Source organism: Scardinius erythrophthalmus, assembly GCF_964197995.2.
Source record: "Scardinius erythrophthalmus genome assembly, chromosome: 16".
NCBI classification, from domain to species: Eukaryota; Metazoa; Chordata; class Actinopteri; order Cypriniformes; family Leuciscidae; genus Scardinius; species Scardinius erythrophthalmus.
This window is the reverse complement of record NC_138236.1, coordinates 21,188,150-21,310,045: the sequence shown is the minus strand read 5'-3', so window position 1 is coordinate 21,310,045 and position 121,896 is coordinate 21,188,150. Positions and strand designations below refer to the sequence as shown.

Genomic DNA, 121,896 nt, shown 5'->3' with positions numbered 1-121,896 from the left:
GGCGTCCATATTACCGTAATGCACAAAATACATGAGAATTCATAATATAGTTTAAAAAAGAAAGTATTAGTTATGCCAAGATTACTATGTTGCATTAAACGATCATTTAAATCCCCTTCAATTAAAGACGTTAAACAAACGTGTACATTTGCTATTTTTATTTAAAAAATTGAAATGTAAAAAAATATGGTCGCGCATTTTAGACACTTTACGGTCAAGCATTTGCGGATGTAATGAGTGCAGTGTGAGTGTGTGCAGCGCCCCTGGCCTCGAGTAAAACACATTGGATCATCAGCAGCAGCTTTCATTGAGGGGAAACAGAGAAAGAAGGGGCTGTCAGAGACTTCAGGCGGACTGTATTTCAGGAGCGGGGGCCAAAAAACCCAAGCGGGCAAGCGTGTGTGTGAAGGCAAGAAGGCAAATTGCGTTTAGCCAGAGATGACGGAGGTTAGCGAGATATTGATGTCGGTTCTGTCTACGATTCGGGTTCCGAGGCCCGGAGATCGTGTTCACAAAGACGAGTGCGCCTTCTCATTCGCCAGCCCAGTGAGTTCAGTAGACTGCACAGTCATCGCGCACTTTCGGGAATTTTTATTTATTTATTTGCTTGTTTGTATAAGGTTGCTGTTTTGCTTTGGTCTTCTTACCATCTGTGAAAGGGGATCGCTAACTAGCGCTCATTTAGTGCTCAAGTTTGCACTATTTTCCTTCATTAGGTCATGCGAGACATCATTGCACTGTTGACTGCACTCTTTGGTTACATCTCGATTAAGCCATTCATTTTCTGTAACTTTAAATGATCCGATTATATATAACTTTAGCTAGCTGTGGGCTAGTTATAACGCTAACTTTAGCTAGAAGCTGCAAAGTTTCTTATCTTGAGAAGCCTGTGTGCTTCGGTATCATGCGCGTGAATGTTATTTTGTGGTGTGCGCGTGAGACTGCCTCATTTAGCGCGTGGTGCTGTTGACCAGCAGTATTTTGTTATAACAGTTCTTTTCAATTGTTTCAGGAGAGTGAGGGAGGCTTGTATGTCTGTATGAACAGCTTTCTCGGCTATGGAAGTAAGTACGTAGACCGACACCACGCCAAAACTGGTCAGAGAGCTTACCTGCACATCACCAGGACCCGGAAAACACAGGTAAGCACATGACGCATCATTCAGTGAATTTATTAATAATAAAGTATGATTTGAGTACGTTCATATATCTTTAAAGTCTCCATTCTCCAAACAGAATTGTAAAAAAAGAAAAGAAAATAGATTGATGACAAACAGGTTTCCCTAACACTCCTCCTGTCTTTCATTGGCCAGACAAACAGAGTCCCGCCCCCAGACTCGTGCCATTGGTTTAGCCAGTGTTGCTGTTTCAGGCTGGGTGGGACAAAGCAATTATTAATGTTCAACATTTGGGTTGGGAAGTAAAAATCCTATTAATTTTATTTAATTTTCATAATAATTAATGATATTTTAATAACCATTAAAGCCAGACTTATTGTGAGCTACAAGGTTATTAATCAATGATACACTGAAGCCATTTGTTGAAACCATCAGCCTAGATTTTCAACACATTTGTTTATCAGTGGAATTCCTGTTGAAGAACTACATTAAACATTACTCATGAATGTCCAAAGAAATCTCCACCAATCAGGGAATTGTGACTAGCAAATCATGCAGAAACACCTCTCCGTGATCACCCACTTCACTAAAGCACTGCGAATGTTGTAACAGTCAGTCTCCCTACACTCTCAAACTAATTAAATATTTGTTTGCATATTTTGCAATAAATGTAAATAAACTGCTTCTATGTATGTAAGCAACATTTGTCAAATTTGTCATTTGCAATGCTATATGGGATTGTAGTTCAACAAAGCCGTTAAGGTCGGATTGAAATGAAAATGCATCTTGTCTGCTTTCTAAATGCATGCTATAGATCTAATTGAGAACAATTCATGCCTATGTTTCATTTACTTTTTTGACCTAGTATAATTTTTAATCAAAATGACAACAGGTCCTTCCTGTGAAAATAACAGGCTTTTCTGCAAGTTCATGTTCATCCACCTCCACTTTTGATTGCAACACCCACATCTTAAAATCCACATATGAATAGATGCATAGAACCAATAAGGTTTTTTTTTTTGTTTTTTTTTTGGATGTTCTGTTGCACTCAGATACGTATCACAATACTTAAGATAAGATCTGTCCCCACTTCCGTTTCATTGCGACTTTAATTACTCTACACAGTCTAGTACCTTTTGTATTTTTGTGTGATTTCCCCCATGGGAAAATTTAATGGAAAAAATAGCGTAACCAAGGCTGCAAAAAATAAATAAAATAATATGTGGGTGTGGGCACTGTATAGCTGCACAGTTCTTAGACTTTTCTGGAAAATCAACATAATCTCGACATGTGGCTTATTTATGTCTCTGCATATTAATATGGTATAGGAGAAATTATTTGAATGAAAAACATATTAGACCTTTAATTCACTGTAGTTGCTGTGCGGCTCTTCATGTCAATGCTTTTGAACTAAGCAAATACGAATTGCACAACCAAGCTTTGTAGTGTCTTGTTTCTTGTGCTGTTCTTCTGGCAAATGTAGACTAACATTGTCTGTCTATCAGAAGGAGGATGATCCCAATTCTGGATCCGGTGATCCTCCCAAAAAGAAGCCCACAAGACTGGCCATTGGTAAGCACTTGCTTTCTTTTGCCCTCAGTCTTAGTGTAATATTTTAGTTTTTATTGTAAGTAAGCTTATTTTATGAAACATAAAAGGATGTAAAGCTTTCATGTTTTTCTCGTAGGGATTGAGGGAGGGTTTGATGTTGATCAGGAGCAATATGAGGAAGAAGTCAAGGTGGTTCTGTTCCCAGACCGACAGGAAGTAACATCAGAGGATCTAACCTCCATGCCAGATGTTGTTCGGGAGAGGGTGAATATCATTTTATATTCATATATTGTATTTTTTAACATTATTTTTCACTATGTAATAATAACAGACTTGTGGATGGCATGTTCATTTTCTTATTAGGCTGTAATAGTCAGTTTATAGACTGTTAACTTTTTATTTATTTACCAGATATAATGCTATATAGTCATAATTAAGTGTAAGCTGAATTTTCTAACTATCATTCGCTGTGTTGTTGTCATTCTCGCTTGCAGGTGTCTCTGTCGATGGCGGGGCTGCAGGCAGCAGACTCCGTGTCACATGCTCTGCAGGTGCAGCAGTGGGACGGTGAAGTGCGACAGGAGTCAAAATACGCAGCTGAACTTAAACAACTCGACAATGGGGTCAAAATCCCTCCGAGGTATACACACGTGCAAATGTTGTTGACACATTTGATGTGTACTGCTAAGCTCTGAGAATATGATCCCAGAGGAAGTTACAGTAATCGATTGTTGGCATTTAGATGCTCCTATCTTTCTTTCAGTGGTTGGAAGTGTGAGGTCTGTGACCTCCAGGAGAACATCTGGATGAATCTGACAGATGGGAAGGTTTTGTGTGGGCGGAGGTATTTTGATGGATCGGGAGGAAATAACCACGCCCTCTTGCACTACCAGCAGACCGGATACCCATTGGCTGTCAAACTCGGCACAATAACACCTGACGGAGCAGGTGAGATTATCACACAAAAGCTACTAGAGTCTAAGTAAATGGTCTCTTCTGCTTCTTCCCTTGGTCTCTTCTGCTAACCAAGGCTGCATTTATTTATTTAAAAATACTGTCAAACTATAATGTTAAATATCATTGCATTTCAAAACATTTTTCAATATGTTTTAAAATATAATTTATTTCTGTGATGGCAAAACTGAATTTTCAGCATCATTACTCCAGTTTTCAGTCACATGATCCTTCAGAAATCATTCTAATACATATACTGATTAGGTTAATGTTATCATCAATGTTGAAAACAGTTGTGCTGCTTAATATTTTTGTGGAAATCATGATGCATGTTTTCCAGGATTTTATTATTTTTTTAAATAGAAGGCTTTTTTGTCATCAATGTATTTATTCTCACTTTTGATCAATGTACAGTGCTCTTTTCTGTAAAAAAAAAAAAACAAAAAAAAAAACTGTCTATTTGAAGACATTGTGTGCTGTGTGTCTGTCTTTGCAGATGTCTATTCATATGATGAAGATGATATGGTATTAGATTCTAAGCTTCCAGAACACCTTTCTCACTTTGGCATCGATATGATGACTATGGAAAAGGTACAAGCATTCCTAAAATCTCTGCAAGATGGGCTTTCATTCTTAAAGTGCTTAAGAAGCTGTTCAAAAAAGCTGGTTTTAAAGTGTGTTCCTCCCTCTGTCAGACGGAAAGAACCATGACTGAGTTGGAGATCGCAGTGAACCAGCGTGTGGGAGAGTGGGAGGTGATTCAGGAGTCGGGCACCACTCTGAGGCCCATGTGGGGCCCGGGGCTCACCGGTATGAAGAACCTGGGAAACAGCTGCTACCTCAACTCTGTCATGCAAGTGCTCTTCACCATCCCAGACTTCCAGACCAAGTTAGTGTCTTTCAGAGTGCTTTTGAGAATGTGTGGGATCTTAGTGGTTTTGCCATGTTTTTCCATATACACTACCGATCAAAAGATTGGGGTCAGTAAAAAATGTTTTAAATACTTTTCTTCAGCAAGGACACATTAAAAGTGACAGTAAATACATTTATAATATTACAAACTATTTCTATTTCATATAAGTGCTGTTCTTTTGAACTTTTTATTAATCAAAGAATCCTGAAAAAATGTTTCAGAGATATTAAGCCAAACGGTTTTCAACATTGATGATCAGAAATGTTTTTCAAGCACCAAATCAGCATTTTAGAATGATTTCTGAAGGATCATGTGACACTGAAGAGTAATGTAATATTTTACATTTTAAAATAGAAAATAGTTATTTTAAATCATTTTAAATTACATTTTTGTGTTTTAGATTAAATAAATGCAGCCATAAAGGGCTTATTTTAAAAACATAAAAAAATCTTACAGACCCCAAAGTTTTGAATGGTAGTGTATGTGTATTAGACATGAATGTTTTATATATTTTTATATTCATGTTAACTATTGCTGAAATAAAATTAAGTCTCTAAATACGTCCTCTCGCTCTTTAACTGTCAGATACGTTTCCAACATTGACAAGGTCTTTGCTGAGGCGCCCAGTGACCCTACCCAGGACTTTAAGACTCAAGTGTGAGTACCTGACCTACAAACCTTTAAAATAGGGGTGTGTGTTTAGTGATCGTCCACCCCAAAATATTTTGGAACAACTTGAAGTTGAGTAAATGATGACAGAATTTTCCTTTTTGGCTGAACTATCCCTTTTATACCATACTTCCAGCAGAGGTCACTATACATCAGTTCTCTCTCTCTGCTACCTGAAAGAAAGCAGGGAAAAAACATGAACATCTACTTAGAATTTTTTTTCAAAAAGCTTAAACACTACAGCAATTTGATGAAATAACCAAAAACGTTCTCTTTCTTCCTTCCTTTTCACGCTTTAATATCAGAGCAAAGCTGGGCTATGGCCTTCTGTCAGGAGAGTACTCTAAGCCGGCCCCGGACCCCGGAGATGACCCCAGTGCCTCCACCGAACCCAGGGTACACGCGCACACACACACCCACCTTTTAACAATTCTAATTCACCGGGTCTCATTCAGGAAAGAAGAGCAGAATTTATGTGCAAATCTTTCAGAAATTGTTTCTAATGAAATGTCATTCTGTTTATGTTTAGTAGTTGAGATAAGCCATTCATAATTGATTTTGTTTGTACAGGGTGACCAGGTTGGGATAGCACCTCGCATGTTCAAAGCTCTGGTTGGACGAGGCCACCCGGAGTTCTCGACCAATCGGCAGCAGGATGCGCAGGAGTTTCTTCTTCACTTTATAAATATGGTGGAGGTAATGATGATGACTTTCTCCTGCTGTCTTTGTTTTTCTCTACTTGTGCATTCGCTCAATTCAGCTTTTCTTTGTTGCCCAGAGGAACTGTCGGTCTGGCATGAATCCCTCAGAAGCTTTCCGCTTCCTGGTAGAAGAGAAGATCGTATGCCAGCAGTCACAAAAGGCCAAGTATACGCAACGAGTGGACTACATTGTGCAGCTGCCTGTTCCCATGGACCAGGCAACAAATATGGGTTAGACACTTATTGGAATGTAGTTTACTTAATTTCCAGGAAAGACTGGATAAAATAATACTCCATTTTATCCTTCCTTTCATTTATCATCTTCTCTTCCTGTTTATCAGAGGAGCTACAAGAAGCGGAGCGTCGCCGTGATGAGGCGGAGTCATCCGGAGCCCCTCCCCCTGCTGTGACACGTGCTCAAATCCCATTTGCTGCCTGTTTGGCTGCTCTCAGTGAACCAGAAACACTCACAGATTTCTGGAGCTCTGCAGTGCAGGCCAAAACCACTGCCACAAAGTAATAATAATATTCTTTATTATAATTCTTATTTATAAAAGACTAGTAGTCAGTCTTTGGGTTTCTTCTGTGTTAATATTTTTTTGTTTCTAGGACCACTCGCTTTGCTTCATTTCCTGACCATCTTGTTATCCAAATCAAGAAATTTACTTTTGGCCTGGATTGGGTTCCTAAAAAACTAGGTGAAATATCTCTCTCTCTCTCTAAATATATATATATAAATTTTTTGAAGACCTCTGCTAAAACATGTTCATTCTGTACAAATACATCTATAAATGATTTTTTTTTTAATGAGTAAGTGAATGAAATTTACAGCCATAGTTTGAAGACTAATATATGATCATTTTATTAGATGTGAGCATTGACGTTCCTGACACGCTGGATCTGAGCACGCTCCGTGCCATGGGACAGCAGCCAGGGGAGGAGCTTCTGCCAGAGGTGGCCCCGCCTCCTCTCATGACCCCCGATGTGGAGGTTAAAGGTATCCTGGGTTCCCACGGCAACGAGGAGGACGACTCTCTCTACTCCCCACTGCTGTGTCAGTCTGTCTTTTCTCCTCTTTCCGACTGCATCTGCCTTCACTCGAGCCTGTCTTTCATTCTTTTTCTTTTTCCTTTGCTTTCTTCTTTTGTTCATTAAATTAATTTGCTTTAGTTCAAGATAAACACTTTTTTTTTATGTGGTGCTTTCTGTATACATGATGTATCATACAGCCTCAGTATTTAGTTTTCAATTAAATGGAATTTGTCTTGGATTTAAGCATTGGTTAAACTTTTTTTCATTTAATTTTGATTAGCATTCAGTCTGTGTAATGATTCCTTGTATCAAAAGCTGTGCGTAGACCACTCTCTCTCTCTCTGTCTGTCTCTCAGCTCCGGTGTTGGATGACTCCACAGTGTCTCAGCTCTGTGAGATGGGTTTTCCTCTGGAAGCTTGCCGGAAGGCCGTGTACTACACAGGCAACACTGGCATCGACGCTGCTATGAACTGGGTGATGGGGCACATGGATGACCCTGGTAAATACATTCATCAATGAGTGTCAACTGTGAAGAGGATTTTAAGCAGTATGCAGATTTAGAGTAATAATTCTCTTTGTGTGATTTTTCTGCAGATTTTTCCGCACCTTTAGTGTTGCCTGGCTCTAGTTCTGCTCCTGGCACAACACCCACTGAGAGTGTACCTGAGGAACACCTTGCAACCATCGTTTCTATGGGCTTCAGTCGAGACCAGGCCACTCGTGCTCTCAGAGCTACGGTGAGAGGCAAAAACATATTGATGCATAGATTTTTTTTCCAACAATGTTTTATAGATAAACTTACTGATAGCTACCGTGATCTGTTTTCTCAAATATGGTACTTTTTTTAAGAATTATTAGATGTGTTCGAATAAAAAAAAAAATACAGGGTTTTTCCTGCATAATTACAAGGCGGCCGCCTCTGTCAAATTTCGTTCCTCCTCCGGCTCTCGACAAAACTCAGACAGACAGTATCATGCTCAGATACACTTTTTCCACCGTGACTATTCTGTTGCGGGCCAAGTAATAAAAACATAACATTCCAATGAATCGAGGGTGGATGACAGATAAATCATTATAATGTTTAATAAAGACACAGAACTCTCATCATGGAAAAAAACGCCATGAACATGCGTCACTCTTTTACTTTTGTTTTCAACAACGTAATTCTCTTCAGGGAAAACCAATCAAGGAAAACGTATCAGGGCTCGACATTAACGCTTGTCCGGGACACGTGTTTTTTTTAAGGGACAAGTGAGAGAGAATTGTACTTACCCAACCGGAAAAATGCCCTGATTAAAAAACCAATATCAAAAAATAAAATAAAAATAACAAGGGAATCACCGAAAACGCGATTTCATTTAATGTAAGTGGCGATTGATAGCCTATAGTTGATAATAATATAGATGTCTTACCGTGTTTCCCAACATTTTGATTAACAACCTAGTGTCTTATTCTAATTGAATGTATTGATCAAATTGAAGAATTTGAAATGAAAGATGGAGCATACATTTAATAAAATGAAGAAAAAAAAATGCCCCCAGACCCCCATAAATAATACTTAAATACTACTTAAACTAAAATGTATTTACTATTAAAATACATGATCAGGATTTTACCACCTCCACCTCGTTTTGAGCCAGGAAAAACCCTGAATCGTTAAGCCCCTTCACAGAGAATCCGGAAAATACACTGATACCTGTGTCCCGGGATTTGTTCTGGAATCGTTTAATTTTGATTCATTCACACTGCCAGTGATTTTCTGGAATCTGTGCATGTGTTCACACACATCCCGTAAAGACATGTGACATCAAGATGTGATGTATAATGTACGTGTCAAAAAACATTAGCTAGTGTTGTAGAACTAAAGAGAGAGGCTCCCAGGAGCACGCTTAAACGTCACACGGCAAAAACGGCAAATAACTGTATCCTTCACTTAAAATCAGTCAAAATTTCTTCTTTGTTAATGTGTAACGTTGACCTTGATCTGCATTTAAAACCCCCGGTCAAAGAGTCGCTCTAACTACCGGTACGTAATTTTGATGACACTTCACTAAATGGCGTTGGTCCTGCCTTTAGTTCACACAGTGCACGTTCCGGGACTGATCCCAGCAATGTTACTAGGTCTCCATCCGGGGATCAATCCCAGGACGTGTTTCCGTTCACACAGAAGGCACTCTAGCAATTATATGGCAATTTTCTGGGATCAACGCTCTGCGTGAAAGGGGCTTTAGTTAATGTAAGAAATATTTAATCTTTTTAATAGTTCTCACAACAACAAAAAACTTGCAATTACTCGTCTCACTTAAAATCTACTTCTATATTGCACTGAACAATTAATAATATACAACAATACACTAGGCAAAAAAATTTGAGATTGATTTACGTTTAAAAAAATATTTGTGAAAGTGTTTATGCTCACCAAGGCTGTATTTATTTTATTTTTTTTATTTTTTATTAGATTTAAAAATTTTGACAATAAACATGCCAAAAAGAAACACAACAAACAACAACCCATCTACCAATCCCTCCCACCCCACCCCGCGGTCTCTTTATAATGGGGTACAAAATGGACAGATAAGTCAACAGAAAAACAGGAATGATAAAACATTTATAAAAAACAATAAAAAATAAAGAAATGGGATAAAGTGTTGAAGTGTTCAAACTGAGTCCTGAACTTTGCTTTGCGCAATATACTTGGAGACCTTATCAGCAGCTGTTGAAGGCTGCATTTATTTGATGAAAAATTCAAAAACAGTAATATCATGAAATATCATTAATTGTTATTTGAAGCAAAGCTGATTTTTCAGCAAGAATTACTCCAGTGACTTCACATGATCCTTCAGAAATCATTCTTATGCTGATTTGGCGCATAGGACGCATTTCTTATAATCATTTAGGGCTGCCCTCGACTAAAGATTTTTCTAGTTTGACAAGTAGTCGTTCATTTAAACGATTAGTCGACTAATCATGCGTTCATATTAACAATTCATAAATCATAACAACGAGCCTTTAATTGCCTATATATTACTAATAAGTGCCCAAATGCAAGCATAAATCTTTCCACAGCACACCGGCAAACAAAATGATTATGAGTGTGTCGTGAATAAACAGGAGGAGACTGTCTAAACATTTTAATAATTTATTGATAATGTTTTGGCTGGAGAGATTAAGTCACGCTACTGACTGCAGTAGTGGGGAAATATTTTTTGTTACATTATAAATGCCTTTAATGTTGCTTTTGGTCAATTTAATGTCGATGCTGAATAAAATAATTCATTTTATTCACCAAAAACAAATCTGACTACCCCCAAACTTTTTAACAGTTATATAATCTTATGAACTGATATTCCATGAATTGTTGCAGAAAAAAAATATTTCTTATGGTTAAATAAATGACCTAAAGCATAACATTGCCCCCAATTGTGCATACAAGCTAGTTACCACACTGTATTTACCTCACTTCTATAAATATTACATTCCTTTTAATTTGTGACACCCAAGAAGTAACAAAAATTATCATTACTTGCTCGCCCTCAAGTTGTTTAAAGGGGACATCTCATGCTAAATCCACTTTTTTAGCCCTTAAATGCATTTTGTTGTATATTTGGAGTGTTTAGAAGTACAGAAAATATGAAATTATTCTCTTCAGGTGCTTCGTTGATATCTTTATATTCTGTTTTGGTCATATTTTTCAACCTGTTCCGATTTTTCTGTTAATCTATGACGTTTTGTGAACTAATACGTCACAGTATTTGCAGCGGAACTGCCAAATAAGGATATTGACTCCCGGCCCAACACTTCGAGCAATCCGCCATTTCTATTTCTCACTGCAATTTTGTAGTCCAAGCTAAAGGATGCAGAAGTTACGAGAGGGTAAGTTAAAATGTTCGGTTGTTGGATGTAGTAACCCACACGCTTCATTACACCGTCTAATGTAGATGAACTGCCGCGCTTGTGTCAGGACGCATGTTTAACTGAAAGAACGAGCAGAGAGAGAGACCCGGTCGCACGCGCGCTCACTCTCTCTCTCTTCAGAGCCAGACGAACGTGTAAACAAGACATCACCGTCTCCAAACTAGACGCTGTCTTGCTCTTTCTCCCTCGCACATATTAATCAAAATAAATCGACACGGTGGTAAAAGGTCGGAAGACCAAAGTTTCATGTGTAAATACAGTACACACCATTGCGATACATCCATATGAAGACGTTGTTCTGCAGATTCGTCGTCTTCATTTTCATCTCGCTCCGGCTCTGACTCTGGCTCGAACATGTAAGGCTGGATGGACAAGTCTTCCGTTGTTGACATTTTGTTAATAACGTGTGAATAAAAAGTTTCTGTGCCGCTAGATAATCGTATCTCTGCTATCAAACTACAAAAATGGCTGAACGGGGTGGAGTTGAACCTCTGCAACCTGTAGAGGGGCGGGGTATGAAGTGTCTCAGTTGTATTTAAAGAGACCGCACCAAAACGGGTTGATTGAGACGCACCTCAGAAAAAGGGTAGAAAAGGGGCCTGTGGAGCTATAATAATGAGGAATTCAGACCCAAGCATTGCAGTTCCGCTTTATATAGACTACAGATGTATGATTTATATGTAAAAAGGAACAATTTAAAAGCATGATATGTCTCCTTTAAAACCTGTACGAGTTTCTTTCTTCTGTTGTACACAAAGGAAGATATTTTAAAGAACGACTTCCATATTAGGAGAAAATGGCAGTAAATGGCTGTCGGGTCACCAACGTTCTTCAAAATATCTTCATTTTTTTCTTGGGTGAACAATCCCTTTCATGTTAAAAAAAGAAAACTCACACAAATCGAGGTCTTAAATGTTGGTAATAGGTTACAAAAATTGCAAACGTCAAATAAAGTGAACAGAAAATAAAACAGTCAGTATGTTAAGAATGCTATGCACTTTTTCAAAGGCCATTTGTTATCTCTTTCTTTTAAGAGAGTCAAGCCCATATTTTTCAATTTCTGTTTGTAGAATAATGTTCTAGAACGTGCTGTGGACTGGATCTTCTCTCATCTGGATGATCTGGAGTCCATGGATGTGTCTGAGGGTGGACGCTCAGAGGGAGGAAGTGAAGCCAGTCGGGAACCTCCTCCAGGACCACGTGTCCGTGATGGAGCAGGAAGTAAGTGTGTTTTTGTGGCATTTTATAATTTTTTTTTCTTAAATATTATGCTCTCTTCTAACGATTCAAATCTTTCCCATCCTTTTGCCCTGAAGAGTATGAGCTTTTTGCGTTCATCAGTCACATGGGATCGAGCACAATGTGTGGTCATTATGTCTGCCACATCAAGAAGGACCAACAGTGAGTGAAGTTCTCTCTCCATCAGTTCCTCTATTATTATTCATATGCAGCTCTTGTACAGCAATATCACCTTCTCAGTATTCATTTTCTTCTCAGTGGTTTTATATCCAGTGTCTGTCTTTGTTTCTTTCAGGTGGGTAATCTTTAACGATCAGAAAGTTTGTGCCTCTGAGAAGCCACCTAAGGATCTGGGCTACCTGTACTTTTACAGGAGAGTGGTGGAATAAAGTAAACTAGAATAGTATCTTTCTCTCTCTTTCACCCAGACACACACTCACACACTTCTCTATCTGATCCACTGGAAAAGTAGGTAACAGACTCCTGCTTCTGAACTGATGCGCCATTTAATAAGTCAAAGCACTTCTCCATCGAATTTATTCACTACCGAGAAAAACCAGACGTAATAAAATGGAAGGAAAAAAAGAGATGTAGGATGTGCGGATTAGAGTGTTCTTACTCGAAACGCCCATATGTTGTACAATGCCTTACCACACACTAGTCTCCTTCGTGCCTCCCCCTGATTGGATTGTGACTATTGTGACATCATCGCTTCTAGAGCTAAGCTCCACCTTCCTTCCCTTTATGTGTTCCAGAATGTTTCTGCAAAATGTTTAATGACAAGTAAATATCACTAAATCACAAAAAAAACAGCTAAATATTATATATTGGAATTTTAAATTTAAAAAAAAAATGAATGCAAAAGGTATTGTGCGGTTTCACTTTTTTCCTCATGGTTTGTTCTCCTTTTTTGGGGGAGGAATGAATTAATTTTGTTCTTTTTGCTTTAAAATAAAAAATGTCTCTTTGCTTCTTCTGACTCTTGTGTATTGTGATTATGGGTGTGTATAAACGAACTTTGTTAGCAGTAATGATTGTATTACAGGAAGGAACAAACTGAAAGTGCAAAGATTGTTGATAAATGTGAAAGCAATGAATTAAACATGAATTAAATGCAAAAACGACACGAATGATATTCAATTAAGCACATCTGGTTTACAATGGAGAGTTAAAGCGTCGTTTGTCTTAATGCTGTCAAGCTTTGACGGTAAGTAAATTACAAAGCTCTTTGAATCTTAAGTGAATCTACATAGCGTATCACATTTGCAAGCGTTGTCTGTTATGAAATGTCAATACTGAGAATCTGAGATTAATTTGCACGTGCTATTTAGGCCTGTTGATTTAGGTGTAAAATACTAATATCGATTAATGTTTACCGTAATTCTCAAATCTATCAAGGATTTCCCACTGCGAAGTAGGCCTACATGTGAGAGGCGTTTTCTGCCCTACATTGGTTTCTGCTCTCCAAAAACACTTTTTTTTTTTTTTCTTTCTTCCGCTCTCTTGCCTCATTTGAGATTCTGGTGCAGTTTAAGGTTTTCGTCTCGGCTGGTTTCTCTCACGCGCTGGTTTTTTTGGACTAAAGGCTCATAAACATTTTTTGAAACTGTGTTAACAAATCAGAAAACGGCATTCAAACGTGAGTATAAACAGCAGAGCTTTCAACAATCAAATCTGTTATCTAACTTGTCTTGCATACGCGAAATACGGTTTTAAATAAAAAGGGTGAAAAAACGAACAAACAAACAAATAAATGATGCAACTGAATGATGTTTTTTTTTTCTTTTTGTCTTCAATTCCTAGGTGAGATACAGATATATTATTTTAGAACCAAAAGAGGATAATATTTATTTAACACTCGATCATGATGCTCCTTTTTATATATATTTTTATTGGTTTAATATAGGCTAGCCTATATATTTTTGTTTCCTTTTCGTTAACTTTAATGATTTTTAAATATATCGTCATATATAAGGACCGACTTAGACTAATAATAAATGTAACTTAAAAAGTAAAAAAAAAAAAAACATGTAGCTGCTATATAATTGCTTATTTTAAGAATGAAAAGTAAACGAAATAAACGATTACAAGATTATAACGTAAGCACAGTATTTTGTAGGATTTATAAAAATGTTTCAGCTTGTCATAGGCTAATAACATGGATAAAAAAGACAGTAATAAATAAGAAAAATAAAACCAGCAGAGTGAAACAGGAATGCTTATTTGCACCACAAACACTGTAAGGGAAATGTATATTACTATGCATTGAAGATACAATATAAAACTTAGATTTTTATTTTATTTTTTAAAGTACAAAAAAAAAACATTTTTATTCATTTTCTACCAATGTGTGTATAATTTGGAGGCATCATATAGCTTATTTTGCTGGTGATAACTTGTTTAGCTTAATAGTAATACAAGTGTCTTGGATATTTCTCTCAAATTATTCAAATTTAATTTTAATAATTTAAATTAGGACTATATGTACAGACAACAAATATTTTAGGTTAAGAGAGAATGAAACAAAATTACGAAAGCAGTTGCACTTGTGGCTCACAGCCACATATGTTGATTTCCTGTTTACCCCCTTTTTTTCTTAGTTGTTAAAGCATGGGCCTCTTATATACGAAAAAAGATTATCGGATAGGATTTTCTCAAGGAAATGAAACGCCGGGCTTTTGATTTAAAAAGAAACTTTACATTTCATTCAATATATTTTTTTTAGAAAAAGGAACAGAATGGCAACTTGCAAGATCCTCTTTTTTCTCCTTCTTGGTGAGCATAAATAAACTCATACAGTGCATTGTAATATTCTGAAGTACCTTTTATTTATTTTAAACAGTCTATATATAATACTCTGTCTGCACAGCTTTGCTTTCTTTAACCCTCCCTTATTCTCCAACATTCTCTCCTTCAGCACTGTGTACATTGTGTGGGAAATGTGATGTGTTATATCAGAAAGTGGGGGGTGACGTTTCCATGGATTGTGGAGCCCTAGGTCCGAAAAGTGATGTAGAATGGAGATTGAACGGCACTCACATTATTACCATTAGGGGCAGAAGTGGAACTAAAGCGCTGGGTATCATTTTCTTCTCCTTTTGACACAAAAATGATTGAATATAAATATATATTGTGAGGAGTCACGCTATAATTGATTTTATTTTTAAAGGTAGTTCCCATATTAAGGACAAAGTAAGGGTAAATGACGGAACTTTGAGGGTTCCCAAACTGGAGACAAGAGACTCTGGAGAATATACCTGCACTCAGACAAGGAAAAAATACACTCTGCGTGTTGTGTCAGGTGAGAGACGACAGCAGTGGCGAGAACCTTATTTATTTATTTTTAGAATGATTGTATTTTTCATATTTGCTCCCTTTTCTCTCTCTCTCTCTCAGTCTTTGCTAAACCAGCAGTGCTGGTGCAGTCCAGTAGTGCAGAGCTGCACTGTGACATTACAGGAGACCCGAATGCTGAAGTAAAGTGGCTGGATCCCTCTAATGTTGAAAAAAATAAAAAACAAGTGATACAGCTGAAGTCTGTGACTTCAGACGATGATGGCCAGTGGACATGTCAGGTCAAGGATGACTTGAAGATCAGTTTACAGTTGACTGTTGTCGGTTGGTGTCCCTAATAGTTAATAAAAGTTTATATTATTGTTTATATTATTATAATATTTCACATTTCATGCTATAAATGACATTTGCCTGGGTCTCCAACAGGTCTCCAGACCAAAGCTGTTGAAGTTGCTGAAGGGGGGAGTGTAGTGCTGCCCTGTTCTCTTTCTCAGAGTGTATCTCTACGTGTTGAGGGTGGGAAGTGGAAGGCTGACCACCTCCCTGCAGACTCTTTCCCAACCCTGATGAACTCAGGCAAAGGCTTACACTGGAATGGCGTGAATTCATCAAAAGTCACATTTACTAGTGGACAACTCAGCACAAACTATGATGTCACATTGATAAAAGTGAATGCCTTACACTGATCTTGCTTTGAATAAACTATACATAACATTTTCATGTTACACTCTTAAAAAAATGAAGGTTGCAAAGTTTTTTTGGAAAATAATTATTTGCATAATACATTAGAATAATTTATGAGTATAGTTTGGGTTCCACAAATAACCTTTAAGTGAAGAGTTCTGAAAAAAAAATGTTTGTGTTTGTGAATAATTTTATAAAATGCATAATCTAAAGGGCCTTTAGTGCAATGAAAAAGTTCCATTGATGTTTAAGATTCTTCATGGAACCATAGATCATGCCAATAAAGAACCTTTATTTTAAGAGATGACAGTCATTTCCTCTCTTATTCTCTCAGGCGCGGGTTAGTGATGCAGGGGACTATGTGTGCACAGTGAAGTTTGAAGGAGGAGCAGAGCTAACTGCAAAGACGAATTTGACGGTTGTAGCCAAACCTTCAGGTGAAACAAATCTACATTTCACAACTTTACAAAATCAGTCTTGTATGGATGCACTTTATATATTAGAACCGCATCAGTTATAGTTATTGGCCAAATTGATTATCAGCTTATAGGTATCAGCCAGAATTTTAATATCGCTGCATTCCTACAGGAATTAATATAATTTCACAATAGAAAGGATGCACTTTATGTGCGTTGTGCACTAAGCAAAATCCCAGATCAACAGCTCAGTCTTAGTTTATAATGATCATTGAACAGGTGGAAGTGAACAGGAAGTCACTAAAGTGAGAGGAAAAAAACCTGCAGGTGGGGGACCATGGAACAAGGAGATGCTTGGCTTACAGCTGTGGGTCTGGATTGCCGTAGGAGCCAGTGCTGTGGTTCTGATCGGACTTGTCGTTGTGATTGTTTTCGTCCAGCGAAGGAACAAACGAATGAAGGTGAGAGAAAGAAAGCCGGCAAGCAAGCAAGAAAGGAAGTGGCTCATTTAATGTTTTTTTTTTCTTTTATCTAGAAGAGAGTGAAAAAGCTGAGATCCATGCGGCAGCCTCTTACAGCCAAAGACTACTGCCAGTGCAACTGCCAATACAACAGGTACCTCCTCTTCCTTTACTACACAGTGATACTTGTATTACTCACAGTCAGGCTTAATTGAGCGTTTCTGTGGTCTTTATGTTGCTTTAAAGGGATAGTTCACCTTAAAATAAAAAAATGTACACAAAAAGATATTTTGAAAAATGAGTCAGTTTTTTGTCAATGAAAGTCAACGGGGTTCTAAGTATCTTCAAAATATCTGCTATCGTTCTACAGAAGAAAGAAAGTAATAAAGGTTTGGAATGACATGAGGGTGAGTCAGTGATATCAAAATGTTCATTTCTAATGCTGCCATTTTGTTATATATTCTCTTAAAATTAATTAAATTTTACATTGTTATTTTTAATTTATCAGTTGATATTGCTTATTTAATGGTTTCTGCTCATTTCCCTATTGTTACATTTAGATTACCATTGCCTTTTTCATTATGTTCATAATTATGCCTAAATTCACTTTTCACAATTTATTTGAATATTTTAAATGTTAAATATTTTAACTTATTTGGACAAAATGGTGTAGAATAGTGTAGTAGAATTTAAATAATCTGCCATTTATCTGTTATACGAAACAAAATATATTTTTTTATATCCATGAATCCCTATTGTTTCTACCAAGGTTATTTTCGTAAACGAAAACTGAAACTAAGAATAAAACTATTGGTCAAAAAAACATTTTCGGAAAATTAAATAAAATAGAAAATTTCAACAAAAATGAAAAACTAAAACTAAACGAAACTAACAACAGTTACTGAAAAACTAACTGAAATAAAATAATAATTAGCAAAAATAAATAATCTTTACTAATAAGCTCTCATCTTGTTCCGGAAAATCACTTTTTTTCCATTTCATTGCACTAACAAGCCGTTTAATCCTTAAATCCTACTAGTATCTATTTTCATGCTACTTGTACTTATTTTTTATATACTAGTATCTATTCCATTAAGTGCCAGTACTTATTCCAATAGTGTCTAGTATTTAATTATACCTAACTTGTTAAGAAACAATAGAACTAGTGTTTATTTTTTAGTTACATTTTAGATCAAAGATATCCTTACCTTAATAGATACTAGGACTATTTAAATAATCAGTGTGCAAATAATATGTTGAATATTAATGAACCAACAACATGTCAAAGAGAGATGACACAGGAAATGGACTGAATTGAACAAAGACGTTTTTATAATAACAATATAATAATAGAATACCTTTTTAATGGTATTAGAGTAAAAAATATAATAAGCATATGTAATATAGTGCATATATATTCTTATTGTGACATGACTCGCATTCTCATTTTGATTAATATTAGATAATTTTTTTATTTAATATTATTATTATTTAATATTAAAGGTTAATATTCAGAATTTTTGATTAAGGAATTATGAAATCCCTCCAAAAGTTCCCATCTCTGGGTTTTGTGGTTGTTTGGCTGGTGGGTATGAATCCGTTTTTGGAACTACTTAACTGTTGTTTGGATTTTATTATTGTCAGTTAAGTCTTTATTATGGTCTACTGTACATTAAAACCAATAAATGTCATATCAAACACATCTTTTATAACGTTCATGCTAACCAATTAGCTAGATAAACCAACAAAGCCAGTAACAATGTTCTATAGCCTTAGTTTAGTTTAGAACTCTAATGTTCATATGGAAATGCAGGTTTGAGAGGTGGCGCCCCGCCAAATCACGACTTGCTTTACGGCACAACGTCACAAACTTCAACAACGTATAAAGCAGCCTCTATTCAGACGTGCTCTATTCAGACTACTCATTTCAGACGTGGATCATGGCAGAGTCAACGAAGACAGCACGGTCGGAAGAGTCAAGAAAAAGAAAACAAGAAACATACTTGCGACAGCAACGTTAAATATAAGTACTCCACAGCGACTCTAGGGGTCGCTGTTTTACAAAAACTGTAACTGCATAGTATGCCTTTAATTTTTTCTTATTAGTTCCTTAAAGCAACACTATGTAACATTTTTTTACCTTAAAATAATGTTTCCAAAATCATTTCAGTGGTTCATCAAGTCGTAACAGGGTGAAAGGGACTTAAGCCTCCGCCTTTGCGGTCCGCGTTTCTGTAGTTCTAATGAGACATACAAATTTGACTTGCTTTACGGCAAGCGTTACAATAGTCATTATTTTGTTTTTCTTCATTTCTGATGTCTCAATACATCATACTTTCATGAAATCATGCATCACACTCTACCTTGTCTGTGGACACCGTTCATTCCAAAGCCAGTGCTGGATAAACAGTGGGCGTGCGTGCGACAGTAGGCTGCGGTAGGCTAAATGATTTTCGACAGCGGTAATGGACAATTCCTCTTCCAACCTGTAGGGGGACCGCAGAGGAAAAGTTCCATAGTGTTGCTTTAAAAGATTGAGGATACAGTATCTGCAAATTAATAGATACTAGTAGCTATTCTGTTTTGATATAATCTATTAATTTATGACATGTAAATATTCCAATTTTGACTAGGATCTTTTTAAATATTACTAGTAAGTATTTGTTAGATACTAGTACTTATTTATTAAATGCTATTATTTTTCATTAGATACTAGTATCTATTTTATAGATACTAGTAGTTATTCATTAGGTACTAGTACTTATTTATTGGACACTAGTATCTTTTGTAATTGTTACAAGTAACCATTCTTATTTTACTAGTCACAGCTGATTTTGTTAGTCAGAACAGCCACTGTAGAGTTCAATTAAAAATCTTAGAATAGAATAAAAAATCTTACTAGTAACATTTTGGAATAAATATTAGTATCTAATAAATAGGTACTAGTATCTATTGAATAAGTACTAGTAGCTAATTAATAAGTACTGGTATCTAATTAATGGGTAGGCTACTGGTATCTAATGAATAAGTACTAGTATCTATTTAATAGGTACTAGTATCTAATGAATAAGTACTAGTAGCCTATCTATTTAATAGGTACTAGTATCTAATGAATGAGTACCAGTATCTAAAAAATAAGAACTATTTCTAATGAATAATCTATTAAAAAGGTACTAGCACCTAAAGAATAAGCACTTGTAGCTAATGAATAAGCACTAGTACTTAATGGAATAGATACTAGTTTCTAAAAAATAAGTACTTGTAGCATGAAAATAGATAGCCTACTAGTAGGTTTTAATGATTAAATTTTAAAACGGCTTGCCATAGCCTGCGTCTTTTTTCCGTTTTTTAAAGCAAATTAGCAAAACCGCTTTCTGTGTGAACCAGCCCTATAAGAAGCAGAAATGGCCAAATAAGTATATCCATCATGACTAGACTTCTTGTAAATACAGCTGTACCCTAATTCCAGGTAAGATAACCATCTCATGTGAAACTAAACAAGTTACCACACATATTAGACCAGAGACCACCCTAAGCAGAAAACGGAAAAAACAAATAGCATGTCTAGCCCACATATAGACGTACATTGGTCAGAGAAGAGGTACCTCTTCCTGTTTTCGGTCGAAGGCCACAGTAGTCGATTGTCGAGTTCACGCGCGCGATCATAGGTACTAAACCTGTGCGCGTGAACTCGACAATCGATTACTATGGACTTCGACCGAAAACAGGATGTAAATACAGGTATGTGCGCTGGCTGAAATAACATCATTTTTATTCATATCTTTCACATCTACTGCAGTCAGATTCACCCGTGATCACCCCGAAGGAATCACTCACATGACCTGTGCACTTGTAATGACACATCAAGGATGTTAAGAGGCTAAAAGCAGGTTTAAAACTTTTCCCCATTGAAGTCAACAGGGTGCACATTTTAAAAAGAGGATAACACGGTGTAGGCAACACCGATTTTTGTCGTTGTTCTCTGTATTGACAGCACTCCAAATTTACAAAAAAAAATGAGCTCAATGTTAAAATTGACCGGAGTTCTCCTTTAACAAGATTTCATTTTTAATGTGAATGAGTATGAATGAATAATTCTTACTTTTTAGTTGCATTTGTTTGGTTCTTTGTTCATCCTCAAACAATTATTTAATTTTTATTATTAAGAGGTTTTCACAAGAGTTAACTATAAACTGCAAGTGTTCTGTTAACTCTGCTAAACTATAATTACTAAAACTAAAACTGAAACTAAATATAGAAAAACTAAATAGAAATGTGTTCACAAAATAAAAACTAAACTAAAACTAACAAAACCATTAATGGAAATAACTAAAACTAAACTGAAATTTATAGGAAATTTATATTAAAATAAAAACTAATTAAATGCAAAACTATAATAACCTTGGTTTACACCACATTGTAGTTGCTGGTATAATGTCAAAATGAGTAAATGCAGGGATGTTATATTCAGTGTTTGGGAAAGCTACCTTTCAAAAGCAATGCTTTAAAGTATTGCATTACTCGTTAAAAAATAACTAATTACGTTACTTTTTATAGAAAGTAATGCATAAAGTTACATTCGCATTGTTTTTTGTCACCTGGGGTTGCTTGCTTGTTTGTTTTTTAATAAAGTAATTCATTACTTTACTAGTTACTTGAAAAAAATATTCTGATTATTTTACTCTCATTACTTGTAATGCATTACCCCCAACACTGGTTAGGCTATATTTACACAGTTACACATTTGGTTAGTAATATTTCCTTATTCGTAGTTAATAATTCATATCAGTTTAAAGCATAAATGAACGCAGTGTTAAAGCAATAATACTACAGTATTACAGATTTTCACAGCATCTGTTTGTTTGTAGAGCTGAGACAGAGATGGAGTTGGGACTGCAAGAGAGGCCACTTCCAGTGCCCAGAAAACAGCGCAACCCGCGTACACATCCAGCAGGCCCAAACCATACATTCGGCAAGAGCCTAGAGCAAGACTACTGAGGAAAAAATAAATAAATCATGCCACGCTGGGCCTGTGCTTTTAAATGTGCTTCTTGCTTAATGATGCCAACAATGCAAAGGAATGGATATGCCATGATTACTGTATTTTTAAATCAAATCGTGCATTTTGCAGAATATATAATATAAATGTTGCAACAACTGTAATTTTTGAATGACAAGAATGTTGAATGTTGCAGTTTTTCTTTCAAAAAATAAAATTTGTATATTTTAACATGCTTCTACTGTACATGTGTGGGTCTCTCTCTCTCTCTCTCTCTCTCTCTCTCTCTCTCTCTCTCTCTCTCTGTGTGTGTGTGTGTGTGTGTGTATGCACTATAGCTTTAATGAACAGAATTAAACTGGTGCAGCTGGATTTTTTTTTTAGTTCACAGGTGTCCATACATGCACAGCTGTTCTTAGACGTCAAAAACAAAACAAATGACTCAAATGTTTCTTTGTGAATGTGATTATATACAGCAATTAATAAATTATACTTTCATATAAAGAACATTCATCTGATTTTGAGTACAAAAGTGTGTCTGTGTTTTGGCGTAGAATAACATAAAAATGCATTGTAAATAAAGTTTAATTTCTTGAGCGCAACGTTTTTAGAACGCGGAGTCATGCGCGCGAGACGCTGCAAAAGACGCGAGCTCAACGGTCACACACTCGTCCGTCTACGGCGCGTTTACGTTGAAAAATAATGGAAAAGTAGGGCAGTGGAATGGAAAAACGCGTTCTGTGTGAACGGCCCCAAAAGATGTTAGAATGTAAGAGAAAAGAGCTCTGGGAAAGGCTCGCTGATGCAGACGGAAGGTCTTTGGTGTGATAAATGATGTGTGGCACTGATATAAAGGTAGTAATACTGAACTGTCAAAGTAAAAACAAAGGCATATGCTACGATACCACAGACAGATGAGCGTAGAGCTGCGCAAATCACGTTGCAGTTTCCTGTCCCATATGTGTGTGACTGAGTGTGTTTGGAAGAAAATGTCAGTGTAGCTCTGAGACCCTGAACAGAACAGAACACACACACACACACACACACACTCATTTCATCAGAACTGTAAGTATTGCTCTGTTACTATGATGACAAACACAAACTATGCTACTTTTTGTTATTAGTCTGCATGCCTGATATGTGTTTTCTCGTATAAAGCCAAAGGTGTTTTGTCTTCAGCTAAATGTCTGACACAAACGATAAACTATCAAATAATGACAGTGGTGGAGATCTTGTTCGTTAATTACAAGCAGCTAGTTTTGTTCATTAAAATAATATGGTCCATATAGCTACTATTTTAAAATTGTATTGAGTGTGAAGTTCAGCGTAGACGTTTCGGATGCCGATCTGTTGTTTTTGGTGTGCTGTCTGTCTGTAATCATAAAACTCAACGATCAAAAGTTTAATAGCTGAATGATAACATGAATAACCAATTCAAGAGGCATTTTTAGGTGTAGCCTATTGATATACAGACATAGCTAGTATAGGCCTACTAAATATTTCGGGTTGTTTTATTTTTTGGAAGTCTTACTGCATAAGTTATTTTGTCTCAATGTGCATGTATGTTGTATTACTCTTATTGTTGTTGACATACAATAGGCTATTTAAATGTGTCAGCCTTTACTGTGTAGAATATTAACAGATTAGACATCGTATTATTAAGTCACTTCAGTTTAATTCTAACCGTCATGTAGGCCAAGGCCTAAATACGGATCATTACTTGAAAATTCACAATTATTTGTTGTCGACAGACAAACTCATAGGCTATAAACTGGGTGAAGATTAAGTCAAAGACTTTAAGCACTGTTCAACTTTAGTGTTTTGTAGTCTTGTGTGATAAGCTGAAGGTTTGGTGAAGTTTCAACAGTTTCGTAATACGTTAAATGTTCACAGTCCGATTGAATAGCACTTTTTTGCATTTGCTACATTTACTTTAAAACATTTGAGGTCACTGAGCTATCAATATAAAACAAAAACAAAAATGTGTATATTTAGGTTATATTGAACAGAAACAGCAATTTTTCATAAACGTAATTTACAATATTAGACATTTTTACATTTAAATTGGAAAAGGGTTCATGTTTAAGTCACTAGTATACTTATATCACATAATGTATATATATTGCTTCAAAATTTCAATGCTCTAAACTGCTAGCCTTTCCCTGTTTGAAACGAAGACTGTGAACAGCTTTTACACTATGAATTATTCATTTTAATAGGCACCATCCTCCCCCCCAATTTTACTAATGGAAATCCATCCACATTAATTGCAATTTATCAGAACGTATTGTATACAATACCCACTTAAAAATGAATGCCATTGCATTAGATAGAAAATATCAATGTAAGCGGCATCTGCAAACAAAATGCTGCTAGAGCGTTCGTCAACTAACTTTCTACAATTCATGTAGCTCAAACAAGGCTTAATTCCAGGGCCTGCAGGAACCTGATCAAATGCAATAGAATGCAATGTAAGTTGTTTTGGATGAGAGCGTGCCAAATTCAAAACTGGTATTAAGATGCTTTTTAGTGGATGTATGAAGTCACCAGTTCACACAGGTGTCCAACCAGAGTAACCACAAGAGCTCATCACATTAACTTGTCTGACTATCCAAAAGTATCCAAACACTCTTCATAATTTGAACAGTAAATCTATTTTTTTATCACTTAAATAGTTTGCTTGAAAATTGTGCAATAACAATGCCATTTAATATGATATTTTATTATCTAATGCAATGGTATTTATTTGTTTAAGTTTGGCTTTGGTGTCCAAATAGGTTCTGAGGAAACAACAAATTTACGATACAAATACAAACAGATGCCCGATCATAAAAAAAAAAAACTGTGCGTCATTGTCAGACATCACTGCCTTTTGTTAAAAATCTCTTTTTGTGTGTGGATTGTTGAGGAAAATCACAAACAAAACATAGAAGTAGGCCTGCTATCAATCGCGACAACATCAATATAAAGATTTTTCTATTGATTGCGTTCCCTCAGGTGAATAAAACGTAGCAAAATGTGCAAGCATGTCGAAGATGTCATGGAGAGATAATGTTTGTCAGGGTATAGCAATGTAGTCGCAAATGTCTGGGTATGGTTATCTTACATGCTTTTATATCATGCTAATTTTATTCTGAAAATATAATTCCAGCATAACTGACTTTACAGATAAGCACCGACTTTATGCAACTTTAAACTATTCTCGTGTTAGCGGCACGTATAGAGACTGCTGTACTGTAGGAGCCTGATTAGATTTTGCCGACTTTGTCTCATTCTGTCATGGCCAGATGTCTGAGAAAATATCAGTTTACATGCAGATCATCAAAACATCTTTCCAAAATTCAACCCATCAAGAACACAGGTGTAGCTCACGGTGCACAGTGAAAAAATGTCAAATAAACTATTGACATTTTTTTAATAATCACCTTTGGTTACACTTTATTTTGAGGTGACATTGTTACAGTGTAATTACACAAATAAGTACTACATTAATAAATTAACTACATATTTACTATAGGGTTTGACTTAGTTGCTTGTAATTATGCACATTTTACTGTTATTACTACAATAAGTACATGTAACATGTAACTACACCTTAAAAAGTGTTACCTCAACTTGTGTTGTCAGTAGTTATAAAAATAATGATCACAGTATAAAACCACAGATTATAGCAGTCGATTTGGACTCTAGCCGTTTGCTGTTTAATGCAGCGGCCTGTAGTTGTGAAGCGGCACTTGTTCAGTGTGATTGAAACAAATCTCTGAAATGGAGAACACAGACAAATTCTTCAAGACACACTAACACAATAACAAAAATCTGAATCAAATGATTTAATGAGCACAACCATCAGCTGTTTGCACACACATTGCGTATACCAGATGCATTACAATGGGTAATGCAAAAACTTACCCGCGCATGCATGCATTATGTCAGCTTATGAAAGAGAGTTTGGGCAATGTACAAGAAATATGCCACAATCATATTATTTGATATGATTAAATAATAATAATAATCTTTGATATAATGGCAATCCTGCATTAAATTAAGTGCAGTCAGTAGATGATTTGACCCTAAATTTAAGGAATCAACATGAAACAAAGGGATCAGTCAGACAAATGATGTGGAACGAGTCGTTAACGGCACAATGATGTAACATTTTTAGAGCATTTATTTCATTAAAATCTAAAGAACATTAGGTTATGAACTTTTCCTTCAGTAGCTTGGATTTTTAGAGTCATTAGGTATTATCAATATAATGAGAGTTCTGATTGGTTTAAACTATTTTATGTACATTTAAATAAGATCACCGGACAACATCTCTTGATCTTCTGAGAATTCAATCCAGCATTCTTCTTCTGATTGTAAAGGATGAAAAATAAGCCAGTAAATAATTATTACTTAATAATTATAAATAATATAATTACAGTAAATAAATTCTGTCGTCATTTACTCACCCTCAAATTGTTCCAAACCTGTATAAATTTCTTTCTTCTGCTGATCACAAAAGAAGATATTCTGAAGAATGTCGGACACCAACCAGTTGTTTTGCCCCATTGACTTCCATAGTATTTTTTAATTTCCATACTATGGAAGTCAATGGGGTCCATCAACTGTTTGGATACCCATATTCTTCAAAATATCTTCTGTTGTGTTCAGCAGAAGAAACAAACTCATACAGGTTAGGATTCATTTGAGGGTGAGTATCCCTTTAAGTCAGCATCCTGATTCCAGAATAGATATGTGTTTCATAGATTCTACATTGGATGTGGAATTAAAAGAATAGAATAAGTGTGTTTTAATAGTCAAGGAAACAGCCTTTTTGGATGGTCCAGTGTTACATCACAATGGGCGTGACCCTTAATTTTTAAAACGGCAACCCTTGACCTAGGAGTGTGAAACGGTGACCTCAATAAGTTTGAAAATACAGAGTGAATCTGTGTTTGATTTTGTTGTTAGAGTGCTGCTTTTATGAAGGAGGGAGCGATTATCATAATGAGAGCAGGATTCCCTCTTTCACAAAGTGTGTCATACAGACATTTTTCTCTGTTTCTCATCCTCTCACTTCAGCGTTGTCCCACACACATACCACACAATTTGTCAGAGTGTTTTCCAACCTAACAGGTAGTTTCATTGTGGAACAGAATATGTAATTCATGAGAAAGAAGACAACAAATCTGTCTTTATGGATGGTCTGGGTCTACTGTTATGGAAGAGGCATATAATAGGCAGCATTTTTTTGAATGTTGAATATTTTTTACTTCTCTCAGAAGACACTGAGGATGTCAGGTGATTCAGTCACCTCAATAAAGTAAACAAGCGTCATCTTAACCAGATATGAATTGTATGGCAGCAACAAAAAATAATAATTTTAATGTATATTGTGCATTCAATGGAACTCTGAAAACGAGAACAAGTGTATATATCGGAAATGACACTATAGATGACAGATTTCTGAAAATATGTATGACTTTTTTAAGCATTTCTGTGATAATACATTTATAGAGAGGGCCATTTACAGATAGGCCCATCAGCAGAAAAACACAGCATGACGGGAACGAAACAATTACGCAATGGAACAAAAACATAGTTTATACTGTGAGGTTTCGAAATTTGCAGTCTGAAATATGATCTAATCATCTGTAAATTACTCTAAAAATACACATTTTCGTAAGCCTCACACCAAATGTCAGCAATCTCTCGTTCTGTCGACATCTCTTTCCACTGACATTTACTTGCATTTCAAACCTACAGGACTTCATTAAATGGAGGAGGTTTGCAACTGAGAACTCAAGAATGAAAGCGACAAATGCAATATGTCTTTCTATGTCATTTCCACTCACTTTTCCAAAACACCATGTGAAACTCTTAGACTAGAAAACCCAGAAGCTGTAGCCTGCAATGGCGTCCATCTTAGCCTTCTTCAGCACTCTGCACTCCTCAGACTTCTTCAACATTTCCGACAGCCCACAGTTTAAGCAGATGAATGTGAATCACTAAACGTTTCTGAAATTTCAGATCTGGTAGAGGATCCCCTGTTAGTCACGCAGCCTTAGCGAATCTCTCACAAAACAGTATTACAATTATCGCTAATTTTAGCATACCAGACAAAGATTGTAGATAAAATGGCAAGAAAAAAGAAAAAAGAAAAGTGTTGATTATTTCCCCCTGAAAAGTCCTTCATACTAGTTATAAGGTAAGATGTGTGGGAGACGAAGACAATATCAGTCCTCTTCAGTCAAGTACACACAGAAATGACTTGCTGAAGGGGAAACACGTAACGAAAACCTGTATGGGACATATTGAAATAAATCGCCCACTTTTCTTGCTTGCTTTCTTTCAGTTATGATTATGTTGGTGTCTCGACACCTTTTCAGTCTTTGTGAGTAATGAGGGATCCCTCTAAAATGGGTCTTTCCTTACAGCTTCGAGAGAAAAAGGAGAATCAGGGAGAATGTGGATATAGAGAGAGAGAGAGAGAGAGAGAGAAGTAGTGAGAATAGAGTTATCTAAGAGAGTGTTCTAAGTAGTAAAGAACTACATGAAGCTAAAGGTATTTTTTGAAGAAGATGAACTGAGCACGGCAGGAAGAGCGAGAATGACAGAGAGGTGAAACCTCAGACACAGATGTGAGGCAGGCAACATGTTTGTTTCAACCTTCATGTGGTTCCCCTTAGCAAACCACTCCTGTTCATACAGCGCTGAAAGATGCTCTCTCTCGCTTTTCTTTAATGCATTTATTCTTTTACAGCAGGATGCCTTATTCACTCTTAAACATGTTAGAGTTTTACATACTGATGTCGTTGGACAGTCTTTGAAGTTCCACAAAGAACTTTTTCAGAGGTCTTAACAAAATCAATGCACTTGTGCTTTAAAGAACCCAGAAAATACAAGGCTTACCCGGAGTAATTATAATGTAAGATGAAGATGTTTCTTCATCAGTAAAAAATAAGCATATAGCCAACTCAAAAACCTTTCAGCGTTGGTTCTTATTAAGAAAAGCGTTCTTTGCCAAACCCAATGTGCTGCAAAAAGTACCTTCATTACCTTCACCTACAAGTGCAGCTTGTTTAAATTGGTGTGTATGAAGACTTGTGAATTGCTTGGGCTTTCTAGATCATCTTTAATGCAAATCTAACACAGTAATCAGAATAAGAAGTCAGAAGAATCAGAAGTCATTGAATTTGTGCTTATGAGCCATTTGATTTGGTGAGTTACAAACTATAAATCTAAAGAGAAGAGCGAGATCTAAAGAGACGTATTGTGCAGAAAGATGCTGACTTGACTTGAAAAAAGCATTGTTCTCTTTTCCTAATCATCATTTGTATTCCCAATCGTACCCATTAGCTTTCATTTCAGTATTTGTTTAGTTTAAGGAACCGCATTGGTTTGAATTAGTTCATCTTATAGCAGAAGTGATACAGAGAAACCTTTTAGTCGTTAAAAAATAAGTTAACCCTGTAAGAGATCGGTCCATTTTTAGAGGAAGTCGGGTTGTGCTAATTTATTTTAATAATATAAGAAACAGTTTGGGTTTATCAGACTAAACTGATAAACAGTTTATCAGTTAAACAGTCTATAGTTTATCCATGACAGTGCTTGTTTAATGCATTTTAAACTTCATATATTGCCTCATAATTGCATATTACATAAGTATAAATTAAATTAATCTTTTTTACTTTTCAAATACTGTTCCTCTTTCTTTCTTTTTTTTAAAGAAATAACATTTAAATCAAGAAAATATTTCTTGTGATTTAACTAGGCATCTACATTTCATTCAAATTCTTTGTCAAGTCAAATTTATCTCTGAACGTACAGCTGAACTATTTAAAATACTGTATATGTGGTGTTATATGCTGTTTTAGCACACTGAGAACATTTGTACAAGTTACAATTTTTAAAGTTCTTATACAAATTAAATTGAATTATCTGTTCATACCATAGTGAAAAAAACTATACCAAAATACCAATACACCTAATGATATAAATATTATAATTAAACTTTATTTGGAGCACTTCTTTACCTCACAGAGTGCGCATTTTTTTAATATTAAGCCTAAAATGTGTTTTAATATTATTAGTAAGGATAGTATGATCTCTTTATAATATCAGTCTTTAAATGCAAGATATTTAAAGTGTACCTAAATTAGTTGTTCCAAATTAGCACACTTTAAGTATTTCAAATTAGTATACCAAGAGTGCAATTGTAGGGTATTTATATTAAGTACGTAAATATGTAAATGTATTTGTAGTATACTCAGCATAAAATGTATTTCAAATACATCTTGGTACATTTATTTTTCACTAGGGTAGTGCAGACATTATATGTTGTTACATTCCACTCATATTTGCTCAAGCCGCGTACGCACTCCAGTTGCAAGTGCGGGTTAATACTATTGTTAGGCATCGGATCTCTGTGAACAGATGATAGATATTTTAATTTTATTTAATAATGCGTGTAAAGGAAAATGGAACAACTGAAAGACAACAGAGGAATAGAAATCGTTAGAGTTTATTCTGTCGGGCTCGGAGTGTTGCATGCTGATAAAGATGTTCGTTTATAATAAAAAATGTTTTTAAATGGATTAGATAACATCAATAGCTCTAAAACACTGGTTACTAATAGGATACTGACATTTAAAAGTAGAGTCAGTTAAACTATGATGTGGCAAACAAAAAATGTATCTCAAAAACAGAAAAACCTAAATATAAAATAAGCTTTTCAGAATACATACGGTTACACAAAACATGTTGTCCTCTATATGATAATATTTATTGCAAACTAGAAAAACCTAGTCAGAACTTTTGGGGCGTAACAGGACGAAGTCTAAATTTTTCTGGTTATCATTGGAAAACTTAGGAAACTTTAACATTTTGTCATTTAATTGTTGTCACTGAAACTTTTCCGACATTAATCTGATTGAAAAATTCACTACGAATTACAAATTTACTATGAATTATTATATTGTTCTAACAATCATGTTTTGGAGGAACTCATTTTCAAGTGATAACTCGGAAAAAGCTAAAACCAAAAAAAAAAAAAGTAAAAAAAAAAAAAATTGATTTCAACAGCCTCATGTAAATAACCGGACGTATTCTTTTACCTCTCAGGCCAATCAGACTGAGGGGAGGCGTCAACGGAGGTTAAATAGAAATATTTTGGCCTGTAAGTGAACACATCCGCTGCACAACTTTGAAGAGGAACGATAAAGTATTTTGCTCATAAGGTGAGTATATTTACACAAAGATGTACATTTAATTATAAACTGTTTTATTTACACTTGGCAGCTTTAATCAGTTCTTATTATGGATAATTTTATTTAATCTATTTTTATTTTTATGCTTCTCTAGATCAGAATAGAGGATAAATTCCTTTTTCTACCTTTTTGTAAGTTATATTCCCTTAGAAGCAAAAAAATAATTGAAGCTGCATTATTTACTGTGAAGTCTATAATACTGTAGAATATGCTGAATTACAGAAAGCAAATTTAACAGGAATTAAGCTTTGCACTCTTTATATTTTCGGTTCGATTACTTTGACGGCATATATGTTACATGGTTAAACACGTGTCAATTCACAATATATAACAAGACATCATATGTACAAGGGATGTAAAACAGACGCATATTCTTTTGGTGAATACAATGCTGGGAAAATTAACTGAAAGACTGTCTGCGGATCTCTACAAAATGAACAGTTAATCACATACATGATATTAGAACATCAGTGTTTATATTTCCACTGTCCTTAGCACTAAACTGAATTTATAGCACTCGAGTAGGGCATTAAAATAGCTTTGAATTACATTAGAATAATTGTATCTCAATCTTAAAAACAACAACAACAAAAACAACATGCTTATTTCATAAAGTCCTTGACTTTTGATTTCTGAAAGCTTTGTTTCAAGTTCTTGGTCTTACTAATGTTCCCCTCCCTTCTCTCCTCCATCTCTGTGTGTCTGTTTACTGTTTAACCTCCATCCTGACCACAGCCCAGATCATCTGTCTTTCTGGGTTAGATGTTCAGGTGCAGTCTCTGGCTGTCTTTATCTCTACATCTATCGTTTGTGTGCTTCTTCTCTTCTTCCTCTGTTCTGTTTCACATTCTTCACAGACTTTTCCCTCATTTCTTACACATTTCTTTGCTCCACTAGACTTAAAATGTTCATCAGATTACAATTGCTAAGTTCACTATTAGACAGTTTTGTAATAAATGGCAGCAAAATGAAGGAACATTTTAATTCAGATTGAGAACAATATACACATGTGGACCTTACGTACTGTGGCTGACTTACCTGTGTCGTCTCCTGATCGACGCTTAGCCCGACTCAGCCGACGTCCCGTCCCTCTTGGGAATAAGATCTCTAGTGTCCAATAACCTGCTGGGCAGCAATAATTAAACATACTCCAGACAATGCCTTTGAATATGCTTTAATCACGGCGGGAGAACCTCAGACCAATTTCAGAGAGAATCCCACCAGCAAAAAGAGTACAACAGTTTTTATGGAATAGGAGCATGGCAGTAGTGACATGATTCATTACATCGTTTTTCTACAATATGATTGGTTCTTCATATCTATAATTCAGCAAACCCTTCTGTTACTAGGTTTACTAAAAGTAAAATCTGATTTCTTGATAACTTCACTTTGTTACTCAAAGTCATGAGTTTATATATTTAGACATCCGTCTAGTTTCATTTCCAACTTTTGTAATATTCGGACATGATTCAGACATACGCACACTTACTTTTGCCAAAGTGTTTGGGAACATTTAGGTTTCAAAAGCATATAAATGTTATTCCTGCAAGAAAAAGAAATGTTAGTTATGGTTAATAAAAAATTCTATCACAATACAAATGGTTGAATCTATTATAACTGCATGTCTCAATTAATGGTGTACATTCATAGCAGTTTTTTATTCATATAGCAGACGTTTTTATCCAAAGCAACTTCCAATCCCAGAATGCTGCTAATTAATGATTTCATTAGCCATTGATAAGACAGTGTGCCTGTAAATCTTTTATTTATTTACTTGAAAATTGCACTTTTTCATACTGAAATTAACTAATTTAAGCCATATTATACATTTATAAATAGCCTTTACCACTCCGCATGAACATGTATATTCCAAATGGCTAATTATATTGAACTATACGTTGTTGGATTTTTAGTACTTTTAATAAAAATGTAACTGCCATTAAAAAAAGTCAAACTGTTCTTTGCAGTATACTTTTGGTTCTTAACTATATTGGTGCAAATTATACCATGCAGAAGTTATATTTAATAAACATTTACTTAAAAGAAAGCATTTTTTTCAAGAAAGTCCTACTTTTTTCATAATAGCTTTATCTTGTTTTATTTTATATATAAATTCATTGCATACTATCAATCTAAATAAATAGCCACTTTTTGTTCTCAGTGGTGGACAGGCAAAAATAAAAATAATAGAACATAATTTTACAACCAAAACTGTGAAAAAATCAAGTTGGAACAATATCATTTCCTGTTATATATTTAGATTTTCTTGAATGTGCATTTATGTTTGAGCTAGTTTATCTTAAAATAGTCATAATTTACATTTATCTATTTGGCCGACGATTATTCCAAAGCGATATGCATTGCAATTAACGTATTTATTTGATCATTTTCATGCAACCCTTAGAAATCAAACCCACAACCTTACCGTTGTTAATTTAGAAATCGAAATATGATAAATATAAATATTATGGCAAGTGAAAGTAAAAAACTAAAGGATTTACATTTGCACATTGTAAAAAATCAGTCTGCATTTTTGTTTGAATCATCAATCTCTTCAGAAGGAGTAAAAGGAGAGATTTCAGTGTATCTCATGCACAAAAAGAGAAAAAAGCCAAGATCAGATATAACAGACATAATGCACACCGCACTCCAAGCTCAGCGACAGCACCAGCAGCGCCATGTGGTGTTTTTTTTTCTGTGTGTAAGCGTGGAGAGATCCGCCTTTCGTGGAACAAGGGAGGAAGAGAGGGGGTGTTTTGGAGGAGGAGGTGAAGAGGTGAAAACGAGAGGGATGCGAATCTACTCCCTGCACAATCTCAGCCCACCACAGACACACCTCTCTGCGTCTTTGTCTCGGTGTCTTTCTAGTTGTTGTTCTTTCATGTTTCTTCACTTTCTTCCTTTATGTCTGTAACCCAAAGCCCACCACAAAGCTTCTGTCTCCCCCTCACCATCCTGCAGTTTCTGTTACTGTTTCCCTCAATCACTCAAACAAATCTGAGCCCACCACAAGCCCCTTCCTTCCTCTATGCTATGTGATGCATTTCTCTATGGCTATGTCTTACAGATCACCATTCATCCTCTCTGCTCTGAGGAAAGAATGATGTTTAGTTGGATACTAATATCGCTGCTTGTTGGATTTCTCAAAGCGCAAGGTAAGTTGCAAATATCTTGACAGTTGTTACATGGCGAAGAGCATGAAATGCAGCCTGTATAAGCATTCTTCTTCTGACCGATATGTTCTTCTATCATCAGAAAGCCACAAGGTAGTTTACGCACAGATTGGAGGGACCGCTACCCTACCTAGAGATGCATGGGGAAATAAAGATAATGTTTATGTGAACTGGTACCGTGGGTCTGACGGAAATCCAACTATCAGCAGGAACCCTCAAAAGGGTGAGATGCATACCGTTTTACACAACCATAATAATCAGGCTACCGTGTTTGATATAACTGCACATGTATGTTTGTGTTTTGTAGGGAAAGATGTGAAGACACGTGTCTCTCTGTTAGAGGATTTCTCTCTCCAAATCTCATCAGTACAAGAATTGGATTTTGATGTTTGGCGCTGCGAACAGCATGAATTAACGTCTAGATCCTCCAAGACCTACAGACTGTACCCTGGTAAGACAAAGTACAGAGAAAGTGTGAGTGAGAAACAAAAAGTAGAAAAAGATCCAAATTTTACAGTCTCAAAATCTCTTAAAGCAATATTTCACTCAAAAAATGCTTCATTATGTCATTCCTTTTTCTGCGCAACACAAAAGAAGAACTGTTTTTGTCTGTACAATGAAAATCAGTGGGGTCCAAAAACAACACTGGACCCCACTGAGTTTTATTTTAGGACTATTTCATTTTTGTTTTTTTCAATAGTTCATTTTTCAAATAGATGAGGAAATGACACGTGGGCCATTCCACCGAATGGGTGACATTAGCTTGTTGTAACTATTCAAAATTAAACTTTCTTTTTAAAATTTCTTCAACACTGAATCTAGTACTACACATATTTAACTATCCAAAATGTGTATTGGTCAATCTCAGGTAAATTTATTTCATTTTTTACAAGGTTTCTAAGCAGAAGAAGTTTTCTCAGTCCTGTTACCAAAACTCATGTGCTATTTAAAAAGCATGTTCAAAGGCATGTCAATTAATTCCTTTGTTTTCCCCACAAGAAAGTGTTTATTTGAAAGAAATGGTGGGTTATATGTTCAAATCATTTATAATTGTGACAAAAAAATAAATCACTTTATGTTAAGGCAAGGTGTATTTTAATAAAAAACACAAAGTCATTTTTTTTTTTCATTTTAAAGAAGACCGAAGACTCAAGTTTAACTTTTTTTTTATTATCTAATTTATTAAACAATTGTATAAATGATGGACCAAACAAAACTGATAAAAACAGTGCTTTAACTTTATTTGTTTAAAACAAAAAACAAAAAAAAACATTAGTAACAGGAATGAACACTGGGTAACAGGAATGAGTGTCAATATGTGTGTGCATGTGTGTGAGAGAGAGAGTGTACATGACTGTCTGTGCATGTGTGCTAGTGGTACTTCACAGCGAATGAGGTGGAAAGAGAAAGAAGGAGAGAGAGGAGAAGGGAGAGAGAAGGAAGGAAAGACAAAAAGGAGGGGAAAGAGAGGGTTTGCGGGTGTGTTTCGCTCCTTCGCTTGCAGCATGCCATGGGTGGGTGTTTCTGGCACCTGCATAGTAAGGGTTCTTTCCATCTTCTACAAAATATTAGAAAGATGAAGACAAAAAGTTTAAGTCACTTCGTGGTCGACTGGCTCCCTGTAAGAATGGTATTCACATTGTAAAACTAATACTAAATATCTACAAAGTAATTGCAACTGTAAAAGTCACAAATCAGATGAATAGTATTATATCAACTAATATTCACACTTATTAAATCAACAAAATAGAGGACTCTACAACTCTAGTCACACAACAATGCAAAAAAAAGATTTCTGAAAGATTTTAATGATTATATTTCATGATAAAGGTTTAGATGTAACAAAAGCTACTTTTTAGTGTTCTCAGTATTTTTTAAAAATGTTTTTTAATTATATATTTTAAATTTGCAGTTATAATAATGTTCTGGACATTTTGCTTAATAATAAAATGTATTTCATGCATATTTATACATACAAATTCGGTGGAATGGCTCACCGACTGTTGAGCTCAATTCAGGATGTACACACTGCAGAAGTAGTCTGTCTCCCTGTGTCATAGGGCTGAACTGCAAAAAAAAAAAAAAAATACATGAAAATTAATCTATGATTGTATTCTATAATCATCTATCTCCATACTACACTCATAAATGCAATGATTAAGTAGTATAATTTAACCACTAGAATGATTTTAATCTAAATTCTAAACTGCATATATGGCATTATGAACAGGATTAAATTGGTTACTCCACTCTCATATACACTTAGATATTTTTGGCTATAACTATACACATTACATAATAAGATTCTCTAATGTTGCCATATTGCCTTTTTTTCTCTGTTTTAGTCACTATACCCAAGGTACCGGCCCGGGTGTTTGGTGACTCTCTCTCTCTGGAATGTAAATTGGATGCTAGGTTAGCTAAGTCCCTAAGTGTAACATGGATTCCACCAAACTCAGACTGTCCTCAAATCAAGCATTCCAGAGAGAAGATTTCAGTCCCAGTTGTGTCCAGGTGTCATAGTGGTGTTTGGACATGCAAGGTGGCGTATGATGGGAGAGAAGCTAACGCAACTACAATTGTTTCTGTAATAGGTGAGACTCCATGAGTTAAACACACAGCATATCTATCAATTTATTGGAGTTTTCTCATTCTGAGAGTTGCTTACTAAGCAATAAGAAAATGTATAATACAAAAGAAACATAAAAGATAATTACAGTCAAGACCTAAGAATGACGAATATGGTGAAATATGTCAAATTTAGCAGAATAATGATGGAGCACTGATAAAAGTTATAAAACTTACCTTTTTGTAATGCTAAATGTAAATAGATAATATATTTAATATAATTTCAATATCATAATTATACACCTGTTTTTTTTTTTTTGTATTATATTATTATTAATTGTTTATTTTATGTCCAAAGCTGGTACAAATTGCTAATAGTAATAATAGTGATAATGTTCCCTTTTTCATCTCTTTTTTTCTAGGCCTCTCCCCTTCTCCGCCAGATCCCATTTATACCTCATTGTCCTCTACAGTCAACATTCCTTGCTCCCTGTCTTCTAACATTCCCTTGTCCATGTTAAATGAGTCTGGCCTTCAGGGTGGTAGCTGGAGCTTCACTCCTCTCAGTAACCAAACCCAGAAGAAGACTCTCCTCAAGCTCACCGTTGGTCCCGTAGTCAGATGGGATGAAACACCGGACAGCTGGGTCACGGGAAGAGAGATAAAAGACCAGGATCTATCAATTCATAAACTGTCTATATCAGAGAAGAACAGGGGGGAGTACAACTGTAACCTGAAGTACGAAAGAAAGACCCTCAGCAGTGAAGTCAAGGTGGAGGTTCTGCAGGGTAGGTGAAAAGACAAGTGTTGGGGTCTAGTCTAGTAACTTACCACGCTACTAACTTAGCTACTTTCAGTCAATATTGTGACAGCACTTCCATAATGGTGTAGCTTTACAAAGTTACATTTCAAGGAAAGTCTGTTCACTCTGCGGCCATATTTGCAACACCTGGAAATTACAATAAATAAGTCAAGATATAACAGAAATCTTGGACTTATACTGACACCTAGTGGCGTGGGTGCAAAAAACGTTGTTTTCAGTTTTACTAGTATTAATTCGTTAATTTATTTATTTATTACACAAGTCATACATAAATGTTTATTCATTCATTCATTCATAACGTGCATGAATGAATAAAAAAAGAAAAGGAACAGGAAGAAGTAAATCTTATGGTACCTGTCACTTATTTGTGCACATCAGAAAAATAAATAAAAAAACTGCAGCTCTATAAATGGATCAACCCCAATCCTCACCCCAAACACCAAACATTTTCATTAATAATGCCATAGGCAAAACTCTCTGCTTAGCTTTCCACATAAAAATCTAAATCTTCAAATCAACTAAATCTTTGAATTTTAGAAGTCCAGAATTTACAAATAATCTATTAGTGTGTTCTCTGTAGCCTGTCTTGTTGATAATCCTTAATGCTTTTTTCTGTAACAAAAACTTTAAAAAAAATGTTGTGTTACTAGGGTATGTATTACCCCAGACTTCTGTGCAGTATCCAAAATATGGGAGTATTAGGGAATTGTGCAACGAAGAATAGTCTAAAACATCTTTGACTTTATACAAGACCCCAATAATTTTACAGACTTTACTCTTAATATAAATTATGTGATCTTTCCAATTCAATTTATCATCCAAAATAACACCTACAAATTTTATCACATCAACTCATTTTCATTCTTTTTACAATTACCAAAAATCATATATTTTGTTTTCTCCCAATTTAAACATAATTTGTTTTCGTCAAACCATTTCTTAACTTTCCCCATTTCTGATCTTATATTTTCTATAATTTCTGACAGATTATTTCCAGAATAAAAAATGTTGGTATCATCGGCAAACATCAAAAACTCTAATACTTTAGACACTTCGCAGAGGTCATTAATGAACAAAATAAAAAGCAATGGGCCTAAAACGGACCCATATTATATCTTTTAACTCAGATCTTTGACCATTAATTTGAACAAACTGCTGTCGATTGTTGGGATAACTTTTGAGCCATTGATGAGCTAGACCCCTAATGCCATAGTTGTATGCTTTTGCAAGTAAAAGTGTGCATTTTAGGAGTTAAGCAGGTTAGTATCAGCTACTAATATTAGTCTGGTTATGTGATCTCACATAAAATAAATCAGCTTTTATTAGACTATCCCCTGGTTTCACAAAGGCTTAAGCCTCGTCCCAGACTAAAATGCATATTTGGGCTGTTTTAATGGAAAGCAATTTGCACTGACATATCTTAAAGTACATCAGTGTCTTTGTTTTGTCTCTAGATGCACATCAGTTTTTTTTTGTAAGACACGTTTATAAAAGCTACTTAAATGTCCTAATTTAACTAAGGTTGAATTCTGGCTTAGTCTGTGAAACCAGGCCTATGACTGTAGTGTGAGTACATGATTTTAAACATATTTAAAAAAAACGTTATTCAAATTAAAACTTTTAATAAGGAGAAAAGTACAGTGTTCCTTTAGATTATGAGTAACTTGTAGCTTCGGGCAAAGTTGATTCCCAACAAAATTGACACTGGACATTGAAATGACTTTGGATGAATAAAAGGTTTGCTGTGCGTTAATTATTACAAAATTTTGGTTCGTACCACAAATGTTTACGTTTCAAACACTTCATCCATTACAATGCTAACTTTTCTTGGCTTGTTCATTCTGAACTCTGCAATTTCTCCTTCTATAGTTTCCTCATCTGTAGGTTCTCGAGTTTATGAAGGCCAAATGGTGAATCTGACATGCACATTAGGACATCCACTTGACCCCGACCTTAAGGTGAAATGGAAATGTCGCTCCTGCTCCACTCTTCCCTCTTCACCTTTTCTGTCCATCCCTGAAGTAAAAATGGAACACAGTGGCCAATGGAAATGTGAACTCTGGAAAAATGAGAAGTTGTTGACATATGCTGCGCTATCATTGAAGATTGGTAAGAGAAGTGAAAGAAAGAGGGAGAGAGTGATGCATGTGCAATAAAATGTGTAACGCTTCTGCTGTCAATCAATTGTTTCACAGAGAAAGCCCCAGTGGACATCTGGCTTTGTGTTGCCATCAGCAGTGGAGTTGTGCTCTTCATCATGCTCCTTGTTATCGTCATCATAGGCATCCGCAGACACAGACAGGTAATTTGTTTGTCATTCGTGAAGTGTTTGAAAGGTGAAAATCAAATGCCTTATTTCTTTCATTCTTCTTTACAGATAATGATGTACAGACGACGAAAGACCAAATTTTGCTGCTGCAAAAAGTGAGTTTGATGGTTGTTAGACATGCTTATAATAACACATACTGTAGCCACAAAACGTATTTGGACACTTAAAATATATGAATGGCATTGCATTATATAACAAAATTTAGATACGGACCATTTTTGGTTGAATTAGGACATGATTAATTACACCTGGGATTACTCTAATAGCACACCTGTTTGAACTTGAGGGGAACTGAAACTCTTAGGCCCTGTCCCAAATGGCGCACTTCATGCGGACTTTCGGTCTCGTGGACTTGAATTGCGCGTGCTCGCCGAGTCTACGAGTCCGTAGGCTGTCCCATTCAGCATTTTACCGCTCTGAAGTGTGCTCAGCAGCGCCCCCTTTGTACCCTTGAAGCGGTCTTCCGCGAAGCCCGCATAGAAGCAGGCTTCACGCACTTTAACTACCCAGGAATCCTTGCGAAAGGCCAATCAGACAACAGATGGGAGGAGATTTCACTCACGGATAATTGTTGACATAAGTCTGAGAAGAAAATATTACGGTTTTTATGACCTAAATGTACATTTTACCTACAGTTTATACAAACATTGTGGTCATCGACCAGTGGTTGATGTCTCAAAACATTAATAATACGATCGCATTATGATTCATTAAATGAATAGAACCGAATGGCAGGGCTTTACTGAGTCATTTACACAGTATGAATATTGAAACATGTAAATTGAAAAAAATTATGTTTAAATTATGTTTTAAAATTGTAATCTTAGTTCAAATGGAACATTATATTATGTGGGCTACAACTGTATACATCCTTTAAATAAGCATGATATATCTATCATGATATATATTGATATCATGATATGCACAATATCAAAATATAGAACTGTAAAATTAGGATGTGTAGTTGACATGCAGATAAGACGTCGGAGTGCAAAAATGTGATTTCTCCTGTCCAACAACAACCAGGCCGTTATTTCCGGCGTGACGATCGAGTCTGTCCCAAAAATACTTCTCAATGCGCCCTCGTGGACTCGCGCCAGGGGCCCTATAGGTCTGCACTACATGACGTCACCAAAGTGTGGACTCTGAGGAAGTCCACAAGTCCGGAGTGTGCCATTTGGGACAGGGCCTTAGATAAGTTTATTGGTCAGAAAGGCCTATAGCATCATTTGTTTGCAAACATAATGCACTGAAATCACGTCTACATACTGCATTATCGTTACTGTATATATGAACGTGCATCATCCTCATCCTCATGTTTGGTTGTCTCTCTCTGTCTCAGTCCTCAGCCAAAGGGATTCTACAAGACCTGAGGATCCTCTGCTTTATTACTGATTTACTAAATAATCATGTTAATGTACAGTTGCCTGAACAAAGCCTCTCATAACAGAACTGGCTGTCTTCATTGTGCAGAGGATGCTGGTATTTCTTTGTTATTGTGTGAAATACACTCATAACTATACTATATATAATTGAGCATGCTTGATAGGAACCAATATTATATGCAACACAATATGTGACCCTGCCTGGATCACAAAACCAGTCATAAGTCGCACAGGTATATTTGTGGCAATAGTCAACAATACATTGCATGGGTCAAAATTATCGATTTTTCTTTTATGCCAAAAAACATTAGGATATTAAGTAAAGATCATGTTCCATGAAGATAATTTGTCAATTTTCTACTGTAAATATATAAACATTTATTTTTGTGAGTGAATGCAGCACAATCGCGAACATAAATGGACAACTTTAAAGATGATTTTCTCAATGTTTTGATTTTTTTGCACCCTCAGATTGCAGATTTTCAAATAGTTGTGTCTCGGACAGATATTGTCCTATCCGAACAAACCGTACATCAATGGAAAGCTTATTTATTCAGCTTTCAGATGATGTATAAATCTGAATTTCAAGAAATTGACCCATGTGACTGGTTTTGTGGCCCAGGGTCACATATGCAGTATCTCTAAAGGTGTAAATAACATGACATATTATAAAGCTTGTCTGGAAGATAAATGTGCCTAAAACATATTGTTACAATAAGGAACCTATACCTGTACATTTTATATTAAAATGGCCCAAAGTGCCTCCTTATATTGTGCTAATATTTTTCGTTGACTTCTGTTTACTTATCATTTTATCCTCTGAATGCTCTTTTGGATTTGCAAATGAACTTTCCCCCCTCTTTTTTGCTTGTATATCTTTATTTAATGAAAAAAGCAACTGAAAAATATTGATAATGTAAAATAAAATAAAAAACATGAAACAAAATTGTATGATCATTCTCACTCCAAAATGTCTTCATTTAAAGCTGATAGAGAAGAGTGATTGTAATATACCACTGAGAAGAAGTACCTTTGGCCTGTTTAAATATTTTTTCAGAGGACCCCATGACTAGAATAGACTTCCAACAGAACTAAAAGTATTAAAACATATAAAGTGTCATTGTGGCTTCTCTAAAAGTTGAAAATGTGGTTGCTGTCAAATCAAAATTGTGAGCATTTGTAGAGATTCTGGTATGGTAGTTTTGTATTTGTTTGATGAAATTTTTGCTTGTTTGTTTTCATTTCTTTCTTTCTTTCTTTTTTTTAAAACATCAACCTGCCTAGGGTCTACAGATGAAAATCTGGCATATTTTACTTTTTTTTTTTTTACCATGTAGTATTAATGTGTAATGTGATTAAATAAACCAATAAACAACAATGTTGTGATAGTCTTTTCTTCCCCATTGTGATTAAAGGTTACGAGGGCATATTCATTTAAAATAAATATGATGTGCACAGATAAATCATTTATATAAATGCTGCAATATTCCGTAAAAAAAAGAACAAGATCTGTCAATTTTGATTTCAATGTGACTTAAATTCCATGCTTGCTCTGATTTATGCAGTCTCATCTTGTTTAATCATGTACAGTAGTGGCCAAAATGATCCACCCTTGGAAAATTGACATCTTCACCCTTTATTCAAATGTTATTTAAAATGTGTAAGCATATTGCGTAGTTGTGCTGGATTCAATTGTTTTATTTGCAGTCAACATTTTTGGACAGGCTGTCATGCAAAGCAATTATGAACACATGCAAAAAACCAGAGAGAACCAGTGAAATGTTTATAACTGTTTACAGTCAATGTATGCTTTTTCATGTTAGCTTTTGGTTTTCTATGCATTTTTTGCACAGTAAAATAAGACATGTAGTTTGCCCTTTTTTTGCCAATTAATTTGTGAGAAAAATACCTTGACCAAGTTTAGTGTTTTGTTTTTCCCTTATTTAATAAAACTTGTACGGTCATTAAAAACAAATCACCACACCAGACATCAGTTTTGGCCACTACAGTAGTACATAAACACTCAAACGCATAGAATATATATGTGTATGTGTGCGTGTGTGTGTGTGTGTGTGAGAAGGATATATATTGTTTTATGGTGTACACACCTTCTCCCTTATTAGGGCCCAAGCCCTGAAAGGGCGAAGGCCCTATTGTTTCCGGTAGGATTATTATTATTATTATTATTATTATTATTATTATTATTATTATTATTTATTACTTTTGGGGCCCTTAACATGCTCGAAAACTCTTGAAATTTTGCACACACGTCAGAACCCGCGGCCATCAGGGCCGGACTGAAGCTGGTACCCGGGCATGGCAGGGGGGCTCGACAGCGCCCCCTGGAACGGGATCCAAACACGTGTCCATAAATCAAGCACGCTTGCATGTAATAATATGAAACTCGGTACACATATAGATCTCATCGGGCCGAACAACTTTCGTGCTCTAAGTTTTACGCCAGCCAAACAGGAAGTTGGCTATTTAGCGTTGTTTGGAAACGCATGCTGTGGAATTTAATGTACTCCTCCTAGGGAATTCATCGATTGGCCTCCAAACTCGGTGTGCATGAAGTCAAGACATTGAGGATGCTAAATTGCGGACGGATTTTTGATATCTCGAACGGTTTGGCCGTGGCGAGGAAACAAATTTATGGCGAAAAAATGAAACAGGAAGTGTGTTATAACTTCTGCATACATTAACTGATCTTGATGAAACTTCAGCGTGTTGAGTTGTTTCAGTGTGTTCGTTGTAAGAGGCCGATCACATGGATGTGACTATTGTGAGTCAAAGTTATAGCGCCACCAACAGGCAGCAGGAAGTACATCACTTTCAAAATGCTTTGAAATCAGTGTCTTATTTTTACCCGATTTGCTTCAAACTTTATGTGTACAATGTAGACACACGGCAGATGTAAACCTGTGAAAGGATTATTGATATCTTAGATACTGTTGCCGTGGCAACGCATCAAACTTTAATATTATTTTTTGATGCTTTTGAGACTCTTAACATACTTGAAATTGCATGAAACTCAACAGACACATCACATTTATTAGCCCGTAGACGTGCAACGTTTCAGAAACGGGCGTGGTGGAATGGCTCAGTAGCGCCACCTTTAGTCAAAAATGGGGGCTTAGTTTTTCCTAGAATCACAAAACTTGGTATGTGTATTGTTCTCATCAAGACGGACAACTTTCTAATTTACATGAACCATCTCCGACCAACAGGAAGAGAGATATTTTGGTTTGAATGTGGATTTTCTGAAGAATTTTCTCTCCCTCTCTCTGTGTCTGTGTGTGTGTGAGGGGAGGGGGGGATTTGACTATTGCTTTTATATTGTTAATCAAGGTTTCAGGGGCTTTTGGGGTCCTTAACGTGCTCAAAAACTCTTGAAACTTTGCACACAGGTCAGAACCCACGGCCATCAGGGCTGGGCTGAAGCTGGTACCCGGGCGTGGCTGGGGGGCTCAACAGCGCCCCCTTGAACGGGGTTCTAAAACTTGATCCATATCTCAAACACGCTCGCATGAATTAATATGAAACTCGGTACACATATAGATCTCATCGGGCCGAACAACTTTACCCCGGTCAAGTTTTACGCCAGCCCAACAGGAAGTCGGCTATTATGGGTTGTTTGGAAAACGCTTGCTGTGGAATGTGAAATACTCCTCCTAGAAAATTCACCGTGTCCCCTTCAAACTCGGTGTGCATGTAGTCAAGACTTTGAGGATGCTAAATTGCGGACGGATTTTTGATATCTCGAACGGTTTGGCTGTGGCGAGGAATCGAATTTATGGCGAGAAAAGAGAAACACGGAAGTGGAATAACTTCTGCATACATTAACTGATCTTGATGAAACTTCAGCAGTGTGTTCGAGGTAAGAGGCCGATCAGATGGATGTAACTATTGTGAGTCAAAGTTATAGCGCCACCAACTGGCAGCAGGAAGTGTGTCACTTTCAACATGCTTTTGACAAAAGTGGGGGGTTAGTTTTAACTACAGTAAAGAAAAAATTGTTTGTATATTGTTCTCATCAAGCCGGACAACTTTCTAATTTACATTCAATAGCTCTGGCCATCAGGAAGTCAGATATTTTGGTCTGAATGTGAATTTTTTTGCAAAATCAGCCTCTGAATTTTTAGCCACTCCTCTTAAACTATTTATTTTATTCGTACCAAACTTTTTCAACATGATGAAACTACATTAAATATGCTAAATTGTGAATGGATAATAAATATCTCAAACGGTTTTGCTATGGCGAGGGATTAAATAATGTCCAAAAAGGAAACACTAAAAATCTTCTAAAAATGTAATTATATACCATTTATTTCTATATAAAAGTATACAAATATCACAACTAAACCCATTTTATTCTGTTTTTGCAATTCAAGAAGAATGAAAAAGTTAAAACAGGCTATTTAGTGCTATTTGGTTCAACAAAAAAGCAAACATAGGGCTATACTGCCCTCTTGTGTCCAAAAGGACATCAAAATAGTTATAAAACTTTTTACCAGGTAGGCCAATATTGTATTTAAATATACATTTATTAGGTATGTGTCTGAGGATATTTTCCCACCGGTTAATCGACGTGTGACACGAGTGGGTGCTTTTAAATCGCTAATATAATAGTGTAAGAAAAATAATGATAATGTTGCACACACAAATCACACACATGTGGGAAAGAATGATGCTTTTAAACAACACTAAACCGCCATTAGGTGTCGCCAGGCATCCATCTTAATAAGCGAGTCATTGATTCATTCGTTCAAACGATTCGTTCGAATGAGTCGATCATGATTAAGACAGATGTTTATGGATTGATCATTCAATCTTTGAGTCAACCGATTCGTTAAAAATGCTGAATTGTTCAGTTATGAGAAAACACGTGATGCGTGATGGTTCTACCGTGATCTTTGTTTAACTATTTTCGCTGCTGAAACAGAACAAAAACAGTCAACATTGCATCTAAAATGTAAGTGACTTAATTGTAACTGTTTATTAACCTGTTGTATGAAATCTAGGGGTGGGAGAAAAAAATTATTCTTAGATGCATCGCGATGCGGACGTGGACGATTCTGAATCGATTCACAAATGTCAAAAAATCGATTCTCTAAAAAAATATTTTTCTAATAACGTAATATTGACGGAAGGCAAAAGGCGGAACTCTAAGCGGACGTGCGTGCAGTCTGTGGCGCGCACATAACAGAGAAGTTTCTTCTGCTCACCAAGGCTGCATTTATTTGATTAAAAATACAAACAAAAACAGTAATATTGTAAAATATTATTCCAATTTAAAACAGCTGCTTTCTATTTTAATATATTTTAAACTGTTATTTATTCCTGTGATCAAAGCTGAGTTTTCAGCATCATACTCCAGTCGTCACTGTCACATGATCCTTCAGAAATTATTCTAATATGATGATTGATACTCAAGAAACATTCATTATTATTTTAAATGTCGAAAACAGTTGTGTACAGTCTTTGATGAATAGAAAGTTCAAAAGAACAGCATTTATCTGAAATCTAAAGCTTTTGTAACGTTAAACACTACCGCTCAAAAGTTTTGGGTTAGTAATAATTAAAATTTAATTTTTTGGGGAAATAAATAAAATAAATCAGTACTTTTATTTATGAAGGATGAGTTAAACTGATCAACAGTTACAGTAAAGACATTTATAATGTGAAAAATATATATATTTGAAATATATGCTGTTCTTTTGAACTTTACATTCATCAAAGCATTTTGAAAAAAAAAATATGTACACAACTGTTTTCAACATTGAAAATAATAATGAATATTTATTGAGCATCAATCATCATATTAGTATGATTTCTGAAGGATCATGTGACACTGAAGACTGGAGTAATGATACTGAAAACTCAACTTTGATCACAGAAATGAATTACTATGTAAAATATTTAAAAATTGAAAACAGCTGTTTTAAATTGGAATAATACTTCACAATATTACTGTTTTTGTTTGTATTTTTAATCAATAAATGCAGCCTTGGTGAGCAGAAGAGACTTCTCCTAAAAACATTAAAAATCTTACTGACCCCAAACTTTTGAACAATAATATATATATATATATATATATATATATATATATATATATATATATATATATATACACACACATATATATGTATGTGTGTGTATGTATGTATGTATATATATATATATATATATATAAATATAGCTGCGAGCAGCGATGGAGGGCCAAAGCCGGCGGTACCGCCACCCCGGTGCCTTTAGGTAACTAAAGGCACCGGGGTTGCGGTGCCACCGGCTTGGGCCCGTAATCGCTGCTCGCAGCTATATTTTTTATTTATTCTCAGGTTAAGGTAAAGTAAGTCGTATTCGTTTAAATGTCCATACACACAACTTAGAAGAAAGACTTCTCCGTGGTTTAGTTCAGCTCAACTCTTTTATAAAGCAGAGACTTGTGGCAAGTTGGTTCTTTTTATATCAATTATTAGTAGTTTATTATTACTATAACAATTGTTTTACATATAATATCAAAAAAATCTAAATAAAGTTTAAAAGTTGTCAGTTCACAAGCTTCGTCAGCAGGTGTCAGGCTTGGACCATCAAACAAGGGAGAGGCCGTCTTCCTTCACAGCGTCTACCTCTCATATGTCACACTGTACTTTTTATAATTCATTTCATCACACCCCTTCATTACATATTCAATTACATATAGACAGTTTATCCAATCCCAGATCTGGATCAATTGTCAACTCCTTCAGTCTTTTCACAACTTCCATAAAAGACGCCTTCCTTTGCTTTGTTTTCCTTTTGCGAGCTCGAGCCCTCATCCGTCTTCTCCTCTTGGTCTAAAATACAACAACCAAGTAATACTTTTTCTTTCATTTTACTGAATATATGCTTTCTAATACATAATATGTTTTCTATCTAGCCTATTACTTCCTTTAATAAAAGCTTAAAACACAGGATACATTTCAGTCATTTCAGTATTATTTTACTTCAATAAACGATTTTTCCACTAATGGTTTACAGTGTCTTTCTTCTTTCTTAAATCAAATAAAACAATTTCAAACAAAACATGTCTCGGTGTCTTTTCTATAAACCAATAAAACAATTTTATAAAAACATGTTTCAGTGTTTTTTCTATAAACCAGATTCAAGAGTTTCTTATAAAAACTCTTTACAGTGCTTTTCTTCATAATCAGGTTTCTTATAAAAACCTTATAAATTTCCTTTATACAGTGTTCTTCTTATACAACACCTTTCTTACACAAAGTCACATTTATACTTAATACCCTATTATAAGCCTGTATGAGGCATTAGGCTACTCATAACAGAATAAATTGCATATCTCACACAACAATATATATATATATATATATATATATATATATACACCATTAAATACGAGTTATTTATTTGACCTATTATTGTTTTAACACTAAAGCTATAAATCAGGGTAACTCTTGCTTATCTCCACTAGATGGCAGCAGAGCCAATAAAACGGATTTTTTTTTTGCTGAGGTTTGGAGAGAAATGCTGGCACATCCTGAAACCAAACAGTTATAAAAGCTGCAACCTCACATATTATGCAGTATTTGTATCCATTGTTTTAGTTGTATTTGATTATATTTAGTTTAAATATTCAAAAATGTATCTACAAAAAAGTAGGTACCACGCAAGGTAGCCTGCTAACAACATTAGGATCTTAAAAGTCACTGATGAATCAGCAAATCATGGAAATAAGTGAGAATAATGAATACCAAATGTCAAAACAGAAATTAATTGAGAAGCTTTCTTTAAATGTACACTATGTAACTTTTGGCCCACTAGTGGGTAAAAAAAACTGCATGCATTATGCGGAAGAACATTGGGTCTCGTGTGCATATGAACGATTTTAAGAACATATCACGATTCAACAAAAATTTTGTAATGTAATCTACGAGGCTGAATCCAATTATTATTCGTTTGTTAGGCCTTATTCGTTTGTTACTTATTGACGCGTGGACCTCCCCTTTAAATGAAGCGGCGCTTCTTAAAGGGATAGTTCACTTTGAAATTAATTTTTGATATGTTTTAGCTTACCTCAAGGGCATCCAAGATGTAGGTGTCTTTGTTTCCGCAGTAGTTTCAATTTTGATATTTTTAGGTCAAACCGTTCTTGTCTGTCAGTCATATAATGCAGGTCGATGGTCACTGTATCAAAACACAAGCACAGAGTCCAAATTAAAACAATTCCCCATCGTCCAAATTAATCAATTCCCCATCGTAAGTACATATTGATGGCCTAAGACACGAAACGAGCGGTTTGTGTGAGAAAATTAACAGTATTTATATCGTTGTTATCTCTTGAAAACAGCACACGTCCAAATGATCTGATGGCGCGGGCGGGTATAGATATATACATAGATGTCGCCTTGGCTACTGCAGTTCATTGGAACGAAACCGTAGCCAAACGACATCTAGTGTATATATCTATACCCGCCCGCGAGCGGGTATAGATGTATACACTAGATGTCGCCTTTGCTACTGCAGTTCATTAAGAAACCGTAGCCAAGGCGACATCTATGTATATATCTATACCCGCCCGCGCCGTCAGATCATTTGGACGTGTGCTGTGTTACAAGAGGTAAAAACGATATAAATACTGTTCATTTTCTCACACAAACCGCTCGTTTCGTGTCTTAGGCGATCAATGTGTACTTACGATGGGGAATTGTTTAATTTGGACGATGGGGAATTGTTTTAATTTGGACTCTGTGCTTGTGTTTTGATACAGTGACCATCGACCTGCATTATATGACTGACAGACAAGAATGGTTTGACCTAAAAATATCCAAATTGAAACTACTGCGGAAAAAAAGACACCTCCATCTTGGATGCCCTTGAGGTAAGCTAAAACATACCAAAATTTATTTTCAAAGTGAACTATCCCTTTAAGCACCCTGTGTGTATGGCATTGCTGGCACCAAGCTCTGTTAGAAATGAATGAAGAAATTCTGCATTTCTCAGCCACATTTAAGGGTGCGTTAAATCCGACTAAAGGGATCAATAGAGCATTGATCTAGTGGAAAATGAAATATTGGCACAATTTACTGAACTGATATTTTTTAATTGACTGTTAATTTTAAATGGGACAATGCATCCATCCGTCCTATAGTTGTGCAGTTTCTCGGCCGCCACAGAGGGAGCTTTAAAGTGGACAGATGTGCATATATAGTAGCCTACTTAGTAGGCTACAGCTACTCTTTTACTTAAATCCAAATTTCAAACAGCTTTTACTGTGTAATATTTTTTTTTACGAGGCTTTGAACTTGACAAATTACACAATGCACAAAAAGCCGCCTATTGCATTTTCTGCACATTTCGTGGCACTGTTTCTTGGCAGCCTTAGAGGTTGGGTTAAGGTGGACGTTAGCCCATACTACTCTAATGAAATCCAATTTTTTTTTAGCAGTTTTTAGCTACTGTAGAATTATTTTTGTATTAAACTTTGAACTTGACAATGCACAATGATCGAGCCGCCTGTTGAATTTCTGTCCATTTCGCGGCGCAGTTTCTCGTCATCCTTAGAGGGTAGGCTACGTTAAAGTGGACATTAGCCTATCCCATTATAGCAGAGCCACTACTCTAACGAAATCCAAATTATAAGCAGGTTTTATTGTGGAATTAGTTTTTATGATGCTTTGAAATTGACATTACACAATGCACGCCTTTTGAATTTTCTGCCCATTTCGCGGCGCTGTTTCTCACCCGCCTCGGAGTGCGTTAAAAGTGACATGAGCCCATTATAGGACTATAGAGTGCTGCTCCTCTAATTAAATCCAAATTTTAAGCACTTTTTACTGTGGAATTACTTTTTTATGACGCTTTGAACTTTTACACATTACACAATGCACAGTGAGGCGCCAATTCTGCAAATTTCGCGGCGCTGTTTCTCGGTCGCCACGGAGGGTCTATTTCAGAATAAATGAAATTAATGCAATTAAATGCAAATAACACTGATATATCAATGAAAATTGACTGTAAAAATATAAAGGCACATATATATATATTTACAGTATTCTTTAATTATTGTATGTCACCAGCTCAATATGGACCATGTGGTTTTTCTCTTATTCACACTTTTTAAGGACCCCGTTTCTATTGTCTATTTTCAGAAAAGAATAATAAATTATTTTGAAAGGTAAATAACAAATAATAATAACACAAAATGACTGTAAAAAATATATAATTACATCATTATTTAATTATTGCTCATGACATCATTTGAATGGATTTATAAGTCAATTGAATAAAAAAAATAATTAAAACAATTATTACAAAAGAGATTAAGCCAGCTCCAGCTTGGATCCAGCCTCTTATGAAGACTTCAGATGACCCAACAGCTTTGAATAGATGGAACTTACCCCTGCAAGGACTCCACAACATCAAACATGGATTATACAAAATTATAATTTTATCATTGCTTTAACATGCACAATAATTTTGGTTAAATGCATATATGATATGTGTACTATCTTAAAATTTACTTTCGGATGTCATCTCATAAAATGCTATTGTGGTTTTGTGACATAGAAACTTGCATTTTCTGTAAAGCTGCTTTAAAATATGTATTGTGATAACATTATACAAATGAATATGAATTAAATTGAATTGACTTGAAAGAGCAATTGCATGTTTACTATGGATGGACCCAATCTGACAATACATTTAGAAGAGTTATCACATTGTTGACCCATTTGGGAGTGTTAAAATTTGGGGGCGTTTCACTGGTGCTTTATATCCTGTGTGCTTGACTATCATCATGGACAATGTCAGATATTTTTACTGTAGAATTTTGAAATTATGGACCCATGAAGTGGACAAACATGACAGTACAGTTAGGAGAACCATTGTTGTTGGCTCAGTTGGGGGTGCTATATCTCAGCTGCCTTTGAGAGTGCTTTAAAAGTTGCACTGGGGCCTTATACCAAATGTGCTTGACTGTCACCATGCACAGTTTATCACAGATTATCAGCGTTGTGCAATTTAAATTTCAATAAGTACGAATAAGTAACTGGATTATTCTACTAAATTTACGAAAAAATACAGGAACAACTGAAACCACACGTATGCAAAAAGCACTTAAGCTACTTTTGCCCTGTTCAAATACACACACTTACGGTCTTTGCACTTGACCACTTATCTAGTCTCCTACCTACTTACGTATTTCCTGTATTTGGCCCAAGTGTTCAAGTAGGTGTGAAGACTGCAAGTGCACATACAGAACTGATTACCTGATGGGACTCACTTATAGTATAATAATGCAAGTGTTTACAGAGCTTTTTTTTTATTTTCAATACTTTGCATTTTAAAATAAACTTGTTCAGTAGTCGCTATATAACTTAACAGTAGGCCTAACCACAATTTTAAAGCTGTGGTGATAAATTTGATAAAAAGCAGTTGCAAATGATATACAAAATAGCCTACACATTATCTTTGCACCAATAAAATGTGCAACACTTTATGTTTTACTACCAAATTATATATAGGCTAATATCTAATTAATTTAACTTAGGCCTACAGTGGAATATTTTCCTCGACATCTCGCAATTTCGGGGCCCGCGAGTTCCCTAACATAATGCATGATGAATAAGCTTAACCTCAAATACCGCTCTGAAGCGGTTTTCAAGATAATATGGGCTTCGTGGGCACGAGATCGTGTGTTGAGCGAACGACATCCGTTTCTCGTGGCCACGACTTAATGTTGAGGGAACGGCATCCGTTTCTCCTGGCTTGCTACCAATTTTGTAACATGTGGGAACCGAATCTTCACACGCGATACGGACTCTTCCTTTTACCTCGGTCATAATTTACTTTATTTGTTAATTTAAGTCTCTCATAATTTATTTTTGTTTATTGCCTTAAAAGGGACTTTATTTGTGACACGAGTATTTCATTTAAGCCAGCAAATTTCCAATGAAAAATCCCATTAACTTAAAAATGCGCTTCAGGTGTCTTTCACTCCCGTGTCTTAATGCCAGAGACCGCACTTTATATGAAATTCCTAATTCAATGTAAAATGTTATTTCATCAGTCATCTCCGACTGCTGTATATGATTACAGTATTGACCGGTGTGGTTCCCTCAACATAGATTGTGGCTACGAGAAATAGATGTCGTTCTCTCAAAATATGTAGTCGTGGCCATGAGAAAAATATATTGTTCCCTCAACATATGATCTCGATGCCATGACTAGGCTACAGGCCTATACATCGCATGGCCACACCATAATGATATTTGTACCTAAAAAAAAAAGGATCTCGTGGCCACGATTTATTATCACGTTCCCACAAATATCGTGGCATTGGTGGCAACAACATATTATCATGTTCCCACGAGATTATATGTTGTGGCCTTGACAAAACTAAGTGAACCGAACATGTCTCCTCTGTTTGGCGTTTTTTAAAAACAGGTGATTTCCCAGAAGTTCGAGATTTAGCTGCTCCATGTCAAACTTTCTCGATCGTTGTGACAATTAACCTGCCACTCCCACACTATACACTCCTCAAAGCCGCAGCAACTTTTCTCTATTTACGGATATGACGAGACACACACGGGTGCAAGATTATGAAGTGCCTTATAAGTAGCAAGATCTTGAATTCAACTCTATACTTTACTGGAAGCCAGTGCAATTGCTGAAGAACTGGAGAAATGCGCAATCTGCATGATATTATTAATTTGAGCTTCAAAGGATAGTGTGCTATCCATGATGACACCCAAACTTTTAACCTGTGAAGAAGGACAGATTGCAGTATTGTCAATGTACAAAGAAAGACAATTAGATTTAGACAAAACAGATCTAGTGCCAACAAGCAAAGCCTCAGTTTTGTTGCCATTTACCTTCAAGAAGTTATCTGAAAGCCAATCTTTAATTTCAGCTAAACAGCTGGACAAAGATGGTGGTGGAAAAGAACCAGTGGGTTTGGCAGACAGGTAAAGTTGGGTGTCATTCGCATAACAGTGGACATTAACACCATATTTCCTCAAAATATAACCAAAAGGGAGCATATAAATAATGAAAAGAAGCGGGCCCAAGACAGAACCCTGGGCAACACCAGTGGTGACTGTAGATGTTCTTGATCGAAAACCCTTTAATTGAATACGCTGACTGCGTCCAGATAGATATGACCTAAACCAAGACAGAGCAGTGCCAGTAATACCAATAGAAGCTAACCTGTCAAGAAGTATCTTATGTGAGAGACACAGTATCAAAGGCAGTGCTCAAGTCTAGAAGCACAAGTATGGTTAAAAGCCCAGAGTCAGCTGCCAACAGTAGATCATTGGCTATTCTGACAAGAGCAGTCTCAGTGGTGGGGACGAAAGCCAGATTGAAATTGTTCATACAAGTTATTATTGGAAAGATGTTCATGAATTTGAATTGTAATACACTTTTCCACTACCTTAGAGATAAATGGTAAATTTGAAATTGGACGAAAATTATCTAAATTAAATGGATCACCCCCTGGTTTCTTAAGTATGGGAGTAATAATAGCAGATCTGAGATATGGAGATACAGTACCAGAAACAAGTGAAGCATGAACAATTTTAGTAATCAATGGCGACAGGGCTGGTAAACAAACTTTCACTAAAGGAGTTGGTAGAGGGTCTAACTGACAAGTCGAAGATTTAGATTTACCTATCAGACCCACTATCTCTGAAGTAGTTGGTAGTGTAAAGTTAGAGAAAACAGAGTGGGGAGGTGTGTGAGTGATAGACTGACAGGAGTCATTGTGAAGCGTACCAGTAAGTAATTGCTGATGTACATTTTCAACCTTAGATGCAAAAAAAAAAATGCAAAAAGCGATTACATAAGTCAGTGGAATATATCAGATGGCAAAGAATCAGGGGGTTGCAGAATATTGTTTACCATCAAGAAAAGGGACCTGGAGTTCCCATTGCTAACTCCAATTATGTTGGACAGTGGACAGTGCTTGTTCAGCATACATTTCTTTATGAACAGTAAGGCCAGGCCTGACGTGCAACCGCCAACCTACGGCCTTTAGTTTTAAGTTCACGCAGTTCAGGTGTAAACCAAGGAGCTGAATGTACAAATGAAACAGTTTGAGTTTTTACAGGTGCGAATTCATCTAAAATCATGTTCAGTTCATCATTGTAGTATGTAACCAGTACATCAACAGTAGAGAAATCAGATTTACTGGAGAAGATGGCAAGTTCATCAGCAAGAGTAGGCACATCAATGTTCTTAATATTGCGAAATGTGATCGGACGACACGGGTTTACCTTAAAAACGGCAAGCTTGGCACAAAAGGACACCAGCAGGTGATCTGATATGGACAGATCATAAACAGTACAATTAGGTGTTATACCAGAACAACAAACAAGATCAAGAGAATGTCCCTATAGTGTGAGTGGGCAGTGTGTTAAATTGTTGAATACCAAAGCAATCCAAACATGATAAAAATTCACATGTAAATGCATTACTGACATTGTCTATATGCACGTTAAAATCACCCAGAATGATTACATTTGGAGACATGGAAGATAGATAAGTCAAAAGTTCAGATAGTTCAGTTAAAAAGGCATTATTGCTCTTGGGAGGACGGTAAAGTTGTGAGGATGGTATGAATTGCACCATTGATTTTTACAGCAATTGTTTCAAAAGAAGAATATGTAGACAAGTTAACTGAGATACTTTCAATTTCTCTTTATGAAGTATTGCTAGCCCCCCTCCCCGTCCCCTATCACGTGATTTACAAACATACCTAACTATATCCTGGGGGAACAGACTGGTTTAGATGAAAAATAATGTTCATTTTGAACAAAAAAAGTTACATAGTGTACCTTTAAATCAATTGCATATGGCTACACTTCTTTCAAGCAAAAAATCAATCCAAAAAAATATTTGACCATTTACTCACCATCATGTCATTCTAAACCATGACTTTCTTTCTTCTGAAGACCCAAAAAACATAAATTACTGTTTTAACAAAAGTAAATGGGAAATAATAAAAGATTTTTCATTTTTGGAAGAAATATTCCTTATAAAAAATTGAAACTAGTGAAAGACCACAGAATACTGGGTTATACTGTGCTTGGTCTTGCCTTATATGATTCTAAGTGAACTTTAGATTTTCTTCAGGGGAAAAGATCCATCAGCACTCATTTTCTCTTAACATGATACTAAGATGATACCAACTTTTGATGTTTACAAGTAGAGAATTGAGAAATGATGTCCTTTGGATCAAGGGTGCTCAATGGTGATCTGCCCTGCTGAATAGTTTTATTTATCTTTTTTTTTTGGTGAGTTTGACTCGAGTGGGAACTATGTAACTAAAGAAAATCATAGTTTATATTATGCAAAGTATTTGTAGGAAGTTCAAGAGTTAACACACATTTACCGTATGCACTGAAAAGGGGGCGAAAGGCTTAAGAAGAAAAGTGATATTTCCTGTCTGCTGGGTTTTCTTCTCGCACAGCACAGGAAACCACAGAGGTGTAGCGGGCATGGAGACTCAAACATGTCTATATATTTTTATTTTTTTTACAGTTGTCACTTTTGTCATAGTAACAGTCCTTTTAAGAGCCTTACAGAGCAAATATACACATCACTTGACAGAGGTTAAAATCACAGGTCAGGTGGAGAACAAGTTTGTTGTGCGGTCATACTCACTGCCACAGTTCCTTCATCCCACCACTCAAAATGGGTGAGAACGTGGTAATGTGGTGGTGGGCATAATCTTCTCATGTATATCGAGGAAGTGAGTTTTTTTTTTTAATTATCGATGTGGCAATGTTTTTGTTTGTTTCTATGATTGTATTTTAAGTTTGTCTGAAACTGTATTTCCCTACAGAAACATTCAGCTGTCATAAAAAAAAGGAAAGAATCATAAAATACTTAATAACCAAGCCCATTTCCTATAAGGAGGACGATAAACAGCAAATTTCCCTTAGCCTCAGCAATTCCCTCTCTTTCCACTTCTCTATTTTTTTTAAAAAAAGCCAGCCTTCGTGATTCATCAGGGGTCTTGCTGTTGCACCCAACCTCTTAAACCTTGCGGTACAGCTTTTGTCATGTGCCTAACTACTAAAAACAAACAAACAAACATTATTCTTTGAGCAGCAAAAAAACAGTGGCATTTCTGTAGGATATTACCATGACAATACTGTTATGCAAGAGTAACAATTACATGAGAGTCTTGTTATAAATGTAGTGCAGTGTCATGAAAGTTACTTATTGTCTTAGTATTCTCAGTTCCTTAAATGAAACAAGACCATGGCATCAACACCTGCTGCACTATTATTTTGTTTTACATCAGAACAACCCATATGGACATGATATTTTTATGGAAAACAAGAATTATATATATATATATATATATATATATATATATATATATATATATATATATATATATATATATATATATTACAAATTTCCATTTTTTATTTGATAAAAAGTCAAATATGTGAATGAGATTTAAAATTTAAAAGAGCTAAATATACCCTGAGTTGCACAAACAAGATAAGTTATTTTCTAGTTTTAGTTTCTATTCTCATTCTTAATCTAACAACCTCCAGAGAGATTAACTTTTCAGTGACTGTCACACATGCAAAGTACCGTACCGACTCACCAATGTCACAATCCAGAAATAGATGTTTATCATTAGCCTTCAGTTTACTGGCACATTATTTTTAACCACTAAGGTAACATCATAGCAACATGTTTGCAATTGTACATTACCTAATATGAAATGGTATTAATGTTTTAACCACTTATTTTATGTATAGGCAATACTACCACATGTATACTTAGTATTTTAACACAGAAACAAACATTTTATAGGGGTACATTTGATATCCATGATTTGTTGCTGCGCAATTTCAGCTGCAGAATTAGGTCAGACTTCCTCTGACTGCAGGTTTAATTACTCAAATGTTGCTTCTGCTAAAGAGGTTATTAGTGGTAGCAAACAACACCATGTGAATCCTGTTTTGAGAGGCAGTGCCTCCTCAAAAAATTGAATGAGAAAATAATCAACCGTACAAAAATAAAACAACGTAAATAGCCTATTACAAAATGTGATAATAAAAAGTGTATAAATCACTCTTTTTTTTATTGTCTTACAATTTTTCTAAAGTGACACTGTCCAAAAGTGACACCAGCAGTTAAAGTTACAGGGTGAGGCAGCATCTCTCTGGCCTCCTGTGAGTCCATTGAGTTTTAAAGCATCCTGTTGGTTTGGCGGGGGTAATGAAAGTCAATTCAAAATCACTTGAAATTACTAACACATTATTTAGTGAGCAATCAGCTTGGTAAAACACAACATTTCTGAGATCATCATGACACTTGCACCATTTACCGATCCCTAAAGTTGACTATAAAAGAACATCTGAACATCATGGCATTTTTTTTTTAAAATTGGAGTTTGACAATGAACACTGCAAAACGCAGCTATATCGCATAGTTCAAAAACAATGTGTGCAAGAAACAGATTCAGACATTCAGAACACAACTAACACAACACCCCACCCTTCCTCTACACACAGCTTTTTTTTTTACTGTACTTTAAAGATAATGTTGTAAAGTCCAAATATGCTTTACAGATATATTTATTGGAAAGGGTTTACAAAATGTCTTTTTATGATGGTTCAATTAACCATAGACAGTTATTGCACATGCACCTGTGGAACAGTCCTTAAGACATACAGTTGCAGGCGACAGACAATTAAGGTTACCGTTCCAATAACTTATAGGACATTAAAGAGAACTTTCTACTGACTCTGAAAAACACCAGGAGAAAGATGCCCAGACAGAGTCCCTGATCCTGCCATAGTCCCGCTGAAGGAAGGCAGAGGTGAACAGAACAATAAACTGCAATGTCCGTAATGTAAGTGCGCTACAGGGAGACAGGAAGGACAGCTGATCGTCCTCGCAGTTCTAAACCACGTGTAACCATATTTGTGCCTTGGTGAAAGGTTGGAGTAACATCTCACAGCAAGAACTGGCAAACCTGTTACAATGCTCTGTAACACTTATATGGCTGGTGGACACATCTTTATAATGACTGCTACTTTTGATATTGACACCTTTGTTCAGGGACTCTATTTTATTTCTGTTTGTGTAATTTGTTCAGTTTATGTCTTAGTTGTTGAATTATTCATATAAATATTTACACATGTTAAATTTGCCGGAACAAAAGCAGTTGAAAGTAGCCTGGAAATCCAGACCTAAATCTAAAAGATTAATGGTCTGGCATCGACTAATGAAAATTGGCCAGCTCGAGGGGCGACATCAAACATGCATTTGAAAATCTCACTGCACACAATTGGATAACACTACGACCAATCACAACAAGCCCCATACGCTTAGCTATCAGCGGAGCTAACTGGTAGATTAGACTCTTGCCGTATCCGGTCGGCAAAACAGCAAAAACGCCCTTCTTGCAAAGGAACGATTCGAGCGGCATCTTCTGTTCCTCTTTTAGATAAAAAGCCAAGTCTGACTCGTTCATTTAGCGGCCAAAGCCGTTTCAAACAATTGGTGTTCATTCATAGCCATCTTGCAATGTTTACTAATGACTTCGACGTCACAGCACTGTCGTCGTCTGTTTGGCTCACCTCTGGCCCGCCTATATCAGATAACCCGATGTGATTGGTGCAGCTCGGATACAAGGGCATATTTAATGAGCATAATTACTCGACGCCAGAGTAAACTCGCTGAACAAATGCAACTTGTGATCTCGCGAGAACTCTGGATTTCCAGGGTAAGTTGAAAGTGAAAGGGCATTTTTGTGTGAATTTTGTGTGAATGACATCGCTAACATCCTAAAATAGCATAGGAGACACCGTGTATGTTTAAATAGTATTTTAAAATGGCTTTGAATGCAGCTTAGCCAATCATAATTAAAGACCTCAATTTGAACCTTTTTTATGGATGACAGAATTTCTATTCTTTAAACAATTTAAAAGTGATGGAAGTCCTATGAAACAATTTGACTAGGGCAATAGAGTAAGGTTTAAAATTGGTTTCAAAAGAGACATTTCCTTATAAGAGTGTGTTGTGTTGCCCTGAATAGACCAGTGAGAAGTTTTTGGTTGGTGTGGGTTGGTGTTTTAAGGTCTGAGGCTGTAAGCAAGTAAAACAAAAATTGACAGGTGGTACCTCATAACCCAATGTGCAACTTCAACAGTGTTTGACATATAGGTCTACTGTCTGTCTAAGAATTGAATATTTTGTCAAGATTACCAGTCTTTGTTTTTAGCTATCACTCTCTGTTCATCGTTTCCCGGTTCCCTTTTCTTCTGCTTAAAAGAACTCTGCCAGATTTCTCTTCTCTATTCTCCTTCAAACATTTTCATTTGTAGCTTTCACTTGGCCTTTAATAGTGACAAGTACAACCTGACACAATAAAAAAATCTCTGCGCATAAGGTAGAAAACCAAAACCAGACAACAAAAGTACAAACTAATATACGTGAGCAGCGATGTGTGCAAGTGAGAATGGCAAGAAATGAAGAACAGGACGTGGTGTAAAGGTGTGAAAAAAACATCCCGTTGCATGTGCATCTGTGACATAAGGATGAAACAAGTCGATGGAACATCTACTTTGCAACAAGTTTGCTTACTTTTATAAAATCAGCTTCATACTGATGGAAAACAAACATGAAAAAATATCTGTAATATGAAAACAGATAACTGTTAACATCAGATAACTAATTACAAAGTTGGCTTGATTTTATTGTTTTCTGACTGAAAAGTTGAAAAAACTTATAATTTGCAAATACACAAGGCTGAAATATTATCAGTTAGCATACAGAACAATAATTACAATTTCTCTGTAGTTGTCAACTTTTTCTTTGCTAGCAAGATCATCTTTAAGAATGATAAACAATAACTAATGAACAGTCTGTTTGCCAGCTTGTAACATGCATCCTATTTCTGCATTTCCCTGAGCAAAACATTTCATTGAGAAAGCAAAATGAAAATTTAAAATAGAATTGTGAATGAGTGACAACTGATCGTTATCATATTTCCTCTTTTGAACCCTGACGGTGCTCCCTGCCACTGTCTCCTCCTCCTCTCTCTCTCTCTCTCTCTCTCTCTCTCTACACATGCATCTGCATGTCGTGACCTTTAGGTCTAATAATGAGTAACACTCAATACCAATCATTTCAGCACCTCTCAACTACTGTGAGATCATTCACTTACACAGGTACGTTTTCTTCCTTCCAAATAACCATAGATCAATGATGCTCACATTGTTGCTGAAATTAATGTTTAATTGTTGTATTAATTTTACATTTTAAGATTATCAGTGATAATCTCATTTTATTTCAATATTATTGGATTTATTTCTTGCCATCATATTTAGAGCATTTTGCTTCCCTTGTTTTGATATCCAATTCAAAAGAGTTTCAAAGGAGCTTCACTTCCAATTACGATGAAATATTTTAAGACTTAGATTTTTAAAAGTTAAATGTGCATTTTCAGCACAAACAGATTGACATTATTGCGACTGCAGGATGATAAATTAGGGGAAAAACCAGGGGGGTGACAAATATCACCTACAGAGGTTTCAATTACAGACATTCAGATCATTATTGTAAATAACATGGTTTCGCATAAAGAGATCAGGAGACTATACACTCTTAAAAATAAAGGTTCTAAAAGTTTTTTTTTTTTTTTTGCAAACATTTTGGGGTCCCCAAAAACCATTCACTGAACAGTTCTTTAGAGCCCTTTTTTTTTCTTAGTGTGAAGAACATTTTAGAGAACCTTTTGGAGAAGGCAAAGGTTGTTAAAGGTGGATAAAGAACCTTTATTTTTAAGAGTGTATATCCAAACTACCCACAGTCTCATTTTCAAAGAAATGGTGTTTTACCAGGAATGCCCGCTCAGGGAGGTGTTAGACCGGTTCGTCAGCAACAAACTTGAAGATCATAGTTGGTTCAGCTTAGTCTCGTCAATGATGAGAATCTGAATTGCATTATGACTGATAGACATCAGTGATGAATGTGCTTTGTGGCCACAGTGTGGTTTTTCATTTTCTCTTATCTGTTCAATCGATCGATTCACAGAATATGAAAACACTTGATTTGAAAAACAGCAGTGTGTATCAAAGCCGCTGTAAATTCACTTATAAAATCCTGGATTTGTCAATGCGGGAATTAAAATTAATAGGCTATATGAAAAGGCTATGAATTAATCCTATGCATCAATTCGGTTACATCTTATTTCAAACCTATAGAAACATTCCTTCAGAGGATTACAAAAGAAGATATTTTTATGAATGTTTAAATGGGGTCAATGGGGTCCAAAAATTATTTGACCCTACTTTCATTTTATGGACAAAACAAACAAATGAACAAAAACAGAATATCTTATTTTGTGTCCCAAATAAGCAAAAAAGTAATAAAGGGTTGGAGTGACATGAGGGTGAGTAAACGGTGACAGAATTATTATATTGGGCGAAGGATTCCTTTAATTTTGAGCTTGAAGGCTTTATGCCCCCTTCTGGCCAAAGTACATTACTTCAGAAAAAGTTACTTCTTCAGACGTAAACTATGAACTGGAATAAATGTAAGGATAAATTGAAATTTTACCTTCAGACTTTAAACCGCACATTCAGACAAAATGCTGCCAAACACACAAAATAGCACATTCTAGTTTAACGTCTCACACTTGAAACATTCATTAAATTATTATATTTCTAAATTAATAAAATAATAAATACTCTTATTGAAAGTAAATGATAGAAAAAGATACTAATTCTGATGTATGTTTCTTTTTTCAGAAGATGACTTTTGATGAAAAGATCACCATGAGCATGGAAGAGCTTGGTTTCTCTGGTGATTACGGCAACTACTCTACGTATGACGGGGACTGCTGTGGAGGACTTGTCTGTGATCAGGACTCTAGCATGCACTTTGATTCCATTTTTATTCCGGTCCTTTACTCTCTGATACTGGTAGTGGGGCTGGTGGGAAATGGGTTGGTTATGTTGGTACTGTGGAAGAAAAGGCAGAGCTTGAATGTTACAGACATCTTCATCCTTCACCTGAGTTTAGCAGACACTCTGCTGCTGGTGACGCTGCCCTTCTGGGCTGTAGAGGCAGTGAAGGGCTGGATCTTCGGCACAGCGCTCTGCAAACTGAACGGAGCTCTGTTCAAGGTGGGCAAAATCTTTGTTGTTTATGTTGTGTTTTTAAATGTTTATTTTATTAAATGATAGGGTACACTGCTTCTCCATTTTATTGTTTTATGCATACATTTCTGTGATGGAACTGTAGGAATGACAATACATTCTATAATAGACATTCACACTATAACCGAAAAATTCTAACATCTAAATTAACTCCTTTTTTTACCAAGTCATTGTTGAATCAACATAAATGCATTCATTTATACTAATAAAATCTAAAAGGTTGGAGATACATTCTTGCATTTACATTTAATCATAATTTACAAAGGAGAACAATAGAAGCAATCAAACCAACAATAGGGCAACAATATCTAAGTGCTGTGTAAGTCCCAGTTAGCACAGTACACATAGCAAGTTTTTTTTTAAATATAAATAGAATAGTTAGTGTTAGTATTAATGGTAGTATTAATGAACAAAATACTCTTTTGACACTTTTGACCTTTTGTGCAATTGATTTTATTTTTTATTTATAGATTCTTTTTTCAAATTGATTATTATTATTTGAGCTGTATAGCTGTTTAAATCATTTTCACGGTAACAGTTGTAAAATTGTATATAACTTTACACAGAAAAGGTTAATAAGGGATATTTTCACATTAAAATCCTGTTAATATATTGTTTATATCTTGTGGCTATACTATTGAAAAAGTGAGCATTTTGGCAGATTTTACGGATCTGCCCCATTCACTTCCATTGTTCCTCAATGTAACCCTGATTTTTGCTTTTTTTTAAGAAGTGGAAAATAATTTTTGAGTTAAATAACAAATGCTGTTGATTGAGCCTAACTTGTACAGAACCAGGAATATTACTTTAAGACTCAACTTCAGGTTTGCAGTCTCTTATTGTCATGTTTCTCCATCAGATCAATTTCTACTGTGGGATTTTCATGCTTTCCTGCATCAGCCTTGACCGCTTCCTGTCCATCGTCTATGCAGTGCAGATGTATTCTCGTAAAAAGCCCATGGTGACTCACTGTTGCTGCCTGATGGTCTGGCTCTTCTGCATTCTTCTCTCCATTCCTGACTGGATATTCCTTGTGGACTTCGAGGACAGTAGACGACAGGATAAAATAGAATGTGTTCCGTTTTACCCCTCTGATAATTGGCGTCTGTACTCTCGTCTGCTCTACCATATTTTGGGTTTTGCTATTCCAGCAATAATGATGTTGTTCTGTTACTCTTGCATCCTCCTGCGGCTGCGACGTGGCTCTCAGGGCATGCAGAAGAAGAGGGCCATCCGTGTCATCATAGCCCTCGTACTGGCCTTCTTCATCAGCTGGACACCCTTCAACATAACCCTCATCGTTGACACCATGAAAAACAACCAAACCATCAGTAACCAAACATCCTGTGACAGCACCACAGCATTGGATGTAGCTCTTACAGCAACTTCCTCATTGGGCTACTTCCACTGCTGTGTCAACCCAGTGCTTTATGCTTTTGTGGGGGTGAAATTTCGCCAGCACTTGCTGGACATGCTAAGACCGCTGGGCTTCACGCTGAAGGGCCCAGCAGGCCTGGTGTCGCGGAAAAGCTCTGTATGGTCAGAGTCAGTGGACACATCACACACGTCTGCAAGACCAAACATATATGTGTAGAGTCAGTAACCATCCCCTCTTTTTCTGCAACCTTTAACATCTGTACCAGTATTATGTCAGAATAGTTTGGCTTTAAGTACACAAGTGTTTCTGTTCACACCAAGAAGGGTAACTATTAATTGTTCTAATTCTATGAGAATAGTGAAGTCCACACCACAACTATAACGATAAAGACATAGAAGAACTATATCACTGGAATCACTTACTTTCAGAGTTTCCCAGCTGATGAATGATAAAACCATTAACAGACAATCAGAATCCACCCAACTTTAAAGATGAAGTATGTAAGATACATTCTTAATCCAGTTTATTGTTCATTGACTAGTGACTACTATTGTTATGCTATGGGTTTATCTCCCCTAAAAGGGTAAAAATTTAGCCTCACAGGCACCATTAAAACGTTGAGAGTAGTCCACTCAAATCTGTCAATCTCTTTCCAGCTCAACGTATAGCATGAGTTTGTGGTGTGGCTAGCTACTGAGGCAGGAAAAGACATTCAGCTTCAGAAGTGCAAGCCTTTTATGTTTTTTATTGATTTTTTATTTTAGATAAGACAGTAGTAGGACAGGCAGGAGGAGGTAATTGTCGAGACTTAAACCTATAGATAAATCTTTATTTCTCTTCTCACATGTGGCAGCTACTTTAGGTTATGGTTTGCATTTCTCAAGCATACTTGATTTTTTGAATTTTACTGTTATGCATTTTGAAATTCCGGAGTTATTGTACAGTGTCTACAATTGTCGGATTCTTCGGATTGTCTTATGTTTTCATTTTTTATTATGTTTTTAAATATATTGATTTGCTGTAAATATTTAAAACATCTTGAAGCCCTACTTGTCGTAAGAAGCAGAACTGCAAATGTGTATTTTTTGTACTGTTGTCTTATATTTTGAATATTAAAGTTTAACTTCTTTTGCTGAACCTTTGTTTTTTCAGTTGTGTTAGCATAAAACTTCAAGCTACAATGTAAGATGTCTGTCTCATTAATGCTGTAAAACTGCAATACAATAAAATAGAAGAAAATGACATGCACAGAATATGACTTAATGCTATGCTTTTTCAACTTCAGTTTGTGTGTAGTGTTGCTGTTTGAGCATTAAAAAGATCTGAAAGGTTACAAAACTCCACTTCAAAGGGAGACATTTTATTTAACAGAATCCACTTTTGAAGAACTAAGCTACAACAAATGGCTCGTTTCCGGATCTTATTAAGTAATAATATAATAATAATAATAAAAAATAATATAAACATGTCTGTATTAAAGTAAAAATGATTGATAAACACGTCTTTGGAATGAAATGAAATAACAAGTAGCCTACTTTGGGTGTCTTGTTCATCATATTTATTTTCATATAAAAGCAACAGAACTTAAATTACATTCAGTTTAGCAACACCGTAAAGCAGGGCCGGTCTGGGACACAATTTCAGGCCAGTAAAACCCCACACCCATCCAGGCCATCTCATGGACCCAAATAAAATTTAGAAACACGGACAACAATATTTTTTCCAAAATTACATTTATTGGTCTAAATCCTTAGGCTGTGGCCGTGTAAAATAATTAAAGGCTTTCTCTTGAACAGCATCCTCACTTCCCTTTTCCTTCTCTTCATTTACCCTAATATCTCTATGTCTCTCACTTCCACCAGTATCATCAGCCTCATACACTAATTAAAGTGTAGTACTAGTGTTTTATATATTATATATATATATATATATATATATATATATATATATATATATATATATATATATATATATATATATATATATATATATATATATACATATACAGTATATATGCATGTATGAAGTGTGCATATTTTTCTTGTACCTGTCTCTTCTTCACGTCACTTGTTCTGGCCTCAAGTTACAAACAGAACTGTCTCCACCTTGGTGCAAAACAATCACTAAAAAAAAAATGATTTTAGTAAAAAATCTAAGTATTATATTTATGACAAAATGTTGTTGTTTTCATCTTAAAATTACTTAAATATCCAACATTTAGCAACACTATATTTCATACAACATGTTAAAAAAATAATAATCTTATTTTTGCTTCTCCATGTCATCTCACTCCCTGGCTGAATGTGTGATCATTGCACCACAGCTAGTGCTAGGTTGACTGTCTCCACCTTCATTTGATTAAAAAAAAAAAAAAAAGTTTTAAACCTCACAAATGGCCAGACATAATTTTCTAAATTGTCTAATAAAATGTTATTGCATTCTTTTTTTGTTGATGTCTGCACTATCACTCCTGTCTCCCTGCTCCCAGCACCACATAAATGTTAAAGGGGTCATATAATGGTACATGCACTTTTACAAGTTGATTGTACTGAAATGTGTGTTGGCAGTGCCTGTACACAACCATCATAAAATGATAAAAATCCATCCAGTGTTTTTTTTTTAATCTCCTTATATGTTTGACTCTCTCTGAAATCAAGCCGTTCGACCGTGTGACGTCACACGGTCGGACGCCCCTCCCACGATTGTGATTGACAGCTGCAGCGTTTCAACACAGACCCGCCCTCGCTCATGAGCGAGCTGTCAATCATAGTCCGCGCGTCATTGTTGATACCCTCACTGGAGCGCTGTGTATGAGCATAATGGCGTCTGCGATTGTTCTTTGGTGTAATAAGGAACACAGCAGTCATTTGGATGTTCCTAAATCCGAGCCGTTGAAGACGCAGTGGCTGAGTTTTGTTTTTGAAGGGATATGCCCAAAGGATCACGGGGATTCCCCACGATCGTCTGCTTTCCTGTTTGCGTGAATCATTTCACACCAGACAGCTTTACAAACGAGAAAAAACGGATCGGTACCAACGTGTTCCTGCTGAACCTCCAGAAGTGAGTGTGATGTTTTATTAACCTTTATATTAATATTTATATTAATCTTTGCAAATTTGCAAACCTTGCTGCACGCTTCATGATGAATGCATCTAAGGTTTACACTCAGGGTACATTACGACATGTTTTCTATGTATGACGTTCTCAATATAATTCATAATCCCACGTTTATAATGAATAACACGTGGTTATTGTGTTAGAAACGGTGTACGCACAGAACAGAGGGGCGGGGTGAGCAAAGCTCATTATCATTTAAAGACACATGCACTCAAACGGCGTGCTGAAAACAGAGCTGTTTTTGAGCAGGTGAAATTAGTGTTTTCTTACAATACTAATGAGAATTTTTAATTAAAGTATATTACAAACTTTTAATTTAGACCCTAAAGAATCATATTAGCTTGTACACAAATGGCATTATATGACCCCTTTAATATTTGTCTGCTAAATTACTAATGTAACTTTACACTAAATAATATTAATCTCCTTAAGCATACAGTAGGCTATTTTGAATGACTATACAGTAGTAATAGGGGCGCTACCGCTTACATTTGCTAGCATTTCAATACTAAGTTAACGAAGAAAAAAGTACAGTATTTACAGATGAAACTGACCTGTAGGCTCCTTGAAGCCCTGAACAGGTCATTCATTTTGCAACATTTTGCTGCTTGTTCTTGGAGTGCTTTCTTTTTCGTTGTCCTTTCCCTCTCAGCTCCACCCGGCTGTTTTCTCTCCATCATCGGGTGCTGCTCACATTTTCTGTTTAACCGTTTGGCTGAGGCTTAAAGTGGAATCGTAGCCTTGACAGTCAAGATTCATGATTTTATTTTATAATAATAATTTTATTGAATGACGAATTCGAAAATGATCACTGGACATTGGTTAAGGTAGTAGTATAAAAAAATGATTATAATAATAATAATAAAAAAAACGCTGGCTGGCAGCAGGCCAAATTAGTCGGCAGGCCACCGGGAATTCTCCCGGTGCTCCCGATGGCCAGTCCGGGCCTGAATCATGTTAGAATGTGGTATATCATGGTAAATCATGCTAGAACATGGTAAATCAAGGTAAACTAAGATAAAATCATGGTAAATTATTCCAGAACAGGGTAAATCATGGTAAACCGTGGTAAATCATGATAAACTATGGTAAATCATGCTAGAATGGTATATCATGGTAAATCATGATAAACTATGGTAAAACATGCTAGAATGTGGTATATCATGGTAAATCATGATAGAACATGGTCTTTTCCAACTATGATGTCAGTGGTTACATGCTTGCTAAATAGCAATTGATGTCTTTTGATGCTTTTGTGCTTAAAGGCCTTAACTGCTTGAACCCTGATAAATGCTGCTTGCAGCTTTAATTTTGTTTCTTTATTATTGTATCTAATGTGTGAAGCTTTAACCTGTAGGCTCCTCACTGTGCATAATGTTATTTTGGTCATGAAAAATGAATATTAATAAAAGAAATCAAGCCACAATGTCTTTTTCTTTTTTTTATTCAAAAATATTAATTTCTCTGCTGTGGAAGGATTAGCCTACTTCTTTTTTTACAGATAATTTCTCCAGCCTTTGAAAAAATCCTCTCACAAGGGACACTTGTTGCTGGCATGCAAAGATATTTTTTTTAGCAAGGACATTGCGTACCTTGCTTAGATGGCACAGCAGTGTAAGTAGCAGGCCTACAGGGGGAATGATACCATCCTCTGCACCCTGCAAAATGGCAGGATGAATGCTCCTCAAATGGCGCATCATGGATAATGTATTGTTGCAGTAGGCTAGCTGCCGATCACAATACATACATCTCACTTTATTTGGGGTTTCCAAATGGAAATGCTCCCACACCACAGATGTACGGCATCTCTTCTGTGGAGCCTCCATTTTTATTTATCTATCTCTTAATCTATCTATTAATCTATCTGTCTACCGTATATATATTTCTATATATGCATCTATTAATGTGTCACTATATGTATACTCTGTCTGTCTCTAGCCTATCAGTCAATGTGTAAATTTAAATGTAAGCCTAAATATAACTAAACAAATCGCACTGTAAATTTCACTATATCACCAAAAATCCGCTATCTCAAAATCAAACTCCTCTCACAAAAACCCACGAGGTCAAGATGCATTGACTTCACTTTTATACAGATGTGCGATTGTGTGGTCTGTTCCCGACCCTGTCAATCAAACGGTGATTCGGCGGACCATGCCACATGTCGAAACACTTGTGAAATACTCAGAAGCTTCATTTAGCCATAGTCACGTGACATGAGTGTTTCGAATCACGCTTTCGGATCAGTGTTTCGAAACATCTGTGCTTCGGGATCTTGAAAAGCTTCGGAACGTCAGTTTCCAGGGGGGTAATCCAGCACCCGGAAAGTGTACCATCCCCAGGGGCCGCCATTGGCTAACAAGCCATCACCTGCTGTTTGCAACTCCCATTCATTTTGACGCCACTTTGACAGCGGATAACTTTACATCTGGGGCGTTTAAAGACTCTATTTGTCCATTGTTTATTTTCTAAAGAAACACAACAATGTATAAAAGGCTCCATTACCTTGTATCTTACGTTATGGCCCCGTAGAAGTAGTTTTTGTAAAAATAGGCTAACGATAGCGTCATAACCACGTGACTCTCTGGAAATTACCGTATAGACAGGAGGAGAAGCTCGCAGTCAATCGGGGGGACGTGGAGGCATAAAGTCTGATAAAGTCAAGGGAGAAGCCCATAGAGTCATAAAGTTGCTCCTGCTCCTATGGACAGCTCCTACTCACACTCTCCGTCTCTGCAAGATTCGGAAGGGAATGTTTCAGATTTCTCTTGGCACAGCTACTAGTAGACAGATGGGCTGCTCACGTCACATCTACGCCATCAAGCTCAGTTTGAGTCTGCGCAGTACGCTCAGCCATCAGGAAGTGAGTGCTTCTAATTTGCTCTTATGTTTTGACTTGTCAGAATGGCCACTAGAGAGTTAAATAAAAAATCTTAGGCTACTAGTAAATAAAAAAATCTTACTAGTAACATTTGGAATAAATACTAGTATCTAATAAATAGGTACTAGTATCTAATGAATAAGTACTAGTAGCTAATTAATGAGTACTAGTATCTAATTAATAGGCACTAGTATCTAATGAATAAGTACTAGTATATATTGAATAACTACTAGTAGCCAATAAATAAGTACTAGTATCTATTTAATAGGTACTAGTATCTAATGACTTAGTACTAGTATTTATTGAATACATCTAGTAATAGGTACCAGTATCTAAAAAATAAGTACTAGTACCTAATTAATAACTACTAGTATCTAATATGTACTAGTCACAATTGTAATACATACTAGTCAGAACTGAATAGTTGATATCTGAATGACAGATCCCCATAGAAGTCAATGGCAAAAAAAAAATTATTTGTTACTAGTAGCAAAAGAATAGTTACTAGTCTCTATTGGAATAAGTACTAGTATCTAATGAATAAGTACTAGTATTTAATAAGTACTAGTATCTAATGAATAAGTACTAGTATCTAATAAATAAGAACTAGTGTCTAATGTATAAGTACTAGTATCTTTAAAAAGGTACTAGTACCTAAAGAATATCTAAAGTATAAGCACTAGTAGCTAATGAATAAGTACTAGTACTTAATGGAATAGATACTAGTATCTAAAAAATAAGTACTAGTTGCATGAAAATAGATACTAGTCAGTTGAAATTATTAAATGTTAAAACGGCTTGCCATAGTATGTGACATTCTTCTTTCAGACGAATACAATCTGAGTTATATTAAAAAAAATGTCCTGGCTCTTCCAAGTTTTATGATGGCAGTGAATGGCCGTATATTTTTTGAAGACCATAAAAGCACATCCATCCATGATAAAAGTGCTCTACACAGCTCTGGGAGGTTAATAAAGGCCTTCTGAAGCGAAGCGAAGCGTTTGTGTAAGAAAAATATCCATATTTAAAACTTTATCGACTAAAATAAAATAAAATAAATAGGAGACAGCCTACACAAGTCGACTTAAGCCAAAAGAGTAACACTTGACGATGTATGACGCAGGATGTAGAAGTAGCATAAGCTTTGACGCCTCTCATGGTTCAAACAAACAGGGCTGGGCAACAAACTCAAGCTCCTCCGACATTTCTCTTTAAAGGGGCTATATGCTTTTTTCTGAAATTTAAACTCGCGACTGACACCTGTGGTCAAAAAACGGAACTGCTCTTCCTTTCTGCTCGCTCCCGTACGTGCACACTTCACAAGTCATCCGCTGCAAAGAAGTCAACATTATGTTTACAGAGGTAAGAACAGTCAAATACATATATTGTTTGAGAAACTAAGTTTGTTTGCTGACTAGCGGTGGTGGCAGAGTGATCTGAAACGTTTAACATGAACGAGCTTGACGTCACATCCGCAGACAGCGCGCGAAAAATCCGACCCGACAGAAAATAAGAAAAATAGGATACAGGCTTATAGGTGCACCCACTGTGAGCTGACAAGGTGTCAGTATGCTCATCAGGAGATGTTTGAGTCATACATGGTCAAATAAAAAGGCTATTGTTACGTTTATTTTGGGGAAAAAGTTGCATATAGCCCCTTTAAAAATGGTAGTTTTAGACTTCTAATTCATGACTGGTGTTTCGTTTTGCTCTATCCTCTGCGCTTCTGCGTTCGACCAAAAAATATATAGGCTACAGTAATTTCAGAATCTTAACTCATGGCTCGCTCGCCCGCAGCCTTAAAACGGAACGACTGGTTCACATCGGTTGATCTGAAAGATGCTTTTTTCCACATAAGCATTTATCTGCCACATAGGAAGTTTCTTCCTTTCGCCTATCAAGGCACATGTTACGAATTTACAGTCCTACCCTTTGGGCTCGCAGTCAGCCCTCAGACTTTCTGTCTGTGTGCAGAGGCGGGCTTTATTTTATAACTCCCCTGAGAATCTCAGGTCAGCAGATTTTGACAATTGGCTTATTATAGCCGAATCGAAGGAGAAAGTGTTGCAGGACACCTGCCGTGTGCTGACACACATGACATCTCTCGGGTCCATGGTGAATGTGAACAAAAGCAACCTTACACCCAGTCAGAGTGTGATTGTCTCATGCAAACTCAGTCTCCATGCAAGCGGGTCTCTCTCAAGAGCGCTGTCTGTCGCAGTTCAGAGAGGGGGTGAAAGGGCAGTATCGCACATGGCTCAGGCTGCAGGGTCTTATGGCTTCATCTATCCAGGTTTTGCCCCTAGGACTCCTGAGAATGAAAGCGATCATGAAATGGGTTTGCACGGCAGCTCTGTGCCACTGGAAGAACACAGACTTTTACGCACAGGGAACCCCTCTGGGCACAGTGATGTTGTAAGCCGTGACGACAGATGCGTCCTTAACAGGCTGAGGGCAGAACGGTGAATGGTTTGTGGCCGAGCAGACTATGCTCAGCGCACATAAATAATTTAGAGCTTGACCAGGAAAACTATTGTTATCGTTCTTGGTGCTTTAGTTTCGTGATTGTGCTGATTAACATGCAAACTGCATAATAAACATTAATATATTCTTGAAAATACAAGAAAAATATTTAAAGAAATAGTGTCCCTTAAAGACCATATGCTCTGAAAGTGTAAACCCATTGACCACAGCGCAATAAATTTTAAAGCCTTTACCTGAGGCCGTCTGGCAAGCAGGGGTGCCGTGTAAAAACTCCTTCAAGCATTAATTGCTAAAATGTGTACAACAATTTTTTTAATTATGTAGTCTACCATCAATCTCGGATGTCTTTAATAACAACAACTAACGCACAGAAATTGACAATAAAAATGTAAATCGTAAGTTTTCGGCGTTTAATTGCGGGTTGCAGCATGATTTCATTCCTGTGCTTCATGGCTTGTTGCACTTACGGTCAAATCACACAAAAAGACTGTGTTGCCACGTATTCACTTAGGCACTTCGGTTATGTCCCTGCTGTCAAAGGTAACACATGCGATTAAGGTTTTTCAGTTTAGCGTATTAAAAATATTTAACACAATTAACGCAGCATCCGTATTTTTTTCTGTGATCCTTTGGCTAGCGTTACATTATATGATCACGTTCTATTTCATGCAAATACTTGTAAAACTTTCAAGCGCGACAAGACAAAAGAGAACGCGCTGTCTATGAATAGGTGTGTTCGACATCGGCTGCGGCTGGATGCACCCGATCGGCGAGAGTAGCCGCGTGCAGGCAGGGAGGAGCTGCAAACGGAGACGTGAAGTCGGACACTTTCTGGTTCCCGTAGTGACCGCTCACGTGGTGTTTGCATACTTTACCACAGCTGAAGTGAAATAAATGCAATATTTGCCAAATAATGTTTCAGAGACATTTTCATTCAATACTTTATATACTGCTTCTTCACACAGCGTCTGTTTGAACAAGAATAAAGTTCAACCTTCAACATAAGCTACTATCAATGAAGTGGAGTCTACGTTTTTTAATCAGTTTTATTTTGATAAACATGACACAATATAACATCGCAACTACATGAAAAGAGTGTTTACTGTTATAAAAAACTGATTTGTGCGCTTTAGAGGAACTAAAGGTGTTTGAATAAACACACACGTGATCGTTGTCATGCAATGGATCTGGCCAATCGTGGAACAGCTGTGTCGTCATCAGCCCTCGTGAAGCCCAGTGCAGCCGCTCTTGAGAAGCTGCGCTGGCTGAGTTCTCCGGCTACTCTCGAATCGGTCTTGCGGTACTTTGATGGCATATGTCACAGTCACGTGGCGTCGGCGCTGGATCAAGTCGGACAAAATTTCTAACCGGCATGCACTGCTTCAAGTCAGCCGCCGATCGGTCTGCGCAGAGCTGCATGAAGTCGAACAAGCCTATTGTCAAGTTGACACACATGACAGGAAGACGCGTGCCAGAATCGACTCTCTCGCACTTGAACCAATAATAACAGACAACTAGATAAAAAAAGTTTGTAGACAAACTTTAAGTTGTCATGAAAAAAGCCTTGCCAGAAAGTTTGAATAAGTTTTAAAAGCAGTTTGAAGATTTTGGTTTAAAGATTTTTAGTTTTAATTAGTTTAAAGGTGCATTGCGCAAGTCTCTGAGTTTTTGCAGAACTAGCCTATGCCCCCTTCTGGCGACACGCGAAACTGCAACCAGAGTTGTGCACGCGGTTACGTGGAGTTTGCGTTGGGGTTTGGGATGAACTAGAAGCCGGTCTCTTTGAATGCGGCTGATGCGGATAATGGCGGCGAATACACAAATCTGCCAGACATAGCCAGGTGAGCGTGAACGCGCATGACGTCACGCCCAGTCGATTCCGTCCCGAATCCCTCTTATTTATTTTACTGTACAGGATTATTGAGGCAATCGCAGAGATCATAGAGGGGCTCATTCAGCCCATCAGGCAATTGTTTAAGCATGTATGGGTTAGAAAAACTGGTATTTTTAACATGAAAAGTTGCTTAATGCACCTTTAAGTTTTAGTTTATTAGTTATAAAAGTTTGAATGTTTTCAGTTTGAAATAGTTTAAGTTTTAGTTTAGTACAGGTAGTTAAGTTTTAAGTTTGAGGGTCTAGGGTTAGCCTACACCGTGTCCTAACTACACACGACGCGACGCCGCGACACGCGATAAAAGGTAGGCTATCTTTTCCATGTTAATCAGAGTTTTGTCCTAACCAGGCGCGACGGTGACGGTTTCTATTTTTTGTGTGTTATTCTGTTTTTCTAAGTGTGGCAATGATTATCTCAGGTAGCCTACTGTTTGCTTTATTTAATGTTAAAAGCGTGTAATGTGTGTAATGTCATTTAACGTTAGTGCTCCAAGCTTTGTAGAAGCAACAATGATAATTCACCTTAGATCTTGAAATTAAACCAATGGAAACAAGAACGTTAAAACTGTGAACAAACAAGTGTAGCCTATTATTTGACAAAGATTGTTTTAGTAACTCAGTAGCCTATGTATTTTTTAAATGGTGAAATATTTGTGAATTTGATTATGTAGACCTAGCTACTTATCAATTTTCTTGCGAGTGCCATCAAGATTACTCCCTTGTGCTGTGCACAGTGTGCAGTGTGCACTCGCCGCGAGACTCCGCCCACACGCTGTTCTGATTGGCTGTGATTTTTGATTGACGTTGTGGCGTCTCACAGTCGCGTCGCGTCTAGTGTGGACAGACACACTGCCTGTCGCTGGAATTTTATCGTACACGTGCCGCGACATACGATAAAAGGTATCTTTTCTATGTTAATCTGAGTTTTTGTCCTAACCAGGCGCGACGGCGACACGCGACGTTTCTAATTTATAGAAACGGTTTCTATTTTTCTGCGACGTCGCGCTGGAACAACAAACACAAAGTGTGGCAATGATAATCTCAGATATTGTTTATGTGCTTTATTTAATGTTAAAAGCGTGTAATGTGACTTTGAATGTCATTTAGTGCTCCAGCTTTGTAGCTGTTGTAATGGAAATTTTACATTTAGATGTGTTCTTTTACTTTCAGGTGTCTGCAACTTGTGTTAACGTTGAACATTTATTTTTACTCATAAGCATTTAAAGAAATATAATCATATAAGCTAAAGTACATTATTAAAGATATGTAACCAAGTTTTAGAAATGTATAAGTTAAGATAAGCTTGCAGGGAAATAATTCTGGGTTAGAAGACTAAGTAACAAAGAGACAATGTGTAGGCTACTTCAAGTGACCTACAGTATTGGGTACTTCAAGTGTGAAAAGTAGGCTATGTGTGCAGCTTTGATCGAACTAAAGATAAGCAAAATGTGTGAAATCGAGCAGCAGCTAATAACAGGAATCTTTTGCAGACGTGATATTGTTCTGTCTAGATAGAATTTATGTTGGACCAGAGATCTTGAACAAAGACGTTTCCTTTTAAGGTAACTAAGGCGATCTTTTGAGACAGACCAGGATGTGTTTTGTGTATATAAGCTGGGCAAAAAGGAGAAGTCGGAGCGCTTCTCATATCAGACTCTGACTGATGTGTGAACAGCCAATTTCTTGCAAGAAATAAAGATCTTTATAACTTTTGATATTTCCAGCTGTCTTCCAATTATTATTTAAAGGGGGGGTGAAATGCTCATTTTCACTCAATCTCCTGTTAATCTTGAGTACCTATAGAGTAATATTGCATCCTTCATATCTCCAAAAAGTCTTTTGTTTTATTATATTTTTAATTGAAAGATTGGCTGTACCGAGCGGCTGGAGGCGGGCCGTGTGGGCGAAGCTAAAGCTGTGCTAACGCGCTGAACTAACAACACACAGAGACATTTGTTCAACAGTTTTACTCACCGTTCCAACGCACGACCGCGAACCTTTATCATTGTGACTGCTCGATCCTTAAGCATTAGACGATCTGCAAATCCATCGATCTGGGCTTTGTTTATAAAACAATCATCGTCGAAATGCAGGGAACAACAGTCTATCACAACTCCGTTTATGCTCAGGAAAACAAACTCCATCCACGGGTGCCTTAACGCTGGGTTCTTTGGGAATCTGTGCAGGGTTGTCTTGCCCTGGCAACCAAAAACACACTTCTTTGGTGACATAGACTTCCCAAAAGCCGGGCAGGGCGCTTTGATGGCGGACTGCTTTCACTCTCTTGCTCTGTTTTACGAGTGCGCGCGCGCCCGCAATCAGTGCCCTTAGGACCCATATAAGGAAATTCCGCCCTCTCTTACGTAAGACAGAGCCATACTCGAAAAAAACTTTCCGAAACTTGTGACAAACCGGAAGGACAATTTTTGGAACAAAAATACTCCTTCAAACGTACAACTTAACTTTTGAAACTTTGACCATGTTTAGCATGGGAATCCAACTCTTTAACAGTGTAAAAAACTCAGTATGCATGAAACAGTAATTCACCCCCCCCTTTAAAGTCATGAAAGAATTTCCACAACAAATGGCGACGAGGAGGATGGGATGCAGTAAACCGACGATCGGCGTGACTGAGGGGAACAATTGATCATCCCAAGAGTCCATAGTATGCGGCTCAATATCCTCAAATCTTAAGGAGAGAGAATTGTTCTACTCATCACGACGACCTAGGTGGATGCACTCCTAGAACTGAACTCACAAGGTCATCAAAAGATGGTGAGAGAAAATTATTTACGTAGTAAATAAGAAAATTATTTGCGTATTGAATATTTTTCCTAAAAGGGTCAGGAGTTTGGAATAAGCCTGAAAGTAATTTCCAAACAGGGTTTGAGAATAAGCCTGATAGTAATTTCTCAACACCAGACGGGTGCTTGTTTGAAATAAGCCTGATAGTAATTTTCAAACATTACAGAGGCACTCATTTGGGAAAGACCTACATCGACGGATGCAGGCATTTTTGAAAGTCCTATATTGACGAATATAGGCAGGTGCGTGGTGGCCACGCTGGAGGAGGAATTAACACAGTGAATATAGTACGTGGTGACCACGTGGGGAGAAAATTTAAAACGCAAATACAAATACTGTTGAGTAAAATTAGTGCAAAAATGGGTGATGTTAATGATAAAGAGCTGGAGACTGTGGATTTCTCAAAAGGGAATTATTGTTCCATGTCCAAGAAAAATGGAACAGGGTTGAATCATAGGATACCACAGTTAATTAAATTGTATGGATTTAATGTGTGTTTAATGTCTGAGTGTAAGTCATCTGCAAAAGACAAAGGAAAATTGGACAAAAACAAGTCCAAAAATATACAGAAAAAGATAATTATGACTTTGATGGTCGAATTATAGATGTATGGTTAAATGAGGCAATTGCCAGACAAAGAAGACAGATAAACGCAGCATTAGCACCATTAGAGAGTGCAAATAGTAGAGAGACAAAGGCAGAGGAAGCCAGAAAAACTTTACTAAACTCTGTTTCTAATTCTTCCGAGGAAATGAGATGCATGAAAACCCGCCTGGCTGAGGACGACCGCTGTCCGGCTCCCTACTCCCCCTACCAACCACCACCAGCAGTGGCCCTCCACGAACCACAAAGACAACCAGGAGCAATGGGAGGTCAAGATCCTGAGGAAGACAAAGAAGAAGAGGGAACGAGTCTGCAAGCAAGACCACCAAGACACCCTGAACATCGAAGCTTGCTAGGTTCGACTACCCTGCCCTCTGCTCCTCCATCTCCAAAATTCGTAAATGTTCACCAACCCAAAGAGAAGCACAGGCCAGACAATCAAAGATAAATACGTTAGAACAATATCTGAAAACTGTTTTTTCTGGACGGTCTGGACCCTGAAATAGGGAAAAAGTTCAAAACGTCTTGTGTGGGGTACCACCAAGCGCGTCTGGAAGAAATCCGGCGACACGCAACGCATCAACAAAAGCTGCTGAGAGACCAAGCCAAGAACAAACAGAAAAAGACTGACAAAGACACTCAACTGGCTCTGCTGAAGAGGAGGAGGAAGAGGTGGCAGAAGAGGACGAGGCAGAGGAGGAAGAGGACGTGGAATGGGTGACCAACCCGCAATGGACCCTGAAGCTTGTTATAATTGTGGGCGAAAAGGACACTGGAGAAATGACTGTCCGGATCCTCCAAAGAAGAAAGGATTCCAACAGCCACCAGAGCCACAAGGAGATTGAAAGAAGGAGGGGGAGGGGAGCGACGGTGAAGGGTCTGACTCCCAGGTGGTAAATATGTCTAATCTTATCTCTTTTTCTGCTCTATGCAATGAAGAAAATGTGCTTGCTGTTTCTTGCAATGAAGAAAATTCGCTTGCTGACACTGAACGAATGTATAAAGCATTTGCAAAATTACCAATGATTGACATTAGTGTCGAGGGAAAGAAAATTAAGTTCTAAATTGACAGTAGAGTGACGAACTCAGTAATTAAAAATGAACAATTGCCTGATTTAACTGTATTATCTGGAAAATGGACAACCTCCAGAAGTGCCACAGGGCATCTGGTAAAGGAACCATATACAGCAGATTTGTCTTGTCAGATTGGTGATCGCTCATTTTCTTATGCTTTTCTTGTAACTACTACCTGTCCTTGTAATCTTCTGGGAAGAGATTTGATATGTAAACTGAAGCTGAATTTGTATTGTGACAGTGGCCTCACTGCTGATATGAGCATGGTGCGAATGCCAACTGAAACATTATATGTTTTTGAATGGAGCACTCCTCAGTGTGGTCTGCAAAACAAAGCCACAAATAGGATGCCTCCTGACCATGATTTCATGGAAGAAAGTGATTTGCATTGCACATGTCATGTTAGCAATGAGCCAGATGAAATTTTTGCTGAAAAATGGTCTGAACTAGAGAGTGAGGAACTGAAAACCTCAGAGTTAGTTTGGTCAGATAAATGGTGTGCTGTGAAGGTTGAATTGACTGATAGCCAAGCATCACTGTATGATGTGGAGGGGGCTGTCCCTCACATCTCTCTAGCTAAACCACTGACTGCAGAGTGGAGAGAATTGGGGCTTTTTGTGAAACAATGTGAATCACTAAAAGATTGGTGGCCAACCACTGACAAAAATGTGTGGCAATCTGAGAGCACAGGGTTTTACAAACAATCACTAAAAAAAAAAATATTAAGGGAATCAGAACTGTTGAAGTTATCTGTGATAGTACAATGAAGAAATTGATAAAATTATTAATCATAATAATAGGAATATGCATTCTGTGATAATTAGGAAATTTTGAGTCATAAATAAACTTTTATGAGTTAGACTTTAATTATGTATTTATGTAGATGAGATATATAAAACCGAGCAACAGGTGCTCTTAAAGTGTTTAATCTATTTGATTTTGAAAAGTTAAGTTTACATTCACTGTGTTAAACTCAATCACATGACGACTGCATCGGACAACTGAGAATTGATATCGTAACGTTCAGACACTGTCGCAAGGGGAACGCCCTTCAGCAGTTTCTGTCGTCGTCGAACTTTGTTACCGTTCATATTTGGTGGTATTCCACTCTAATATATGTTCCCCATTCAGTTCATAAACTGCTATGGCAGACAAGAATGTATGAATCTCTGGCCAGAGAGAGGGGTGTGTGGAGTGTGTGAAAGTGAGTATGTGAATTATGGTGTTCAGAGACATAAATGATGTCAATCAAAACAGCTGTATCTAAACAGATAAAATATGACCCAACAGGGAAGAAAATATTCCCAATAAAATAAAAACCATGGATGAATTTGGCTAACTATCCTGAGCTGGGTTATTGTTGTGGCAGAAATAAACAATGCCACACGCGCAGCGTATAACTTTGGGAAGGCAGAGAGCAAGCAAGCTTGCCCTGTCTACCCCATGTTTAACTTTTGACTTTTTACAGGATGTCATGATGGATCTCAGCGAACAGAACTGATTCTGTTTCAAATGTATAAAATATTGTCTTGTTACTGTTTAACATGAAATTTCACAGGTCTCATCAAAAAAGGACGACCGGCCAGACAAGCAGATGAGTCTGGCGACATGATACATGTTGTCACTTACAAAAATACTTAAGGTCTCCATTCACAGGTTGTTCTTGTGATTCACTCCACAAATAAGGTGGTGCAGTGGGGCAGTGACACCTCCGTCCAAGCATTTCGACTTAAACTACACCAACCAGCCTCAGCAACGTCAACGCCTGACAACGCAAAGCATCAAGTGGGGGATCAAGGATGTGCTAGTAACATTCCTCCCTTGCCAACGAGGTAAAGCCCATTGCGATGGTTCGCAAAGAATCACCCTGGTGAAGATGGAACGTCCATGGGGCAACGAAATGATCAACACATCTGGAGGAAGATGTGAACCAACTAATGGTTTAAGCTTAGCATAATAATTAATTGTGTGTGATGTTAATTGATGTTTATTCAGTTCAATCAAACTATACTGTAGGACTGAGTATTTAGATCTATGATTTGAACAAGTACTGATGAATTTGAAAATATTTCAGGTACTCGTAAATTAAGAAGAGGAAAATTTCTTAATTCTGTAGAGTATAAGGACTCTAAATAGGTACATTACTGTAAAGATAATGAATAATCTAGGGACTATTTTTGAAGAAACTTGAGGGTTTTAGAACCCTAACTCAGATATCATAGATGCTAAAAATTAATTAATAGTTGTAATAGTTGTTCTCTAATAAGAGAGGATAAGTTACTTTGCTGGACTAGGTCCAAATAGATAATTGGGTAGACTTCTATAGCGATGAATGAATGACTAAATTAAATATTTTTTAGGTTTTTCCATTTGTTAAAATAGCAAAAGAAAAAGTTTCAAAAGGTGATTGATTTTGGGAAACATATTTAATTTATGGATTATTATTAGTTAAAGAAGTTACCAGTGTGATTATTGAAATGTTCCTTTCATGTCTAATGTCTGTATTTGATATCTGAGAGGTGACTGCGGGTCTAGTCTATCTATGAATACAGTAACAGTGCTTGCTAATTTAGCCCGGCTTTCAGAAATGAAATATGGACTTGTTTTGTTGAGAAAGGTCTTCAACGGGGAAAAAATATGTAGGGGGCACAAAGTTAAAACCTAGACCAAGAACAATGTAACACTTTTGAATTTGAATTTAACACAGTTGGAATGTTCTATTTAAAAACTAAAATGAATCTAAACAGTTAAGACATTTCAGTGAAATAGAATATTTGCTCAAAGCAAAATTCTAAAAAGCTTTTTTAATTCAGAATGAAGTTACAGATTTAATGATCTGGATCAATGGATCCATTATGAATTATTCCGCATTGCCAACAAATAGAGGCAGGACATGTTATGTCCATCAGTTAATTCTGGAAAAATAGGATTTTAGGATAGGTAATTAATGATTAAATGGTACATCAGCAGCTAAAGATATTCTCATGGCAACAGCTGGGTGAGAGATAATTTTAAAATTAATGACATTGTTTGAAACAAGATAATACAATTATTGATATTTGTGTTAAGTATAAGATTATATTATTTTTGGTTAGATTTTATTACACAGATCCTTAAATAGATCTGACTAAGTAAAACAATCGCCTACTTGAATTAAAAGCTAGCAAAATAAGGTTAAGAAAAATGGTTAATCAGCAGGTATCAGCCTGTTAAAGGCCTAATAGATCAATGTGATTCGAAATTTAGCAAAGGATAAATTTAGCTTGATTCAAAGTTAAAAGGCATGGTATGGCTATGGTATGATTAGTTTTTAACTGAAAATAGAATTAGATTGCTAGAATTAGAATGTTGGGAAGAAGATGAAGTTGAGGTTACAGTGCCTGAAGATGAGGTAGGCTATACGAGAACGAGAGCGAACATGAGTTTGACTAAGAAATTAAATGACCATGGGGAAAATTTACCTGTTGTAAATTACTATGATCATGGAGAAGTAAATGTCAAATTGTGTGTATGTTCTTTGAATGAACATGGGGTGGATTGTAATGGAAATTTTACATTTAGATGTGTTCTTTTACTTTCAGGTGTGTGCAACTAGTGTTAACGTTGAACATTTATTTTTACTCATAAGCATTTAAAGAAATATAATCATATAAGCTAAAGTACATTATTAAAGATATGTAACCAAGTTTTAGAAATGTATAAGTTAAGATAAGCTTGCAGGGAAATAATTCTGGGTTAGAAGACTAAGTAACAAAGAGACAATGTGTACTTCAAGTGACCTATTGTGTACTTCAAGTGTGAAAAGTATGTGTGCAGCTTTGATCGAACTAAAGATAGGCAACATGTGTGAAATCGAGCAGCAGCTAATAACAGGAATCTTTTGCAGACGTGATATTGTTCTGTCTAGATAGAATTTATGTTGGACCAGAGATCTTGAACAAAGACGTTTCCTTTTAAGGTAACTAAGGCGATCTTTTGAGACAGACCAGGATGTGTTTTGTGTATATAAGCTGGGCAAAAAGGAGAAGTCGGAGCGCTTCTCATATCAGATGACTAATGTGTGAACAGCCAATTTCTTGCAAGAAATAAAGATCTTTATAACTTTTGATTTTTCCAGCTGTCTTCCAATTATTATTTAAAGGGGAAATGAAGCAGTCAATCAAGTTTACATGATTTACAAGATGGATTTCCACTTTAATCAACAATTATATAAGAAACATGACAAATGAAAACATATAAAAGAAAAAAAAGAAAAACCGCTATATCTTTTGCTGCCAGGGCGCTGCCATTGTGTGCAGTATTCTAAAGTGTGACGTCACGGGGTTGGTTGGCTTTAATAAACCCGGCTGAATGTATTAATATCACGACGTCAAACTGTCTACACCACGGAGTTTTGACCGCGATTCGCGAACAACTAATGAAGTCTAACATATGTTATATACAGCAGATGGACTCTGACACGGTGGGCATCGCATTACAACAGCCACACGCGCTGCAACTTACCAACCCGCTCTTCGCCCAAAACCACCACCGGCTGTTCGACATAACAACGTAACTTACCACTGCTCGGTTCCCACGCCGTATCGGCTCAAATGCATTTAATACATGCTAACTTACATGGTGTTGTTGACAAGAGACATGAATATGATGGCAGACATCGCGAACAATGTTTCCATGTGCAGTTTGTTAACATAACGTTAACGTTAGACGTCGTCTTTTTGTCTGGTACTAATAAACTCCACTAAAGTTAGCTAAACACTAAGTTAGTGTTAGCTAGTTCATGCTTACAGCTGTTAGCTAATAATGACTGTACCTAACGTTAGTTGTTCGCGGTCAAAACTCCGTGGTGTAGACAGTTTGACGTCGTGATATTAATACATTCAGCCAGGTTTATTAAAGCCAACCAACCCCGTGACGTCACACTTTAGAATACTGCACACAATGGCAGCGCCCTGGCAGCAAAATATATAGCGGTTTTTCTTTTTTTTCTTTTATATGTTTACATTTTTCATGTTTCTTATATAATTGTTGATTAAAGTGGAAATCCATCTTGTAAATCATGTAAACTTGATTGACTGCTTCATTTCCCCTTTAAAGTCGTGAAAGAATTTCCACGACACTGTAAAAGCAACAATGGATATAATTCACCTCAGATCTTGAACTTAAACAAATGGAAACAAGAACGTTAAAACTGTGAACAAACAAGTGTATTATTTGACAAAGATTGTTTTAGTAACTCAGTAGCCTATGTGGTGTAATATTTGTGAGCTTGATTAAGTAGCTATCCATTTTCTTGCGAGTGCTGTCAAGATTACTCTCTAGTGCTGTGCACTTGCCGCGAGACTCCGCCCACACGCTGTTCTGATTGGCTGTTATTTTTGATTGACGTTGTGCCGTCTCACAGTCGCGTCGCGTCGCGTCTACTGTGGACAGACACTGTAGGTGTTTCTCAATGTCAAGATATACTTCCTTGGCAGGACTGGTCCTTCCAAGTCACTTCCTTCAGAGGCTAGGCGAGGCTCCTCTTTAGCATTCGGAGAACACGTAAATGGAACAGGCTAGCAAGTGCACGTCAGTGCGTCATTATGTCAGTGAAAATGAAAAACAGAGCGTTGCTATGGACGCAGTTCTGTTCACTCAGGCAATATAATCATTTTTAAATCAATAAACTCCTTTTTCAATCATATTGATTATTTGACTGTCAAGTGTGTTTAAACAGTGCAGGTCAATTTGACCCATAACATAATGGATGTAAATATTTTTTTAAACAAATGTTTGGTAACGTAAATATATTTACATTTGAAAGCATATTGACCGGTTATCGCTCCGACTCCGTTAACGTCCAACATTTAGAATTTTTTGAACAAGATAGCAAAGCTGTGCGCATAGGATTGTAGGTGATTTGAGAGCGCGAAGAGCGCAAAGGCTACACATATGCATCCTTTCCTGTATATGGGATATTTTTCGAACGAAGGACTCAGTCCTTGGTGGAAATTTCGAGGATCCTCGACATTGGAACAGTCTTTCGACGGATGTCGATGACGTAGCATCCTCGAAATTCTGGCTTCAGAGGATCCTTCCTTGACATTGAGAAACGCCTACTGCCTGTCGCTGGAATTTTATCACGTCACGTGTAGTTTGACACGGTGTAAAGGCCTCTCCAACTGTCAAAATTTGAATTTAGGTTGGAGTTAGAATGAAAGAAAGAAAGAATAGTTAGAAAGAAAGAAAGAAAGAAAGTTTTAAAAGATTGAAGTTTAAAGTAGTTTATAGATAGATAGATGGATAGATTAGAAATATTAGAATGGAAGCTGAGTCTTGATTGATTAGAAATAGTAGGCTACATAGAATGGCAGCTAATGGACTCTAATCTGCCTATTTTTGAATTTAGACAGTTTGAGTTTATAGATAGATAGATAGATAGATAGATAGATAGATAGATAGATAGAAATAGTCAGATGAACTTAATAAGTATGCAAGAGAACAATAGTCATACCTTGACACCAATAATTATAATCTTAAAGGGCACCTATTATGCCCCTTTTTAGAAGATGTAATAATGGTCTTGGGTGTCCCCAGAATGTATTTGTGAAGTTTCAGCACAAAATACCCCACAGTTAATTTATTATAACCATTTGAAAATGTCATTTTTGGGGCCTGTTTTAAAAAGAGCTGTTTTGTGTGTATCACTTTAAATGTAAATGAGCTGCATAATCCCCGCCCTGCTGCTGGACCTAGATGATGAAGAGACTCCGCGGCACAGAGTCGAATGAGAATGGACTAAACGTCTCGGAATAGTTATTTGATACATTTATGTACTTACAAAGTTTTAATCGCGTCCCCTTTGCCATTATGGATGTGCAACACACACACACACACACACACACACATACACACGACACGAACTGTGATAACGTTCGCGCAATGTTTTGAAACTACACACACACACACACACACACACACACACACACACACACACACACACACACACACACACACACAACAAACGATTTATTTATTTATTTCTTAAGGGGAGGGAGATAGACGTTTAGCCTACTGTCTATGGAGATAGAGCAGACCTTAATTTATTTACATTTGTAAATGCTGCAAAAAAATGCCTACGTGACATAAAACTGTCTGACCCCCAATTTTCTCCGGCTGCGTTACGGCTGCGTTACGGCTCCGGCACGGCGGCGGAGTCAATAGGTTTCCATTAAAGTCAATGAGTGTATTTCCACTGAATGCGGTACAGCTGCGTTCCGACTCCGGCGATCCGCAGCCCTCCGGAGCAGATACGCAGAGCTTCTATTTTTGCCGGATGCCGGAGAGCTACGCAGCACTACAGGGCAGAATGCGCAGGAGGAAGTCGAGCAAAAAAACAGAACAAACCAAAACAAAATAAAAGATTCGGTTAATTTTCTAAATAAAATACACCGTGATCATGGCGGATCATATTTCCCTACACTACACAGCAAAAAGTCCAGTGTTAAATTAACTCTCCTGGGAGTTTGGCTCCAGAGTCCGTGTTAAAATATGAGTGTTAAATTAACACTCAAGAGTGTTAAAGTTAATTTGATAATTAAGTGATTCATTGAGTGATGATTGATCATTATTGAAGACACCTGATGTTAACAAGCAGAATAACCAAAAGAGAAAATTATTTTTTTTAAGATACCGTTATGGAGATCAGTGTTTGCTTTAGTTGGGCTCTTTATTCATAAACTGTAAACATAAGATTATCTTTGGCTGTTGTACCTGAGTTATAACTGCCAGATGAACAAAGAGAAAGTTGATCAGGTTTTGTTGGTTATGTTTTGACATAATCCTAATTTCACCTGTATCACTGAACTCATTTAGAGTCTAATCTCTGACTTAAATGTATATTGTTGATTGCAGCATCACTGTGATTCTACAGCATACGATCTTTTTTTCTGACTAGTCTAAAGGATTTCTTAAAAGTTGTTCTGATAAAACAAAATCTTTCTTTTAGGCACACACAGACATCAATAATCAGTGTATGAATCTCAACTATGGTGACAAACAGAATATTCAATTAGGAAAAGGAAATTAGTAAGACAATTCCGATCATAATTTATTCATACCGCAATGCATGATGGGAGCCATGAATGAGTTTTGATTGGTGGCACCCAGAATGCACTGCAACATGCTTTATTATTGTCACCATTGTTGAGATTCACAGGCTGATTATTGATGTCAGTGTGTCTAATTAAAGCAAATTTCTAGGTATTTTTATCAGAACAATTTTTAAGAAATATATTGCATTATATTGATAATGATAAAAATCATTTGCTGTAGAATCACAGGCTCTGTAATCAACAAGGTAAATCTGACTCTCTAAATGAGAGTTGATATTCAGGTGAAATTATGATTATCAAACCATAACCATCACCACCTGATCACCTTTTTTCTTTGTTCATCTGAGAGTTATAACTCAGATACAACAGCCAAACAAAGTGTAAAGTTAATGATTTATGGGTCAAGAGCCCAACTAAAGCAAACACTGATCTCCATAACGGTTTCTTAAAAAAAAAAGATTTTCTCCTTCAGTGATTCTGCTTGCTAACATCAGGTGTTTTCAATAATGCTCAATTATCACTCAATTAATCACTTAATGAGCTCATTACCTTTAACACTCTTGAGTGTTAATTTAACACTCATATTTTAACACTGACTCTGGAGCCATATAAACTCCCAGGAGAGTTAATTTAACACTGGACTTTTTGCTGTGTACACCTTGAAAACTTCATAATATGCCATTCCTCATAACGTTCTGGTTATAGAAACTATATATCGCGCGATCATACGTGAATTAGCGAGATCTCGTGGGTCCTCGTGACTTCAGCTGTCAGTCATGGACGCAGCCGTTCCGCAACAAATACGGACCTGGTGGGTATTGACGGACGACGGAACACGGAGCTGTCACGCAGCGGAGCCGTTCCGCAGCCGTTACGCATCTGGTGGAAACTGGGGGTGACGCGTTGTTTGTTGAGACACCCTATGACGACGACAATAGCTTTAGACGCATTTGTTGTTGAACTGGCTGACATCGATTGAAATGACTATTTGCTCAAAAATCATAAAATACACTTACTTTTTCTGGAGGTGACGTTGGATCGCGAACTGTAGGCAACGATCCACACTCGAGGAAATTGTTTATGACTGCCAACTGAATATTACTTTCTAGCAAAAAAAAAAAAAAAAATTACTTTCTCCCATTCCAAGGGCATTTTAACTCCTACGGTGGCCGTATTATTTCAAATCTGCCAGCAGTCGCGAATAATCTTCCCCTCACATTCGTCACGGTGCCACTGAGTGTAAAAAACGCAAAAGGCGAAGCTTGAATTTCCAGGTATGGAATCTCTTTGGCTAATGTATTTTCAAGATGGAGGCGCAACATGGCTGCCACCATTCGAGCGACTCGCTCGTATGTATTCTAAATGGCAGATTCTACGCTTATGAGAATACTTGATTAGTTGGTAGAAGTAATTACACATTAATGAGCACATATCATTTTGAAATAACAAAGTGTTTTTTGCTAAGAATCAACTTAACAAAAGACAGTGTAGCTTTAATTATGCCAATGTCCGGTTTGTTGAGTATCCTCATAAGAGCAGTCTTAAATGAGCATAAAGAGTTGTGAGAAATGGGACGCGTGTTCCACGTGCAGAAGTGACAGCAGAATCAAAGAACACAGGTAACAGAGAAAATTACTTACTGCTCTTGACTAAAGAACACTTGTAGCTTTAATAAGGATTAATCTATATTTAATTTAAAATTTATGCAGTGAAGACTGTAAAGTGTTTGATAACTTTATTCAATTTCTGTGTAATTTCTACCTGTTAGACAGGAGGGGCACAGGTAAACATGACATTAATTATGGGCTTATGTAAAGATTACTTTAAGTTCACTTACATTAAAAGTTATTTTGGAGCCTATAAATGTTAAAATTGATAGCTTTCAATACACTGTAATGTTGGATGGTGATAAATGTTTCAAATTGAAAAAACAAAAACAAAAATTCACTCAAGACATCAGTAGCAGTATTGGTATCATTGATACTGGCCTTTATTCACAAAAAGATGCCATTAAACAAGTATTTAAGCAATGGCGGTCACAACTTTTCCCGTCAAGTTGTTGGTCACAATAACCCCGTCCCCTCCCCCAGCCTCCGACATATGCATGATGTGGTAAAAGAATGGTGCTAGTCCAGCAAAGAGTTGGTGCCAATTTTCCTGGCCGAGAAGCGGTTCTTTGGCTGTCGAAACACAAAGAACTGGTTCGCAATTAGGCAGCGGCTCCGAACCGGCACCAGCACTGCCTTGGTGGAAAAGGGGTATAAGTGAGCAAACATTTAGGTGAGATTTGCAATGTTTATAAATTAATAAAATCCTGAATTAAACATCATATAAAGTGATCTCTTGAGAAGAAATTACTGATTCCTAGACTTTCAATGGATGAATATAAAAATATCTACGCTATATGACAGTATAGGTGGTTTCCCTGTGGTATAGAAAATTGATACATTTCAAGGTAACGTATCAAAGTAGTATCGTGACAATACTGGTGTAGGGTGCTACAAAATCTCAAAGGGTTTCATGACTGAAAAAAGATTATGAAACACTGTTTTACACTATGAAAGCAATCCAGTCAAATGCATTAGATTACTTCTGAAAGTTGTTGAAAGTGGACAAGCGCAAAACACTTTAGACACTTTGACACCTGTTTTTAGCATCCACTTTTTTGATCTAATCAACCAAAACTCATCTCCAGGTTTAAACAGGGCATAAGAAAGAACAAAGCAGATTATGTTAAACAAAAGATGGTCATGCTAATGCAGCACAAACAATACTAAGACTCCCAGGAGACACAGAGTTACAAGTTTGTTTAATTTTCAAAAACAAAGAGGAAACAGTAAGTGAAGAAAACAAGGCCAAGTACCCAGCTATGATTTCACTTTATGCAACAACCTCAATATGCCTGGATAAAAATGCTTAATTTGAGTAGTCTGAGAATACGGAGTTGCTGGATCTTGAAAGCCAGGCTGGACTGACTTCAGACTCATAGCTTTAAGTGGTATTTTACTGGGTTTCTCCAAAGGTTTGGAACCAAGAATTGCTGACTGCAGGACACTGGGCTGGTTACGGGATAGTGCTGACTGCAGGACACTGGGCTGGACCCCAGACTGGTAACGGGATAGTGCTGACTGCAGGACACTGGGCTGGACCACAGACTGGTAACGGGATAGTGCTGACTGCAGGATACTGGGCTGGACCACAGACTGGTAATGGGCTTGTGCTGACTGCAGGCCACTGCGCTGGGACACAGACTGGCAACGGTATTGTGCTGACTGCAGGCCACTGGGCTGGACCACAGTCTTGTAACAGGATTGTGTTGACTGGAGGCCACTGGGCTGGACCACAGACTGGTAACTGGCTTGTGCTGACTGCAGACCACTGGGCTGGGGCACAGACTGGTAACGGGCTTGTGCTGACTGCAGGCCACTGGGCTGGACCACAGTTTGGTAACGGTATTGTGCTGACTGCAGGCCACTGGGCTGGTCCACAGACTGGTAACGGGATTGTGCTGACTGCAGGCCACTGGGCTGGTCCACAGACTGGAAACGGGATTGTGCAGACTGGAGGCCACTGGGCTGGTCCACAGACTGGTAACGGGATTGTGCTGACTGCAGGCCACTGGGCTGGTCCACAGACTGGTAACGGGATTGTGCTGACTGCAGGCCACTGGGCTGGTCCACAGACTGGTAACGGGATTGTGCTGACTGCAGGCCACTGGGCTGGTCCACAGACTGGTAACGGGATTGTGCTGACTGCAGGCCACTGGGCTGGACCAAAGTCTGGTAACGGGCTTGTGCTGACTGCAGACCACTGTGCTGGTCCACAGACTGGTAACTGGCTTGTTCTGACTGCAAACCACTGGGCTGGTCCACAGACTGGTAACTGGCTTGTGCTGACTGCAGGCCACTGGGCTGGACCACAGACTGGTAACTGGCTTGTGCTGACTGCAGGCCACTGGGCTGGACCACAGTCTGGTAACGGGCTTGTGCTGACTGCCGACCACTGGGCTGGTCCACAGACTGGTAACGGGATTGTGCTGACTGCAGGCCACTGGGCTGGACCACAGTCTGGTAACGGGCTTGTGCTGACTGCAGACCACTGTGCTGGTCCACAGACTGGTAATGGGCTTGTGCTGACTGCAGACCACTGGGTTGGTCCACAGACTGGTAACGGGCTTGTGCTGACTGCAGACCACTGGGCTGGTCCACAGACTGGTAACGGGATTGTGCTGACTGCAGGCCACTGGGCTGGTCCACAGACTGGTAACGGGCTTGTGCTGACTGCAGGCCACTGGGCTGGACCACAGTCTGGTAACGGGCTTGTGCTGACTGCAGACCACTGTGCTGGTCCACAGACTGGTAATGGGCTTGTGCTGACTGCAGACCACTGTGCTGGTCCACAGACTGGTAACGGGATTGTGCTGACTGCAGACCACTGGGCTGGTCCACAGACTGGTAACGGGATTGTGCTGACTGCAGGCCACTGGGCTGGACCACAGTCTGGTAACGGGCTTGTGCTGACTGCAGACCACTGTGCTGGTCCACAGACTGGTAATGGGCTTGTGCTGACTGCAGACCACTGGGCTGGACCACAGACTGGTAACGGGATTGTGCTGACTGCAGGCAACTGGGCTGGACCACAGACTGGTAACGGGATTGTGCTGACTGCAGGCCACTGGGCTGGACCACAGTCTGGTAGCGGGATTGTGCTGACTGGAGGCCACTGGGCTGGGACACAGACTGGTAACGGGATTGTGCTGACTGCAGGCCACTGGGCTGGTCCACAGACTGGTAACGGGATTGTGCTGACTGCAGGCCACTGGGCTGGGACACAGACTGGTAACGGGATTGTGCTGACTGCAGGCCACTGGGCTGGTCCGCAGACTGGTAACTGGCTTGTGCTGACTGCAGGCCACTGGGCTGGTCCGCAGACTGGTAACGGGATTGTGCTGACTGCAGGCCACTGGGCTGGAACACAGACTGGTAATGGGATTGTGCTGACTGCAGGCCACTGGGCTGGGACACAGACTGGTAACTGGCTTGTGGTGACTGCAGGCCACTGGGCTGGTCCGCAGACTGGTAACGGGATTGTGCTGACTGCAGGCCACTGGGCTGGAACACAGACTGGTAATGGGATTGTGCTGACTGCAGGCCACTGGGCTGGGACACAGACTGGTAACGGGATTGTGCTGACTGCAGGCCACTGGGCTGGGACACAGACTGGTAACGGGATTGTGCTGACTGCAGGCCACTGGGCTGGTCCACAGACTGATAACTGGCTTGTGCTGACTGCAGGATACTGGGCTGGTCCACAGACTGGTAACGGGATTGTGCTGACTGCAGGCCACTGGGCTGGACCACAGACTGGTAACGGGATTGTGCTGACTGGAGGCCACTGGGCTGGACCACAGACTGGTAACTGGCTTGTGCTGACTGCAGGCTATTAGGCTGGACTACAGACTGGTAACAGGCTCGTGCTGACTGCAGGCCACTGGGCTGGGACACAGACTGGTAATGGGATAATGCTGACTGCAGGACACTAGGCTGGACCACAGACTGGTAACGGGATTGTGCTGACTGCAGGCCACTGGATTGGACCACAGACTGGTAACAGGCTTGTGCTGACTGTAGGCCACTGGGCTGGGACACAGACTGGGAGCTGGTTTGGGCTGATTGCAGGCCACTGGATTTGACCACAGACTGGTAACGGGCCTGTTCTGACTGCAGGCCACTGGGCTGAACCACAGACTGGTAGCAGTCCTGTCCTGGATTTTGGTCACTAGGCCAGACAGCAGACTGGGATCTAGCTTGAGCTAACTGCAGACCACTGGGCCAGTCCACTGATTCTGAGCCAGTTTGTGTAGGTTTTTGTAAACCAAGCTGGAGCACAAACTGCGAGCTGGCTTGGGCTGGATGCTGGATGCCAGACTGGTCCACAGACTGTGAGGTGGTTTGGGCTGGTTGTTGCATGCCAGACTGGTCCACAGACTGTGAACTGGGTTGGGGTGGTTGTTGTATGCCAGACTGGGAGGTGGCTTGGGCCGGTTGTTGCATGCCAGACTGGAAGGTGGTTTGGGCTGGTTGTTGCATGCCAGACTGGTCCACAGACTGTGAGCTGGTTTGGGGTGGTTGTTGCATGCCAGACTGGGAGGTGGCTTGGGCCGGTTGTTGCATGCCAGACTGGGAGGTGGCTTGGGCCGGTTGTTGCATGCCAGACTGGGAGGTGGCTTGGGCCGGTTGTTGCATGCCAGACTGGGAGGTGGCTTGGGCCGGTTGTTGCATGCCAGACTGGGAGGTGGCTTGGGCCGGTTGTTGCATGCCAGACTGGGAGGTGGCTTGGGCCGGTTGTTGCATGCCAGACTGGGAGGTGGTTTGGGCTGGTTGTTGCATGCCAGACTGGTTCACAGACTGTGAGGTGGTTTGGGCTGGTTGTTGTATGCCAGACTGGTTCACAGACTGTGAGGTGGTTTGGGCTGGTTGTTGCATGCCAGACTGGTCCACAGACTGTGAGGTGGTTTGGGCTGGTTGTTGCATGCCAGACTGGTCCACAGACTGTGAGGTGGTTTGGGCTGGTTGTTGCATGCCAGACTGGTCCACAGACTGTGACTTTGCTCGCACTGTAGACTGGTAGCCGACTTCCACTAATTGGCCACTGGACTGGGGGCTGTTCTGCACTATTTTCTGGCTACTAGACGCCACAGACTCATTACTAGACTGTACTAGAGTTTCATAGTTGAGCTGTGTTGGCTCCGGTAGAGACTCAATGTGCATACTTGTACCCATTGCAGTGGTCACAGAAGCAGAAACAAGACTGCCACTACCAGATATCAGAGATCCTTGAAGTTCACTACTAACACCAGAGTCAGAACCAGGCTTATATGCATTAGTCACTGATCCAAAACCACTCCTGACAAAGCCACCAACTAGAAGGAAAAAAAAAGGGGGGGAAATAAAAATAAAGAATCAAACAGACATGCTAGCAAACATGAATTATAGAATTTGCCTGGATAAACCTTACCACTTCCAACATGGTCACAGACACAAAGACTGAGAAGTGCCAAAGAAAAACTAGACAAAAAAATAAAAAAATTATTAGATGAATGCCAATTGTTAACAAACACTACAATTTATCAGCATACCTTAAGAGTCGGCTAGTGGTACCCTCCATGGCCAAAAACAAATACAACTAACCACCTCAATAACATCACTAAAAAAAATCATACAAAACATATTTGACTGCCAAAACGTATTACTCTTGCCAAATGGGACTTTTTATTGTGCCGGCAACTGCCATTGACCAATTGTTTACTGACAATCAGTTGTCATGGGGACATGTAATACTCAATTATTAGGTTCAGGTGTTTCAACTCTTGACAGCTGCCATTTCATTCAAGATATTTTTTTATACTATGATTACTGGACAAAAAGACAGCACACAAAATACTTTTTTGGGCTAAATTAAAATACTTCATTTTTTTTTAAGTGAGAATAAATTTGGCATTTAAGGAAGCAGTAGAATGCTCACTGTTCAAATGTCTTAGTCTAGTCTACTACATGTGAAGGGAAATAAACTGCTGTACCCAAAATAACCACACGATGTCACTATTACGCCAACCATTTTACAGTGCATTCAAAAAATATTCAAATCCATTTTCTTTACATTATGTTACACTCAGGCATCCTTATGCTAAAATGCTTAAAAATTTAAACAATTTAAAAAAAGGCAGATCTGTGATCATTTTGAAAATGTAAATTTATTAAAAAGAGAAAAAATATCTTTGTTGATTTGACACTTAAAATTGCAAATGAATATGAACACACTGCCATAATATTATTGGTCTCATAATAACCTTTAGATTTATATTTGTTAATTTGCTAATGCTATAACTGTGTTTACCTTTGTTTACCACATATAATACCGGTGTGGTTAGCTTACACACATGACCCAGTTCTCAAAAGTTGACCGACCAGTTATACCAAGACATGTCAAAACAGGTCTGTGTAGACAATTACTGTAGGCCTAATAAAACTTGTGATATTCAATTTATTCAATCACTCTCAACCATCATCTACCAGGGTTATGACAGTACACACAGTAGGCTACTTTTTTTGCTATAGTCTAGCAAAAAAAAAAGAAAAAAGAAAAAGAAAAAAAGAAAAACCTTCCAAAACACTGGATGCAAAGACTGGGAAAACAGCACTGACTATCTGTCCACACTAGAAAAAGAGATGAATAGAAAATTATCTACATGACTCTTAACAATAGTATATCACAAATGTCAGCAAAAACTGTCATCCACATTCACACAAACACAACAGGATATTAACACAGACACTTGCAAAAATGCATGTTCCTCATACCTAGAGTGATGTTTATAACTGAGATTCTCAAAAACTATTTTTTATATTGTGACCCTGGATCACAAAACCAGTCATAAGTCGCACAGGTATATTTGTGGCAATAGTCAACAATACATTGTATGGGTCAAAATTATCCATTTTTCTTTTAATGCCATAAACATTAGGATATTAAGTAAAGATCATGTTCCATGAAGATATTTTATAAATTTTTTACCGTAAATATATAAACATTTATTTTTGTATGTGAACGCAGCACAATCACGAACATAAATGGACAACTTTAAAGGCGATTTTCTCAATGTTTCGATTTTTTTGCACCCTCAGATTCCAGATTTTCAAATAGTTGTATCTCAACTAAATATTGTCCTATCCCAACAAACCGTACATCAATGGAAAGTTTATTTATTCAGCTTCCATAGCATGTATCTCAATTTCAAAATTGTGACCCATGTGACTAGTTTTGTGGTCCAGGGTCACATATTAACAATACATTTTGTACAGTTTTCTTAATGTAATGATGACTCATAGGAAATATCTAATGAATACTGATGATATCAGATCGCATGACAGTGCAATCATACTGTCTTTCTACACAATAATGCTCACCATGTTCTGTTTCAGAAAAAGGAACTGAGTAGGGTGAGACGCATGTGGTTATTTTTGTGTTTATATACCAGAAAGCTTACTGCACCATAGAACAGTCAAATTTCACTACCTTTCTAGACCTTTCTAAGAAAACTGTCTGTTGAAAGTTCACTCTGTTGACATTGGGGTGGATGATCACATGTATTAAAATGTGCTTTGGCAGTTTACAGAAAAGTAAAAAAAAAATCGTAATGTTTTCTCTCTGTGTTCTACACACAGGCCCTTCTGTTGTTCAAGATGATGATATGCTTTAAGTATTTAGAAGAACACTACACTGCAGTACATTACAAGGACTAGAGCAAATACAAATCCCCTCTTTTTCTTCTCTCTGTCATCATTTCTGTCCTTGGGGATATTCCACTCATGAGAAGGGAAAATTATTTATGCCTAAAAATACCAACAACGGTCTTTCCCAATTACCAATTCACCCTGTAAGAACATACTTCCCCCAAAAGATTTGAGAGGAAAACTTGCTTGTGTAACATGGGGAAAGAATCTTTCATGACCCCATCTCACAGGAAACTACAAAAACGTCAAATCATTATTCCTCATTTGACGAGCAATTAATAAACCGAAATTTATTTCTAATATTCTTTTTTCTTTCATAAACATTTACATTAACAGAAGTAGCAGAACATAATAAGCTTTCACTTGAAAGTGAAGATAAGAATTTGGCCCATTAAAATAGCACTGTGAGAAGCAAATAGCACCCACACTTCTAGAGAAAACTGACAAAGACATCTAAAAAAAAACATGTCATTGTTAAGAAACTGACATGACTTCCTGTCATGAGAGCAGAAATTACATCTTGCTCATCTGCAGACCCGCTGATGGTGGTGATGAAATTCTGACACATTTCAAAACTATTTCTCCCAACTACACCAGACTTTATATAAAAAATAAATGTATGGTTCATACATGAATGCATGCAACACAGTTGACATTTACATGACATTGCAATATGACAAGGCTGATTTTGAAATTGACAAATGGAAATGAACAGTTCTATTATCAAGCAAGTAGGCACGGTATTGGCCAAAATGGCAAATATTGTTTTGGAACATTATTCCAAAACACTTACAGTACAGCGAAAAAATAAATATCACATTGGACAGAGCAATAATCACCAGTATGATAATTTTACTGAATTAGAAGTGCAAATGAGTTGGTCAGCATTTCTTAATAAGAGCATAATGTTTTACTTCATTATCTAGTACAAAGGAGAATTTGTACAAGAGTGCATGTACAAAACCCTTTGAAGGACACTTTTTATGTTAAATAAAGAATTCATAAAATACATTTCCGAGATTCAGAGCATCCAGTAGTCAAATATTGTTCTCATTGTATTCATGATTCATGTATCATCCTGTGTTTTTATTGTTGGTTTAATGTCATTCATAGGTTGAAGTGAACCTTGCTCCTGTTGGACAGAAGCATTACTGTTTACTCCACTAGAGTCCCAAAGCGAAACCTCATTACTGTCTGTTTTACAAGCACTGAACTTTATCAAAGTCAGTGCGCGTTGCCGGAACTCTTTAGAGAGACAGAGGTAAATAACAGGATTGACAATGCAATGGAGAAGCCCAAAAATGGCCGTTATTTTGCTAGCTGTCCACTGTCTCCCTTCACACTCATCTGCCCCTGCTGAGGAGGCCCTCTCCACTGGCTGAGCCGTGTTCACAATGAAGGCAATGTTGTAGGGTGTCCAGCAGACGAAAAAAGCCAGCACAAGGGCTGCAATGACAGCTGTACTTCGGCCCTTCTTCTTCCTCTGGCATTTGGAGTCGTGCCATAGCTTCAGCAGGACGAAGAAACAACAGAACAGCAGCACAAGTAGAACAAAGCTCACAAGATGTGGAAAACGAGAGGCAAGACGCCAGGAACCAGGTGGATAAAAGTGAATACATTCCCCTTTACCCTTTAAGTGGCTCAGAAAGATCCAATCAGGGATTGAAAGGATCAGGCAAAAGATCCAGATAAGCAGGCAGGAACCGTAAACCACCATAGGTTTTTTACAGGAAAACATCTGTACTCCAGGGACGATGGACAGGTAGCAGTCAACACTGATGCAGGCCAACGTGAAGATACCACAGTAGAAATTGATCTGAAGAGATTTTGAAAGAGAATAGTTATCACAATACTATAGCAGACAGTCATTGACAAATTAGAATGTCCACAATACAAAAAAGGAAATACAGTTTAAAAACACAATATGTTGGTCTCATGTGGTTTTCAAAAACTTTCAAGAAAAGTTTACGTTTGTTCATTTTCATTAGACACACACACCTTATATAATCAATATACAAGCAAAATATTAAGAAAAAAACACTAAACTTGGTTAAGGTATTTATCTGACAATTATTTTGGCAAAAAAAAGGCAAACTACAGTGTCTATTTCACTAAGTGGCCATCACTTTTCCTATACATACATTTCTAAAAGTGTAGGAATTTCATAAAGTTTGTCACAGAAAAAAATGTCCTTTGGTGTTATGCAATAACCTGATACTAAGTTGGGCAATATCATGGACAACTACATTTAGTTGAAAGACCCCATTCAAGGTCATGTGACTGAAGACCCCTATGAAGCCCATGAGCAGTGCACATGGTAAGTATTTCTCTCAGAAAAAAAAAAAAATTATACTTTTTTGTTTTAAAATACAAAAAAAGGTATTTCTTTCTCTCTATGTTTTCAGACCACTGAAGTTGTAAAGTGTTTTTTTGTCCTTTGGTGTGACACCCCTAAATTTCATTTTTTAATTCAAATGTGTATTTTTAACAGCAGGACTAATATTATGCAAATGTATCATGCCAATTGCTAATGACAGTTCAGCTAGTATTAGCATGGTTCTTAACTGCCACAAAAGCTCAAATGTCCTTTGGTGTGACAGGAAATGGCACATGGAATGTCCTTTGGTGTGACACTTTGGCCTGTCGCACCATAGCACACAGATGTCACACAATAGGACAAGACCTCCTTAAGAAACTATTAAAACAAATAGATAAAGTTTCAAGAAAAAAACAAATGTCCTCCTTTATAATTGTTACAATAAGCACTATATATTCTGACTCTTTTTATGCAATGACTATGTTTGTCCTTTGGTGTGACGTTTTGTCCTATGGTATGACAAACATAAAACAACAGAAAAATATACTTATTTTAAAATATCTTAAAAAAAAGAGTCAAGTTTGGCATTAGAGGAGTTACAATAATATCTCCTCTTATATAGGTACAATTTCAAACAGTTGTGTAATGTTGGCGAAAAAGTTTTATTGACATTCGTAGGGAAAAGTTTATCAAGTTCATCTATTCATGGTAAAAATGATTCTAATTAGTACTTTCATGTAAAATAAATATCACTTTAAGAAAATAATGTTTTAATAATGTGAACAATTCTGTCTCAAGTATTTTGTTTATGTTATTTAATATCATTTCTTAGTACTTCTTAAATGTCACACCATAGGACACATTTACGAAAACGTTGAGTGAAAACGTGGAAAAAAATATGTGAAGTCATTGACAAAATGAGTGACCACTACTATTTTCTGAAACTGCAGTTTTCATACTCCATAAATATATGTATTTTTTCTTAAAAAGTTATGTTTTCCAAAATAACTTTTTCTTGGGCATTTGTCAACTACTCAGCTACAGGTTTAATTTTACTATGCAAAACAACAATAAAAAAATAATAATAAAAAACTGCATCATAAAACTACAACAAAAAGTTCACAAGAAAAAGCATAAGCTGAATAAAATCATTCATTAAAATGTTGTTGGTTCTCTCTTGTTTTTGCATGAATTAATTCATGTTTTCTTTGTATGACAGTCTGACCAAATATTATGTCTGTAAAAGTAAAAGTTATTTTTACAAATATTAAGTATCATTAATATATCAAGTCTTTGGGGAGTCGCACCACATGACATTTTACAACCTGAACTAACCTTGCCTTGTCATAAAAAGGTCAAATTATCTGACCATTTAAGTTATATTGAGTTATATTAAAGGTCTGGAGGGGTCTTTCTATGATATAATTTCTTGTTTTATATTTTTATTCTTCATGTTGGTCATACCAAACAACTTAGATTCAGCAGACAATTTAAAAAGAATTATATCAAATATTAAAGATTTTTTTCTTTACTGATATCAGGATTGCTGTATCATTATGACATTTATGACTTTATGCCCACCAAAAATATCACAAATGGATAAAAACATGCTTATTATAGAAGAGGTGTATACAAGTAATTTTAAGTATACATTTTAATGTATTTACAAATAAAATAATAGATAATTAGCTCACGTCATAGCCTCATGTCACTGTTAAAAATAAGTTCACATTACACAAAACTTTATTTGTTCTAAAAACAACGGTCTCTTTACCAGATCCCGTCAGAAGATATCCATTTTGTCTGATATCTAAAACCTGTCATTCCAATCATACTATGCAAACCTGAATTTCAGAGTCTCATTAACTCTTCCAACCATGCCTGATTATTGTAGCTGTTTATACAATAAAAATGGCATTCAACCCAGTAAAGTCTACAGACTTATCAGAGCAATCCAGAAGCCTACAGTAACTCACCTTGAAAAGAGCACCAGCCAGTTTGCAGAGTCCTGTGCCCATGTTCCATCCCTTAACCGCATCTACAGCCCAGAGAGGCAGTGTAAGCAGCAGCAGTGTGTCTGATACACTCAGATGAGAGATGAAGATGTCCATCACACTCAGGTTCAGCCTCTTATGCCACAGTATTACCAGCACCAGTCCGTTTCCCAGCAGCCCCCATAAGAGCCCCACAGAGTAAAGCAGGGGAATTAAGACCGCCAAGGCACCAGAGACTGTGCTGGACGGGCAGACCACCTCCTTGTACTCATAATCGTAATAGTCGAAGGTTTTGTTATCCTCAAAGAGTCCGTGCAGGTCTACCTCCATGTTTGACTAAAATAAAAACAGACTATTAGCAAGGGTCAATGACAAACTGTAGACTGTCTGATTGCAGCTACTTATGAGTGGACTTATAAAGAGCGGTAAGTGTTAAATGTGCAGTCACATGCTGGGTTTTCACATGATGTTGAAACAATAGCGAAATGGAAAGTAAAAGAGTGGGTTGGACAGCTGACTGCTGTTACAGAGAAAACAGATGAATACGCGCGCGCGCGCACTTAAAAAAAAAACACAACAACCGAAACCTGGCCTGTTTTGACATTGAGCTGATCAACTAAGTTTGCTAATGCATTCAGATATGTTGGGCCTGGTTTTTAAGTTTGCAAAAGTTTTGAGCTGCTCTCAATTTGTTAAGTTCAGTCGAGAACTACACTTGTCTTTTTGTCTTTTTTTTTTGTTAAATGCGGTCTGTTGTCAGTGATCCTGATCCAATTATAGCTGTAGGCTTCAACAAAGGTTAAACACAATACAGTAGCTCGTGTTTGAACAGGAGGCATAATCATAAAACTAAAACTGTATAATATACAAGGCTGAGATCAACTTACAGGTGTTGCCATGTTCTTGATTCTCTTTGTCTCCTTCTCTTCCTTTCTATGCAGTCCGCATTTTCTTTAGTTTTACGTAATCCATCTGCTGAGAATCGTATGTTTGCTCATTGCAAATACATGGTTAGTTACCGTGCAAGCGCACAGTGTGAAAGAGGAGGAGGAGGAATCGGGAGGAATAGGTAAGATGATCCTGCCCTTGTTGTTTTTCTTCGTCTCGACCCATCACTTCATCCGGATAGATATAGTTCCCTCCTACTCGCTACCACGTGCACTCTTGCCCCAACCATAGGCCCCAACTGGTTAAAGATATCTCTCATAGAACACTTGTAATCGACTCGTTAGCGTTTGGCTTGCCACCCCAAATCTTCTTTCGCCACCAAGCGGCAGCTAACCGTATACGACATTTACAGACTCTCTACTGTAGGCTATGTGGATTAATGAACAAGATCAGTCATATTAAATTCGAACTAAACTGGCTACACCCCACAGGGATTTGATATAGGATCCTTTATTCCTCAAGCTTTTATTCAATAGTTCTCAATAACACTATCATTCCGTCCATTAACACAACAAAAGAGATTTGATTTTTGCATACAGTAGCCTAGCCTACCACAAAATGTTTTCAGATATCTATTAATAATACAGCACGCCTCAAGGTCCACTTTCCCGCAGAGTTTAACAAACCTGAACAACTAATCAAGATATTCAACCTTAGAAAGTCACTATTCAAAAAAACCCTCAAAAAGTGACAAAAGTAATTCAAAATTCACTATTCCCTACACTACTCTACTAATAATCCACTTGGAAGGAGTGAATAAAAATGAGTGAGTGAATTCGGACACGAGTGCACCGGAAGGGCTGCCGACATAGTTTGTGCTTGCTGTTTAATAATAATTTGAATCTTATAGCAAACTAGCTGCTCCAATGGAAGGCTAGTTGCATGGAAACTAGAATGTATAAACCTTAATTAAACATTTTAATAATCGATTAAAAATCAATTTATACCTCTATGATATTATGCTGTGGTAGGCTAACCATAGATATCATATAAAGGCCTTTATATGATATCTATGAGGCTAACCACATTTTGGACCAGCGGGTTGTAAATGGATACGGATGATTCAGCTGCGAGCGCCATCTTCTGGCGAGACGCGGGAATGTATTCGGCATGGCCCTTACAGTGCATTATGTGTATTCTCTAGCCGTCCGTTGTGTATATCAGTTCACTTGTTATTGCAGTGCATTTTGGGATTGAATGAGTGCACTCAATAACCTCCACTATGGTTTCATTAACTCGTTATTGCAGTATGGGATTGAACGAGTGTACACGATAACGTAAATTATGGTTTCGGACACCACAAATGGCTGTCCCTTCAAATAGTGCCCTATAAGGGTACAGGGGGCAATTTCAGACATAGCCAGTGTTAGATAAGGGCTGGAGCTAAGCTCTGCTGGAAAGTGGATCTCGAGAGCCAGAGTTAAGAACCCCATGTATAATTTATAGAAATAAATATTATCCAGTGAAACATGCACCAAATAAATGCAGAAGGTTTTTTTTTTTTTTTTTTTTTACATAAAAGGCCCACTTATAAAAGTTAAGTACAAAATGTAGAAAATTTGAAACCCATTAGAATAATCAACATTTAACAATCCCTATTGCCTGTTAAAATTTTCAAGTAATGAATGTAACATTTCTTCCCCCTCTTCACAATACTCCATCATCTGCATAATGCTGCATTGATGTCTGGATTCATTTATAATCATAATATTAAAATATAGCTGCAAGCAGCAATTATCTGTCACAGAAATGGTGGCTGTAGTGAAGCTCATGACAAAGGAGTAAACAAAATAGTCTGTATAACCTCAAACAAGGAAAACATGCAGGAGATAACTTGGAGATACTGAATCGAACTATAACAAACAACACCGGACCAGGAACTAACAAAACCGTGGGCTTAAATACAAAAGAGCTAAGGTAATTAACAGGACATCAGGTGAACGGGATCAATTAAACACACTGGAAAACTGGGTCAAACAGACAAACCTCCAGGGTGACATGGTGATACAGGAGCCAGGGAGGTGCCAGTAGCTCAGGGAACCAGGAACCTTGACGAGGGATCTTGAACCTGTCCCCCGGAGAGGGCTTGTGACTGAGCTCTGGGGCATGAGTGGGCTACGGGCTGGAAGACTGGAGGGATGTGTGTGTGGTCGCACAAACAAGAAAAGTACCACCTCTCTGACCATGCCAGGGCAGACATAAAGAGCAGACAGGATGACAACGCTGTTCGTTAGGTAGCTGTTGGTACATGCATGAATTTCTTATTATTGCTGTTAATATAATCATTGCAAATAAAAATATGTTTTTAAAATATGATTTATATGAGTGTGTGTGATCCCTATCTGCTCTAAAAAATTTTTTTACAAAACTTGCCGTCTCTTATTTGGACCAGGTATGACGTTTATTTCTTACATCTGAAACTTATTTAAACTTCATATGTAATGCACAATGAAAATGTCTGTCATATATCACAACAAAACTATTTGAATAAACAACCAATCCACTTATACAAATCATAGTTTAATTGGAGTCCTGTTTACTTTTTTTTACTTTTTTTCTTTTCTTTAATGTTCTAATTACCCTAATATTGTTATAAACCAGTTTGAATTTCTTTCTTGGAACATTTAAACTTACAGTACAGTACAGTACAGTAAAAACCTCAATAATAAAAAGTTACATACATGTCATACATGTTCTCATTTATGTTTTCAGAGCATCCTGTTCACTACTACCAACTCTGATGATGATCAGTTCAATATTCAGTGCCATCAAGCTTTACCCAACTGATCCATCAAATAAGATATCAGTAAATAAACAGTGACATGAGCATCTTATAGGACAAAAATGAAAAAGTATCATTTAAAAATGTTCATCAAATGCACCTGGTGATTTAGTACAATCAATCTTGTCTTGACTTGACCCAAGCGATGGGTGGCAATTTTGGTCCAGATGTTTATCAATGCTGCAGCAAGATGACAAAGATAATAAATAACATCATAAAGAACAGTTTTTGTCTTTTAAACATACATATTGCCCCACTGTTTGCAAAGACAAAAGTTACACTAATACACTCTAACTGCTGATGTGTTTTGAAGTGTATTACAGATAGTGCTCCCTCTAGTGTTTTTATGATCTAAAATTCAGCTGAATTGTATTAAATATTCTCCACGTGTGGTGGTGGCTGGAGAGCTGACCTCTGACAAGCAATTTTTTATTTTTTTGCCTATCAAAAACAAAATACATTTTGTTGCCATTTCTTTTCCACTTGTACATTATCACTCAAACCGTGAAGCATCCATCTATTCTCCAAACCTCTTGTTGATGTACTTAGAAGGAGCATACAGAAAGACATATGGCCCTCAAGGTCCACTGCTGTCCTACAGAATTTAACTCCAATCTAATCAAACACACTTGATCTAATCAATATCTTCAGGATTAGAAAGCTGTGTCTGAGTGTAATCGGGGGTTGAAGCTAAACTCTTCAGGAAAGTGGATCAGAGTTGCTTTTAGAGCCATTGATGTAAGTGTTTACATTTATGCATACATGGCACACATAGGCCTACATTTCTGGAGCATGTTGAAGACTAATTGAATCCAAGCCTGTTTTACAAGCCTGGTAACTGTAAAGAATTGTTTCATAAGTGTTATATTTATATATAGAAGTCATAACAGTCAACAAGTGTCTCGTGTTAAAATTATTTCCGGTTTCTTTAAAATACAGGCATGGCAATATTTTTAGCATATTTACATGTTTTAATGGTTTGTTATGCAATCAATGATTTAATGAGTTATTATAAAGTGACTTACAGCATATGTCTACACTACAGTGAAGAAAATAGCTTAGGGGCGTTTCCAGTTTTATTTTAGGCCTTCTCTGTTCGGTCATTTTTGACCAATTTCATTTTTATTTATGTAATAAATAATAAAATAAAATGACTTTTTTAGATATGCAATCTGAACAGTTTACTGCAAAATGGCACTTCAAAATTATTTTAAAAAGAAATACTAAACTAAATAATAATAGTATAAGTATAAAAGCATAAAAACGAGAATTCTTTCACAGCAGGTAGTGTTGTGGCAGAAGTCAAGAGTATCAAGAGTATCACTCACATTAGACGTCTTATACGGGGACGAATGCTCGATTACGGTGCTGTTGAGAAAACCTGCTACCACCAGATGGCAGTATACTGCCATCTGGTGGTAGCAGGTTTTCTCAAACAGCTGTGTGTGGATCGTGCAAAGCTAAACCGGCGAAATGAAAGTCTCAAAATCCAAATGAATCAAATCACATGTGGCCAGTTGCATAAACTGTTAAGACTAGTCTTACAAGTTAGTCATCCAATTTTATTCTTTAAAACTGTTAATAACTTTTTAAAGTCATAACATAAAAATGTAGATTGGTCTAGTTTGACACCGAACAGTAAGACTGATTACCCCTAACTAACTTCTAGTTGATCATACTAGTTCTTAAGACACAGTCTTAACATAATGGCTATGTTTATGCAACTGGCCCCAGGGGGCCACTGATCCACAAATGCACATCTTACTTGTTGCATGCACACATTCTGACCTAGCCTACATTAATAAAAAAATGGAGGTTTTGTATTACCAACTATGTCTCTATTTGTACAAAATGCTGCACATTCAAGTCAAGTCAAGTCAACTTTATTTATATAGCGCTTTTCACAATACAGATTGTATCAAAGCAGCTTCACAGTATTAAATAAAATAGTACATCAGTGTTTGTTTCTGGTGTAAAACATCCACGTTTGGTAATGCAGATCAATAGCACTGTTGAATCGATTAATCAAATTAAGTATCCCCATTCATGTGATTCTGGATTTTGCATACACAAGTTGGATTGTAGGCTATTTAAATGTGACGCACATTTGTGGATTTGTCAAATAGATGGGTAGTTGTGCACAGTGCACACATTTAGAATTTAGTTGTTTGTGTGTGGGTTGTGAAATGCTTAAAAACCACAAAAAGAAAGTATCAAAATCCAGATGAAAATGAGATAAACTCAGAAAAGAGGTCAATGAATGAACGCGTGTCACCTGATCCACACATGCACATATTGTTGCATGCGCAAATTATGATACACTAATAGGCTACAAAAGAAAACATTTGTATTCACAAAAATGTCTCTATTTGTACAAATTGCTACACATTCATTCAATTTTGAATTTTGCACGCAAGTTGAAAGGCATTTGGTTGTGGATTATAAAACATACCTGCAACATTTACCAAGTTCATGGATAATTGTGCTTGCACGTGTTAATCATTTTGATCATTTTGATATATATATATATATATATATATACAGCGGGGGAAATAAGTATTGAACACGTCATCATTTTTCTCAGTAAATATATTTCCAAAGGTGCTATTGACATGAAATTTTCACCAGATGTTGGTAACAACCCAAGTATGCCATACATACAAAGAAACAAACAAAAATAAGTTCAGAAATTAAGTTATGTGTAATAATGTGAAATGACACAGGGAAAAAGTATTGAACACATGAAGAAAGGGAGGCGCAAAAAGACAACTGCTGAAAACTTACAGTAATTAAAAAGCAATCCAGCCCCGTCAGTGGAAATTAATAACTTCTGGTTCAGTCCCAAATGATGGCCTACAAAAAGGTCTCATTGCCAAGGTGTCACACAAGACACATCTCATGATGGGTAAAAGCAAAGAGCTGTCTCAAGACCTTCGCAACCTCTCGTTTAAGACTTCTCTTCACAGTCTTAACACTTGTTTACAAAACCCATCCTCATTTGTCCGGTTTAATTAATTCCTAATCCGTTTTGGTTTCTTTTTAATATTTTTTTAAAAAGAAACATTTAGCAACTTGTCATTATGCAGGTGCAAGCTCTTGGCAAGTTCAGCTGAAATGAGACACACAGTGTGAATCACAGAGGAGCCTAAGATCATGGTTTCAGTCATATCATTATGCAGACTATTATATAAACATATCTTTAAAGTCTAAAACATATACTATAGAAGCTGCATAAACGCCTCAGCTATCTACTGCCCATTATTGTCATAACATGATTTTGACCTTGATTTTGAAGTCATGTTATTTTTCTTTTTTCACCAGATGGCAGCAAACTGGCACAAACTCAAAGCATACGTGTAAAAAGTATATTTTGTGCATGCTACACACTCAAATTGATTTGCTTCGCAATATTGGGTGGACCATCTATTTTTTTTGGAGCATTGGAGGCTATATAAGCTATATAAAAGTTTGTCAGCAAAAGATTAAAAAATATGAATTGAGGACAATAAAAAACAATATTCATAAACGTATTTCCTCTCTATTGTATAACAACAGATGTTTTTCATAAACGTTTTTCCTCTCTATTGTTTAACAACAGAGGAGGTTTGTATTCACCTGCAAATTATACAATACAATATGCAAAAATGGTTACATATACATGCCTACATAAATGGATATTTACAGAAACAGCTGACAAGGTAGCATTTAAAAAAATACAGAAAGGTTTTGGGTCATTTCATCTCATTTTCATACAGTAGAAGTTAAGGAAGAGCAAACTACTGTCTTTATTAATTTAATGGCAAAACTCAGCAATACTTAGTAACACTTACTCAGCAAAACAATAAAAATAAAAAAGAGCATAAAGACTGCAGTTTTCTGTCCGCCATTTTCCCTATTGAATCAGGAAATTCGGGTGTGATGACTCATTAGGGCCCATTTTATTTAATAGTCAAACAGGCTTACGTTAATGTTACTGTGATGACGATGAGCCACTGACATTAACTAACAGCCACAGAAGGAAACTTTAGAGCTAGCTCAGCAGATACTCTCAGCCGTGGTGCTTAAGAATCTCCAGACTTCCTTTTAGCTAACTAATCCTTATGCTCTTAGGTATACTCATATATAATGTTTTCATGTAAAAATTTAACATTTATTAAAATTGCATTAAAATTAAAATTGTACTAGTAGTAAATATAAATACGTACACATACAATGCTCTCTAAAAGAGGTAATTTTACTTGCATTGAAACAAAACAAAAATCACACCTAGCTCTGTTTCCTTTGTGGCTGCAGTCATTCTCAGAATAAAACACACCTTCAGAGTATAACATCCTCCCAATCCAATCTACAGCTAAACAAGAATAATAAAAGAAGTGAGTCACACAAATCTTTATTACAATTTTAATGAAACCTACACTTTATCAGAGGAGGCAGCACAGTACAAAAATACCAATAAAAAAGTTTTACGAAAATTACATAAGGAGAAGACATCCTGTCATGTTGATCTACTTAAAAAAAAAAAAAGATTAATAAAAAGATAAACAAAGCTCAATTTGATGATACAGTATTATTTGTTAATAGTATGTATAAAAAATGAAAAATAAAGAAAGAGGATGTAGAGTCTGAAACCATGTTTTCAGTTCCTTTTTTGTAACCCTAAACCCAGACAACTTGAGATGATTCACTCTCGTTGTTACAACCACCACGAAAAGCAGAATTGCTGATGTACCAAAACAGCATTTTACAAAAAAAATTTTTTTTAAATTGATGACAAAGTCTCCTCTATCAAATGGATGTTAAAATAAATGTGCTGATGTATTAGATAATGCCATGTTTTTGAAAATGAGAACATGAAAAGGTTCAGACTATACAAACTGAAATCGTGGTTCCTTTCCAATTCCAAATAAAAACAACCATCACTTCTCTTGTTCATGTCATTTGCTCTCTTTTCAGGCCATGACAGAGAAGTACGAGGTATTCTCACTGTCAACTGAGCTGAATGATCCAGTAGGCCTGCGGATGGTTGACCCCCGACCGCTTGCCCATCCTGCTAATCCGAGGCAGCCCTGGGGTCCTAAAGCAGCCTTGCACATATGGGCGAGCTCACGACGGAACTTTACCCCCACAAGGCCGTAGAGTAGTGGATTTAAAGCGCAATGTGCCAGCCCCAGGCTTTCAGTCACCAGAACGCCTACATCCAGCACTTTTATCAACCCACAGGTTTTGGCAATGACCCTGAGCGTCTGCAGGCTGTCGGTAAGCCGCAGGGCATTATAAGGTGCCCAACTGACCACAAACACAATAACCAATGAGACGATGAGCCTCAGAGAGCGCCGTTTCTGCCTGCGCGTGGCGTGGCACAGTGCTTTGAAAATGTGAAGGTAGCAATACAGCATGACCAGTAGGGGGAGTATGAATCCAAGGATCAAGCTAACCAGCTGCATGCCGATCTGCCATTGCTCGAAGTTCTCTTGTGTATACACTATCTGGCACATCCACCTATTCATTCCGTATATTTCCACCACATCACGGTAGAGCATGTCCACCATGGCCAATCCAAAGCAGACGGCCCAGATGATAGCGCAGGCCAGCTGAGCATGGCAGGTCTTGCGTCTCCAGCTGATATTGATGGCATGTACGATAGCCAAGTATCGGTCAAAGCTGATGCAGGCCAGGAATAGCACGCCACAATAGACATTCAGCGAGAACACCGTTCCAGCTAATTTACACATGAACACGCCAAACACCCACCCGCTGATCCACTCGATAGCGAAAAATGGCAGCGTGACAGCCAGGAGGAGGTCAGAGATGGCCAAATGGAGCAGGAAGGTGTCTGTCAGTGAGAAGGAGCAGGGACTGTGTCGAGACTGCCGATAGCGGCGGATCACACACAGCACTAGAACGTTACCAACTAGCGCCAGGATAAAGACTAGGATGTAAGCTATAGGGGCAAAGCGACCAAGAAACTCCCATGTTTCCTTCAGACTGCAGGGTTCTGCACCACCATGGACACCGTCTCCGTCAGAACTGTTACCGTAGTCATAATCTGTGTACTGTATAACAGAGCAAAGGACTTTTCAATATTTTGTTATTTTCTTAATTACTTGCTAGTTTTTTGATACCAACTATAACTCACCTCGGGTGGATAGTCGTCTGTGGATGCTGTGAAGTTCTTCATGATGTTCTTCAGAGAAGTGAGACATACAAGTAAAACAGTGGGCACGAGATTCACTCGTCTCTCACGCTATCTTGTCTATATGTCTCTCCTGTCTTTTGGGAAAATGTCAGTAGAGAAAAAAAGAGGGATAAAGAGCGAGAAGTCAGACCACAGAAACTGAATCCTACACTTTTGTATAACCACTGCAAAGGAACTGAAGGCTGCATCAACAGAGAAATAAAACTAAATTCGATTAAAAATAAACATTGAAATCCCCAATTTGCTGAGGTCAGACATAGCCTAATCCAAAAGTTTCTCGAAAAATCTTTGCAATTCTGTAAAAAAAACAAAGAAAAAAAAAAGGAAAGTTGTGACGGGTTAGTAAAGCTGAATGTTAAAAAAAAAAAGGTTATGAAAATTGTTGGGTAATTGTATGGTGCAAAAATGGGAATAGTAGAATACAACTAGAAGGAACTGAAAGTGCTGAAAATTTACATTGCATAAGTTGCCATATGCAATGAAACATAATATAAAAATTATGAAAAATAATATTTTTACCGTTATGTTCCATCAAGATTATATTTTATATTGTATTTCTGGTAGAGGTGGAGTTTAAAGAAAAAAAAAAGTCATTTAAAGAGTAGTGTTTTGCTAGAGTCATTAAAAAGACAAGGAATTGATTACTTGAATCAAGCCTGAATGGAAAATAGAGAAAATATTCATATTTGTTGCAATTCATATCAAAACACCAAAAGATTATCATACTGCAGTGAAACTTTTGTGTGTGTATATATATATTTCATTTAAAAATATTTAACAACATATAAAATACATATTAAACATTTTCAAATATACATATAAAAAAAACACTAATCTATTTTTTAAAGACTGATTTGTATCAGAGTAACAGTAGAAGTAGAAATCTCATACCTCTCCTCTCTGTGCTGTCTATTCGGGGGTTGTCTGGCCCAGATCAGATGGTGGTCGGATTACTTCTGAAAATGTTCAGGAAACACGTTTATCTTAGTGCTTCCTGACTTTTTTTTCTCTCTTCCCTTTTTGCTGTCTCCACAAAAACATAATAACCTACTTTTTAAACATCATAAATATATATTAAAAGTGCCTGTAAAAGCAATTTTTGATTAAAATATTTTCTCTTTTACTACTCAGTTTTGTAATTGTTTTCCCCTGTAATGATATTCTTTTTAGTCTTTCCTGCTAATAAACAGTAAGCTGATGCTCTCTGTCTGTTCTAAATAAATTAGTGATACATGGTGATTTGTTGTTTAGACTATTTTAGACTATTTACAGATGATTTTTGACCAAACAAACAAACTTGCATGTAGAGCACTATATTTGTGAGGATTTTTTCAACAACCAGCTACAGGTGTCACAATCCTCAGTCACCAGGGGCCTCATGTATCAATCTTGCATACACACAAAAACTTTGCGTACGCCAGCTTTCACGCTCACGGTCGGTACCGCATAATACCGCACTGAGGGCATCAGCCAAACTCTCCCGCTCATATTTTTTCCTTTTGTTATTAGAGGACAAAGTTCCAAATAAATTTTTTTTTCTCGTTTCTACCTTCGATAGTAGCACCTCCAATTCACTTTCTGTAAAGTTTGGTTTCTGGCCGCCTGCTTTAGCCATTTTCTTACTGCTTTCTTTTGCCAAAGTGGACTCATTACCATATTTAAATTGACTTAATTAAGGGAGGAGACTGGGTGGGGCGTTGTGCTCGTGCATGTGCGCTCAATTTTACGTTAATTGGGATGTACAAAGAGAATATGCATGGGATCCTTCGTACGCAGAGATTCGTAAAAAAAACAGCTTTGTCCGTACGCAATGTTTTAGTATGATTTCAACGCAAGTCTTTGTACATGAGGCCCCTGGGGTCTCATCCATAAAACTGTGCGTAGGATCCATACACACACTCATCAGGGTCTGGTCCCGTCATCCCGTCCACCTACCAGTGGATAACTTACCTGTGTACCGTCCCATCCCTTTTTCAGTCTTCTGTGTGTCATTGTCTTCCAGTCTTCAGTCCTCCAGCCAATTCTCTTCACTACCTGCAAAAGATCAGACTTGATACATCAGGAAACAATATGCCAGTATCATCATCACGATCTGCAATCTAGAGACTCACCTGTTACATTCATGTGTCATTCAATAAACATTCAGATTTTACCCATGTTTCCAATCTTCTGTTCTATGATAATAGGTTTTGGGTGTAATTTGGTGCAGTGGTTAATTTATATTTGCGCTGTAATATTTCTGAATACAGGTCAGTTTTATCTCGACAGCATTTAAAGCAACAACAATAATTAAAGGTTTTAAAAGGAAAATGTTTTTATTTACATCAAAGCATAGTTTTGTGGTGATGCTCCGGCCTATAGTAAAGCTGCACTGCAAGCAACCCGGGTTTGAAATTTGAGGTCCTTTGCAACATTACAGCCTTTAAGCATTTTTCAGCAGGCCCAGGTATAGACAATGTTTTCACACTCTGAAATCATGCTCACAGTGTTGCATGTTGTTGTGTATTGAGGGTACTGTAACAGTATAATTGTTTTTCCGTTATAAGTGTATTCCACTCTCTAGGCTTAATTCTCAGGAGCAAGAGTACATTGTAACACAGACCCAATAATGTATTGTGACTTTATGAAATTAATCTCTTAAATCATTTAGATAAGCCTGTGCTGTAGTTGTTCACATGTTTACTATAGTTGGTGCAAAACCTAATTTTCACAGAATTACTCTGATGTGTGTTGACGCCTTCTCAGAATGTTAACCACATCCTATATGGCCACATAGGCCTAATAAAAATGCAAAAGAGTAAAGCACATAGCAGCCAGATTTCACTATAACACAGGCCTACTGTATAGGCTATGATCTCTTAAAAAATAAAATAAAATACAGCATCTGCTTACAACAGAATTAAATATTCCACTTCCAAAATGATGAACCGAGCAATGGCTGCATGGTAAAAAAAAAGAAAAAAAAAAAGATACATTTCTATTTCATATTCAATTTGAGTTTTCAAAATTGTGGTTAAGATTGAGTTCACAACATCTATCAATGTGCAGCTAAAACTAGAGCAGTGTTTTTTTTATATATTTTAAGGGCTGTCATTAATTAGGCTAATCATCCTAATATTTTCAGTTTAACGTGTTAAAAATATTTAACCCAGTTAATGCAGCATCTGTATTTTTCCCCTTCCTGGCATCCTTTGGAACAGTATATGATCACACTATCTGGTTTCAAGTGTTTTACCGCCCGACTGAGGATGGTCCGCCCGCATGCATCATATGATCAGCCACGCTCACCTCTAGGTGCTTTTCTAAACCAGGCTGATGAACATGATGTGCGAGAACCACAGGATGCTTGTGTGTTCAAGCCTGTTTCTGATCCTCTCGGTAATGTGTTAGTCTCAATGATTAAAACACGCAGAAGCAGGTGTACTGTAAATAAAATGGTGAAAATAAGTGTTTCGAGAGGATTCCAAATGTTTTAACTAGTATTTACTTATTGTGAAAATGAATGAGCAAAATAAACTTGTAAAGTGGGGAAAAATGTACTGACAGCTTTCATTCAAACATCTATACTAATGTAATGCAATGTCCCTAAAGGAAGGAACAGAGACGTTACGTCAGTGACTAACGTATTGGGATATCGTCTGAGAGCCCAATCACCTTCAAGTGGAAACAGAACAAACCAATGGACACTGGCGACTGGCGAGTGAGATTTGCATCGCAAACCACTCTCTGTGCTGTGGGTATATAAGCAAGCGTGTGGGACTTACTCATTAAGTTTTCGCTGAGGAGCTGAGCCAGTGCCCGGTTGCTCAGCGGTGGACACAGGGATAGTGGTGACGGGCCGTTACATTAGTAACCTAAACATTTCCTAATAGTCATTCACGTACAACGGTATATCAATGACTGATGTATTGGGATCCCTAAGAAAAACGCCACAACCGCTGTGCCTTTTAGCACCCCGTGTAAGCTGCCTAATCCCCCCGCACCTGTTGGGGCGGAAAGAATATCGATCACTCGATCTCTGCTTCTACTTTCCCATACAGTGAAACTATTGGATAACACTTGGAAAGCATAGCTATTCCAAATGGAAAGGGATACTACGGGGGCCACACCCTGCCCACAGGGAGGTAACATGTGGAGTTACACATATGGACTGACCACTGCGCAATGCCACATATGGAAGGTCTCAGTGGTAGATCCTGCCTTGTCATGGTGGAGTCAATACCAAGCAAAGGCGTCAGAGTGGGCTCTGCCGAGGGAAAGACACGGGCTCACCAATAGGGAAGCCGTATCATGGAAGAATACACTTTTGGGATCACAGGCGAAACTGGTGAAGGGTGCTGGAGGAACTCCAACCAGGGTTTGCCAGCTGGGGAACTCGCCTGGGGAGCGGATTGGCGCTCATATCCCGTCCTGAGATGAGAATGGCGCTGCAAGCGAGACACCAAACCAGCCTCCCTGCATATTACCTGTTTGTAGCCAACACACAGGAAGAAATTGTAGGAGATTGTAAAATCTTGAAAATGTCTTAGGTGTCGCCCAACCCGCATCTCTACAAATGTCTGCCAGCGAGGTGTCATGTGCCAATGCCCAGGAGGGGGCAACACTCCGAGTGGAGTGAGCTCTCACCCCAAGGGGGCACTGCTGGCCTTGGGACTGGTACGCCAAGACCTGCTTAGAGAGCATTTTCCTTCTGCTGTCTTCCATAGAAATCAAAGAACTGTTCTGAGGTCCTAAAGATGTGCGTGCAGTCCACGTACAAGCGCAAAGCGTGAACTGGACAGTGAACACAGCAACGCAACGGCTGGTTCTGTCTCCTCCAGTGGCAGTGCTTGAAAGTTCACCACTTGGTCCCTAATAGGAGTGATGGCAACTTTGGCAACGTATCCTGAATTCCTGAATTCCCGGCATGTTCCGTTGACCAAAAACGCCTGCAGGTCCCCGACCCTCTTGATGGAAGTGAGCGCAGTCAGGATCTTAATCTCAACTGACTGCAAAGGCTCAAAGGGAGCTCTCTGTAGGGCCGTTAAGACCAGAGAGAGGTCCCAAGAGGGGATGAGGCGAGGTCAAGGAGGATTCAACCTCCTCGCGCCTTTCAGGAACCTGATGACCAGGTCGTGCTTTCCCACAGACTTATCTTCACTGATTCTCAAAGTGTGGTATACGTACCAATAGGTACTCAGGCTCCCTCTTGTGGTACGCAGAGGAATCACTGAATTAAATATAAATTAATGTTAAAACACTTTTAAAAAGTTTGCAGGTGCTTCTGGTAGCCGTAGCCATAACTGACATCGACTGTTAGCTACTGTAGCTGCTACAGGCTGTGATAAGAGGTGGAGGTGGCAAAATGATAAAAATTTCAACGAAACTGTTATCCTGGCTTCAATCAGGCAAGAGAATGTTTAAGCACAAGAACTAAAGAGGACGAGAGTGAACCGAGCACAGGTGCTAGCAGTGGCTACTTTGATTGTGCCGGTGAAGTCCCCAGAGCATCTGCTAGCAGCAGCAAATGGTACAAAACAGTGAGAAATTATGACTCAAACTACATCAAATTTGGATTTATTTGGAGCGGGAAAGAGAAATAGCCCAATGTGTGGTATGTTGCAAAGTTAAACCATTGCATCTCAAACGGCATCTTGCGACTAAACACATGGTGCTTAAGGACAAACCAGTGGATTTATTTTTATTTTTATGAAAACGTGATGAACTGAAGCAGTCAAAGTCTGCATGATTAATGGCATTTTACATGAAATCACACTTAAATCGAGCTGGCTTATTGCAATTTTGAAATCGCAAAGGCTGCAATAATTTTTTTATGCGCAGCTTGTCATTGATGTATGGCTCTTTAAACGCTGCTCCATCTGAAAGCACTGTGAGTTTGAGTCCAACTCTTGCTTCATACTTAAGTAAGGTTGCATTCAAGAGGAAAGGTACTTTCGAGGCTTTTCGAATTGCACAAAGAGGTCCAGGTGTTCTTACAGGACACAAATTTCCCCTTGTCACACATTTTCGAGGATAATGTGTGGCTCAGTCAGCTGGCATACTTTTTTCACGTTTAAACAAACTGAATTTGGGACTACAGGGACTCTCCATCAATGTCTTTGACGTGCAGGACACATAATCAATGCACTGCTGAAAAAGTTGGAGTTATTTGAAATCAAAGTCAAGACAGGTGATGTTTCAGCTTTCCCTGCTTTGGAGATTTTTCTGTCTGACAATGACCTGACGCTCGATGATGGAATCAGGGAGAACATCACTGCACACCTTGTGTCACACAGACAACTGTTCCGTGATTATTTCCCAGTGATGCCTGAAGCTGAAGCTAGAAGCATCGACACCTCTCAAATGGAGTCAGAGGAATTAACTGTTGGTGAGCAGGAGAGTTTAATAGAGTTGTCTTGTGACGAAACATTTAAAAAAGCAGACATTGTTGGATAAAGCAGCACAGTGAATACTCTGTGCTTTCTGACAAGGCCATGCGCTTTCTCCTTCCTTTTTGTGACCACGTATCTGATGCTTCTCTTCACTAGTTGTCATAAAAACAAAGTATAGAAGCAGGGTGGATGCTGAGCCAACCTGAGACTGAAGCTGACCTGACCCCCCTTACGAAAAAGAAGTATACTTCAAGTTCATTTTATGAAGTATACTTCAAGTATATTTTTAAGTATACATTATGAAGTAAGTATACAAATGTCAATATGTACTAGTAGTAGTAGGCCGGCGAGTGCACATCTGCCGCTCTAGGCGAAAAACAATTGTGCGGCCCCTAGGGCTGGTCCAAATACCATTTTTTGAGCTTTGAAGCTTCGGTTGTAATGAACATCGAATATTCGAAGCTTCGGAGAGAGGGTGCTGAACATATTCGTCTCTCTAATAAAGGCAGTATTCTCTCTGTGCATCCAATTGACTTCACAAGGGAGTGCAGTGTCGCATTTGGTGCAATATAGACACGCGAGACGCGACACATTCAGAATGAATACACTTTTAGTAAACTACAGAACAGCGCGAGCGGGAAGCGATGCACCTCATGCGGGCAGGGCATAAATGCTCCTAGAACGGACACTGATATTAAACGCACACACACATGTCTGTTAACTTAAGCAATACTTTTAAGGTAGGCCTAGTCTAATATTTTTCTGACTAACAAATTACTGACACAGTAAAGGGTAGATTCAGGGCCGGCCCGAGGCATAAGCGAACTAAGCGGCTGCTTGGGGCCCCCTCGCCACCAGGGGGCCCCCAAGCGAGTTTTTTTTTTTTTTTTTTTTTACATATTAATTAAATTAAACAAGTGACATAAATTAATGAATGGATTAATAATTCAAGACAAGAAAATTCTGATTTCATGATCAATATACCTGCCTACAACTGCTGCTGTGTTTGCCAGTGTTTGAGTCATATGCGCATAACCTCGCGTGCATAGAAAATTTGTGCGCAAAGTCACGGTATAGTTAAGCCATTTCACACAAATTTGATTTGATCGATGATTTATCCTTTAAATTTAATGATATTCAGAACAGAACAAGAATAAAAAAATAACTATAAACAAGCCAAAACGAAATAATTTAAAGCGAACGTGAAAGCGGATCTCTCTCATTAGAATCAAAATGTTTCAACATTCGCGATGGATTTGAATGTTAAACTATGCTTTATTATAGGCTTCTTTGTACTTCACCCACGTTCCAATATCGAGGGAAAAAATCATCCTCTTCACAAGCGCAAAAATGTGCTTGAAATCCAATATCGAGGGAAAAAATCATTCCCTTCACATGCGCAAAAATGTGCTTGGAAACATCACAGTGGAGCGGTGCTTAGGCTACGCAGCGCTGAATGGTACGAATTGTAGGCTACTACTGACTATTTAAAAAGAGCAGTGTAATTTTTATATGTTAGTTTGACTATTTTATTAGTATTTTTTATTACGGCTATAACGAACAGGCTGCGATGTCAAGATTGCAGTGCTGGAATATGTTGTGTGTGTGCGAGGCGCGGGCGCGAATGAACAGTGGAAACATAAACACATAGGACTCCGTCATGTTCATATAAGACATCATTCAAACTGCAAAGGGTTGCAAAACGTTGGAGGATATTTTGCAAATATTTTTTTTTTATATGTTTTTTGACAGTTTGTTTTCAGAAGTTTCAAAGAGTTAGTAAAAGAGTAAAGAAAAAATTAAAACATTTTTATTTAAGTATCTATTTTTTATTAAGTAGGCTATTTATTTTGTATTAATACATAACCTCATTGTATTAATTTATAATGTAACATTATAGAGTGACATTGTGTCAATAATCGTCAAGCACAGGTGACTCCGCGTGGTGGGAGGGGGCCCCCAAATCAAATTCTGCTTAGGGCCCCCAAAAGGCTCGGGCCGGCACTGGGTAGATTTAAATTAAGAAAAACAAAATTTAAATAAAGAAAAACAAAATTCAAATAAAGAAAAAAACTAAATTTAAATAAAGAAAAACGAAATTTAAATAAAGAAAAAACGAAATTTAAATAAAGAAAAACGAAATTTAAATAAAGAAAAAACGAAATTTAAATAAAGAAAAACGAAATTAAGTTAAATTAAAAACAAGATTAATTTAGATTGATAATATCGTTTTGCTTCTATTATTCTATTTTCCACAATATCAAAGCAACGCAGCTTAACCCAAAACACAAGCTCAGGCATGCACTTCTGTCCATACAAACTCCGCTGTTCTGCGCTCTAGCCAGAGAACACTCCCGCAGGAACACTTTAGCAGGCCAAGAGGAAGCAAATATACACTATAGGCCTATATATGCGTAGGTGGATGTGATCGAGGAATTTGGCTGTTAGAAGTATAACATTTAAAGCCACTTAAATTAACGAAATGACTCAAATAAAGATTCGTTCATTTTCATGAATGAGATCGAACAAGAGAGTCAGTAAAATGCTCCGAACTTCCCATCACTCACTAATGACTCGTGAGAGCAGGGGGCGGGGCGGGGCAGCGGCAGCTCAGCAAATCATATAGCCTTTGTGAATTGTTCATTCCCGATTGGCACTACAAACATATCTCAAGGTCTTTTTGTCTTTTTATTAATTTAATTAATAAACTAATTATATAAAACTATTGTCAATGCACTACAAATAAACTGGTTCTATGCCTTTACTTTATTAATACAACTTATTTAAAAAATGCTAGGCTTAAGACATTTATTTTCCTTTGGTGGAACAGCCTGAGACATGCACATTAAAAAAAAATTGCCTTCTGCATTTCAGTGAATAAAAAAATTACCACAACATGCAGTGAATAAAAAAGATGCAGGAAACCGACTAGTGAGTCGTTTTTTAGGATTAGTGAGTATAATTCTGTCACATTTTATGATTTACCCAGACCCTAGTTGTTACTTAGAGTAATGTTGTAACTTATCTCAGTGATGCAACATTTTATTTTATTGAAGCATAAATCACAACTTAGTAATAATTTACGTTGTAATTAAGCTATCTTTGAACCTACACACAGCTGGTGCAACAGGCAGCAGAATAACATCTGAAGCTATTGCGTTTGTTATCATTATACTTTCTTTCTGTTTTTGCTTCAGATACTATACTCCAATATCTGAAAACCTTTTGAAACTGTGTTTTGTGAAAATAATAACCTAGGCATGTGAATGTTTGAACTGCAATTTGCCATAAGATAAGAGTAGAAGCTGCCAAACACACAATTACAGAATTAATGTCATGCATGTATCTTGTTTGAAATCTTGAATGCAATTCTGTGTTTTTGTGTTTTCATAGGTTAAACACAGTCAGAAGTTAAGTGCCCCATCTCTGCGCCCATGGGTTACTGCCCAGAAGGATGGCATTATCTTGGCTGCACACTGCACCTGCATGGCGGGATTAGGCGAGACATGTTGGAGCGGTTCTTTTCGCCATCAAGGCAGCTGTTTTGCTCCGTGAGTCCCAAACTGTGACAGAAAAACCTGCATATTGGTTACTTCCAAGTGGACAACCAAAGGAAAAGTACCTTGAAGTCGAGAACATTGACTTTCACTCAAAAGGGCACAACATTTTCAGAAGGGAAACCTATACAATACAAGGACAAACAAAAGCTACCTGATGTGTCAGAGCCAACAGATGCTGAGATCGCTACTTTTCTGGGAGAGCTGCATGCTACAGGTGATAAACCAGTCTTGCTGTCTGTCATGAAAGACTATGCAGAGTTCTATGCTCCAGTGGCGAACACCGATTCTGGCCGGCCCCTGAGTGAGCTATTCGATGAACAGTGCATTTCTATGACAAGCGAACAGTTACTCTTACACTGTAGTACCATTGCAGTTGACATTTCTCAAAGGCACGCTGACACAATAGAACAGCAGACAAGAGAACAGTCTA

At 37.4% G+C, this 121,896-nt stretch overlaps 7 protein-coding genes across 11 annotated transcripts; 4 read left to right on the top strand and 3 right to left on the bottom strand.

Moving 5' to 3' along the window:
• The first annotated feature begins 210 nt into the window (after positions 1–210).
• usp5 (ubiquitin specific peptidase 5 (isopeptidase T)) lies at positions 211–13,038 on the top strand. 2 transcript variants are annotated; one of them, XM_081389797.1, is made up of 20 exons: positions 211–546; positions 1,013–1,141; positions 2,623–2,689; positions 2,805–2,932; positions 3,163–3,308; positions 3,432–3,616; positions 4,119–4,213; positions 4,318–4,511; positions 5,121–5,192; positions 5,510–5,600; positions 5,775–5,900; positions 5,983–6,136; positions 6,247–6,421; positions 6,515–6,603; positions 6,774–6,902; positions 7,294–7,437; positions 7,533–7,675; positions 11,924–12,074; positions 12,170–12,254; positions 12,388–13,038. In XM_081389797.1, the coding sequence occupies exons 1-20, from the start codon at positions 439–441 to the stop codon at positions 12,479–12,481; spliced, it is 2,505 nt and encodes an 834-aa protein (XP_081245923.1). In that variant the 5' UTR covers positions 211–438; the 3' UTR covers positions 12,482–13,038. The 2 variants fall into 2 exon arrangements, with proteins under 2 accessions (XP_081245923.1, XP_081245922.1); XM_081389796.1 differs by having other exon boundaries at positions 6,774–6,959.
• Positions 13,039–13,128: 90 nt separating this feature from the next.
• On the top strand, positions 13,129–22,447 carry LOC308705007 (neuroglian-like). Of its 4 annotated transcripts, none has more exons than XM_081389800.1 (10): positions 13,129–13,299; positions 14,818–14,867; positions 15,010–15,171; positions 15,262–15,393; positions 15,489–15,710; positions 15,813–16,054; positions 16,405–16,507; positions 16,766–16,947; positions 17,022–17,101; positions 21,816–22,447. In XM_081389800.1, the coding sequence occupies exons 2-10, from the start codon at positions 14,831–14,833 to the stop codon at positions 21,943–21,945; spliced, it is 1,290 nt and encodes a 429-aa protein (XP_081245926.1). In that variant the 5' UTR covers positions 13,129–13,299; positions 14,818–14,830; the 3' UTR covers positions 21,946–22,447. The 4 variants fall into 4 exon arrangements, with proteins under 4 accessions (XP_081245926.1, XP_081245928.1, XP_081245925.1 ...); XM_081389802.1 differs by lacking the exon at positions 13,129–13,299 and adding an exon at positions 13,592–13,731 and having other exon boundaries at positions 16,814–16,947; XM_081389799.1 differs by lacking the exon at positions 13,129–13,299 and adding an exon at positions 13,592–13,731.
• Positions 22,448–22,940: 493 nt separating this feature from the next.
• Positions 22,941–42,869, top strand: cd4-1 (CD4-1 molecule). The gene is made up of 11 exons (XM_081388249.1): positions 22,941–23,011; positions 31,055–31,170; positions 34,268–34,355; positions 34,456–34,596; positions 34,681–34,824; positions 36,719–36,967; positions 37,364–37,729; positions 39,634–39,873; positions 39,960–40,066; positions 40,142–40,188; positions 41,436–42,869. Exons 3-11 carry the CDS (start codon positions 34,301–34,303, stop codon positions 41,464–41,466), a joined length of 1,380 nt encoding a protein of 459 aa, XP_081244375.1. The 5' UTR covers positions 22,941–23,011; positions 31,055–31,170; positions 34,268–34,300; the 3' UTR covers positions 41,467–42,869.
• Positions 42,870–61,510: 18,641 nt separating this feature from the next.
• Positions 61,511–66,394, top strand: cxcr3.1 (chemokine (C-X-C motif) receptor 3, tandem duplicate 1). The gene is made up of 3 exons (XM_081388332.1): positions 61,511–61,682; positions 63,264–63,641; positions 64,534–66,394. The coding sequence occupies exons 2-3, from the start codon at positions 63,267–63,269 to the stop codon at positions 65,266–65,268; spliced, it is 1,110 nt and encodes a 369-aa protein (XP_081244458.1). The 5' UTR covers positions 61,511–61,682; positions 63,264–63,266; the 3' UTR covers positions 65,269–66,394.
• A 24,168-nt stretch (positions 66,395–90,562) lies between these two features.
• Positions 90,563–95,252, bottom strand: LOC308704492 (uncharacterized protein). The gene is made up of 3 exons (XM_081388861.1): positions 95,144–95,252; positions 95,023–95,072; positions 90,563–94,927 (listed from the first exon to the last, which is right to left on the bottom strand). The coding sequence occupies exons 1-3, from the start codon at positions 95,170–95,172 to the stop codon at positions 90,873–90,875; spliced, it is 4,134 nt and encodes a 1,377-aa protein (XP_081244987.1). The 5' UTR covers positions 95,173–95,252; the 3' UTR covers positions 90,563–90,872.
• Positions 95,253–95,746: 494 nt separating this feature from the next.
• On the bottom strand, positions 95,747–102,876 carry cxcr3.3 (chemokine (C-X-C motif) receptor 3, tandem duplicate 3). Its single transcript, XM_081389595.1, has 3 exons — positions 102,497–102,876; positions 101,592–101,945; positions 95,747–99,114 (listed from the first exon to the last, which is right to left on the bottom strand). Exons 1-3 carry the CDS (start codon positions 102,506–102,508, stop codon positions 98,365–98,367), a joined length of 1,116 nt encoding a protein of 371 aa, XP_081245721.1. The 5' UTR covers positions 102,509–102,876; the 3' UTR covers positions 95,747–98,364.
• Positions 102,877–109,724: 6,848 nt separating this feature from the next.
• cxcr3.2 (chemokine (C-X-C motif) receptor 3, tandem duplicate 2) lies at positions 109,725–113,169 on the bottom strand. Its single transcript, XM_081389409.1, has 4 exons — positions 113,085–113,169; positions 112,427–112,491; positions 111,476–111,609; positions 109,725–111,392 (listed from the first exon to the last, which is right to left on the bottom strand). The coding sequence occupies exons 3-4, from the start codon at positions 111,515–111,517 to the stop codon at positions 110,289–110,291; spliced, it is 1,146 nt and encodes a 381-aa protein (XP_081245535.1). The 5' UTR covers positions 111,518–111,609; positions 112,427–112,491; positions 113,085–113,169; the 3' UTR covers positions 109,725–110,288.
• Between the last annotated feature and the right edge of the window lie 8,727 nt (positions 113,170–121,896).

Excerpts from the sequence above, each read along its gene's own strand:
- usp5 (XM_081389796.1), top strand. The coding sequence starts at position 439 with ATGACGGAGGTTAGCGAGATATTGATGTCGGTTCTGTCTACGATTCGG. Across the intron at positions 4,512-5,120 it reads ATCCCAGACTTCCAGACCAA|ATACGTTTCCAACATTGACA; the intron begins GTTAGTGTCTTT and ends TTTAACTGTCAG. Across the intron at positions 6,960-7,293 it reads TCTCTACTCCCCACTGCTGT|CTCCGGTGTTGGATGACTCC; the intron begins GTCAGTCTGTCT and ends TCTGTCTCTCAG.
- LOC308705007 (XM_081389800.1), top strand. The coding sequence starts at position 14,831 with ATGGCAACTTGCAAGATCCTCTTTTTTCTCCTTCTTG. Across the intron at positions 15,172-15,261 it reads AAGTGGAACTAAAGCGCTGG|GTAGTTCCCATATTAAGGAC; the intron begins GTATCATTTTCT and ends TTATTTTTAAAG. Across the intron at positions 17,102-21,815 it reads TGCAACTGCCAATACAACAG|AGCTGAGACAGAGATGGAGT; the intron begins GTACCTCCTCTT and ends GTTTGTTTGTAG.
- cd4-1 (XM_081388249.1), top strand. The coding sequence starts at position 34,301 with ATGATGTTTAGTTGGATACTAATATCGCTGCTTGTTGGATTTCTCAAA. Across the intron at positions 34,825-36,718 it reads GACCTACAGACTGTACCCTG|TCACTATACCCAAGGTACCG; the intron begins GTAAGACAAAGT and ends TCTCTGTTTTAG. Across the intron at positions 39,874-39,959 it reads TGCGCTATCATTGAAGATTG|AGAAAGCCCCAGTGGACATC; the intron begins GTAAGAGAAGTG and ends ATTGTTTCACAG.
- cxcr3.1 (XM_081388332.1), top strand. The coding sequence starts at position 63,267 with ATGACTTTTGATGAAAAGATCACCATGAGCATGGAAGAGCTTGGTTTC. Across the intron at positions 63,642-64,533 it reads TGAACGGAGCTCTGTTCAAG|ATCAATTTCTACTGTGGGAT; the intron begins GTGGGCAAAATC and ends TTTCTCCATCAG.
- LOC308704492 (XM_081388861.1), bottom strand. The coding sequence starts at position 95,172 with ATGGAGGGTACCACTAGCCGACTCTTAAG. Across the intron at positions 95,073-95,143 it reads ACCACTAGCCGACTCTTAAG|TTTTTCTTTGGCACTTCTCA; the intron begins GTATGCTGATAA and ends TTTTTTGTCTAG. Across the intron at positions 94,928-95,022 it reads CTGTGACCATGTTGGAAGTG|TTGGTGGCTTTGTCAGGAGT; the intron begins GTAAGGTTTATC and ends TTTTCCTTCTAG.
- cxcr3.3 (XM_081389595.1), bottom strand. Across the intron at positions 99,115-101,591 it reads TGGCTGGTGCTCTTTTCAAG|ATCAATTTCTACTGTGGTAT; the intron begins GTGAGTTACTGT and ends AAATCTCTTCAG.
- cxcr3.2 (XM_081389409.1), bottom strand. The coding sequence starts at position 111,517 with ATGAAGAACTTCACAGCATCCACAGACGACTATCCACCCGAG. Across the intron at positions 111,393-111,475 it reads CAGACGACTATCCACCCGAG|TACACAGATTATGACTACGG; the intron begins GTGAGTTATAGT and ends TCTGTTATACAG.